Source organism: Vicia villosa, linkage group LG3 (assembly GCF_029867415.1).
Source record: "Vicia villosa cultivar HV-30 ecotype Madison, WI linkage group LG3, Vvil1.0, whole genome shotgun sequence".
Classification (NCBI taxonomy): Eukaryota; Viridiplantae; Streptophyta; class Magnoliopsida; order Fabales; family Fabaceae; genus Vicia; species Vicia villosa.
Genome location: NC_081182.1, coordinates 83,951,439 through 84,095,617, shown reverse-complemented (window position 1 = coordinate 84,095,617; position 144,179 = coordinate 83,951,439). Strand labels below are relative to the sequence as shown.

Sequence of the window (144,179 nt, the reverse complement as noted above, 5' to 3'; positions counted from 1 at the left end):
CTTTAATCAAGTATTAGTTTTATGCAATTTGATTGTTTAATGTTTTTATGCCTTCTTTGTCGGAAAAACAAAGATTGATCTACGGTTAACAATTTGTAGGACTACGGTTGTTAAGGTTTTTAAACAATTTGATCTAGTAGTTATCACCTAGGACTAGGGATACCGAAAGGTTATTTGAACATTCTTGATTATTTACATCTTTGGTTTGCAAACCTTTGTTTCTAAGGACTTAGGCAATAGGATTGCAAACCAAAAGGCTTTCCACTAAGGACTTAGGGAAACACCCTTAAGAACAAATAGTTGCAGTCTATGAACTTGTTGAAGAGATCTTTTTACAGAGTCATTATAAGGAAGATCAAACACCTACCCTGGCATTACCTCAAATTACATCTAAAAAGTCAAACTTTAATTTCAGCTTATTTTTATTATTTCTTTTATTTAAATTTACTTATTGCATTATAACAAAACACCTACTTGCTCTTTTGTTTAATTGACTTAAATAACTTGTGTTTCCTACGCAATCCTCGTGATCGATACTTGGGGTAAAACCCATTATTACTACATCGGTGAAAATAGTACACTTGCTATTTTTCCGATCAAGTTTTTGGCGCCGTTGCCGGGGATTGCCAAAATATAAGTTTTATTTTAGTCAATTAAAATTTTATTGCTCTGCAATTAAAATTCTTTTTGCTGAAATTTTTATTTGCTTATTTTAATTTTATTTTTTTTAACTTATCTACTAATCGATTTCTAATCTTGTATGCGAGGTAAGGCCTCAGCTGAACTTCTTTTTAACGCAGAACCAGAAAGACTATTGAGAGCACGACTCCGAGAAGTCAAGCGAAAAAGACTGGCATCGAAAAAAGACTCCCCTGTAGTTTCAGAATCAGAAGACGAAGAATTAATATCTATTCAGTCCGAGCAGTCAGATTCTGAGCCTGAAACTATGGCAGCTGATCCACCTCCTCCAGAGAGACTTTTGGGTGATTATGGAAGGGCCAATGCACCGCTTGGAAGAATGACCATTGTAAACCAACCGGTCAAAGTTGCACACTTCCAACTTCATCCTTCAACTATCCGACAGTTGGAGAGCAAGCCGTTTGCGGGACGAATCAATGAAGATGCAAATAAGCATCTACAAAGATTCCTCACCACGACAACGTCATTAAAGATTGAAGGTCATTCTGAAGAAGCTAAGAGACTTGTAATGTTTCCTTTTACCTTATCTGAAGATGCGGAAGAGTGGTTTTACTCACTTCCAGCTGGAAGCATCACAACATGGCAACAGATGGAAACCGCTTTCCTAAACGAATACTTCCCCGCATCAGTTTTCATCCGAAAAAGATATGATATTGTAAACTTCAAGCAGAAAGAAGGGGAATCGTTGGGGGATGCGTACAAAAGGTTCAAGAGATGTTTGGTTGCATGTCCTACTCATAATATGGGTCCATACTTAGGGTTTAGTATAGATGTTTGATTGTATAGATGTTTACAATGCAAAGTATTTCTATGTTTACCACTTGCTCTTTTGCATTTTGTTTAAGTATTTCTATCATGTATTCCGAACCCTTTGAGACAAAGCTTCTGAGCGCTGAATTATGCGTACTCTTTATATATTTCCTGAAAAGGAAATTGCATTGGATTAGAGTACCATATTATCTTAAGCAAAATTCATATTATTGTTATCATCAAAACTAAGATAATTGATCAGAACAAATCTTGTTCTAACATACATCTCAATCACATCCAACAATCCCCGACTTTCTACGGTTGAAGAATATCAAGGTTGTTATCCTCCTCCCCTGTATATAAGGAATGACGTCATTTCAAGTAACAAGTTTCAAACAAAATTTGAATACTCTCTACTCTTTCACATACTGACTTGAGCACCTGAGTCCTAAACTTTCAGGTACATCTCTGCTCCACCGCATCGGAAGCCCTACTCTGTCGCAGCTCCCACATCTATCACTTTTCTGGTTTCAGAACAGAACAACTTAGATTAGTAAGAGTCTTTTTCTTATTTTTTCTATGTTCTATGCTTTGGTTTTATTGTGGTACAAACTTTATGTTATGTTTAATTGTCTACAGAAATAAAACATTATGAGGTACTATTGTTATAACAATATCAAGCTTTTTTTTTATTTTGTGCAAATATTGAAATTTTAAATTGCACCTGAGGAACTTTAGGTTGATCTCACTAAAGACATCAGTAGGACCAGTTGAAAATATGTATGATTTAGAGATCACATTGCATTAAATTTTCAAGTCACTCATCTATATCTATATATGTCATCAAGTACATTGACTTGGCGGTCGTCGGGTTTCTGTCACGTTATACGTTAGTGACAACAACCAAGGTGCTCCCGTTATTGATGTATGGAGTGGAGCAGATTGTAAAGTTGAAATCTAAGGAAAATAGCATTCGGATGCGCGCCTAAAGAATTGTGATATAATAATGAGTGGATACCCATTTCGGAATAAAGCTTTAAATGAAAATTTGGTGTGAATAGTTGTTCTTAAAATGTTACTTTAGATATTTCATCATCTTATTGGAACTTTTTTTTTTTTGATATCAAAATTTCATGATCTTATGGTTTGATAGACAATAATGTATGTTTATATTATAAAATGTCAAAATTAATCTTTCAATTTTAAAAAACAAACTTGAAAAAACTTTTAATAGTTTAAAAAACATTTTCATAAAAATCATTTTTGAAAATACAAAAAAAAATCTATTTTTTTAAAGTTAAAACAAACAGACCCTAACAGTACCGGTTGAAGAAGAACTACACACGCCATCAGTGTTCGTTATTCGTCTATTAACCTGTGTGTTTCAGGATTACCACCAAAAGGGATTTTTCTACATGGATCCAGGTATTTCTAAAATTAATTTATAGATCCTTTAATTCTATACATGCGTATATGACTATCTAATTTCAACAATAAATTTATATTATATTTTATTAAACATGTATATTTAATTGATCATTATTGATTTAGTTTTATTATACATTATCATGAAATCTAAAAGACAAATTGTATGACAAATTTTAATTTTGCTACTCATGGTTGACTGAGATGTACTGTTGACCTAGCATCTTCTTCCCCCATGGAAGACCCCTTTATTCTCTTCCCTGAGACAAATCCTCACCTTCCCCCACCACGTAACCTAAGTACGACTAAATCTCTCCTCAACCTATCCAACAAACCTACAAAATCTTATGTTAAACTTATGTCTAATGTATGTAATATTCCACTCAGTCAACTCCCCACTCCATGCATTAAGGGAGATAGAGTATCTATTACTATACCAGAAGACGAATGCCTCTTGGGTTTAGAGTCCTGCAAGCAGAATCTGCACGGTCGAATCATTTGGCCTAAACGATCTACCCCTCTCACACTGGTTTCCCTAAAATCTAAGTTGTCCTCTCTGTGGAACTCGATTGGAAAATGGGACGTTACTTCATCGGGCAAGGTTTTCTTTGAATTCACCTTCTTAAGTATTGAAGATTTTCGAAGGGTCCTCTTAGTAAACTCGTGGAATCTTTCGCATGGTATCCTGAAGTTGTTTCCATGGAGCAAAAATTCCAACCCTGCAATGCTAGGACAGACTTCCACCCAGGTTTGGATTTGTGTTTATGGGTTTTCATGGGAATATTGGGGACCCAAAATTATTTTTACTATTGCTAGTAGTGTTGGTATTCCCAATTTCATAGATTCTTGCTCCAACACACCCCAATTTGATAGATCTTTTGGGCAATTTGTCAGGTTTTTAGTAGACATCAATCTTGCTAAAGAGCTTTGTTTAAACTTTCTATTTGAAATAGTTGGATTTGCCTTTTTGTGGATATCGAGTACAAAAGACTACCACACTTTTGTGAATCCCGTCAATGTATTGGACATTCTCAAAGTAGCTGCAAAAAAAGAATCGGTATGCAGGAGAAGAAGGTTAAATTTCAGGCTGTTAAACCAACCTCCAACAAAATCTTTACCCCCATAAAAGGACCCCCAAATTCACTCTAGACCCTCAGAAGCTAACATGAACTTGGAACCTACAAGGAAAGAAACTCACAACCTAAATAATGAAGGCATACGTGGTGGTTAATCTCTTCTGGTCTTTCTAAACAGACAACAGGAGTTCAAAATCCTCCGAAGCCATTAAAGGCTACTCATCCTATAGCTAACTCAAATGTTGAGTTGCCACAACCTCACAACCATGGCAAGGAGTTGAGTGTCTACGACCAAAGCAATCGTGAGAATAAAAATGATCACTCTAGCTCAGAATCTAAATTCGTTGATGCCACTTAAGTCATCAACGGAATTAAGGATAATAACACTGAAGCTCAAAGGAACAATTCGATATTTTGGCACAATTTATGGGCAAACCTTGCTGATCCGAATAATATGGATGATTATGAAGAAAACTCAGTTGAAGATGAGTACATCGAACCTGACCTTACCAAGTTCCTACTAGCCTTAACTAAATCCAAAAAGAAAAAGTTAAGACAGAAATCAAAAGCCAAAACCATATACCTAACCAGATCTCAATCTGGTAACCTTAAGCCTTCCTCATGAAGTGCATATTTTGGAATGCACAGGGATTGGCCAATGCTCCTACTCAATTAGTCCTAAAAAATATTCTTAAAACCCACAAACCAGACTTACATTTCCTTATAGAAGCTTGGATGAACCTGGAATCCCCCCCCCCCCAAGTTTTTGAACTCCTTGGGCCTTAAGTTATTTTCTAATAACACCAGACTTCACAAGCTTCCAAATCTTTGGTGTATTTACTCTTCAAATCTTAATCCTCAAATTCTTGTCACTACTGACCAGTTTGTCTTTTTTAATGGTGAAGGACTTAATTACTTTTGGTATTGTTGTTATTTATGCATCTACTTTCCATAACCTTATAAAGTCTCTCTGGACACACTTGTCTAACCTTCAGTCTAATCATCCTCTTCCTTGGTGCTTACTTGGTATTTTAATGCAATCACAGATGCCCATGAGCACATTGGATCCCACTCTCCTTCCAGATTCTCTATTTCTAGCTTCAAATAATTAGAATCTTCCGATCATGGATCATATATTCACTTTAACTTTCTCTGCTGATGAAATCAAAGGTGCGGTCTTCAGTCTGAACAGGGAAGGAACTCCTGGCCCTTATGATTTTGATGGAGTGTTCTATCAAATATATTGGAACATTAATGATATTTGGCAATTATTCAACTCTGGTTGGATCCTCCCCAATTATAATGCAAACATCATAACTCTCATTCCCAAAGCCAAAACTGCTGATTCCATGGACAGGTTTAGGCCTATAGCTCATTCTAACTTCAAATTTAAGACTATCTCCAAAATAATTGCTGACAGGCTTGCTAAGATTATGCCTCTTCTGGTTTCCTCAGACCAAAAAGACTTCATTCAAAGCATAAACATTAAGGATTATGTATGTATGGCACCTAAAGCAGTTAACCTCTTGCGCAAAAGGTCTATAAAAGGAAATATAGCCATTAAGGTTGATATTCAAAAGGCTTTTAATACAATTAGTTGAGATTTCATCAACAAAGTCTTATCAAGGATTGTGTGTATGGCATCTAAAGTAGTTAACCTCTTGCGCAAAAATTCTAGGAAAGGAAATATAGCCAATAAGGTTGATATTCGTAAGGCTTTAAATACGATTAGTTAAGAGTTTATCAACAAATTTTTATTGCAATTTAGCTTCTGTCCCAAATTTTGTCAATGGATATTTACCATTTTGGAATCTGGTAGAATTTATATTGCTCTAAATGGCTATTTTTATGGGTTTTTTGCTTGTCAAAGAGGGGTTAGGCAGGGGGACTCTCTGTCTCTTCTTCTTTTTTTCCTGGCAAAGAAGGTCTTAAGCAGAAACATTACCAAGCTTGTTAGTGAAGGTAAGCTTTGTCTCATCAAGGCTACTAAGCATGTCCATATCCCATCCCATATTTTTTATATCGATGATTTACACATCTTTTGCCAAGGAAGGACCTCTAACATCGCTTCCCTCAACCAACTCTTCTCTTCTTACTCCCTAGCCTCTAGTCAAATATTTAGTAGGTCCAAATCAACTATTTTCAGGGGATCCATGACTTGTAAGAGAATTTATTATCTTAGACAACTTATTGGCTTCAATGTCGGAACTCTCGCTTTCACCTATTTTGGCGTGCCGCTTTACAAGGGGAGGGTAAAATCCTCCTACCTCCAACTTATTGCTTATGGAATCATATCCAAGATAGCCATATGGAAAGGCACCCTTCTTTCCTTTGCTAGTATAATAGTGTTGATTAAATCTGTCATCCAGAATATGACCACTCACTCAATAATTGTTTATCCTTGGTCGGTTTCCTTACTTAAAGAAATTAAGAGAGTTGTAAGGAACTTCCTCTGGAGTGGTGATGTATCTAGTAAAAAGCTCCTCACTGTTACCTGGAAATAATTTTCCAGTCAAAGTCTCATGGGGGACTTGGAATTCGATCCCTATTATGTCTTAATAGTGCTACCAATTTAAAACTAGGCTAGGACCTGCTAAACTCTGATGAGCCATGGACCTCAATTCTTAAGGCTAGGGTTTTAAGGATATATGGTCCAATTAAACACCCTGTCTTTTCTTCTATCTAGTCTGGTATAATGCTTGAGTTTCCTGAGTTGCGGAAGAATACTTCGTGGCTGCTTGGGAATAGCCACAATATTAGGTTTTAGAAGGATGCTTGGATCGGTCATCCTCGGATTTTTGACTTTGCCTCATTATTATATGCTTACGCAATCAACCCATACACGCTGGTTTCACAATTCTTGCAGCAGGGGTCATGGGTCTTCCCTAATAACTGGTTATTCTTTTTCCTTCGATTATTCAAAGATTGATTTATGTTTAGTCATCCATCATTCTGACACTTTTGTTTTGGTCTACTGACTCCAACCATATTTTGACTTTAAATGAAGATTATATTTTCAAATATCATGCATCTGTCAAGCACAATTGGACTCCATTCATTTGGTATAAGGACATGCAACCTTCTAATTCCACTGTGGCTTGGAGGCTCATTCATGCTAAAATTCCTACTGAGGATTTACTGCAACAACGTTGATGTAGACTTGCTTCTAGATGTTGCCTCTGTAAATCTAATTATGAATCTAATGCTCATGTCTTTTTTCATTTCTTCATTGCAGCAAAACTTTGGAAGTGGATTTGGAGCATATTCAAGTCTTCTCTTCAGATTATGTCCATTGATGACCTTTGGAATTTTTGCTCCAAAAGTGATTCTTTGCATGGAACTTTAATCATAAAGGCAGTTGTTGTTTACACTTTATCAAACATTTGACATGCTAGGAATATGGCTAAACATCTTAATATAGCTCATAATTTTCAATTATCAGTTCAATCTCTAGTCAGGTCCGCATAACTGGTAGAAATAGTCTGTTAGCATCTTTAAACTCCATTTCTGTATTACTTCTTACTAAGGCTTTCAAGATTAGAATTAATTATCCTTGGGCCCCCTAAATCAAGGAAGTTCTTTGGCAGTCCCCTTTTGGAGATTGGTTAAAGTGCAACTGCGATGGGGCTTTTTCATCTAACTCTTGTGGAGAATGGGGTAGTTTTAGAAACTACAAGGGTAATGTAATATTCCATATTTTTAAGCATGTATGTTTATACACTAAGAATTATTTAATGCATGCTGGAAATGGGTAAGAAATGGCTACGAATTTGATGATCATGGGGGTAGAGTTCTGATCAAAGGAGAACCTTGAGAGCACCATTATCATCCTCTTAACCTATTCAACTCAAGATCTTCAAAGCTTGAGGTGAGTTCCATAGATAGGAACTTGGGTAGGAAAATTGGGAATGTATGCATGTTTGAGGTTTTGGGTGAGATAACATGTTTGCATGTTGATTAATTGATGGAAATGTGTTATTATGATGTTTCCTTATGCCTTGGATGATTAGTATATACCTTGGACCGTTACTGTATGTTAGGGTTTGAATTGGGATGAATTGGGAAGCAAATAATGGAGTTAGAAACCCAAAATTCGTGTTCTGCACTGTCAGGTTCGCTTAGCAAATGCCTGCAGACTGCACCAGAATTTTGTTTCACTAAAATGGCCATAACTTGAGTTCTACAACTCGAAAAGGAGCACCGTCAGAAGGGTTGGAAAGGTCTTTCAGTGATCCTTGTGATGTAGGTATAAATTATGGCACATGAATAGGTGTTTCATGATATTGGAATAAGCACAATTAGCCTTGAGTTTATGCTTATAAGATGCTACCCTTGTGTTGAACTTAGGCCAGGATGTTTATCTTGGTTATTAGGCTGTATAATGTCGTCCAAACCTGAGTATTGGACCCTTTATTATATTTAAGGAGTGTAGAGGTACTATGGAATGTTATGGTTTTCCCTGAGTTGAAAACTTTCGCTTAGCGAACTTTGTTCACGTAGCGAATCGGGGGCTCACTACAGGTTCGCGTAGTGTACTTGTCTGAAGCAGAAACTTTTATTTTTTCCCCATGAGTGCAGTCCGTTCTGAGTCGGGAACCGGAAGCCTCTTGTCTTGGATTGATGGATATCATGGAATTGTTCAATATTGTATGATGTTTCTATGATGATTGAATGCATGATTTCTTGATGATTATGACATTGGTAAGCATGTTTGATGATTTATGAATCACATGTAATGTAATGTATAATAATGCATTGTTTCTGTTTGTTCCAGTTGAACACTCAGATGTGTTGCATGTGTGATCGCGATGATATATGCTTGAATCGTAGTAGGCCTGGCTAATAGATGGTAAATCACTTAAAACCATGACTATTGCTTTGGGATCTTTAGTGCGTGCCTTGCTTTGTGATCTAGGATACCTTGCTTTGTAATCTGGGTATGTCTTACGCACTTGAGCTACCATTGCTGTAACGCCCATTTTATTTTAATTAATTATTTTATAGTGTGTTTTATGAATTATTTGATAATTATGAGGTTATTTGGTATTATGTTATTTCATTAGGTAATTAGTTGTAATAATATGATGAGATTATTAGTATTGGGCCTAACTTGGAGATAGTAGTAGCATTTAGGAGGTGTTAATTTAAGCCCATTAGCAATATTAAGAAGTTAGTAAGAATATCAAAACAAGAGAAATTAGGAAAAAGAAAGTTAGAAGTGACATTTTGGTGAAAGAAAGAAGAAGAGAAGATGATAGGAAGCTAGGTCAAACCCCATTAAAGATTTAGAGTTGTCTTCAATCCAAACCAGGGTAAGGGTGGGATTCTTTCATTATAAGGGTTTATATGATGATAGATTATGGCGGGGATTTGATTCTATGCTTTAATATCCATGTTCATAGAATAATTGCAATTTTGATGTTGTTGTTAAATGTTGAAATTGATGGATGATTTGATGTGCAATTGATGTAAATAATACGTGTTTATGAATAGCTATTTGATGTCAATGTTGAACCTGGAAAACCATGACTTAAAATGAGGTTTTCATGTTAGAGAATGGGGTTTTTGGGGTTTTGGAGGTAGAATCTCGTAGTAGAAAAATTTGAGAATTTTTTGGTTCTGCAATAGCGGGAACCGGTTCCCAATTTGGAGGAACCGAGTTCCCAGACAGTCTGAGCGCAAGAATTGCAATTTTATGGATGGGAACCAGTTTCCAGGTTGGGGGAACCAAGTTCCCAAACCCCTCGGTGCGTGAAAACCTTGTTTATTTGGATGGGTGATGTTGAGTAAAATCAAATGTAAGTATTATGTATTATCGTATCCACAGGGATTGGGGCGATATCAAAACCGTTCAACGAATTCTATATTTCTAATCATAAGGTTTCAAGTTTGTTTGGTTTAAAGTTACGGAAAGTAAAAGCGCATAAATAACGAAAGATAAGTTTCAGTGGAATAGACTTGTTGGGAATTGGTTTTCATCCACCGATTCAATATGTAAATCTCGGATCAGTTACACACAATTTATGCTTGTTTCATTATCATCACGTATTGCTCACAACAAAGTTTATGTCTAAACGTTAGTTGAGATTTCTTACCTTATGGTTTAATCGACGAGTTCTCAGTCTATTAAACAATATGGTAGCATTAAGATTCAATACTTAAAGTGAATATTAAACTTAAATTTATATCTAGCATTTAGAGTTTAATAGTCGTTATCTTGGATCGAGATTAGAATCGTATTTGTCAATATCAATTCAATCCATGAAATAAACGGTAAAACGAAGATAACAACAATAATGATTCAAACATAAATTATATATAACGCCATGATCAAAGAAAATACATACTGTTTCGGTGAACTATGACCAATCCCAACAAGAGAGGAGTTTAGCTACTCATGGTAGCTTGATGAACAATGGAAGAATTGAGTTGGAACGACATCAATGACGATTTCCCGACTCTCGATGTATATCCAGCTCCCTCTCTCTAAAAACCTCTTATATTTAGATTCTACTGCTATTACAAGAGTATTACAATGAGGGAAAACTGAATGATCTTTTCTGGACTGTGCTTTGCTCCTTTTATAGCAGTTATGGCTGCCTGAGTTTGCTACAGTGAATGTTTGCTTCAGGGTTAAGTCTTTGAGTTTGAACCGCCTTCAGCAGACCGCCAAAGTTCGCTACAGCGAAATATGGTTCGCTGCAGCGAACTACCTTCGTTGCTGCTCGCTGCTAGCGAAAATGGATGATTTGCTTCTGACTTCGTTCGCTACAGCGAAAAATGGTTCGCTGCAGCGAATCGGGCTTTCGCTACACATTCGCTGCAGCGAAGTATCTGTTTTCTGGAATTTGCCTTTGACTTCCTGGAGTTCACTACAGCGAAATATAGTTCGCTGCAGCGAATGCTCTATTTTCTGGTTTTTGCTTTAAGGCCAAATCCTGCATAAAAACAAACCAAGCTAAGTAATCTTGCACAATAATAGTTTATTCAATAATTGAAGGTTTTTATGTGAGAAATGTGTCAAATAAGTGAGATAAGTGCTATATGATAATATGATATATTAATATGAATTAAAAACTTATCAAACTCTCCCCAACTTGAATCTTTGTTTGTCCTCAATCAAAGTAAAACAAAAGCAAGAGTTTCTATATCACCTTTCACATGATCAAACAAATATTTCAATGAAGTAATCAAGGCACATGGTATTTTGAAATTGAACATCCAAGGGTTGATGCTTTATGACTTCCTTTAGCATTTAGACATATTCATGAAACAAGTTTTCCATATAAAAGCCATGTCAATCAATCCAAAGCACTAAACATGTCAATCATGAATCACGCTTACCACACTTTTTGTATAAGTGAAAATGATGAGGTATGTTGATCTCTCACATGACAAATTTGCTAAGATCTAGATCAATTCATACTTTCATCCAAGCAAGATATGTTGATAAGCAAGAACATAGATCACTAAGGTCTTTCATGGTTGTCATGTGGCTAAGGTACAAAGGAAAAGTCATTTCTAGGGATAATGGAAACAAAAAGGTTGTTGATTTTTCTTTTTAGAAGAGCATTCATAAATTATGATTCTTCTACAAATATCACTCATCCTACCTTTCTTGTTGCTTTCTTTTTGAATACATTATTTCTTGTTGTTCATTTTCTTTTTCTTTTCTTACTTTCTATTACTTCTTTTGATTCTCACATCTTTTTCTTTTCTTTTGAAGAAAGTCCTTTTCTCTTTTCTCCCCAACTTGAACAACACCTTACTTGCTTTGAATGCTCATTGGGATTTGGCAAAAGATATCATGGTTTCAAGGTATTATTCAAGGAAAAATAGAATCTATCATATATGAACTTTTTATGATTTTCAAAGATATAGAACAATATCCACTAAGTGGTTTATTTAATGTATTGTTCAGTTCATCAATAATAGATTGATTGTCATATGGCTCAAAAGGGGTTGCAAAAGATCACTCACTCACAAGGGACAATGAGGCTATATTTGGTTTAGTAGTTATGCTCAATTTCAAAGAATTGCCTTGATCCCTTCTATGTCTTTGCAATTACCAACATAAATGCAAGATTAAGCATGAATCAAACGAGTTAAAACAAGAATTTGTCAGTCTCCTTAGAATATAGAGAATAATGGAAGGTTACCTCACTTTCTTGTTTTAGAACTAAGTGATTCATATGAAAATATGTCATGGCATAGGGTTGAATAAACTGGTTTTATGCATCCTACTCATGTCATGTATATGCTAAATTCTAAGAAAGCAGTAAACACATACCTTGGATAGTGCAATCCTTTCAAGTCATGTCCTTACCATTGTGCCTTTGGTTTATGTGAAGTTGATCTTCCAGTCCATGCTTATTCTTTCATCTCATTTGTTTAGAGGACAAATGTTCAAGCATAAATATCATGTATTGGTCATAAGACACCTACCTAATCACTAGATTAAAACACACAAAATTCAAAGATGAAGAAGATGGCATGATTGGCAATTTTTTGCTGATTCTGTTGTGTTCGCTGCAGCGAATCAGGGCTTCGCATAGTGAACTCTGCAGAATTCAGTTTTATGCAGAAACTCATTTGTGTCGTGCCATGTCATGCTATCTTCTTCTTACCAATTCAACTACTGATGCAGAAAGATAATAAAGAAGTAAAAGGTTGGGTTACCTCCCAACAAGTGCTTGTTTAACGTCATTAGCTCGACGCCTGTTTCGAATAAACTTACGGTGGTTTGTATGAATTCGTCAAAACGTCCTTGCCACCATCATTTGGCCTTTATTTCTCATCCATTCCTTTTAATGCTTCCAGGCATACTTCATCAGGAGCTTTAACTTTGGAATAGTTATCCTCTTTGTGTTGAAACAATGTGAAATTGATTTCTTCATCTTTGTGCCTTATTTTTATCTTCCCTTCATCCACGTCAATCATTATTCTTGCTAATTGTATGAATGGGCGACCTAAAATCGGAGGACTGTCTTCATCATTATTCATGCTTATTACCACAAAGTCAGTTGAAAATCGAAAACTCTCCAGTTTGACCATTACATCTTTCATTACGCCAATTGGTTATGTGGTTGATTTGTCAGCAAGTTGCAACTTCATTGTTGTAGGGTTCAAATGAAGATCTTCAATCTTTCTTATGGTGGATAATGGAAGAATATTGATGCTTGATCCAAGATCAACTAAAGCGTTATCAAAATACATATTTCCAATGGTAACCGGTAAGGTAACTTTTCCAGGATCCGCATTGTTTTCTTCCTCCTCCCTACATTTTCTTTTTTCTTGATTTTTATCTACCACTATACCTTTTGAATTCTCCCCAACTTTATCTTGAACGATGTCACCACCTTTCATCGTGATTGCATTACAAGTTTCCTTGGGATTAACTTGAGTGGTGGCAAAAAACGTACCTCTTTGTTGCTCACTTAGTTGCTTCGCAATTTGCCCAACTTGCGTTTCAAGATTTCTAATCGACGCATCGGTGTTTTTCTGGTCTGCCATGGAAAATTGCATGAATTGATAGAAGGTATCCTCTATCTTTGAAAGCTTATCTGGCTGCGTGTAACTTTGGTACTGATTCGGTCGGTTTTGGCCATAGCTTGCGTTGTTGTTGTGCTGGTAACCTTGATGGTACGAAATCTGCCTCTGCTGCTGATTTCCCATATAATTCACTTCTTCATTGATCGGAGGACAAAAACCGGTTGGATGGTCACCTGTACACAGTTCACATAAGGCTACTTGTTGTGATATGCTCGACGAACCGTGCATTTATTTGCGTTGTTGAGGCAGCTTGGATAATTGTTTTGTCAATTCTTCCACGGTTTAAGTGAGCAGTTTATTTTGGGCTAGGATTGCGTCATTTGTGCCTAATTCCAAAGTTAGAGTACCAAACAATATGTGATTTAGGGTTAGGGGCAAAGTTAATGAATAAACCTAAAATTGATATTTATTATTAAAATTATGACCTAAAAATAAATATTATCCTAATTAATCTAATTATTCTAAACCTAAATTAAATTAAGATTAAACTTAAAATTAAATTAATTATTCTAAAGTAAAACCCCTAAATTAAAATTAAATTAAATTAATAATCTAAAAATTAGAATTGTTATGAAAAGGTTTTTTTAGAGTTTTATAAGTAAAAGCTAAAAAGAACTATGTAAAAAAAACTAGATTAGTTTAATTAAAAGAGTAAAGAAAAAATTATAATTGTCATGTAGATGTTACATAGTTGCATTGATTTTGACGATGACGTGGCCTAAATTGGCAAAGTGACGTGAGCTTGGCTCGATTATGCCCTGAATTTGCAAAGTGATGTGGGCTGAAGCCCTGGGTACCACGTGCATATTAGGGAGTCGGTTGTATTGCATTACCATGGTCATGTGATGATTGATGGATTAATTGTTAGTAATGATTGGTGATGTGTTGTTGAACAATGAATGATGCTAATGTTGTATGAAGTGGTGAATTGCGTATGATCTTATTTTTCGCTATAAGTATTATCATACGTTTCTATATAATGTTTGATATCTCACCCATTCTGTTTGAATGTTACCCTCTGTTGGTAACGTGCAGGTAACGATGAGGAGTAGCTGTTACCGTTATTAGTTCGAGTTGGTGTCATTTGCTCTAATACGTAGCACTCGGGGAGATTGACGCTTGTTTGTTTTGTTATGTTTAAGTTGAACTATGAGTTGTTTTTGGAGAAGTTTGTTTTAGTTGTTTTCATGTTAGACAAAGATGCTATCCTTTGAAGTTTATGAGATGTGAATTCCGCTGCATTGTTTTATTAAAGTTGGTTTGGTTTTAGAAGACTAATTGTTGTATGAGTTCTCCCTATTTCCATGTGTTATGTATCTGTTATAATGACCTTTTATGTGGTTGATTTAAAGTTGATAAAGTAATACCTCATGTTGTTTGGAACTTTTGCACTCTGATTTTTATTGTAACTGTTGGGTAGAATTGGGGTGTTACAATTGCGGTGTGCTTGTGTGGGTCTTAGAAAGGCGTTCCACCAGCGGTTAATAGCATCGGCGTGCTTGGTATGGTGAGGTAGTAGTACCATATAGGATGCACTTCTCAGTTAACTCACCTCTAGTGATGTCACGTAGATAATATCACTAGGTTTTCGCCCGATGGGCTCGTGTTGTCAAGACGGCATTTTGTACTGAGTTGGATGTGTTCCCACACGTGCGTTTTGATTATTGACGGGGCCGTGACGCCATGTAAATAATGTCACCACTGCAACTCGTCACGAATGAGATGACACATAGGACTCATCTGTTTCATCGTGCAGTGTGCCGGTACAAGTCTGTTGATGCGATGCACGGGTGTAACTCACTGAGGGTGTGGATGCGTAGTCTATGTAGCAGGCAAGTAACTTACTCTTGGATTCCTCGTACAAGGGTGTGGGTCTGCATATTTGTTTGTATTTGTCTATAAGCCTGTTTATTTTGCTATCTCATTGGGTAGTCAAGGGACTTCCAATGGTGATAATGTCCTTGTTGTGTATTTGTACCAGACCGTGAGGAAAATCCCAGATTCTCGGTGAATCTGTTTGATTGTATGCACCTTGTAGAACCGAGCGAAACCATAAGATAGGGGAACTCACTGAGATTTAGTAATCTCACCCCAATCCTCTTAACATTTTTCAGGAACATGTTAGAAGTACATGGATTGCTAGATGGTTCATGTTGAAGACGGTGGACAAGCAGATGGCAGGATGACCTCATCAGATTTATCTTTCCGCTGTGCATTGTTGAAGACAAACCGATTGTATACCTTTTAGTTGAAAGTTTGAATTGTATATGATTTTAATTTCTTTTATTTAACGCTTATGTATGTTTCTTGTACCATTTATAGCATCACTACATATTATTCTAGACATATATGTACGGGGTGTTACAGTGACTTTCTCTTAGCTTTTGTAGAGCCTTTAATTCAGGTTTTCTCTCTTCATGCTAAATTCACTATTGTTTTTAGAGCTATCGAGTTAGCTAATGATAATGGTTGGGCAAAGATTTGGATAGAAACATATTCTCTTTTGGTGGTTCAAGCCTTCTCTAATGATAAGCTTGTTCCTTGGCACCTTCGCTTTTGTTGGCATAGTTGTAAAGCTTTAACTCTTACGATGCTTTTCTTCATTACTCACATATATAGAGAAGGAAACTCGTGTGCAGATTTTTTTTCCAATTTGGGTTGCACTCTTCCTTCATTACCTATTTTTGATATCATACCTTTGGAGTTATGGAAAGATTTTGTAAAAAAATAGACTAAACTTGTCTTTATTTAGATTTGTTTCTTTTTTTAGGGTCTTGACTTAATCCCCTCTATTTGTATTCCATCTTTTCTTTTCTTTTTCAATGGTTTACTCTTATCTAAAAAAAATTGTTTTAAGCTAAAATAGAATTTTAGTTATGGTGTTTGAATCTAATGATAAATTTGAAAAAAAAAATATGCATCTAAGTAAAATGCTATTAAATGGTAACATATTGATGTGATATTATATCGTTGAATTTTTCTTTTCTTTTATTTTATTAATAGTTAAAAGTAATATTATTGTTAAAAAAATATTTTTAAATGTTACATAGTGTTAAGATAAGTTTTAAAATATAATAACAATGGTGTGAATGTGTAAAATTGTATACCTAATGCATGATATGAGTTGATATGTGGGTTGGATTGTATGTTGATGTCTAATTTATGACAAGTTTATTTAAATTGTCAAATTTTTTAGTGGTAGTTTTATAACTAAATTTTATTTTATGCCTTTTACACTATTTTACAAATAACTATGGCTCCCTTTCTTTTCTTTTTTTCCAGCTTTCTTTCTTTTTCTCTGGCCTTGTTTTCACTCTCATTTTCTTTTCCTTTTTTTTTTCCTCGCAAATTCCTCTTTTTTTAGTTATTTTATTATTATTATTTGAGTTTTTCCTTACAGTTGTTTTTAAGTTTTTTTCTTCTTATTATCTAAACAAAATCTCATTTTCTACGCCACAATCAATCATAATTCGGGTGGTTTTCACCATCTTTATTTATAATTATAAATGAGTTAAATATGTTTTTGGTCATTATAAATATCACTGTTAAAAAATAACATATTTTTGTCCCTACAAATTTTTTATGCATGCAATTTTAGTTCATGTTATTTTTTAAAATTTTAAAAGTTGTTTAATTATCCTTTAACTTTTAAATTTTTGAATAATTTTTTTCATACATATTTAGAATTCTATAAAATATGATTTATCAACTTTTAGAATTTTTTAAAAGGAGAAGAATTAAATATAAATTTTAAAAATTTTAAAAAATAATGATAAAAGTAATAAAAATTTCGACTTTTTAAAGAAACTTTTTATAAAGTTCTATATGGTGACGTGTCATCTTAATAGTTATTTTTGCCCAATTATAATTCTATTTTCTCTTTTTTTTAATGCATCTATTTTACAAAATTTTAGGTTTAAAAAATAACTTACTTATTTATATATATAAAATGACATAAAAGTGTCCTTAAAATATATTTAAAAAACATATAAATAATATTTATATAATTAATCATATAAAAACATTAAAAAAACTTAAAAAAAAACATATAAATAACTTTTATATTTATAATCATGTGTATATAAATTGTGATATTGAATAATCATTATTTAATTTTTTTTTAAATTTTATAGTAATAATAATGAATGAAATAACAATAAATTTAAATTAATAAATAACTAGCCATGAAAAATGAATAGTAAAGATAATGAAATCTTAGAATAAGAGAAGATAAAATATTACAAAAGTAATAATTTAAAAGTAGTATTGATCAAATAAATATATAAATATAAATATATCATATAAATATTTGAACCATGTTTTTTTTTCTATTTTATAACTCCTATTATTTAATTATGACCATTCACTATTATTTTTGTTATTGGTTATTATTCTATTCATTATTAGGTGTCTAACTGTCTATAAATATGTGAACAAATCTTTGATGGTGATTTTGATTTCTTTATTGTATTATAAATATTTAAATTCTTCTTTTTAATTGATATAACTTTTGTGAATCTAATTGTTTCAATGCGATTGACGCAGTGTTTTGGAGGATTTGAAATACAGAAATTTTCTAATCTCTTTTTGCTCTTAAGAGAGATCTTGAGAATTTTGGTCACTTTTGTCTCTGATTCACTTTTTTGATTATTTCATTTGAATTTTTTTTACAAATTTTCTATGTAAAAGGGTTTTTTGGCCTCAACCTTTGAAGGTGACAAGGAAATTTAAAATGGTTTATGATAATCCTTATGCAACCGAATCATCGTCTGAAGATGAGTTGTAGCCGAAGCAAATAAGGCGGAATGTCTCGAGATCCCTCTTACTATGCCTATTGTGTCTCTCACTCAATTCCTCAAAATTACCAATAATATTCATGAATATCAACAATGCACCAGTACCGCTGCTTCTAGCGATACCAATAGTTGATCCATGAACATCAAGAATGCACCATTACCCGCTGCTACTAACTCATCCATCCGCTGATATGCACCATTTCAACCCAACATATCGTCAGTCTAAGTCATGTAGTCTCTTAGGAGTGAGACTAGATTCTCTTAGGAGTGAGACTAGATTGTCGCACTAGTACTATGTTCTAGATTTTGTCAAAGACAATGTAGTTATGTTTTGTGAGACAAGTTCGAAGTTTTTTATATTGTTATTAATATAATGTAATAATGAAATTTAAAAGTTCTTCCATTGCAATTGATGAATAAACTTCAAATATATTTTAATTCATTGTGTTATTTTATTAAAAAAAATTGATATAATTTTGGTTAGTTTCTTCTAACTTTCTTTAGGCCAATAGAGAAATTCAAGTTGGGGTCCGCAAGTCCTCTTTGCTTGGGTCCAGCGAAAGATGTGGTCTATATAGTATCTTCCTACCCATCGATAATTATTGTAGAGGCAAGATGAAAAAGTTTCATCTTGTTTGGTTTGGTTGTTATCGTGCATTAGATTTATTAGAAATGAGACCCTTTTTAAAGGGTTATAAAGGCGTATATAAAATTGTTTCCTTAAGTAAAAACATTGGGATGTAATTGGCTTGATGTGAGGCTTATGTTTGCTTGGAGGATTGGAATTGAAATTCTATTATTTGTTTTTTTTGTAATTTGTCTGTTATTTGTTGTTTGTTGACTTTTTCTCTTTTGTTGTATGGGTTGAGTGTCCTTAATACTCAAAATTAAATACTTTGCGTATAAAAAGTAGTAGAAATCATTTACAAAATAGTAGAAATCTTTTAAGAAATAAATTATTTCAAAATGAGGTATTTATAATTTGGATCTCCATTAGAGGAATATTCATTTGAATCTATAGAAGCTTAAAACGTTGATGAAAGAACTTCTTTTTACTATTTAAAACAATAAACTCGGATGAATGTTTTCTTTCAAAGATACATGCATTAAAAAATTTGATATCTCGTGTCTATTGTTTTTTTTTCAAACTTTATACAGAGTTATTGGGTTTTCATTGTAACACCCCGATTCTTCGACACCGGTAATTATCATTTAATTAGTTAATTGATAATTGGAATGCACAATAGACTTATTCTATATTAATCTAAGGAGAATTATTATAAGAGTAAGTGGATTAGTAGAAAAATCCAAAGGTTAGTTGGAATAGAAGGATATTGGTTAGAAACCAACAAGATGGCAAATTTGTGATTATGGCATAGTTGGAGGGCATAGTGGACAATAGACATGATGCATGGGCCATAAGGACTTGTTTGGCATGAAGGGATGTATGTTATTGTTAGAGAATCATTTCTTTTGGAGAGCAAAGAGAATATAGCAAAGAAGAAAAGAAGAACTCATAACTCAAGTTCCATTTTCGTATTCAAGGTGCAGCCTCCACTAAAAGTGCCATAACTTTCTGCTCACAACTCCAAATCAGGTAATTCTTGAAGTTTTGAATTCTACACGAAATTCCCTTCGATTTGATATACTAACTCTTTTCTGGAAGTGTTTTATTGAAGGAGATATATGAGTTTGAAGTTGGATGATGCATGCTGAAATGGGTTATAAAGGGTTTACGGGTTTGGTGAGCTTGGAGATGAAGTTTTGGCTATGGTGGGAGTCCAATGACAGCAAGAAAATTATCTCAACCTCCATTTAAGCAATGTGAGTCCTTAGATAGAGACTTGAGGAATTTGCATGCAAGGGTTATAATTGGGGTTAGGGATTTGTGAGATATAATCCATGAAACCATGATGATAAAACATGTTCATATGATAATTGTTGGTTGTATGTGATGCATATTGTTAATACATGTTGTAATTGTGCATGCAGGTGGATTCTAGGGGTTAGGATACCCCCATAACAGAACTGATGCGTTCTTCATTTTTCTGATAAATCGCTACTCCGCTAAGTGGACTGAAGGTCGCTTAGCGGATGCTGTTTGAGAATAAAAATTATCGCGAGCCCGCTAAGCGGACTCAGGCCGCTTAGCGGATAATGTGAGTAACAGAATTTTCTATTTTTCCCATGAGTGCGGTTCTGGTTCCTTGACTTGAATCGGACTCCTCCCTATTTATTAGTACCTACCTGTAGGTAGTGTGTGTAGTATTATATGACTTGCAATCTCGTGATTTCATTCGTTTACTTATGTGTGCGTGTTATGCATAATGCGGAAAAGTGGTAATTCCATTATTCTTGAAGTACTTGTTTATATCTATGAATGCAATACAACTATATGTGATGAATCATGGCTGTTTGCTAATACTCGTTGTTTCGGTTAAACATTTGGGGCTGATTGTATTGTGTGATCTCGACATTATGTCATGCTTGCGTATGCTTGAATCGAAGCGGGCTTGGGGCTAGATTGGGATGTGACTCCGGATATGTAGTCATTGAGACGTTCTGGGCTTTGTGGTCCATGGAATAGCCGATCATGAGATCAAATGGCTCACGCCTGAGCTACCGCTGCGTGTGCTTGTGAGGGTCGCGGGGCATTTTACTCACTTGGCGTTAACACACTTGCGTGCTCGGTATGGTGGGGTTATGTGGCCACGTAGGCTAATACATAATCGGTAATTCACCTCTAGTGAAGTCAAGTAGACTAACACTAGGCTTTCTCCTGATGGGCTCATGTGTCAAGGTGGCGTTTTGTACTCGGCGTAACTCACTTGCGTGAAGAAGGTTAATGGGACAATGACGCCATTTAGGATAAGGTCATCTCGCGGCCACTTAGGCTTGTGTGAACTCGTTTAACCGTCTTGTAGTGTGCTTGTACAAGTCTCTTGATAATAGGCATGGGTGTAACTCATTTAGGGTGTGTATGTTCTATAATCTATGTCGAGGCGTTAACGTGATTCTGGATTCCTCGTATATGGATGCGGGTTTGCATAGTTGTTTGGTTATGACTGTGTGTTTGCATAAGATGAGTCCAATGGTGGATGAATCATTTGTTTACTCCGTACTTGTACCGGATGTAAGGACAAACCCCGAATCAATGGTGGGTTCGGTTTTGTGATGCATGTACCCTGTAGATCCGAGTGGACCCATAGGATAGATAGACTCACTGAGATTTAGTAATCTCACCCCAATCAACTTATCTTTTTCAGGTGCAATTTAGTAGCGTTTGATAGGTAGCAGGTTTGGATTGAAGTCTTGGAAGTGGTGATGGATCGAAGACCTTGTTAGCTCTTTTAACTTGTGCAGATCCATTGAAGACGCAAGTTTTATAATTCTTAGTAGAATTTCATGCTGTATTTTATTTGGAGCATCTTGTAACTTTGGCTTTTGTATGTACTCAATATCAATTTTTACGTCACATGCATAATATACTAGTCAGTTATATATGGGGTGTTACAGTTGGTATCAGAGCAGGTCGATTCTCGACCGAGCCATGAGACATCACTAGCCATTCCCTTCTTCCTCACATATGTGCGTGGCTAGCCTGATTTTACTGGTATCTCATTGAGTCGTTGAACTTGATCAACTCATCGGCTAAGTGTGTGACAGTAGAATCACAGCAGAGCCGCCACGAGGACTCGTTAACCTGTGAGTGTTGTAAACCCAAGTAGTAAGAGTTTGTTGGGTGATGGATTGATTGTAGATGGAAGCTGGACTTATTGGATAACATAAGTATAAGGAATATGGGAGTTGTCAGACTTAAGGGGAGCGTTTAACGCGAAGAAGTAATAGTCGAGCTGTCAAGGTGTGGATAGAGACAACTAGAACTCCCAGGGTTTGATTGGACGAAGTGAAACTTTCTCTTAGTCTTGGTAACAGCAAGGGAAATCCAAACAGTATTTGAGTAGGAGCCTTGTAAGTGAAGTTCTCCGAAGGCGTTGAGCTGGGAATTAGTAGGATTTAGTACCGATGATGCTACCGGTGTTAGATGTGACTGATGAGCTGATAGGACAAAATAACTTTTGGAAATGCGGACAGAAGAGTCAGACCCTTTTGATTACGCTGGTACAAATAGTAATTGGATGGGCGAAGTATTAGATTCTGAATCAACTTGGTGTACCCTAAGCAGGAGTGGTCACCTAGTTAAGGGTTGGTAGATGTGCGGATGTGACGACATGAGATTAGGTGACTCTTGGATAACCGACCGGAGGAAGGGGACAACTATACTTCCATTCTCATCATTTTATGCTTAAGTTCTAGAACTACGCTAGATGGGAGACGAAATGATGTAGAAGCGTGAATTGCAGTCGCCTAAGTTCCTTGCTAGTCATGATTCATCTGACTCCGAGTGAAGCTGGAGAACTACGCTTGGCGTTGGACGTTCAGGTGAGTAAGAACTAGCATCTATATAGAGTATCAGTGGGATGATCACAAGTGTGTTAGGTGTTTAGTAACATAGTATTCCTATCTGAACTGGATTATCCCTAGAATCTCTTATGCATGCGTTGGACGAATGAGTATGCGCATGGCATAGCAATCCGAGCCGGAATCTTAATTCTTCATTCCTGGCTTATTGCCTTGCGAGTAAGTAAACCTTGATGGGTAGAACTCTTAGGTTTAGCATCCTGAGAAGTGTGATGGGAAGGAATTCTGGAGCCAACCCATTGGAGACCTGTTCAAAAACCTGTCGGTTGTGACTATAGGATACCTGTGGGGATCATTATACGCCACTAAGGTAGATTACCTGGATACATGGCCTCGGAGTTGGACCACCATGTTGGTACTACCAGCTGGGTATAACGCTGCAGTATCGCTATCGTGCACAAGATGCGTAAGTCATCCTTCTGACACGTGTAGGACAGAAGTGACATGAAGCTCAAGGTAGGAAATCTAATTCGGTACTCGTGAGACGCAGATCCAGACTCTCATAACCAGTGGGTTGACAAAACAGGTGATCGTCAATCAGTGGATTGACACGAAAAAGATAAACTTCAACCAGTGGGTTGACAAAACAGGTGATCGTCAATCAGTGGATTGACACGAAAAAGATAAACTTCAACCAGTGGGTTGACAAAACAGGTGATCGTCAATCAGTGGATTGACACAAAAAAGATAAACTTCAACCAGTGGGTTGACAAAACAAGATAATAACTTTCAACCGGTGGGCTGACAAGAAGCGGGCAAACATTCCTCAACCAGTGGGTTGATAGGGAGTGAAAGATTAATCCTCTACCAATAAGTTGATTCAAATGATTAGAAAACGTTTGGTCCTAACTAGAGGGTTGACCAAACAAATGACTTTCAATCAGCATACTGACAACAATTGAAAAACGTGATCCATGATTAAATTCAACCAGTGGGCTGACAAAAATGAACAGAATGGTTCTCAACCAGTAGGCTGATTCAAAAGAACAGAAGGTAAATGATCAATTTCAACCAGTGGGTTGGAAAAGGTTAACAAGCATGTTCTCAACCAGTGGGTTAGCAAGAAAATAATGATTGCGGTGACATCATTAGGGATTATGAATCCATGCATGCTTTTTGCTTATGTATGAGACATCTTTGTTTTTTTTTCTTTTGTGCAAATTGATGCACGTGTAATGATGTATGAAGGTTGATCAATGCAAGTAATGAATTTACTCGATGTGTGCCAATGGACAATGAATTTTTTTTTGGGTATCAAATGGTGGACTGGGCTTAATTTTCAATGGAAAAGACCGAGCATGATTGAATTTTTGATTTGTAAATGTTGTGGGATGATGTCCCATGAATGATATGCATGATTGATGAATGCATGCAATGAATGAAATTTATGGGTGGAATGTTTTGACATGTGCCCTAGTGGAGGGTCATGATTCTTTGTGAAGTTGAAAAGGTCCCTTGGTAGAAGGTTTGTGCAAGCATAATTCCTAACACCAATTATGAGTTTGAGGACTACTTGATATGGCATAGTCTGCTTGTACTGCTTGAAGGAAAGGTTTTGGCCTTAATTTGCCCCAGAATGCTGAGCCTACAGATAAATTTGCTTCAACAAAGTTTGGATTCAAACCGATGATCCTGAGATGACATGCCCCAGTATTTGGGAACTTTGAATTGAAATGCCCCTGAATGATGGACTTCTGAAGTGATGTGACCTTGATGGTTCCACATTAGTCTCTTCGAATGAGTTCCATTGTTGGAACTTCCTTGATGGAAAGTGCTTACTTACAAATGAAACTATTCAATTCAAAATGGTAATTTTAATGCAACGTGCATTCAATTTTTGGAAACAAATCATTTATTGAAATGAAAATGTGGTATAGAATGAGTAAATCCCAATGAGGATGCAATGGAAGTTTGAATTTCAAGGTGTGAAAGATGATGTGATAGCGTGGTATCAAAACAAATGATTAGCAAATATTCAGGAGTCAGGTTAACGCAACCTTGCTTTAGTATGCTTTCAAAAGAAACCTTATTTCAATTAGGACTTTTGAAGGTTGTAACGTGGCCAGGTTCATGGTGTAAGAAACAAAGGATATTGGCTCAAATTTTAATTTTTACCCACCCATTCTTCGTGATGTACTCCAGTCCTAAGTTCACTTGACTCTCATAAGTATTCGACTTCCAAGAGAATTTGCATATGATAATTGAGAACCAATGGATTCTAAGGTGGCAGTCATTTATTCTTCTTTGGAAGTCACACAAGTTTGGTCGTGTTTTTTTTACTATGATCTTTTGATCTCTTTTTTATTTTGACTTTTGTATCCATATCCCTATTTTTTTTTTGCCTAAGTCTCCTTTTTAGGTTTTGACTTAGCGGGCTTTTCTTTGATTTTTTTTATTTATTTTTTTGAACAACTTGCGTGACACTAGTTCAATAATATGAGAGGAATATGACTGCCCCACTGATGGTTCGAGAAAGACAACAGTTATAAGTTTTGAATATTCATTACTTCTTCGACATTGTGTACGAAGAGAGGATACAGTTGAATCTCGAGTCGGGAATGGTTCCCATAGAATGATTTTCTTGGAAATCTTATGAATTAATCACTTTAACTGAACAGGTACCCTGCCCCAGGTTTTGTTTAAGGGTTTTAATTTCGTGCGAAAAGAAAACACCTACTTCTAAGGCTCAAAAGGGGTTAACGAGGGATTATCATCCTTATATCTCCAGTGTTTGGGGATTTGAAAGAATGCCTGTACATCATCAACAAAGTTTTATTTGAAAGCACACTGATGCAAATTGGGTATTTCGTTTATCGTCATCCTCCCTCCAATACTTGCTTAAACAAAAGTATAATAAAGAAAAGGAAATGGGAGAAACATAAGCATATTTTTTTCATATTTTTTAGAAAAAAAAATAAAATAAAAGAAAGAAAGAGTGAATACGAATGGACTGATTCAAAACCTGCATGCTCATTTCATTAATATTACCATTAAAATTAACAATGTTCAAAAGCAAATAAACACTTAGCAAACAAGCAAAGCAAAAAAACGTAAACACAAATGATAAAAGTGGCTCAATGATCTACTTTGATCCATTGGCTTTAGGAATGTTCTTGGTGTCTCAGCACTGATCATGGCATAGGACCAATATCCTTGAAAGAGAGTATCTTTTTGTCAACCAGATCTTGAACTTTTTCCTTCAGGACATTGCAATCTTCAATGGAGTGACCTGATATCCCACTATGAAAATCACACTTGGCGTTTGGATTGTATTCCTTAGGAAATGGAAACTTTGCAGGTTGAGTTGGTCTGGGAGCTATTGCTTTCTTCTTAATTAAATATGGCCATAGCTGAGCGTAGGTCATTGGCATTGGGTCAATGCGACGATCCTCCTTCTGATGGTTCCTTTGAGGTATATTCTGATTCCGTTGACGATTCTGATTCTGAGCTGCATTCTGAGGAGCATTCTGTGAAGAATTATGAGGAGGAGTTGCCCACGGTTGTTGGTATGGTTGCTTGAATTGTGCGGCATCAATTGTAAAAACAATAGTTTCATCTTCCCACTTCTTCTGAAAGTTGTTCCCATATTTCTTGGTTTCAGTCGACGATCCAGATTCCATAGTCAAACGTCCCTCTCGTACACCTTCTTCTAATCGCATTCCCATATTCACCATTTCAGTGAAGTCGGTCGGAGCGCTTGCAACCATCCTCTCATAGTAAAATGAGCTTAGAGTCTTTAAGAACATTTTAGTCATCTCTTTTTCTTCCATGGGAGGAGAGATTTGGGCGGCAACCTCACGCCATCTTTGTGCATACTCTTTGAAAGACTCTTTCTCTTTCTGTGCCATGGCTCGGAGTTGGTCTCTATCAGGAGCCATGTCCACATTATACTTGTATTGTCGAATGAACGCTTCCACAAGGTCATCAAAAGAACTGATATGAGTACTATCCAATCCCATGTACCATTTCAAAGCAGCACCAATTAGACTATCTTGAAAATAGTGAATCAATAACTTATCATCATCAGTATGAGTAGCCATCTTTCTGCAGTACATGGTTAAGTGGCTCTGAGGACACGAATTCCCTTTATACTTTTCAAAATCAGGCACTTTAAACTTGGCAGGTATTTTCACATTTGGCACAAGACACATGTCATAAGCATTCTTTCCAAATGAGTTCTTCCCTTTGAGGGCCTTAATCTCCTTTCGCATCTCTTGAAATTGGTCTTGGAAATCATCATAAGCTTCATTTCTTTCATTGGGCTCAACTTGGAAAATGGGTTCCTCAGCTTGTGGTACGGTATGTACCAGAGGCGGAGTCATAGTCATTATAGGAGTAACTTGGGAAGCTCCAGTGACAGGATGGTATCCCTCTGGCACAAAGTTGTAAGACATGCCCCCAGGGTAGCCATTAGGCATCTGATAGTGCGAGAGACCAATGGTAGGAGCCACAAAAACAGTAGCAGTAGAAACTTCACAAATCATAGTAGTCTGGACCTCAATTTGTGTTTGAGTGGCGTGAGGAGATGGAGGAGGTGATGGTTGATTCCGAGCAGCCACTAAGCTTTCCACCAAAGCAGTCAATCTTTCCACACCGACACGGAGAGTAGTTACTTCATCACGGAATTCATGATTCTCTTGTTCAAGGTCTTCCATCTTTTCTGTCGAGTAACACTTCGCGTCTGATAAGGATGTTTGGAAATTAGCTTGCTTTATTACTGTTGGGTGAAGAAAGGTATGAGTAATGGATTTTGGAGATGGAAATGCATGTTATGAATGCAAATGCATAAAAAAAAAATTTATTATATTTTTTTATGCAAAAATGAATGCCATGTCATGTATGATTCACAAGTAGTAGATTTCAAAATCATATGGATACAGAAAGATTCGAATTACTCGGCATACAGTCTAAGGTTTTTATGTTGGAAAGGTTCTAGACACGGTTCTCAGAGTTACAAACTCCTTTTGAAAACTCAGTCATCTAGTAAATAACTTACCATCCAACTGTGTTTTCAAATGAAGCCTATTCTGAGTGTGGTTTTCGCACTTACCCACAGTAATAGTTACGTTACGCAAGTTGGGCGCGAAACCACCATTTCCTATAAGTCATGGTTTAGGGTTTTTCTAAAGGTCCCTAGAGTCGGCGGTCCGAATTGGAAACATCATAGCCCAAGTAAATAACTTACTTAGTCACAGACATCTCCTCAAAGCACCTACTCCAGGCGGGGTTTTAGTACCTCCCACTTGACACTACGTCAAGCGAGTTTAATACTAGACCACCATCTTATCTTACGTATCACTCGAGCTCGGGTGTAGAGCTTTCTCTCACATGCGCCAATAATCAAGAGATTCCAATCACAATAATGAGAAAATCAAACAAAGATATAATAAAGACAATAAAGAAGCAAGTAAATAGAGCTATCAAATATCACAATAAAACTAAATTAGGGTTGACTCTCTTTAGGGATATGTCCCCAGCAGAGTCGCCAGCTGTCGCGGGTCAAAAAATCATCGCCACGAAATTGTATCGAACAGAGTCGCCACCAAATTTTATTTATTCTAATGGGAAAGGGAAAATATTGATAAAACCCTTGGGAAATGAAAACAATGAAAAGGATGGTCTTCGCAACCAAATTTGGGTTCGGGAGTCGGTTAAGTAAGGGGAAGGTTTTAGCACCCCTTACCTCCATCGTACTCGATGGGACCCATTTAGTTATTCTTGTGATTAGTTGTTAGCTTATTATCTACTTGCGTTCTAATTTTTATATGGACAAGAAAGAAACAGGATTTAGGTTTTTTATTATTGAGCTCGCCAAGATATTTGAATCTTGTGCCTACGTATTCCCTCGTGCAATGGGAAAGTCAGAGCGTTCGTAGTTCGAGGCTACGAAATTATGTTTTTTTATTTAGTGTGCTCGCCAAGACATTTGAGTCTTGTGCCTACATATCTTCAATGGATGAATCAGAGCGATTGTAGCTCTAAGGAACTACGAGTTTGTTGATTGATTGATGGGTCTAATCGCACTTGGGCGGGAAGACGAGTTTTTTGAATATGGTTCGCACTTGGGCGAGATTTGCGCTTGGGCAAAGAAAAGATGAGTTTGAAATAGGTATTTTCTGAAAAAGGAATTCAAGCATTCAAACAATGGCTTAACGGCCATCGCCTAAAATACTTGAAAGAGCAATTGCTAAATTGAGCTTGATGAAGTTTTTAATGGGATACAAGCATTCAAACAAAGGCTTAACGGCCATCGCCTAAATGCTTGAAAGAGCAACTTGTACAAGTACGTACAAACCCCTCTTGGGCGATGAAAGAGATTGAAACGACTTGAGTTTTGAGGAGTCCTCAATGGGATACAAGCATTCAAACAAAGGCTTAACGACCATCGCCTAAATGCATTAGAACAACTTGTACAAGTACGTACAAACCCTTCTAATTTCATCCATTGTAGACTCAACTCAATTCGATTGTAAAAAGCGTTTTGATTAGAAAAAGGAACTTGGTATTGACCAAGGTTTGTTATGAAAATATTCGCATTTGGGCAACGAGAGGGATTCGCACTTGGGCGAGGAAAAGAACGATTTGATGAGTTGAAATTATTTTTAGTGTTTTTGTGAAAGGAAGAGGCAAATTGAGTTTGAATAAGTCCTTAATGGAATCTAAGCATTCAAACAAAGGCTTAACGGCCATCGCCCAAATGCTTTAGAACAACTTGTACAAGTACGTATAAACCCTTATTGATTCCCATTATCGACTAAACTCAAATTAATTATAAAACACATTTTTGTAAAGAAGGTGAATTAAATCGATTTTTAAGAAGTCTTTAATGGAGTCTAAACATCCAAACAATGGCTTAACGGCCATCGCCTAAACGCTTAAAGAACAACTTGCACAAGTACGTACAAACCCTTCTTCTCCAATTAAGACTCAAAACTCGATTCAATTAAAAAGCTATTTTTATATCATTTTTTGAAATATTTTTGATAAATTCTAAACATACATCTAAAGGAGGTATTTTTGGTGTTTTAATAAATCTAATAAATAAAATAAACAATAAACATTTTTTTCTGATTTTATATGAAAAGAGATCTAATTTTAACTAAAAGAAAACTACTTATTATTTTCTTATAAAAGAAAATGGAATATTAAAATTATGGAGTAAAAAAGATAAGAGGATAACATGTTGGGCCAGAGGGTGTATCCCACGAAATAGGGTGAGGCCCAACAGACATGCTAAAGGAGACTACCAGCAAAAAAAATAAAAAATAAAGGCTAGCTGGGCCGGAACTGGGTCGACCCATGACCCATATCACTCACTTCATACCAAGAAAACGGGTTAGAAAACCCTCAGAAATTCTCAGCGCCTCTCACAATCAAACACTCCCCTTCTTCATCTCTCGCATTATCGTTATCGTACAAACAACAAAAAAACTCAAGATTTCTCTTTCGATCTTGCTCGGTTTCGATCTCTCTGCTCTCTCTTTCTCTCTCGATTTGATTCGATTCTCACCAATCCGCCATGAACGAACAAAATCAACCATAATCATTTAAACTACCCTTCATCCCAACAGAACCCTAAACCCCAAATCTCATTATTAACAATGATTACAGTTACATAGTACAATTTAGAGCAGAAATTAAAAGAAAATGCAAACCAAAAGTGAATCGAGTACGTTGTTCTTCGACTTCTTCTGTTGTTTGAGCTTGTTCTGCGATTTCTTCTTCTTCCGTAAATTTGCGATGTTGTTGTTGTTGTGCTTCTGTGCTTTGGCTTGTGTATGGTGCGGTTTTGAGTGATGTGAGGGTGGAATGTTGATGGTGAATGCTACGGTTTAGAGGTAGTATGGGTTTATGTTGTTTTGACAGAGTTTGTGAAGGGAGTTATTTGGTGTGGTTGAGAGGTTCTGGTAGAGTTTCAAGGGTGTTGAAGGTTCTGAAATGCAGATAGATTGAAGGGTTGCTCGGATGAGATTTGGAGAGAAATTGTTTAGCAGAAGTTTTCTTGCTATCCTTTTTTGGCTCCCCTAGGGTTTTTTCGGCCTCCTCTTTCTTTATGGCTTCCTCCCTGTTTTATAGATGAGTGAATGAGTTTTTTGGGGGGAAAATTGATTTCAATTTGAACAATTTTGGTTAACTGATTTTGTTGCTTTTTGTTGCAGGTTAATGTATGGACATATTAGTGAAGATTTTGGCTTCTATCTGCAGCAAGGAGCAGCAGGTTTGGACTATAATGGCAGCGCAGCAGCAAGTGGAGCAGAGGTGTGGCATGAAGAAAGTGAAGACCTTTTTTGTTTCCTTTCTGTGTTGTCACATTACTTGCATTGTAACACTAAAAATAATAGACTACTAAGTGCATTATTATGTACATTTTTTGAACTCTCATAAAAATCAAATTAATCAAAACTTTATTATAAAAAAGCAAAAATTGACTAAAATAAAATACAAATATTCTTCACAATGACAATTTAATTAATAATTAATTTGATTATTAAAGGTAATATTAATTCCAATAACAACAAATTTAACTATTAATTCAATTAGCATAAGATGCAAAATAAAATAAAATAAAATAGTGACAAATTAAATGTGAATTTCATACTGATTTGAATTGCGACGTGGGAAATGGAAACTTATTGTGGATGCAGACGAATTGATCGATGCTAATGCAAAATGCAAATGAATCAGATGAAAAATCTTAGGTCAAAATTTAGGGTGCGACAGATGCCCCTATTTAATTATCTTTAGCCAGATAGCTCGAACGACTTTGATCTTCGGGATATCAAAGGCTAAAGGTAATTAAATACTAAGTGACCTGAATTTTGACCGTTGATGCGATAAAATGTCATGAATGCATGGATGCATGAATTCTTGTTGGGGAAATGAAGATGAAAACTAAATTATGTAGGGATTGATAAAATGATTGTGTGAAGGAGCAGTGGTGCCAAGAAGTCGTTTTCAACCAGAGGATTGAGTTTGGTTAACGAAGGGTTAATTCTCAACCAGTGGAATAGGAAAAGCCATTAGCAACCAGTGGATTGATGAAGGTAAGTCAACTAATGAATTCATTTCAAAAGACAAGATAAAACTAACTCAACTAGTGGATTGATGGAAGGGGACACGATGTCCTCAACCAGTGGATTGAGTTCGAACAATTAAGAAAGAAGAAACGCATCAACCAGTGGATCGATGGAAGAAAACAAAATGTCATCAACTATTGAGTTGACTTTAAAACAATGCATGACTAACATTAACCAGTGGATTAATGAAGGTGAAACAAATTTGTTGTCAACTAGTGAGTTGACTCTATCAACCAGCGGATTGACAAAGAAAAAATGCTTTCAACCAGTGGGTTGCTTTGATCTAAGCGGAAAGTAAATGATTGACTATAACCAGCGGGTTAACAAGATGAACGATAAATTTCAACCAGCGGGTTGGCAAGGCAAATAATGTTTAATCAGTGGATTGACACGAAAAATGATTAATTTCAACCTGTGGGTCGACAAAACAAGTGATGTTCAATCAGTGGATTGACACAAAAAATACAAACTTCAACCAGTGGGTTGACAAAACAGTGATATTCAATCAGTGGATTGACACAAAAAAGACAAACTTCAACCAGTGGGTTGACAAAGCAAGTGATCTTCAATCAGTGGATTGACACAAAAAAGACAAACTTCAACCAGTGGGTTGACAAAGCAAGTGATCTTCAATCAGTGGATGGACACGAAAAAGATAAACTTCAACCAGTGGGTTGACAAAACAGGTGATCGTCAATCAGTGGATTGACACGAAAAAGATAAACTTCAACCAGTGGGTTGACATAATGAGTGATTGTCAATCAGTGGGTTGACACGAAAAAAGACAAACTTCAACCAGTGGGTTGACAAAATGAGCGATAGTCAATCAGTGGATTGACACAAAAAAAGGCAAACTTCAACCAGTGGGTTGACAAAATGAGTGATAGTCAATCAGTGGATTGACACAAAAAAAGGAAAACTTCAACCAGTGGGTTGACAAAATGAGCGATAGTCAATCAGTGGATTGACACGAAAAAAAGGCAAACTTCAACCAGTGGGTTGACAAAATGAGCAATAGTCAATCAGTGGATTGACACGAAAAAAGATAAACTTCAACCAGTGGGTTGACAAAATGAGCGATAGTCAATCAGTGGATTGACACAAAAAAAGGCAAACTTCAACCAGTGGGTTGACAAAATGAGCGATAGTCAATCAGTGGATTGACACAAAAAAAGAGGCAAACTTCAACCAGTGGGTTGACAAAATGAGCGATAGTCAATCAGTGGATTGACACGAAAAAAGAGGCAAACTTCAACCAGTGGGTTGACAAAATGAGCAATAGTCAATCAGTGGATTGACACGAAAAAAGATAAACTTCAACCAGTGGGTTAACAAAATGAGCGATAGTCAATCAGTGGATTGACACGAAAAAAGATAAACTTCAACCAGTGGGTTGACAAAACAGGTGATCGTCAATCAGTGGATTGAGATGAAAAAGATAAACTTCAACCAGTGGGTTGACAAAACAGGTGATCGTCAATCAGTGGATTGACACGAAAAAGATAAACTTCAACCAGTGGGTTGACAAAACAGGTGATCGTCAATCAGTGGATTGACACGAAAAAGATAAAATTCAACCAGTGGGTTGACAAAACAGGTGATCGTCAATCAGTGGATTGACACGAAAAAGATAAACTTCAACCAGTGGGTTGACAAAACAAGATAATAACTTTCAACCGGTGGGCTGACAAGAAGCGGGCAAACATTCCTCAACCAGTGGGTTGATAGGGAGTGAAAGATTAATCCTCTACCAATAAGTTGATTCAAATGATTAGAAAACGTTTGGTCCTAACTATAGGGTTGACCAAACAAATGACTTTCAATCAGCATACTGACAACAATTGAAAAACGTGATCCATGATTAAATTCAACCAGTGGGCTGACAAAAATGAACAGAATGGTTCTCAACCAGTAGGCTGATTCAAAAGAACAGAAGGTAAATGATCAATTTCAACCAGTGGGTTGGAAAAGGTTAACAAGCATGTTCTCAACCAGTGGGTTAGCAAGAAAATAATGATTGCGGTGACATCATTAGGGATTATGAATCCATGCATGCTTTTTGCTTATGTATGAGACATCTTTGTTTTTTTTTCTTTTGTGCAAATTGATGCACGTGTAATGATGTATGAAGGTTGATCAATGCAAGTAATGAATTTACTCGATGTGTGCCAATGGACAATGAATTTTTTTTTGGGTATCAAATGGTGGACTGGGCTTAATTTTCAATGGAAAAGACCGAGCATGATTGAATTTTTGATTTGTAAATGTTGTGGGATGATGTCCCATGAATGATATGCATGATTGATGAATGCATGCAATGAATGAAATTTATGGGTGGAATGTTTTGACATGTGCCCTAGTGGAGGGTCATGATTCTTTGTGAAGTTGAAAAGGTCCCTTGGTAGAAGGTTTGTGCAAGCATAATTCCTAACACCAATTATGAGTTTGAGGACTACTTGATATGGCATAGTCTGCTTGTACTGCTTGAAGGAAAGGTTTTGGCCTTAATTTGCCCCAGAATGCTGAGCCTACAGATAAATTTGCTTCAACAAAGTTTGGATTCAAACCGATGATCCTGAGATGACATGCCCCAGTATTTGGGAACTTTGAATTGAAATGCCCCTGAATGATGGACTTCTGAAGTGATGTGACCTTGATGGTTCCACATTAGTCTCTTCGAATGAGTTCCATTATTGGAACTTCCTTGATGGAAAGTGCTTACTTACAAATGAAAATATTCAATTCAAAATGGTAATTTTAATGCAACGTGCATGCAATTTTTGGAAACAAATCATTTATTGAAATGAAAATGTGGTATAGAATGAGTAAATCCCAATGAGGATGCAATGGAAGTTTGAATTTCAAGGTGTGAAAGATGATGTGATAGCGTGGTATCAAAACAAATGATTAGCAAATATTCAGGAGTCAGGTTAACGCAACCTTGCTTTAGTATGCTTTCAAAAGAAACCTTATTTCAATTAGGACTTTTGAAGGTTGTAACGTGGCCAGGTTCATGGTGTAAGAAACAAAGGATATTGGCTCAAATTTTAATTTTTACCCACCCATTCTTCGTGATGTACTCCAGTCCTAAGTTCACTTGACTCTCATAAGTATTCGACTTCCAAGAGAATTTGCATATGATAATTGAGAACCAATGGATTCTAAGGTGGCAGTCATTTATTCTTCTTTGGAAGTCACACAAGTTTGGTCGTGTTTTTTTTACTATGATCTTTTGATCTCTTTTTTATTTTGACTTTTGTATCCATATCCCTATTTTTTTTTTGCCTAAGTCTCCTTTTTAGGTTTTGACTTAGCGGGCTTTTCTTTGATTTTTTTTATTTATTTTTTTGAACAACTTGCGTGACACTAGTTCAATAATATGAGAGGAATATGACTGCCCCACTGATGGTTCGAGAAAGACAACAGTTATAAGTTTTGAATATTCATTACTTCTTCGACATTGTGTAGGAAGAGAGGATACAGTTGAATCTCGAGTCGGGAATGGTTCCCATAGAATGATTTTCTTGGAAATCTTATGAATTAATCACTTTAACTGAACAAGTACCCTGCCCCAGGTTTTGTTTAAGGGTTTTAATTTCGTGCGAAAAGAAAACACCTACTTCTAAGGCTCAAAAGGGGTTAACGAGGGATTATCATCCTTATATCTCCAGTGTTTGGGGATTTGAAAGAATGCCTGTACATCATCAACAAAGTTTTATTTGAAAGCACACTGATGCAAATTGGGTATTTCGTTTATCGTCATCCTCCCTCCAATACTTGCTTAAACAAAAGTATAATAAAGAAAAGGAAATGGGAGAAACATAAGCATATTTTTTTCATATTTTTTAGAAAAAAAAATAAAATAAAAGAAAGAAAGAGTGAATACGAATGGACTGATTCAAAACCTGCATGCTCATTTCATTAATATTACCATTAAAATTAACAATGTTCAAAAGCAAATAAACACTTAGCAAACAAGCAAAGCAAAAAAACGTAAACACAAATGATAAAAGTGGCTCAATGATCTACTTTGATCCATTGGCTTTAGGAATGTTCTTGGTGTCTCAGCACTGATCATGGCATAGGACCAATATCCTTGATAGAGAGTATCTTTTTGTCAACCAGATCTTGAACTTTTTCCTTCAGGACATTGCAATCTTCAATGGAGTGACCTGATATCCCACTATGAAAATCACACTTGGCGTTTGGATTGTATTCCTTAGGAAATGGAAACTTTGCAGGTTGAGTTGGTCTGGGAGCTATTGCTTTCTTCTTAATTAAATATGGCCATAGCTGAGCGTAGGTCATTGGCATTGGGTCAATGCGACGATCCTCCTTCTGATGGTTCCTTTGAGGTATATTCTGATTCCGTTGACGATTCTGATTCTGAGCTGCATTCTGAGGAGCATTCTGTGAAGAATTATGAGGAGGAGTTGCCCACGGTTGTTGGTATGGTTGCTTGAATTGTGCGGCATCAATTGTAAAAACAATAGTTTCATCTTCCCACTTCTTCTGAAAGTTGTTCCCATATTTCTTGGTTTCAGTCGACGATCCAGATTCCATAGTCAAACGTCCCTCTCGTACACCTTCTTCTAATCGCATTCCCATATTCACCATTTCAGTGAAGTCGGTCGGAGCGCTTGCAACCATCCTCTCATAGTAAAATGAGCTTAGAGTCTTTAAGAACATTTTAGTCATCTCTTTTTCTTCCATGGGAGGAGAGATTTGGGCGGCAACCTCACGCCATCTTTGTGCATACTCTTTGAAAGACTCTTTCTCTTTCTGTGCCATGGCTCGGAGTTGGTCTCTATCAGGAGCCATGTCCACATTATACTTGTATTGTCGAATGAACGCTTCCACAAGGTCATCAAAAGAACTGATATGAGTACTATCCAATCCCATGTACCATTTCAAAGCAGCACCAATTAGACTATCTTGAAAATAGTGAATCAATAACTTATCATCATCAGTATGAGTAGCCATCTTTCTGCAGTACATGGTTAAGTGGCTCTGAGGACACGAATTCCCTTTATACTTTTCAAAATCAGGCACTTTAAACTTGGCAGGTATTTTCACATTTGGCACAAGACACATGTCATAAGCATTCTTTCCAAATGAGTTCTTCCCTTTGAGGGCCTTAATCTCCTTTCGCATCTCTTGAAATTGGTCTTGGAAATCATCATAAGCTTCATTTCTTTCATTGGGCTCAACTTGGAAAATGGGTTCCTCAGCTTGTGGTACGGTATGTACCAGAGGCGGAGTCATAGTCATTATAGGAGTAACTTGGGAAGCTCCAGTGACAGGATGGTATCCCTCTGGCACAAAGTTGTAAGACATGCCCCCAGGGTAGCCATTAGGCATCTGATAGTGCGAGAGACCAATGGTAGGAGCCACAAAAACAGTAGCAGTAGAAACTTCACAAATCATAGTAGTCTGGACCTCAATTTGTGTTTGAGTGGCGTGAGGAGATGGAGGAGGTGATGGTTGATTCCGAGCAGCCACTAAGCTTTCCACCAAAGCAGTCAATCTTTCCACACCGACACGGAGAGTAGTTACTTCATCACGGAATTCATGATTCTCTTGTTCAAGGTCTTCCATCTTTTCTGTCGAGTAACACTTCGCGTCTGATAAGGATGTTTGGAAATTAGCTTGCTTTATTACTGTTGGGTGAAGAAAGGTATGAGTAATGGATTTTGGAGATGGAAATGCATGTTATGAATGCAAATGCATAAAAAAAAATTTATTATATTTTTTTTATGCAAAAATGAATGCCATGTCATGTATGATTCACAAGTAGTAGATTTCAAAATCATATGGATACAGAAAGATTCGAATTACTCGGCATACAGTCTAAGGTTTTTATGTTGGAAAGGTTCTAGACACGGTTCTCAGAGTTACAAACTCCTTTTGAAAACTCAGTCATCTAGTAAATAACTTACCATCCAACTGTGTTTTCAAATGAAGCCTATTCTGAGTGTGGTTTTCGCACTTACCCACAGTAATAGTTACGTTACGCAAGTTGGGCGCGAAACCACCATTTCCTATAAGTCATGGTTTAGGGTTTTTCTAAAGGTCCCTAGAGTCGGCGGTCCGAATTGGAAACATCATAGCCCAAGTAAATAACTTACTTAGTCACAGACATCTCCTCAAAGGACCTACTCCAGGCGGGGTTTTAGTACCTCCCACTTGACACTACGTCAAGCGAGTTTAATACTAGACCACCATCTTATCTTACGTATCACTCGAGCTCGGGTGTAGAGCTTTCCCTCACATGCGCCAATAATCAAGAGATTCCAATCACAATAATGAGAAAATCAAACAAAGATATAATAAAGACAATAAAGAAGCAAGTAAATAGAGCTAGCAAATATCACAATAAAACTAAATTAGGGTTGACTCTCTTTAGGGATATGTCCCCAGCAGAGTCGCCAGCTGTCGCGGGTCAAAAAATCATCGCCACGAAATTGTATCGAACAGAGTCGCCGCCAAATTTTATTTATTCTAATGGGAAAGGGAAAATATTGATAAAACCCTTGGGAAATGAAAACAATGAAAAGGATGGTCTTCGCAACCAAATTTGGGTTCGGGAGTCGGTTAAGTAAGGGGAAGGTTTTAGCACCCCTTACCTCCATCGTACTCGATGGGACCCATTTAGTTATTCTTGTGATTAGTTGTTAGCTTATTATCTACTTGCGTTCTAATTTTTATATGGACAAGAAAGACACAGGATTTAGGTTTTTTATTATTGAGCTCGCCAAGATATTTGAATCTTGTGCCTACGTATTCCCTCGTGCAATGGGAAAGTCAGAGCGTTCGTAGTTCGAGGCTACGAAATTATGTTTTTTTATTTAGTGTGCTCGCCAAGACATTTGAGTCTTGTGCCTACATATCTTCAATGGAAGAATCAGAGCGATTGTAGCTTTAAGGAACTACGAGTTTGTTGATTGATTGATGGGTCTAATCGCACTTGGGCGGGAAGACGAGTTTTTTGAATATGGTTCGCACTTGGGCGAGATTTGCGCTTGGGCAAAGAAAAGATGAGTTTGAAATAGGTATTTTCTGAAAAAGGAATTCAAGCATTCAAACAATGGCTTAACGGCCATCGCCTAAAATACTTGAAAGAGCAATTGCTAAATTGAGCTTGATGAAGTTTTTAATGGGATACAAGCATTCAAACAAAGGCTTAACGGCCATCGCCTAAATGCTTGAAAGAGCAACTTGTACAAGTACGTACAAACCCCTCTTGGGCGATGAAAGAGATTGAAACGACTTGAGTTTTGAGGAGTCCTCAATGGGATACAAGCATTCAAACAAAGGCTTAACGACCATTGCCTAAATGCATTAGAACAACTTGTACAAGTACGTACAAACCCTTCTAATTTCATCCATTGTAGACTCAACTCAATTCGATTGTAAAAAGCGTTTTGATTAGAAAAAGGAACTTGGTATTGACCAAGGTTTGTTATGAAAATATTCGCATTTGGGCAACGAGAGGGATTCGCACTTGGGCGAGGAAAAGAACGATTTGATGAGTTGAAATTATTTTTAGTGTTTTTGTGAAAGGAAGAGGCAAATTGAGTTTGAATAAGTCCTTAATGGAATCTAAGCATTCAAACAAAGGCTTAACGGCCATCGCCCAAATGCTTTAGAACAACTTGTACAAGTACGTATAAACCCTTATTGATTCCCATTATCGACTAAACTCAAATTAATTATAAAACACATTTTTGTAAAGAAGGTGAATTAAATCGATTTTTAAGAAGTCTTTAATGGAGTCTAAACATCCAAACAATGGCTTAACGGCCATCGCCTAAACGCTTAAAGAACAACTTGCACAAGTACGTACAAACCCTTCTTCTCCAATTAAGACTCAAAACTCGATTCAATTAAAAAGCTATTTTTATATCATTTTTTGAAATATTTTTGATAAATTCTAAACATACATCTAAAGGAGGTATTTTTGGTGTTTTAATAAATCTAATAAATAAAATAAATAATAAACATTTTTTTCTGATTTTATATGAAAAGAGATCTAATTTTAACTAAAAGAAAACTACTTATTATTTTCTTATAAAAGAAAATGGAATATTAAAATTATGGAGTAAAAAAGATAAGAGGATAACATGTTGGGCCAGAGGGTGTATCCCACGAAATAGGGTGAGGCCCAACAGACATGCTAAAGGAGACTACCAGCAAAAAAAATAAAAAATAAAGGCTAGCTGGGCCGGAACTGGGTCGACCCATGACCCATATCACTCACTTCATACCAAGAAAACGGGTTAGAAAACCCTCAGAAATTCTCAGCGCCTCTCACGATCAAACACTCCCCTTCTTCATCTCTCGCATTATCGTTATCGTACAAACAACAAAAAAACTCAAGATTTCTCTTTCGATCTTGCTCGGTTTCGATCTCTCTGCTCTCTCTTTCTCTCTCGATTTGATTCGATTCTCACCAATCCGCCATGAACGAACAAAATCAACCATAATCATTTAAACTACCCTTCATCCCAACAGAACCCTAAACCCCAAATCTCATTATTAACAATGATTACAGTTACATAGTACAATTTAGAGCAGAAATTAAAAGAAAATGCAAACCAAAAGTGAATCGGGTACGTTGTTCTTCGACTTCTTCTGTTGTTTGAGCTTGTTCTGCGATTTCTTCTTCTTCCGTAAATTTGCGATGTTGTTGTTGTTGTGCTTCTGTGCTTTGGCTTGTGTATGGTGCGGTTTTGAGTGATGTGAGGGTGGAATGTTGATGGTGAATGCTACGGTTTAGAGGTAGTATGGGTTTATGTTGTTTTGACAGAGTTTGTGAAGGGAGTTATTTGGTGTGGTTGAGAGGTTCTGGTAGAGTTTCAAGGGTGTTGAAGGTTCTGAAATGCAGATAGATTGAAGGGTTGCTCGGATGAGATTTGGAGAGAAATTGTTTAGCAGAAGTTTTCTTGCTATCCTTTTTTGGCTCCCCTAGGGTTTTTTCGGCCTCCTCTTTCTTTATGGCTTCCTCCCTGTTTTATAGATGAGTGAATGAGTTTTTTGGGGGGAAAATTGATTTCAATTTGAACAATTTTGGTTAACTGATTTTGTTGCTTTTTGTTGCAGGTTAATGTATGGACATATTAGTGAAGATTTTGGCTTCTATCTGCAGCAAGGAGCAGCAGGTTTGGACTATAATGGCAGCGCAGCAGCAAGTGGAGCAGAGGCGTGGCATGAAGAAAGTGAAGACCTTTTTTGTTTCCTTTCTGTGTTGTCACATTACTTGCATTGTAACACTAAAAATAATAGACTACTAAGTGCATTATTATGTACATTTTTTGAACTCTCATAAAAATCAAATTAATCAAAACTTTATTATAAAAAAGCAAAAATTGACTAAAATAAAATACAAATATTCTTCACAATGACAATTTAATTAATAATTAATTTGATTATTAAAGGTAATATTAATTCCAATAACAACAAATTTAACTATTAATTCAATTAGCATAAGATGCAAAATAAAATAAAATAAAATAAAATAGTGACAAATTAAATGTGAATTTCATACTGATTTGAATTGCGACGTGGGAAATGGAAACTTATTGTGGATGCAGACGAATTGATCGATGCTAATGCAAAATGCAAATGAATCAGATGAAAAATCTTAGGTCAAAATTTAGGGTGCGACAGATGCCCCTATTTAATTATCTTTAGCCAGATAGCTCGAACGACTTTGATCTTCGGGATATCAAAGGCTAAAGGTAATTAAATACTAAGTGACCTGAATTTTGACCGTTGATGCGATAAAATGTCATGAATGCATGGATGCATGAATTCTTGTTGGGGAAATGAAGATGAAAACTAAATTATGTAGGGATTGATAAAATGATTGTGTGAAGGAGCAGTGGTGCCAAGAAGTCGTTTTCAACCAGAGGATTGAGTTTGGTTAACGAAGGGTTAATTCTCAACCAGTGGAATAGGAAAAGCCATTAGCAACCAGTGGATTGATGAAGGTAAGTCAACTAATGAATTCATTTCAAAAGACAAGATAAAACTAACATCAACTAGTGGATTGATGGAAGGGGACACGATGTCCTCAACCAGTGGATTGAGTTCGAACAATTAAGAAAGAAGAAACGCATCAACCAGTGGATCGATGGAAGAAAACAAAATGTCATCAACTATTGAGTTGACTTTAAAACAATGCATGACTAACATTAACCAGTGGATTAATGAAGGTGAAACAAATTTGTTGTCAACTAGTGAGTTGACTCTATCAACCAGCGGATTGACAAAGAAAAAATGCTTTCAACCAGTGGGTTGCTTTGATCTAAGCGGAAAGTAAATGATTGACTATAACCAGCGGGTTAACAAGATGAACAATAAATTTCAACCAGCGGGTTGGCAAGGCAAATAATGTTTAATCAGTGGATTGACACGAAAAATGATTAATTTCAACCTGTGGGTCGACAAAACAAGTGATGTTCAATCAGTGGATTGACACAAAAAATACAAACTTCAACCAGTGGGTTGACAAAACAGTGATATTCAATGAGTGGATTGACACAAAAAAGACAAACTTCAACCAGTGGGTTGACAAAGCAAGTGATCTTCAATCAGTGGATTGACACAAAAAAGACAAACTTCAACCAGTGGGTTGACAAAGCAAGTGATCTTCAATCAGTGGATTGACACGAAAAAGATAAACTTCAACCAGTGGGTTGACAAAACAGGTGATCGTCAATCAGTGGATTGACACGAAAAAGATAAACTTCAACCAGTGGGTTGACATAATGAGTGATTGTCAATCAGTGGGTTGACACGAAAAAAGACAAACTTCAACCAGTGGGTTGACAAAATGAGCGATAGTCAATCAGTGGATTGACACAAAAAAAGGCAAACTTCAACCAGTGGGTTGACAAAATGAGTGATAGTCAATCAGTGGATTGACACAAAAAAAGGCAAACTTCAACCAGTGGGTTGACAAAATGAGCGATAGTCAATCAGTGGATTGACACAAAAAAAAGGCAAACTTCAACCAGTGGGTTGACAAAATGAGCAATAGTCAATCAGTGGATTGACACGAAAAAAGATAAACTTCAACCAGTGGGTTGACAAAATGAGCGATAGTCAATCAGTGGATTGACACAAAAAAAGGCAAACTTCAACCAGTGGGTTGACAAAATGAGTGATAGTCAATCAGTGGATTGACACAAAAAAAGGCAAACTTCAACCAGTGGGTTGACAAAATGAGCGATAGTCAATCAGTGAATTGACACACAAAAAAAGGCAAACTTCAACCAGTGGGTTGACAAAATGAGCAATATTCAATCAGTGGATTGACACGAAAAAAGATAAACTTCAACCGGTGGGTTGACAAAATGAGCGATAGTCAATCAGTGGATTGACACGAAAAAAAGATAAACTTCAACCAGTGGGTTGACAAAACAGGTGATCGTCAATCAGTGGATTGACACGAAAAAGATAAACTTCAACCAGTGGGTTGACAAAACAGGTGATCGTCAATCAGTGGATTGACACGAAAAAGATAAACTTCAACCAGTGGGTTGACAAAACAGGTGATCGTCAATCAGTGGATTGACACGAAAAAGATAAACTTCAACCAGTGGGTTGACAAAACAAGATAATAACTTTCAACCGGTGGGCTGACAAGAAGCGGGCAAACATTCCTCAACCAGTGGGTTGATAGGGAGTGAAAGATTAATCCTCTACCAATAAGTTGATTCAAATGATTAGAAAATGTTTGGTCCTAACTAGAGGGTTGACCAAACAAATGACTTTCAATCAGCATACTGACAACAATTGAAAAACGTGATCCATGATTAAATTCAACCAGTGGGCTGACAAAAATGAACAGAATGGTTCTCAACCAGTAGGCTGATTCAAAAGAACAGAAGGTAAATGATCAATTTCAACCAGTGGGTTGGAAAAGGTTAACAAGCATGTTCTCAACCAGTGGGTTAGCAAGAAAATAATGATTGCGGTGACATCATTAGGGATTATGAATCCATGCATGCTTTTTGCTTATGTATGAGACATCTTTGTTTTTTTTTTCTTTTGTGCAAATTGATGCACGTGTATTGATGTATGAAGGTTGATCAATGCAAGTAATGAATTTACTCGATGTGTGTCAATGGACAATGAATTTTTTTTTGGGTATCAAATGGTGGACTGGGCTTAATTTTCAATGGAAAAGACCGAGCATGATTGAATTTTTGATTTGTAAATGTTGTGGGATGATGTCCCATGAATGATATGCATGATTGATGAATGCATGCAATGAATGAAATTTATGGGTGGAATGTTTTGACATGTGCCCTAGTGGAGGGTCATGATTCTTTGTGAAGTTGAAAAGGTCCCTTGGTAGAAGGTTTGTGCAAGCATAATTCCTAACACCAATTATGAGTTTGAGGACTACTTGATATGGCATAGTCTGCTTGTACTGCTTGAAGGAAAGGTTTTGGCCTTAATTTGCCCCAGAATGCTGAGCCTACAGATAAATTTGCTTCAACAAAGTTTGGATTCAAACCGATGATCCTGAGATGACATGCCCCAGTATTTGGGAACTTTGAATTGAAATGCCCCTGAATGATGGACTTCTGAAGTGATGTGACCTTGATGGTTCCACATTAGTCTCTTCGAATGAGTTCCATTGTTGGAACTTCCTTGATGGAAAGTGCTTACTTACAAATGAAACTATTCAATTCAAAATGGTAATTTTAATGCAACGTGCATGCAATTTTTGGAAACAAATCATTTATTGAAATGAAAATGTGGTATAGAATGAGTAAATCCCAATGAGGATGCAATGGAAGTTTGAATTTCAAGGTGTGAAAGATGATGTGATAGCGTGGTATCAAAACAAATGATTAGCAAATATTCAGGAGTCAGGTTAACGCAACCTTGCTTTAGTATGCTTTCAAAAGAAACCTTATTTCAATTAGGACTTTTGAAGGTTGTAACGTGGCCAGGTTCATGGTTTAAGAAACAAAGGATATTGGCTCAAATTTTAATTTTTACCCACCCATTCTTCGTGATGTACTCCAGTCCTAAGTTCACTTGACTCTCATAAGTATTCGACTTCCAAGAGAATTTGCATATGATAATTGAGAACCAATGGATTCTAAGGTGGCAGTCATTTATTCTTCTTTGGAAGTCACACAAGTTTGGTCGTGTTTTTTTTACTATGATCTTTTGATCTCTTTTTTATTTTGACTTTTGTATCCATATCCCTATTTTTTTTTTGCCTAAGTCTCCTTTTTAGGTTTTGACTTAGCGGGCTTTTCTTTGATTTTTTTTATTTATTTTTTTGAACAACTTGCGTGACACTAGTTCAATAATATGAGAGGAATATGACTGCCCCACTGATGGTTCGAGAAAGACAACAGTTATAAGTTTTGAATATTCATTACTTTTTCGACATTGTGTACGAAGAGAGGATACAGTTGAATCTCGAGTCGGGAATGGTTCCCATAGAATGATTTTCTTGGAAATCTTATGAATTAATCACTTTAACTGAACAAGTACCCTGCCCCAGGTTTTGTTTAAGGGTTTTAATTTCGTGCGAAAAGAAAACACCTACTTCTAAGGCTCAAAAGGGGTTAACGAGGGATTATCATCCTTATATCTCCAGTGTTTGGGGATTTGAAAGAATGCCTGTACATCATCAACAAAGGTTTATTTGAAAGCACACTGATGCAAATTGGGTATTTCGTTTATTGTCATCCTCCCTCCAATACTTGCTTAAACAAAAGTATAATAAAGAAAAGGAAATGGGAGAAACATAAGCATATTTTTTTCATATTTTTTAGAAAAAAAAAATAAAATAAAAGAAAGAAAGAGTGAATACGAATGGACTGATTCAAAACCTGCATGCTCATTTCATTAATATTACCATTAAAATTAACAATGTTCAAAAGCAAATAAACACTTAGCAAACAAGCAAAGCAAAAAAACGTAAACGCAAATGATAAAAGTGGCTCAATGATCTACTTTGATCCATTGGCTTTAGGATTGTTCTTGGTGTCTCAGCACTGATCATGGCATAGGACCAATATCCTTGAAAGAGAGTATCTTTTTGTCAACCAGATCTTGAACTTTTTCCTTCAGGACTTTGCAATCTTCAATGGAGTGACCTGATATCCCACTATGAAAATCACACTTGGCGTTTGGATTGTATTCCTTAGGAAATGGAAACTTTGCAGGTTGAGTTGGTCTGGGAGCTATTGCTTTCTTCTCAATTAAATATGGCCATAGCTGAGCGTAGGTCATTGGCATTGGGTCAATGCGACGATCCTCCTTCTGATGGTTCCTTTGAGGTATATTCTGATTCCGTTGACGATTCTGATTCTGAGCTGCATTCTGAGGAGCATTCTGTGAAGAATTATGAGGAGGAGTTGCCCACGGCTGTTGGTATGGTTGCTTGAATTGTGCGGCATCAATTGTAAAAGCAATAGTTTCATCTTCCCACTTCTTCTGAAAGTTGTTCCCATATTTCTTGGTTTCTGTCGACGATCCAGATTCCATAGTTAAACGTCCCTCTCGTACACCTTCTTCTAATCGCATTCCCATATTCACCATTTCAGTGAAGTCGGTCGGAGCGCTTGCAACCATCCTCTCATAGTAAAATGAGCTTAGAGTCTTTAAGAACATTTTGGTCATCTCTTTTTCTTCCATGGGAGGAGAGATTTGGGCGGCAACCTCACGCCATCTTTGTGCATACTCTTTGAAAGACTCTTTCTCTTTCTGTGCCATGGCTCGGAGTTGGTCTCTATCAGGAGCCATGTCCACATTATACTTGTATTGTCGAATGAACGCTTCCACAAGGTCATCAAAAGAACTGATATGAGTACTATCCAATCCCATGTACCATTTCAAAGCAGTACCAATTAGACTATCTTGAAAATAGTGAATCAATAACTTATCATCATCAGTATGAGTAGCCATCTTTCTGCAGTACATGGTTAAGTGGCTCTGAGGACACGAATTCCCTTTATACTTTTCAAAATCAGGCACTTTAAACTTGGCAGGTATTTTCACATTTGGCACAAGACACATGTCATAAGCATTCTTTCCAAATGAGTTCTTCCCTTTGAGGGCCTTAATCTCCTTTCGCATCTCTTGAAATTGGTCTTGGAAATCATCATAAGCTTCATTTCTTTCATTGGGCTCAACTTGGAAAATGGGTTCCTCAGCTTGTGGTACGGTATGTACCAGAGGCGGAGTCATAGTCATTATAGGAGTAACTTGGGAAGCTCCAGTGACAGGATGGTATCCCTCTGGCACAAAGTTGTAAGACATGCCCCCAGGGTAGCCATTAGGCATCTGATAGTGCGAGAGACCAATGGTAGGAGCCACAAAAACAGTAGCAGTAGAAACTTCACAAATCATAGTAGTCTGGACCTCAATTTGTGTTTGAGTGGCGTGAGGAGATGGAGGAGGTGATGGTTGATTCCGAGCAGCCACTAAGCTTTCCACCAAAGCAGTCAATCTTTCCACACCGACACGGAGAGTAGTTACTTCATCACGGAATTCATGATTCTCTTGTTCAAGGTCTTCCATCTTTTCTGTCGAGTAACACTTCGCGTCTGATAAGGATGTTTGGAAATTAGCTTGCTTTATTACTGTTGGGTGAAGAAAGGTATGAGTAATGGATTTTGGAGATGGAAATGCATGTTATGAATGCAAATGCATAAAAAAAAATTTATTATATTTTTTTTATGCAAAAATGAATGCCATGTCATGTATGATTCACAAGTAGTAGATTTCAAAATCATATGGATACAGAAAGATTCGAATTACTCGGCATACAGTCTAAGGTTTTTATGTTGGAAAGGTTCTAGACACGGTTCTCAGAGTTACAAACTCCTTTTGAAAACTCAGTCATCTAGTAAATAACTTACCATCCAACTGTGTTTTCAAATGAAGCCTATTCTGAGTGTGGTTTTCGCACTTACCCACAGTAATAGTTACGTTACGCAAGTTGGGCGCGAAACCACCATTTCCTATAAGTCATGGTTTAGGGTTTTTCTAAAGGTCCCTAGAGTCGGCGGTCCGAATTGGAAACATCATAGCCCAAGTAAATAACTTACTTAGTCACAGACATCTCCTCAAAGGACCTACTCCAGGCGGGGTTTTAGTACCTCCCACTTGACACTACGTCAAGCGAGTTTAATACTAGACCACCATCTTATCTTACGTATCACTCGAGCTCGGGTGTAGAGCTTTCTCTCACATGCGCCAATAATCAAGAGATTCCAATCACAATAATGAGAAAATCAAACAAAGATATAATAAAGACAATAAAGAAGCAAGTAAATAGAGCTAGCAAATATCACAATAAAACTAAATTAGGGTTGACTCTCTTTAGGGATATGTCCCCAGCAGAGTCGCCAGCTGTCGCGGGTCAAAAAATCATCGCCACGAAATTGTATCGAACAGAGTCGCCACCAAATTTTATTTATTCTAATGGGAAAGGGAAAATATTGATAAAACCCTTGGGAAATGAAAACAATGAAAAGGATGGTCTTCGCAACCAAATTTGGGTTCGGGAGTCGGTTAAGTAAGGGGAAGGTTTTAGCACCCCTTACCTCCATCGTACTCGATGGGACCCATTTAGTTATTCTTGTGATTAGTTGTTAGCTTATTATCTACTTGCGTTCTAATTTTTATATGGACAAGAAAGACACAGGATTTAGGTTTTTTATTATTGAGCTCGCCAAGATATTTGAATCTTGTGCCTACGTATTCCCTCGTGCAATGGGAAAGTCAGAGCGTTCGTAGTTCGAGGCTACGAAATTATGTTTTTTTATTTAGTGTGCTCGCCAAGACATTTGAGTCTTGTGCCTACATATCTTCAATGGAAGAATCAGAGCGATTGTAGCTCTAAGGAACTACGAGTTTGTTGATTGATTGATGGGTCTAATCGCACTTGGGCGGGAAGACGAGTTTTTTGAATATGGTTCGCACTTGGGCGAGATTTGCGCTTGGGCAAAGAAAAGATGAGTTTGAAATAGGTATTTTCTGAAAAAGGAATTCAAGCATTCAAACAATGGCTTAACGGCCATCGCCTAAAATACTTGAAAGAGCAATTGCTAAATTGAGCTTGATGAAGTTTTTAATGGGATACAAGCATTCAAACAAAGGCTTAACGGCCATCGCCTAAATGCTTGAAAGAGCAACTTGTACAAGTACGTACAAACCCCTCTTGGGCGATGAAAGAGATTGAAACGACTTGAGTTTTGAGGAGTCCTCAATGGGATACAAGCATTCAAACAAAGGCTTAACGACCATTGCCTAAATGCATTAGAACAACTTGTACAAGTACGTACAAACCCTTCTAATTTCATCCATTGTAGACTCAACTCAATTCGATTGTAAAAAGCGTTTTGATTAGAAAAAGGAACTTGGTATTGATCAAGGTTTGTTATGAAAATATTCGCATTTGGGCAACGAGAGGGATTCGCACTTGGGCGAGGAAAAGAACGATTTGATGAGTTGAAATTATTTTTAGTGTTTTTGTGAAAGGAAGAGGCAAATTGAGTTTGAATAAGTCCTTAATGGAATCTAAGCATTCAAACAAAGGCTTAACGGCCATCGCCCAAATGCTTTAGAACAACTTGTACAAGTACGTATAAACCCTTATTGATTCCCATTATCGACTAAACTCAAATTAATTATAAAACACATTTTTGTAAAGAAGGTGAATTAAATCGATTTTTAAGAAGTCTTTAATGGAGTCTAAACATCCAAACAATGGCTTAACGGCCATCGCCTAAACGCTTAAAGAACAACTTGCACAAGTACGTACAAACCCTTCTTCTCCAATTAAGACTCAAAACTCGATTCAATTAAAAAGCTATTTTTATATCATTTTTTGAAATATTTTTGATAAATTCTAAACATACATCTAAAGGAGGTATTTTTGGTGTTTTAATAAATCTAATAAATAAAATAAACAATAAACATTTTTTTCTGATTTTATATGAAAAGAGATCTAATTTTAACTAAAAGAAAACTACTTATTATTTTCTTATAAAAGAAAATGGAATATTAAAATTATGGAGTAAAAAAGATAAGAGGATAACATGTTGGGCCAGAGGGTGTATCCCACGAAATAGGGTAAGGCCCAACAGACATGCTAAAGGAGACTACCAGCAAAAAAATTAAAAAATAAAGGCTAGCTGGGCCGGAACTGGGTCGACCCATGACCCATATCACTCACTTCATACCAAGAAAACGGGTTAGAAAACCCTCAGAAATTCTCAGCGCCTCTCACGATCAAACACTCCCCTTCTTCATCTCTCGCATTATCGTTATCGTACAAACAACAAAAAAACTCAAGATTTCTCTTTCGATCATGCTCGGTTTCGATCTCTCTGCTCTCTCTTTCTCTCTCGATTTGATTCGATTCTCACCAATCCGCCATGAACGAACAAAATCAACCATAATCATTTAAACTACCCTTCATCCCAACAGAACCCTAAACCCCAAATCTCATTATTAACAATGATTACAGTTACATAGTACAATTTAGAGCAGAAATTAAAAGAAAATGCAAACCAAAAGTGAATCGGGTACGTTGTTCTTCGACTTCTTCTGTTGTTTGAGCTTGTTCTGCGATTTCTTCTTCTTCCGTAAATTTGCGATGTTGTTGTTGTTGTGCTTCTGTGCTTTGGCTTGTGTATGGTGCGGTTTTGAGTGATGTGAGGGTGGAATGTTGATGGTGAATGCTACGGTTTAGAGGTAGTATGGGTTTATGTTGTTTTGACAGAGTTTGTGAAGGGAGTTATTTGGTGTGGTTGAGAGGTTCTGGTAGAGTTTCAAGGGTGTTGAAGGTTCTGAAATGCAGATAGATTGAAGGGTTGCTCGGATGAGATTTGGAGAGAAATTGTTTAGCAGAAGTTTTCTTGCTATACTTTTTTGGCTACCCTAGGGTTTTTTCGGCCTCCTCTTTCTTTATGGCTTCCTCCCTGTTTTATAGATGAGTGAATGAGTTTTTTGGGGGGGAAATTGATTTCAATTTGAACAATTTTGGTTAACTGATTTTGTTGCTTTTTGTTGCAGGTTAATGTATGGACATATTAGTGAAGATTTTGGCTTCTATCTGCAGCAAGGAGCAGCAGGTTTGGACTATAATGGCAGCGCAGCAGCAAGTGGAGCAGAGGCGTGGCATGAAGAAAGTGAAGACCTTTTTTGTTTCCTTTCTGTGTTGTCACATTACTTGCATTGTAACACTAAAAATAATAGACTACTAAGTGCATTATTATGTACATTTTTTGAACTCTCATAAAAATCAAATTAATCAAAACTTTATTATAAAAAAGCAAAAATTGACTAAAATAAAATACAAATATTCTTCACAATGACAATTTAATTAATAATTAATTTGATTATTAAAGGTAATATTAATTCCAATGGCAACAAATTTAACTATTAATTCAATTAGCATAAGATGCAAAATAAAATAAAATAAAATAGTGACAAATTAAATGTGAATTTCATACTGATTTGAATTGCGACGTGGGAAATGGAAACTTATTGTGGATGCAGACGAATTGATCGATGCTAATGCAAAATGCAAATGAATCAGATGAAAAATCTTAGGTCAAAATTTAGGGTGCGACACCAGTTTTTCGGTGAGTTGTGTCTTTGGATGGAATAACTTTCTAACGAAATTGTAAGATCTACCCAAGAGACAAGATACGAAGATTTTGCGGTCATGGTGATCGAAAAGAATTCGAGGACGAATTCTATTTAAGGGGGAAGAATGTAACACCCCGATTCTTCGACACCGGTAATTATCATTTAATTAGTTAATTGGTAATTGGAATGCATAATAGACTTATTCTATATTAATCTAAGGAGGATTATTATAAGAGTAAGTGGATTAGTAGAAAAATCCAAAGGTTAGTTGGAATAGAAGGATATTGGTTAGAAACCAACAAGATGGCAAATTTGTGATTATGGCATAGTTGGAGGGCATAGTGGATAATAGACATGATGCATGGGCCATAAGGACTTGTTTGGCATGAAGGGATGTATGTCATTGTTAGAGAATCATTTCTTTAGGAGAGCAAAGAGAATATAGCAAATAAGAAAAAAAGAGCTCATAACTCAAGTTCCATTTTCGTATTGAAGGTGCAGCCTCCACTAAAAGTGCCATAACTTTCTGCTCACAACTCCAAATCAGGTAATTCTTGAAGTTTTGGATTCTACACAAAATTCTCTTCGATTTGTTATACTAACTCTCTTCTGGAAGTGTTTTATTGAAGGAGATATGTGAGTTTGAAGTTGGATGATGCATGCTGAAATGAGTTATAAAGGGGTTACGGGTTTAGTGAGCTTGGAGATGAAGCTTTGGCTATGGTGGGATTCCAATGGCAGCAAGAACATTATCTCAACCTCCATTTAAGCAAGGTGAGTCCTTAGATAGAGACTTGGGAAATTTGCATGCAAGGGTTATAATTGGGGTTAGGGATTTGTGAGAAATAATCCATGAAACCATGATGATAAAACATGTTTATATGATAATTGCTGGTTGTATGTGATGCCTATTGTCAATACATGTTGTAATTGTTGCATGCAGGTGTATTCTAGGGGTTAGGATACCCCCTTAGTAGAACTGATGCGTTCTTCATTTTTCTGATAAATCGCTACTCCGCTAAGCGGACTGAAGGTCGCTTAGCGGATGCTGTTTGAGAATAAAAACTATCGCGAGCCCGCTAAGCGGACTCAGGCCGCTTAGCGGATGCTTTTAGTAACATAATTTTCTATTTTTCCAATGACTGCAGTTCTGGTTCCTTGACTTGAACCGGACTCCTCCATATTTATTAGTACCTACCTGTAGGTAGTGTGTGTAATATTATATGACTTGCAATCTCGTGATTTCATTCGTTTACTTATGTGTGCGTGTTATGCATAATGCGGAAAAGTGGTAATTCCATTATTCTTGAAGTACTTGTTTATACCTATGAATGCAATACAACTATATGTGATGAATCATTGCTATTTGCTAATACCCGTTGTTTCGGTTAAATATTCGGGGCTGATTGTATTGTGTGATCTCGATATTATGTCGTGCTTGCGTATGCTTGAATCGAAGCGGGCCAGAGGCTAGACTGGGATGTGACTCCGGCTATGTAGTCATTGAGACGTCCCGGGCTTTGTGGTCCATGGAACAGCCGATCATGAGATCAAATGGCTCACACCTGAGCTACCGTTGCAGTGTGCTTGTGAGGGTCGCGGGGCATTTTACTCACTTGGTGTTAACATACTTGCGTGCTCAGTATGGTGGGGTCATGTGGCTACGTAGGCTAATACATAATCGGTAACTCACCTCTAGTGAAGTCAAGTAGACTAACACTAGGCTTTCGCCCAATGGACTCATGTGTCAAGATGGCGTTTTGTACTCGGCGTAACTCACTTGCGTGAAGAAGGTTAATGGGACAATGACGCCAATTAGGCTAAGGTCATCTCGCTGCCACTTAGGCTTGTGTGAACCCGTTTAACCGTCTTGCAGTGTTCTTGTACAAGTATCTTGACAATAGGCATGGGTGTAACTCATCGAGGGTGCGTATGTTTTATAATCTATGCCGAGGCGTTAACGTGCCTCTGGATTCCTCGTATATGGATGCGGGTTTGCCTACTTGTTTAGTTATGACTGCGTGTTTGCATAAGATGAGTCCAATGGTGGATGAATCATTTGTTTACTCCGTACTTGTACCGGATGTGAGGACAATCCCCAAATCAATGGTGGATTCGGTTTTGTGATGCATGTACCCTGTAGATCCAAGTGGACCCATAGGATAGGCGGACTCACTGAGATTTAGTAATCTCACCCCAATCATCTTATCTTTTTCAGGTGGGATTTTGTAGCGTTTGATAGGTAGCAGGTTTGGATTGAAGTCTTGGAAGTGATGATGGCTCGAAGAACTTGTTAGCTCTTTTCCGCTATGCAGATCCATTTAAGACGCAAGTTTTATAATTCAGTAGAATTTCATGCTGTATTTTATTTGGAGCATCTTGTAACTTTGGCTTTTGTATGTACTCAATATCAATTTTTACGTCACATGCATAATATACTAGTGAGTTATGTATGGGGTGTTACATTCATAGTTTTTTTTAAATATCAAATGTTTCTTATAATTTTTGTTCTCTTAAATTTATTTTGTTAAGAAATGCTAGTGATTTGAGAGTTTTCATGTTGTGAGTCCTAATTCTATTTAAATCATTAGTAAAATTGTAGTAAATTCATCAAAATTAGGAAGTTGTTTGATCGCGACTGTACGTGTCTATTAATCTGATGACTGCAAGTGCACAGTCGTGTCGTGTAGTTTTAAAAGATATCAAATCCACAGGGACTATGAATCGATCTACCGTTATCTAAGGTTACTATGCAAAGCTAAGGCTACTAATAATTTGATTGTTCCTAAGGGAAAGTGACTGTGAATATTGTTGAATAGTATATTCAAGGCAAATATTTTTAAATCGTATCCACAGAGATTGGGTGATATTACCGCCGTTCTATAGTTACTATCGCTTTAAGTTTAAGTTGTAACAAAATTGGTTTAAGTTGAGTTTCTATTTTTCTATTCAAAAGGTAAAACAAGTAATAAAATAAGATTTGTTCAAAGATAAAAGATTGACAAGATTGGTTTTGGTTTCACTATCCCTATCTCCTATGTGACTTTAACAACCAAAGTATACTTCAATAGCAATGCAATGTTCTAGTATCCTCTCAATCATGTTTATGTCTAAACAAAGTTGTGAAAGTTAATATATTAATCTTTAGATGATCTCTCACTCTAACTATCAATACATTAAGCTTGATTGATTGATACAAATAGAAAAGTGGCAAATAAATCTATCTCTAGCATTTATTCACTACTTGATAAGATGTTGTAGAACAAGACTTGAAATATATTTCTCAATCATAAATCAAATCTAAATATGAAATATAAAACAACAACATTCATCCATTTCAATACTAAGGAAGTTCATACAAAAGTGTTAGAGGAAATACATAGTTAACAAGGATAGCTACTACCTCCAATCTTGTCAAAGTGGGATTTAGCTACTCATCACCATGGTTGACAGCAAGAAGAATAAAGAAGAAGCTAAGAACATCAATCTCCCACAAAGTTGCTCTTTTCTCTCCCAAAACCCTAGCATCAATGTTTGGTTTACAATAGAATAGAATCCTCCAATTCCCCTTTTTTATCTCCCTAAATAACCCTTAATTCGTACTAACTTTTCCTATTCAAAAGATAAGCCCAATTCTCATGACAAGTGGCAACAAAGTAAAAGATAAAATTCTGCAGCGCAGTGTTTGCGGGGCAAACAATGTTTGCGGGGCAAACAGTGAAATTCCAAACTGGACTTGTTCAGCATCTAGCAGTTGGCGGCGCAAAGGATGTTTGCGGGGAAAACTGGCCTCATCAACACTTCTTTTGCTATTCCAAGTCTTCAAGTAATTCCTCTTTGCTTCCATGATCTTCAAACCTTTAAAAATGCTACAAAACTAACAAACATGTGAAATAACAATTCAAATGAACTAATATGAACAAAATTGCAAAATTATTAAATTGTATGAATAAAAGTGTGATTATTGAGTAAAAAGTGGTTAAAGGGACCAAAAACAATATATGAAAATTAGTACTATTTGGTCCCTAACAACTCTCCCCAACTTACCATTTTGTTTGTCCCTAAACAAAAATTCACAAGAGTAGCAAGAGCAATGCACAAGAGAACGATGACATGGTAATCGAACAATCACATGGCTCAAAAGTATAAGTCCTTTCAAAGTACACTCACCAAAATACTAAAACAAAGCATGAGAAAGAATGATGGCAAGGTGCAAATTATTATCAAGAATTCCAAAAGATACATGTCAAGATTGAATCAAACCTACACACACATCATAGTAATGATGAATGCAAGAGGGTTCACTTTCACTCATCCGGGCATTTAAATCAACAACAACTCAAATCATGCGTTCACCATAACAATTTCAAAAATTATGTGCAAAGTGAGAATCAAGAGGGCTTTTATAGGTTGTAATGTGGCTTGGGTTACAAAGAAAGGATTTTATTAAAGGGAAATTAAACAAAAATGCCTATCCTAAGGGAGCATTCCTATCAATTCACTTAACAACAACACTCGTTTGAATCCCCTTTTCTTTCTTTTCTTTTTCTTTTTCTTTTTTTTTTCATTATTCTTCAACAACACATAATGGGAACGATTTTTTTTCTTTTTCTTGCCCCATAATTTCAAAATGTGTTGTTCTTTTCTTATTACCACAAAACTCCTAAGTACCACTTTTCATTTGTTTTTCAATCAACTCTCCCCAACTTTAGGATTCAAACCATATTAGATACAACAATGCTCCCTACATAGACATAGGCACAAGACAAAATTGCAACCATTGCGGTTGAAGGTTTCAATGAAAAAAGAGATTAGGATTCACATACAAAACATATTTAGTAATCACATGAATCCTAATATAAGCTCAAAGGGGTTGACTAAGAATCACTCCTCACAAGGTTAATTGATTTAACTTTTTGGTCAAGTGGTTTTTCTCAAATTCAAACAATGCCTCTATCACTTTCACACTTTTCAAAAACAAGAAATATGCATGGTTTAGCATCATAAAAATGAGTTGAAATAAATTCCGGTATCCCGCATTTAGTGTACAATGGAAAGTTTCCTCACTTAGCTAAGTTCTAAATTTTGATTCAAAAATGACATGTGACTCAAGGAATTTATGCTAAGCAGTTTGCACACACCATCAACTAACCATGTTAAGTCTAGTGAGCGATAAAGTGTACCTTAATTTTTCTTGATACCGCTTCTCATCATTGCCACTCGAAGTGTTCACAACATCAACTCTTGTCCGTGCCAATTGATTCCTCAAGCTTCCTTTGTACAAGAACAATTAACAAAACAGAAATTGGAAAAGTTGGGCTAATCACTTTCCACCAAAACACACAATTAAACTACAATACTAACAAATGCAATTTTAAAGATGTTCAAATGGTGAAATGAGAGCCACCATAAAGTACATAATTAAAAACCAAAAAGTGAAACCATAAATAAATAAAACAAAACATAATTAAGACTAAAATAAAAATAAAAATAAACTAAAAAAAAATCCTACAACACCACTTCAATCCTCTTCTTCATCACCACCACCAACTGTCCCGATCACATCCTCCATTGTATCGTCCTCATTTTCGGTATCGTTGCCTCCTGCACCCCCCCATGAAAAGTGGCCTGCCCACAGGCCAATTTGCGTATGCATCATACTCTGCTTCCAAGGAATGTGGGTGAAGATAGGGTATTAGAATGGGAGATGAGTTTAGTGAGGACGAGAGCGGTAGAGTGAGAGGGAGAAGTAAAAAAAAAGATTAAAAAAAAAAGTTAAATTAAAAGCTAATATTTTTTTTTTTGAAAGTGGAATTTTTTTTTTTGTACTGAAGTGTTTGCGGGGCAAACACCTGTTCGCGGGGCAAACAGATGAAATTTTCTTTGCAAAATTGGCTTACTTTCTGTTTTTGGTCCGTTCGCGGGGCAAACAATGATTGCGGGGCAATCACTGATGAAAATTTCTTTTTCAAAATTGGCTTACCTGTTTGCGGGGCAAACACCTGTTTGCGGGGCAAACAGGTGAAATTTTCTTTGCAAAATTGGCTTGTTCTCTGTTTGTGCTCTGTTTGCGGGGCAAACAGACTTGAATTTTTGAAAAATGCCAATTTTTACACTTAACTTCCACTTCCTTTCAAAAATAGTTACTAAATAACTCTGAAAACAAAAATCAAAAAGCATAATAGAATTTACTTACGACGTTGGGTTGCCTCCCAACAAGCGCTTTGTTTAACGTCGTTCGAGCTCGACGGTTCGATGGTGCACCAAGGCTTGACGAGCGAAATGACACACCATCGTGGCTTGCTTATCCATCGTGGTAGCCTTTGAGTCTTTGTTCCTTTACAGTCCAGCTTTCTTGTGTTTTAGGGTCCTCTACCACAATGGCTCCATAATTTCGCACCTCTTTCACAACAAATGGCCCCGACCACTTTGACTTTAATTTACTAGGAAACACCTTGAGTCTTGAATTGCACACTAGCACCATTTGTCCAACTTCAAAGTTTTTGTGATGATTCTTTCCCTCATGATTTGCCTTCTCCTTGTCCTTGTGAAATTGATTCGCCACCTCAATGATTTCTCCTTTTTCATTATCGATTCGAAAGTTGTCATGTTCATCCTTAGGAGGCTTCATAGACTCAAAAAGAGTAAAAATTACCTCTTTATCTTGCACCCTCACTTTCATAATCCCATCATCAATATCAATCATCATTCGGGTGGTCTTCATGAATGGTCTTCCAAGTATTAATGGCACATCACGATCCTCCTCCATGTCGACTACCACAAAATCAACCGGGAACAAAAATTTGTCAACCTTTACTAGCATGTCTTGTACAACTCCATATGGTGAAATGATAGACTTATCGGCTAGTTGCAAAGTTATCCTGGTGTGTTTCATCTCAATGTTCCCCAATCTCTTGACAACGGATAAAGGTATTAAATTGATGCTAGACCCCAAATCAACCAAACCATTACTAATGTAGTTACCTCCAATGGTGATCGGTAAAATGACTCGTCCCGGATCGGCTTCCTTTCTTGGGGGAGTTTTTTGAATAATTGCACTACAATGAGCATCAAGCACAACTGTCTCTTCATCCGTGTACTTCTTTTTCTTTGTGAGAATTTGCTTCATGAATTTTGCATACTTGGGCATTTTCTCCAATGCTTCGGAAAATGGAATGTTTATGTGAAGTTGTTTAAATATATCCATAAATCGAGCGTAGCGCCTTGCGTCTTCCTTGATTGCACATGCGGGTAAGGTAGATGTTGGAGAGGAATTTTGCTCACATTCTCATTTCTCTTTTTATTCCTCTTCACTTTTTTGTCATTTTTCTCTCTTCCTTCTTTTTCTTTCCGCTCTTTTTCAACTAATTCTTCCTCCACTTTCTCCTCACTCTTTTCTCCCTCATCTTCAACTGTCACTTCCTCCTCTTCATCTTCAACTATTATTTCCTCCTTATCTTCCACTATAACCTCTTCATTTACGCCACTATTCACCTCCTTCCCACTTCTTGTAAAAATGGCTTTGCAATGCTCCTTTGGATTGGTTTGGGTGTTGGCGGAAAAGGATGCTCCCGGTTGTTGCTCGGACAATTGCTTTGCAAGTTGACCCACTTGATTTTCTAAATTCTTAATGGCCGCTTCATTACTCCTTTGATTAGCCATGGATGCTTGCATGAATTGTGTAAGAGTGTCTTCCAACTTTGAGCTTCCACCTTGAGATTGTTGATGTTGTGGATTTGGACTTTGATAAGGACTTTGTTGAGGGTAATTGTAATTTTTGAATCTTGATGGTTGATACCCTTGATTGTGTCTTTGATAATGGTTGTTGTGAGGTGGAGGTGTACTTTGATAGCCTTGGTTTGCATTATTCACATAATTCACTTCTTCACCTTCGGGGGGAGGAAAAAAACCAGTCCGATGATCTCCATTACAAAGTTCACAAGCTGCCACATGGTGCCTAGTTTGAGATCCTTGAAACTCTTTCATTTGTTGTGGGAGTTTCATCATTTGTTGTGTGAGTAACTCCACTTGCTGTGATAGAAGCTTGTTTTGAGCAAGGATGGCATCATTGGTGTTCAATTCAAGAACTCCTGGTTTCCTTTGGGAAGGACTTCGATCATGTTGACTTTGTCGATCATTGAGTGCCATTCGATCGATGATAGTGATTGCTTCCTCCGCGCTTTTTGACATTAAAGAGCCACCCGCGGTTGCATCCAAAAGTGTCTTGTGCACCGGTTGAAGTCCATTGCGGAAGATGTGAATTTGTGTGAGATCATCAAAACCATGACCCTTGCATTTTCTAAGCATGGATTTGAATCTTTCCCAAGCATCATTTAAGGACTCGTTGCTTCCTTGATTGAAAACCGCAATTGCTGTTTTGGCCTCCATGAATCGGGATTGAGGAAAATATCGTTCTAAAATTTTTTCTTCCAATAGATTCCAATCCGTCATCACATTTGGTAATTGATCAAGATACCATTCTTTGGCTTTCCCAAGTAATGAGTGTGGAAATAGTCTCTTGAACAATGATTCTTCATTGGCTGCATCGACTCCCGTTGAACCCGCAATCTCATAAAATTTGGTGAGATGTGCGAAAGGATCCTCATGATCCATTTCGGTGAATGGATTTGCATAAACAAGTTGTAGGATTCCGGTCTTCATCTCCGTATTTGCTCCACCTTGAGCATTGCGTGCAAATTGGGCGGTACGTCTTGGACTATTGGCGGACATTTCGGTTGGAACAACACCCGCCATGTCTCCTTCAAAATTCTCTACAACTACTTCTTCAATGTGATTGTTAGAAGAAGTAGATGCCTCTTCTCTTTGTCGCTTCTCTTGGGCTAACTTCCTTCTTCTTCGTGTCTTGCTATTGAGCTTTCGGAGTGTTCTTTCAATTTCGGGATCAAAATGAAATTGCTCTTCGGAAGCTTTGTCTCGCATACACAAAAATCTACAAAACTAGCAAACCAAGTGAAACGAAAAAGCAATATTAATAAAATAACAAAACTTAAAACAATGAACTATTGCAATGCTTGCAATATCAAACACCAATCCCCGGCAACGGCGCCAATTTGTTGAATAGTATATTCAAGGCAAATATTTTTAAATCGTATCCACAGAGATTGGGTGATATTACCGCCGTTCTATAGTTACTATCGCTTTAAGTTTAAGTTGTAACAAAATTGGTTTAAGTTGAGTTTCTATTTTTCTATTCAAAAGGTAAAACAAGTAATAAAATAAGATTTGTTCAAAGATAAAAGATTGACAAGATTGGTTTTGGTTTCACTATCCCTATCTCCTATGTGACTTTAACAACCAAAGTATACTTCAATAGCAATGCAATGTTCTAGTATCCTCTCAACAATGTTTATGTCTAAACAAAGTTGTGAAAGTTAATATATTAATCTTTAGATGATCTCTCACTCTAACTATTAATACATTAAGCTTGATTGATTGATACAAATAGAAAAGTGGCAAATAAATCTATCTCTAGCATTTATTCACTACTTGATAAGATGTTGTAGAACAAGACTTGAAATATATTTCTCAATCATAAATCAAATCTAAATATGAAATATAAAACAACAACATTCATCCATTTCAATACTAAGGAAGTTCATACAAAAGTGTTAGAGGAAATACATAGTTAACAAGGATAGCTACTACCTCCAATCTTGTCAAAGTGGGATTTAGCTACTCATCACCATGGTTGACAGCAAGAAGAATAAAGAAGAAGCTAAGAACATCAATCTCCCACAAAGTTGCTCTTTTCTCTCCCAAAACCCTAGCATCAATGTTTGGTTTACAATAGAATAGAATCCTCCAATTCCCCTTTTTTATCTCCCTAAATAACCCTTAATTCGTACTAACTTTTCCTATTCAAAAGATAAGCCCAATTCTCATGACAAGTGGCAACAAAGTAAAAGATAAAATTCTGCAGCGCAGTGTTTGCGGGGCAAACAATGTTTGCGGGGCAAACAGTGAAATTCCAAACTGGACTTGTTCAGCATCTAGCAGTTGGCGGCGCAAAGGATGTTTGCGGGGAAAACTGGCCTCATCAACACTTCTTTTGCTATTCCAAGTCTTCAAGTAATTCCTCTTTGCTTCCATGATCTTCAAACCTTTAAAAACGCTACAAAACTAACAAACATGTGAAATAACAATTCAAATGAACTAATATGAACAAAATTGCAAAATTATTAAATTGTATGAATAAAAGTGTGATTATTGAGTAAAAAGTGGTTAAAGGGACCAAAAACAATATATGAAAATTAGTACTATTTGGTCCCTAACAACTCTCCCCAACTTACCATTTTGTTTGTCCCTAAACAAAAATTCACAAGAGTAGCAAGAGCAATGCACAAGAGAATGATGAGGTCATGTGGCTACGTAGGCTAATACATAATCGGTAACTCACCTCTAGTGAAGTCAAGTAGACTAACACTAGGCTTCCGCCCAATGGACTCATGTGTCAAGATGGCGTTTTGTACTCGGCGTAACTCACTTGCGTGAAGAAGGTTAATGGGACAATGACGCCAATTAGGCTAAGGTCATCTCGCTGCCACTTAGGCTTGTGTGAACCCGTTTAACCGTCTTGCAGTGTTCTTGTACAAGTATCTTGACAATAGGCATGGGTGTAACTCATCGAGGGTGCGTATGTTTTATAATCTATGCCGAGGCGTTAACGTGCCTCTGGATTCCTCGTATATGGATGCGGGTTTGCCTACTTGTTTAGTTATGACTGCGTGTTTGCATAAGATGAGTCCAATGGTGGATGAATCATTTGTTTACTCCGTACTTGTACCGGATGTGAGGACAATCCCCAAATCAATGGTGGATTCGGTTTTGTGATGCATGTACCCTGTAGATCCAAGTGGACCCATAGGATAGGCGGACTCACTGAGATTTAGTAATCTCACCCCAATCATCTTATCTTTTTCAGGTGCGATTTTGTAGCGTTTGATAGGTAGCAGGTTTGGATTGAAGTCTTGGAAGTGATGATGGCTCGAAGAACTTGTTAGCTCTTTTCCGCTATGCAGATCCATTTAAGACGCAAGTTTTATAATTCAGTAGAATTTCATGCTGTATTTTATTTGGAGCATCTTGTAACTTTGGCTTTTGTATGTACTCAATATCAATTTTTACGTCACATGCATAATATACTAGTGAGTTATGTATGGGGTGTTACATTCATAGTTTTTTTTAAATATCAAATGTTTCTTATAATTTTTGTTCTCTTAAATTTATTTTGTTAAGAAATGCTAGTGATTTGAGAGTTTTCATGTTGTGAGTCCTAATTCTATTTAAATCATTAGTAAAATTGTAGTAAATTCATCAAAATTAGGAAGTTGTTTGATCGCGACTGTACGTGTCTATTAATCTGATGACTGCAAGTGCACAGTCGTGTCGTGTAGTTTTAAAAGATATCAAATCCACAGGGACTATGAATCGATCTACCGTTATCTAAGGTTACTATGCAAAGCTAAGGCTACTAATAATTTGATTGTTCCTAAGGGAAAGTGACTGTGAATATTAAGAAATATAATAATAGACGGATATCAGTATGTATTTCATTTAACTTAAGGTGATCCGAAGGTCCATTGGCTAATGCATAATTCGATTAAAAATCTTTATTAATTCAATTGATTAAAAGTCCTCCTCTCAAACTTTCGCTCTGTTGATTTAGACTACTATCCTAACTCGTAATGTACGCTTTCGCCATCCCATTAGATTTTAGAAAAGCTTTTTGGAAACAACGTAATTAATAAAATGCTTGTTTTATGAAGTCGTTACCTATTTAAATCTCCTAATCTCAAACTTTCGCTCTGTTGACTCGGAACATGCTAATATCCCTAACGTACGCTTTCGCCATCCCGCTCGGGTGTAAAAACAATTTTTGAAAATAAATAAGTTCTAATTAGTTTTAATACGCTTTCGCCATCCTTAAAACTAATGTCCTATGTCTACTATCCAGTTAAATATCTCAAACTTTCGCTCTATTGATTTTAACCTTTGATTGTCTTAACCCCTCAAACTTTCGCTCTATTGGTTTTAAGACTTACTAATTAAATTAGACATACAAACCAAAAACAAGTGATATTTAATAAAATATAATTAAGCCAATTTATTTCGGATCCCACAGTTAACTTACTTTACATACCGATATCTTAGTTAATTAGCCAGACATATTAATACGGTTAAGCATGCATAAATTAATTTGGTTTATAATAAAAGGCATGTTAAATGTCATATAATATATCATGCAATAATAGTATAAATAAAGGCGGTAAATAATAAACCTGAATAAAATAAACTGCAATTGAATCTTGAAGTATCGAACTTCCACCACAGGTTGGCTGGATCGTTCTTCGGAATTAAACGGACAGAAATTTAAAACAAGGAATTAAAACGATAAATCTAACGTAAGGCTAGATTTATAAAAGATTCACAACAATTTCCGGTGTAGAAATTGTTATGAGAAAATAAGACTGTTTAAATGAAAGCAGGAAGAAAATAATAAGCGCGGAACAATTTCGGCAGCACTTCGTTAGCAGGAAATCGAACGTTTTGAACTGAAGTAGCAGCCTCTATTTATAGGCGAGGGACTGCAGTTGGAATGCGTGGAAGTAGGAACTTCTCAGACTGGGCTTGGAGACGTGCGTCTCCACTTCTTCAGGGAGGGCCTTTGAATGACTTGAGGCGTGCGTCTCAAGTGGAGAAAATGTAGGAAGAGCTAGAGACGGGCTTCTCCACTTTGGTGACGTGGCATAGAGACGTTGGAGACGTGCGTTTCCACGTGCTGGAATGGTTTGGGCCACGCGCAATTGGCTTCTTCGTGGGCTGGTCTGTCTCTTTGGGCATTTGGGCCTTATTTGCACTTCCTTAACACTTCAGCACCCCTTTTTTATCTTTTAGGCATAAATATTGGTCATTTTGGCTCCATTTCTTTTCCTTTTCACAAATAGTCTCAATAAAAGAGTAAAACCTGAAACAAAGCAAATACTCGCATAATATCATAATAAATCAATATAATAAACGGAAAATGCTATAAATATCTACGGATTTCAAGCTAAATATACGATATAAAATCGTGTTATCAAATTCCCCCAGACTTGAACCTTTGCTTGTCCTCAAGCAAAATAATAAGATAAAGATAGGAGGACAGCGAAATCAAATACGCTTCCACCACGTCGTTCGGTCATACTCAGCTACAGAGTGTTCTTGTTTGAAAATAATGTTGCAGATCCTAGCAATAAACTTATAGTAGTGACACTAGACAACTCCCAGCGTGCATACCAATCCGAATCATGCCATTATAGCTTGACCTTGACTCGTCATCATGTTTTACCCTTTTCATTTGCGCGCAATCACATTAAGCCCATTATCTTGACACGCACATAGCAGAGTAGTCGGTTAGTGACTATGATCCTTCTTATGGAGTTCTGGCACATTTATGTGGTCTACTCTTTAGCGCTCACTTGTAGATTGTGGGGAATCGGACAACAGTCCTTCCTACCAAGTTCAGTACCAGATATCTTCTGAACTAATCAACAATGAGTTTTTAAATCCTTTGTATTTGAGATTTGTGACCGTTAGGTTAAATGTTCTTGTGAGGATCACCTTACTTAGTAGGCACATTTCTATTGGCGGTTAAGCATATAATTATTATTGTAAGGATCATACACTTATATTCATCGACTCTCTGCGTAGTTGGTATCTAAGACGATGCCGACTGCTAGAATAAACTACTAAGGGTTACTTCAAAAATTAAAGTCGGTGGTTTCGGTATAAAAGGTATTCAAATCGGTTACGCAAACTTGGGGGTTTTAGAGTGTTGGGACAATAAGGGTATTGACTTGAATCTTTATTGTAATTTTTATGCGTTGAGTATTTGAGTAGCTTCGTATTTCTTGAACGTGTGGGGTTATGCGTTTATCGTTTTGGAGTAAAAATTTTGTTATGGCTCAAGAAAATGGAAGAAATTGTAGTACTCACGGAATTATACATATAAGACTTGAAATTCCATACATATTCTTTATTGAATTAGAAAAAACGTTACAAGGAAGGGAAATAAACTGAAAGGAAATAAAAATAAAGCAAGTAATACGACTCCCCCAGACTTAAATGATGCAGTGTCCTCAATGCATGTGAACTACTCCTCAGTGTTGCGGTTGCGGGAATTGCTTGCGTCTCTTGTACGAACACAGCAACGTCTATCAGTAGGAGAGCCACTTACACGAATGTTAAGATCATGCAATTGTGTAGCAATTTCGGTGTATTGACCTTCGTTCCTAATAGCGTAGTCACGGTGCTCTTGTTGCATCTCTCGAATAAGCCTTAGTGTTTCGTTTTGATTTGTCTGTATAGCTTGAAAAAGTTGATCTTGGCGTTGAATAGCAGCATACATGGCATCAAGAGTAATAGGCGGAGGGTTGTTTTGAGGAGGTTGGTTGACATTAGCTTGTTCTTGGTTGAGTTCTTCTTCCACTGCATCCACAGGTTCATTAGGATGTTTAGGTTGGTTTTCTTGAGGATTATCATTAATAAGCCTCCAACGCTGAACATAACGAATGTTGATTTGCTCTGGGCATGGCAGGATGACATAAGGAATTAGAACTTTGTTGACGACCAAAGTGTAGCGGCCATCATGGCGGGGTGAAACCAAGTGGGAGTCACGGCAGTAAGTGAGATCGAGTGATTGAGGAGGCATCATGAGATGAGAGAGGGAGATGAGGTAATCACCAAGACCTAAGGCACGGGCCAAGGAAGTAATAATTCCGCCAAACAGGAAGGGGTTTGTAGCTGGGGCGTTTATGCAGCCTTGGATGTGTTGGATCATAAAAGGTGCGGCATTGAAACAGATATTGTTAAGCGCACAGTATAAGAAAAATAATTCATTTTGGTTTACCTTGTGGTTGTTGGATCTTGCAAAAATAGTGTGCCCCAAAACACGTTGAAAATAACGTATAACGGGGTTTTGAATATGAGAAGCATGTAGAGATCTCCAACCGGTAGGAATTTCTCCAGTGAGATTGAACCAAAATTCGAAAGCGAGTTCCTCCCAAGATTGACCATTGAGTTCTTGAAAGATTGTGCGGTGAACATTTGGAGCATTATTAAAATGCAAATATGTAGCTACCGTTTCTTGGTCCAGAGTAAATTCACGGTTAAACATCCGAAATTGGATGCTACCGGTTAAAAATGGTTGATCAGAAGGAGTGTTGTAATTGAAAGAGCTCAAGAACTCTAAGACGAGCGGCTCATAAGTTGGTACGGGTTCGGTACAGAGATGATGTAGGCTAGATTTTGTGAGCAAACGGGTGACACCATCGATGAGACCCAGAGTTTCTAGACATTCGATGTTCACAAATTTTGTGGGAACAACCGAACATTCATAGAATGCGAGGTATTTGGTTCTTTGAGCATCGTTGTCTTCCTCTCGAAAGATAATAGTTGAAAGGTCGGGAGGTGGCCTCTCAGGACGCACACTACGGATGATTGAACGTGGAGGCATGATGTGTTTGGAAGGAAAAATAGTATGGAGAGTAGAAGAGTAGAAAATGGTTTGGAGGTTGTGAAGAAGAAGTGTGGTGGTGGTGTGGTTTTATAGTGAGGTTTGAAAATGGTGTGGTTAATGTAGAATTAAAATGGAGTTATGGTGGTGTTTGAAGTTTGAATGGAATGGAGAAATGGGAAATGATGTAGAGTTAAAGAGGTGAATGATGGAGGATGAATGAGGTTTATGGTGTTTAAATGGAAGAAATAATGGGGAGAATGAAGAATATTGAATGATGAATTTTGAAATTCAAATTCAAAATTCAAAGAGGGAGTAAAGATGCTTCTGCGTGGTCAAATGCAGAATTGCAGCCTGCTGCCCTTGGGAGACGCGCGTCTCAGGCAGTCAGTCTGTTGGGGGACAGGGTATGGAGACGGGCGTCTCCTGTCCTTTGCATGCAGAGTTATGGTCCCATAGAGTTGGAGACGTGCGTCTCCTAGCTTAGGCAGGTGGTTCCACGCATGCATTGGTTTGGACAAGTTCTGACAGATACCATTAAGTAGTGAATAATAGTTCAGAACAGTGTCATTGTTTCATACTATAAACAGCAAAAATAATGGTAACCAGGAATATATAGCAGTTAATAGTAATGCAGTATAACACAGTAGCAGTAATGAATATAATAATGCATTTGAAATTAAAACTGGTACTGAGTGTTGACAGAAGCGGAATGTAAAATTGTAGAAAATGAAATTCTAAACTAGAAATTGAAATTGCTAGAACAAGAAATAAAATCTAATAATCTAAGCGGTAACATCTAGCCACGTCTATTGTTGTGCACATTAGAATAAATGTGTTTGAAAACTTCGTCGAACTGAGCATTGACGGTGTCTATGAAATCGAAGAAGTGCATTTGCAGAGTGTGTAACTCGTTGCGCACATGTTGTACATCTTGTTGCAGTGCATTGATGGCTTGCTCATGTGTGTTTTGATTAGGAGTTATTTGGTTCACTGATTCGGTGGACGCAGCAGGTTGTTGTGGTTCAAGCTCGACATCAGTCATATCTTCAGTATAATCTTCAGTAGGAGTCTCAGGCTCATACTCAAGAATGGGTTCATCTTCAGGAAGAGGCTCATATTCAGGCACATGATCATCCTCAGGCGTAGGTTCATATTCAGGTTCAAGGTAATCTAAGGGTATATTTCCTTGTTCATAGTATCCAGGAGGAGTGTCAGGTTCAGATTCCGATTCGTGCATTTCTTCATCAAAATGTTCATAAGCTTGTGGGGTTTCAGGTGAGGCTTCTCTCTCATGAATCTGACCATAGTAAAGCCAGTTAGTAGGGTTGTGCACACTCGTCCTTGGACTCGGTAAGGTGAACAGATCCAATACTTTATTATCAATGAGTAAATCAAACTGATCAGGTCCAAGGTTACCAATGATACCTCGATTAAAGCAGAAGTGGATGTCCATAGAATTGTGGGAACCAAAAGGTGTCAATATAAGTAGAGGTATTCTCAGTCCTATAGCATTAGCAATCATAGTGACAAATCTGGCGATCAAAATAGGTGAAACTTCGTCTTGCGTGATGCGCTCGAAGTTTGTTAGCATGAATGCGATGAATAACTCTTCTCTAGTAACTTCAGTAATATTATCGGGTTTACCGAAAATGTAGTGAGCGATGATCTTATGCAAGTATCTGAAAGCAGGGTTATGGATGTTCTCGGATTGAAACTCGTTCTCTTCAGGGTTATCGTTTCCAGTGATCTTGCCCCAAAATCTTTCCAACTCCCAGTATGCAAGATTGTCTTCAGCTATTGTGGTGTATGCATCTGATCCATTAGGTAGTTCTAACATTTCAGCAAAATCTCGGATGCAAAACTGATATTCTAAACCAAAGAGTCGAAAAAGGATAACTCCTTTCCTCAGTCCTTGTCCACAGTTAGGAAGATAAGTCAAGGAGCTCAAGAATTCCAGAGTGAGCTTTCGGTAAGTACTAAACTTGCGGAACAGGTGAGAACCGGTCCAACCGATTTGGTTCAGCAAGTGCATGACGCTTTCTTCGATACCAAGTCTTTCCATAGTCGGGTGGTGAGGATAGCGAGTCAAATCCATTTGCCTTTCGGCTAGCTTAGCATATCTCGCTTCTTGTCCTCTACCACGGAACACAACTTCCATGTTGTCGACTTCTTGCATCTTGATGAGTTAGTAATTAAGAAAACCTATAAGTTGAAAATATTAAGACTAAGTTAGAACTAGGCTAGTGTTGTCTTAAAAAGGAAAAAATAAAGAGAAAAATAATATAAAAAATGTAACAAGTTATAATAATAAATATAATTATAAAATGGAAAGATTTTCACGATTTAAAGATAGCGGTTATAATTATAGTAATTATTATAAAATGTAGAAAAAAAATATAAAAATAATTAAAATTAAAATAATTCAAAAATAGAATAGAATATTAAAATGAAAATAAAATTAAAAAAAATAAAAATAAAAATAATTAAAAATAAATGTGGGTTGTCTCCCACCAATCGCTTTGTTTTATGTCGTAAGCTCGGCGATTTTAAAATAGAAAACTATTTTTTCGAATGAGCGGGCAGCTCGTCAAGTTTAAAAATCTGGATGTTTTCATCGTGTTCGAGATGATGGTAATACTTAAGACGTTGCCCATTTACGACAAAAGGTTTGATGGTTTCTCCTTTGATTTCTATCGCTCCACTCAGAAATATGTTAGTGATTTCGAAAGGACCAGACCATCTAGATCGTAACTTTCCAGGAAATAATTTTAATCTAGAATTAAATAGAAGTACTTTATCGCCTATGCTAAATTTTTTCCTAGATATACGCTTGTCATGCCATTTTTTCGTTCTCTCTTTATAGATTTTGGCGTTTTCATAAGCGTCTTGTCTAAGTTCGTCTAATTCGTTTATGTCTAGAAGTCGTTTCTCACCAGCGGCAGTGTAGTTTAAATTTAAATTTTTAATGGCCCAATAGGCTTTATGTTCTAATTCTACCGGAAGGTGGCATGATTTTCCATAAACGAGTTTGAATGGGGTGGTTCCAATTGGAGTTTTGAAAGCTATTCTATAAGCCCATAAAGCTTCATTTAACTTGGTTGACCAATCTTTTCTAGATATAGCAACAGTTTTCTCCAATATTTGTTTTATTTCGCGGTTAGATACTTCTACTTGTCCGCTTGTTTGTGGATGGTATGGTGTAGCTATTCGATGATTTACTCCATATTTTCGAAGGAGTTTCTCAAGTATCCTTGAAATGAAATGAGACCCACCATCGCTAATTACCAGTCTTGGCACACCGAACCTAGGAAAGATGACGTTTTTGAAGAGTTTGATAACTACTCGTGTATCGTTTGTAGGAGAAGCGATAGCTTCTATCCATTTCGAAACGTAATCGACAGCTACGAGTATATATTGATTTCCGAATGATGATGGAAACGGACCCATAAAGTCTATTCCCCATACGTCAAATATTTCTACTTCTAGAATGCCCTTTTGAGGCATTTCGTCACGTCTCGAAATATTTCCGGTTCGTTGGCATCTATCACAGTTTAATACAGCAAAATAAACGTCTTTCCACAGGTTAGGCCAGAAGAGTCCAGATTGAAGGATTTTGGCGCAGGTTCTAGATGTGCTATGGTGTCCTCCACACGGTGCAGAATGACAATGTGTTATTATGCTTCCTATTTCTTCCTCGGGTACACAACGTCTAAAGATTCCATCGGGGCCTCTTTTGAAAAGGAGCGGGTCGTCCCAATAGTAATGTTTTAGGTCATGGAAAAATTTCTTCTTCTGTTGGTAACTTAGATCAGGAGGAAGTACACCAGCAGCTAGGTAGTTTACGAAGTCTGCATACCAAGGTGTGTCAGAGCGGACTAAAGCTACTTCTGCGAAGTTATTAGTTTCAGTGATTGGATGGTATGGTTCTAATTTGTTAGCTTCTAACTGAGCGAAGAGTCTTTCGTAAGGGAAATCATCGTCGATTGGTACTTGTTCGGGTTTCAGATTTTCCAGTCGAGAGAGGTGATCTGCTACGACATTTTCAGTTCCCTTTTTATCTTTAATTTCCAAGTCGAACTCTTGTAATAACAGGATCCATCTTAACAGTCTTGGTTTGGCGTCCTTCTTGGTTAGGAGGTACCTAATAGCGGCGTGGTCAGTGTATATGATTATTTTGGCTCCTACCAGGTAAGAACGGAACTTATCTAACGCGAATACGACAGCTAATAATTCTTTTTCTGTCGTGGCGTAATTCATTTGAGCTTCGTCTAGGGTTCTACTCGCATAGTATATGACATGTAGTTTCTTTTCCTTTCTTTGCCCTAGAACGGCTCCTACAGCATAATCGCTTGCGTCGCACATTATTTCGAAAGGCTCGTTCCAGTTGGGAGGTTGCATAATAGGCGCAGAGATTAATGCTTGTTTAAGTGTACGGAATGCTTCAGTGCATTTATCGTTAAAAATGAATTCGGCGTCTTTCATCAGTAATTCAGTTAAGGGTTTGGTTATTTTAGAGAAATCCTTAATGAAACGTCGGTAAAAACCAGCGTGTCCTAGAAAACTCCTTATATCTCTAACTGTTTTGGGAGGTTGAAGGTTTTCGATAATTTCGATTTTAGCTTTATCCACTTCGATCCCTCTATCGGATACTATGTGTCCAAGTACGATTCCTTGTCGAACCATGAAATGGCATTTTTCCCAATTAAGGACTAGGTTAACGCTTACGCATCGTTTAAGTACTATTTCAAGGTTCTCTAAACATGTTTCAAAACTTCCTCCACAGACAGAGAAGTCGTCCATAAAGACCTCCATTATTCCATCCAGGAAGTCGGCAAATATTGCCATCATGCATCTCTGGAAGGTTGCGGGTGCATTGCAAAGTCCAAAAGGCATTCGTCTATAAGCGAATGTACCATAAGGACAGGTAAACGTGGTCTTTTCTTGGTCTTCAGGGTGGATAGGAATTTGGAAAAATCTGGAGTATCCATCCAGATAACAGAAATGTGAGTGTTTAGCTAGGCGTTCGAGCATTTGATCTATGAATGGTAAAGGGAAATGGTCTTTTCGGGTGACTTTATTTAGCTTCCTATAGTCAATGCACATTCTCCATCCAGTTTGGGTACGTTGTGCTACAAATTCTCCTTTTGCGTTAGTGATTACAGTAACTCCTCCTTTCTTTGGTACGACATGAACAGGACTAACCCATTTACTATCGGATATTGGATATATGATTCCGGCTTCTAGCAGTTTTTGGATTTCCTTTTTAACCACATCGCTCATAATTGGATTTATTCGTCTTTGATGTTCTCTAGAGGTTTTACAATCTTCTTTGAGCATAATGCGGTGCATACAGAGGGAAGGACTTATTCCTTTCAGATCTGATATGTTATATCCTAAAGCGGTTGGGTATTTTCTTAGGACAGTAAGTAATATTTCAGTCTCAGTCTGTCCTAAATTGGCGTTAACTATAACTGGTCAGTTTTGTTCTTCGTCTAGGAATTCGTACCTAAGGTCAGTAGGTAGTGTTTTAAGTTCTATAGCAGGTTTCTTAGGGCCAGGTATAGGATCAGGAGTTAATGCTAAACATTCACTCAGGTGGTTATCTTGATATTCCCCACGCCAGTTGTCATCTTAAAAAATTGGCGGTATAGGAATTCTTAGGGTCTCGGTTTCCTTATGTGGTTCGGATTTTATTTCATTAACACACTCATCGATTATGTCGGCAGAGCAGCATGTGTCAATTATAGAAGGTGCTTTTAGGAATTGGGAAAGAATAAATTCTATTTTCTCGTCTCCTACTTCGAAGGTAAGCTTTCCCCGCTTGACGTCTATAATTGCACCAGCGGTTGCTAGGAATGGTCTTCCTAAAATGATCGGGATGTTAGAGTCTTCTTGGATATCCATTATGATGAAGTCAGTTGGGATGTAGAATTGGCCTACACGAACAGGGATATTTTCTAACATTCCTACAGGGTATTTAACTGAACGGTCAGCTAGTTGAAGAGACATTCTCGTTGCCTTAAGCTCTCCCAGATTTAGCTTCTTACAGGTTGAAAGAGGCATCAAACTAACACTGGCTCCTAAGTCGCACAAGGCTTTCTCTATAATAGTCTTTCCTATTACGCAGGGTATAGAAAAGCTACCAGGATCTTTCAGTTTGGGAGGCATGTTATTTTGGATGATAGCGCTACATTCAGCGGTAAGTGTTACAGTTTCGTTATCCTCGAGTTTCTTTTTGTTCGATAGAATTTCTTTCAAGAATTTAGCGTACGAAGGCATTTCAGTTATGGCTTCTGTGAACGGTATGGTTATGTTTAATTGTTTCAGAAGTTCTACAAATTTTTTAAATTGCGCTTCGGTTTTTGATTTAGCTAATCTCTGAGGGTAAGGAATTGGTGGCTTATAAGGTGGTGGTGGAACGTAAGGTTTTTCTTTTTCAGGTTCCACTTCGTTGTTGTTCTCATCGGTCTTAGCAGTTTGATCATCAGTCGATGTCTTTTTGGTTTCCTTTGGCTCTTGTTGGGACATGGGTGCGTTTTGAGTTCTAGGATCGATAGGTCCATCGTAGTTCGTTCCACTTTGTAGTGTTATCGCGTTCGCATGTCCTTTAGGATTAGGTTGTGGTTGAGCAGGAAACGTGCCAGCAGGGGCAGCGGTAGGTGCTTGTTGTTGAGCTACTTGTGAAATTTGAGTTTCTAACATTTTGTTATGCGTAGCTAAAGCATCTACTTTGTTCGATAATTGTTTTAGTTGCTCGCTATTGTGGATGTTTTGATTTAGGAAGTCCTTATTGGTTTGTTGTTGGGAAGCTATAAAGTTTTCCATCATGATTTCTAAATTCGACTTCCTAAGGGCATTTTGAGCAGCTACAGGCGCTTTTTGATACCCAGGTGGGACAGCAGGTGCTTGTCCAGGCGCGTACAACGCGTTGTTGTTCTTATACGAAAAGTTCGGATGGTTTTTCCATCCAGGGTTGTACGTGTTAGAATAAGGTTTTCCTTGAGCATAATTTACTTGATCAGATGGGATTCCAGTCAAGAGTTGACATTCGGAAATAACGTGTCCAGTTAATCCACAAATCTCGCAGTTAGGTGCTACGGCAGCAGCGGTGGCTGAAGGAGTGATGGTTAAGTTTTCGATCTTTTGAGTTAAAGCGTCTACTTTAGCGTTAACGCGGTCCATACCACTTATTTCGTACGTTCCTCCTTTGGTTTGGGTTTTCTCTAGAGCGGCTCGTTCTCCACCCCATTGGTAATGGTTTTGTGCCATGTTCTCTATGAGGTTGTATGCTTCATCATGGGGTTTGTCCATTAGTGCTCCGCCAGCAGCGGCATCTATAGTCATTTTAGTGCTATAAAGGAGACCACCATAGAAAGTATGGATGATCAGCCATGGTTCGAGTCCATGATGAGGGCATAGTCTAAGCATGTCCTTATATCGTTCCCAAGCTTCGAAGAGTGATTCGTTATCTTTCTGGGTAAATCCGTTGATTTGACCTCTTAGCGTAGCAGTTTTGCTAGGCGGAAAGTATCTTGCTAAGAATACTCTCTTCAATTCGTCCCATGTAGTTATGGAATTAGAAGGCAGGGATTGAAGCCACGCTCCAGCTCTATCTCTCAAGGAGAAAGGAAAGAGACGTAATCGAATAGCTTCGGAACTAACGTTGTTAGCTTTGACAGTGTCGGCATATTGCACGAACACAGATAAATGGAGGTTAGGGTCGTCTGCAGGGCTTCCAGAGAATTGATTCTGTTGAACAGCTTGTACCAACGAAGGTTTCAGTTCGAAATTGTTTGCCTCAATCGCAGGTGGTGCGATACTTGAGTGTCGTTCAGCGCGTGAAGGAGCGGCATAGTCTCTAAGAGGACGAATAACATCCATCTCTAACTTCGGGGTAATTTGGTTTATTTGATCAGTAAAGATCAATTCCTGATTAATCGGAATTGGTGCTACCTCGGGAAGATTGCGAGCTCGACGTTTGACGTTAATGAAACGTTCGATCTCGTTAATTCGTTGTATTAAATCTCCTCCTTGTGAACGAGTATTTGGCATACAATCGTCCAGAAAGTAAGGAAAGAATTGCCCTAGTCTTTACGGTGTAACAGTGAGTTACGATATCGACTTAAATAGTCCCCGGCAACGGCGCCAAAAACTTGATCGCGACTTTACGTGTCTATTAATCCGATGACTGCAAGTGCACAGTCGTGTCGTGTAGTTTTAAAAGATATCGAATCCACAGGGACTATGAATCGATCTACCGTTATCTAAGGTTACTATGCAAAGCTAAGGCTACTAATAATTTGATTGTTCCTAAGGGAAAGTGACTGTGAATATTAAGAAATAGAATAATAGACGGATATCAGTATGTATTTCGTTTAACTTAAGGTGATCCGAAGGTCCATTGGCTAATGCATAATTCGATTAAAAATCTTTATTAATTCAATTGATTAAAAGTCCTCCTCTCAAACTTTCGCTCTGTTGATTTAGACTACTATCCTAACTCGTAATGTACGCTTTCGCCATCCCATTAGATTTTAGAAAAGCTTTTTGGAAACAACGTAATTAATAAAATGCTTGTTTTATGAAGTCGTTACCTATTTAAATCTCCTAATCTCAAACTTTCGCTCTGTTGACTCGGAACATGCTAATATCCCTAACGTACGCTTTCGCCATCCCGCTCGGGTGTAAAAACAATTTTTGAAAATAAATAAGTTCTAATTAGTTTTAATACGCTTTCGCCATCCTTAAAACTAATGTCCTATGTCTACTATCCAGTTAAATATCTCAAACTTTCGCTCTATTGATTTTAACCTTTGACTGTCTTAACCCCTCAAACTTTCGCTCTATTGGTTTTAAGACTTACTAATTAAATTAGACATACAAACCAAAAACAAGTGATATTTAATAAAATATAATTAAGCCAATTTATCTCGGATCCCACAGTTAACTTACTTTACATACCGATATCTTAGTTAATTAGCCAGACATATTAATACGGTTAAGCATGCATAAATTAATTTGGTTTATAATAAAAGGCATGTTAAATGGCATATAATATATCATGCAATAATAGTATAAATAAAGGCGGTAAATAATAAACCTGAATAAAATAAACTGCAATTGAATCTTGAAGTATCGAACTTCCACCACAGGTTGGCTGGATCGTTCTTCGGAATTAAACGGACAGAAATTTAAAACAAGGAATTAAAACGATAAATCTAACGTAAGGCTAGATTTATAAAAGATTCACAACAATTTCCGGTGTAGAAATTTTTATGAGAAAATAAGACTGTTTAAATGAAAGCAGGAAGAAAATAATAAGCGCGGAACAATTTCGGCAGCACTTCGTTAGCAGGAAATCAGATGTTTTGAACTGAAGTAGCAGCCTCTATTTATAGGCGAGTGACTGCAGTTGGAATGCGTGGAAGTAGGAACTTCTCAGACTGGGCTTGGAGACGTGCGTCTCCACTTCTTCAGGGAGGGCCTTTGAATGACTTGAGACGCGCGTCTCAAGTGGAGAAAATGTAGGAAGAGCTGGAGACGGGCGTCTCCACTTTGGTGACGTGGCATAGAGACGTTGGAAACGTGCGTCTCCACGTGCTGGAATGGTTTGGGCCTTATTTGCACTTCCTTAACACTTCAGCACCACTTTTTTATCTTTTAGGCATAAATATTGGTCATTTTGGCTTCATTTCTTTTCCTTTTCACAAATAGTCTCAATAAAAGAGTAAAACCTGATACAAAGCAAATACTCGCATAATATCATAATAAATCAATATAATAAACGGAAAATGCTATAAATATCTACGGATTTCAAGCTAAATATACGATATAAAATCGTGTTATCATTGTTGTTTGGAAAGTTTATGAAATGTTTGTTTAGACAATTACATGTATTTAGCTCTAATATTTGAATAGTTAAAAATCTTCTTTTTATTTATTATTATAATTTGTATAAGTTTGTTATTCTATATTTCTTTCTTATCTTTTTTTATTGGTTAATAAGAATATGATTATTTTTTATATTAACCATGAAAATAAGATATAAGAGACTTTTAATTATTGCAATTGTTGCATCATTGTTGCTATGGAGGTCTATGAAATAATCGTTAACATAAATACATGTCTTTAGTCCTAATATTTGAATCACATGAAACTCTTACTAATATTGATATAATTTTTATAAGTTTATTATTCTACCTTTCTTTCTTATTTTCTTTTATTGATTAACAGAAATATGTCTATTTTTTATATTAACCAGGAGAATAAGATATAAGAGACTACCATTATTTTTTGTAATTGTTGTATCATTGTTGTTCTGGGAGTCTATGAAATCGTCGTTCACATAAATACATAGTTTTTTAGCATTATACATTTATCACTTATAACCACCACCCATCTCATTTCTACTACATTAGTATGTTATTATTGTATTTATTTGTACTAAAGTGAGAAGAATATTTTCACTACAAATATGATACTTAATAAAAATATACTCTTATTTATATTCAAAATAACTTTTGATGATCTCTTACCCTAAGTTTTTTTTTAAAGCAATTATGATATGCTAATAAACAAAACAAAATTGCGCATATATTATAATGCTATATTTATACACATTTGCAATACAAAATTTATATTTGAATTTTATGATATTTTTTTATTTTGTGACTTTTTAATTCTCTTTGGATAATATCTACTATAGTTAAGGTTTTTTTTTATAACAAGATCAATGGATTAAATTTTTATTTTTTCTTACAAAAGAGAAATTTATTAGGATTCAAGTATGAGTAATTTTTCACTTACCTTATGTATTTTTTTTAATTAATTATAATATTTTATAATTTAATTTAAAATAGTTACAAATTTTCTCAAGTAATCATTAAACTCTCTGATCTTTGAATTTTTTATATTTAATATACATGCAATGCAGAAAAATCAAAATTAATGAATTTTTTAGCAGCTTTTTTACAAAAATAAAAAATCATTAAAGAAATATGTACTATTAAAAACTATATATATTTCCTTATTAGTAATTGAAAAATATTTTTCTATTTTCTTTAATTCTATAGTTATAATTTTTTTTTTACTATCTCACTTATGAATTTATGTGTTTTTGGTATTTAATGTAAGGTGAATTCTTATCTATCCAACACAAAAAGTTGGATAGAGTTATCCTTAGTGTTAAATGCATTGAAAACAACTAAAAAGTGTATCATTTAATAAATAATTAAGGATGATAAAATTAAATGGTGTGATATGATTGATTGAAGGTGTACTACCCAACTTTTTGTAATGGGTAGAGAAGTCGTCCCCTTAATGTAAATAGGTAAAGAGATGAATAATTAATATCTTAATGATCTTGACGTATTATTTTATTAGTAATATAATAATATTTAATTTTTTTAATTTAACAATTATAAATTTAATTTGACCGTTAAAAACATGTTCAAATAATTAATTTAACCTTTTATCTTTTGGTTTTTGAATTTACTATAAATTTATAATGTAAATTGATAAAAAAAATTCAAAATACATTTATTATATCGATATTCATTTAAAGAATAATCTTAGATTAATTTTTTAAGTCAATTTATTATTTAAAATTTAATATTAATATAATGGGTAAAAGGATGATCATAGTTAGAAAATAGATAAAATAGTTGTTAAAAAATTGTTGATATAAAAAATATATATGAAAAATGATATTTTTTTTAATAATCGAGGTATATTAATTCAAGAAAAAGTAATAATTTCAAACGTGGCGATCAATCGATCCAGCCTCAAAGCTACCCAAGAAAATCAAACTGGAATCAAAGCTAACAAATAAAAAATTATAGCATCAACTCAGCAATGTGAGCTTTGAGCTTATTAATGTACCAACCCATATATGTTATCGTATCTATGATATTAGTTCATATGGTGTTGCTATCTTTTCCTTTCCCTAAGCACTTTGTATTCCTATGTGTCCATAGTCCATATATTGTCCCTGATACAGCAAGACGAAGTAATGTTGCCTTTCACCCTTTGTTGTTGATACCGTGTTGAACAACCCAATTCAGTTCATGGTTCCAAGTTTTCAGTTCATACTGAATACCGATCCATCCTAGAACATCTTTCCACACATTCTTCATAGTAATACAACCAAAGAATAAATGGTCAATAGTTTCCTCAGTAATTGTTGTTCTCCATCATTCCATGTCTCATAAGCTGATCATTCGTTGCAAGTCTTTGGTGGCAAGCTAGCCATAAGGTCACGTCGGTTTCATCCTTATTTAACTCATGATATATACTGGTCATATGGAACTTTTCCTTCACTAACATGTCATCCCACTTCACTTGAATTTGAGGCACAATCTCTCTAATGTTCAAGACAACTTTCATTATCCAAGATCTATCCTATTTTACATTTATTTCCATAACATTCTTGTTTTTGAAATAGTATATATGTACCCAACGGACCCACAAACTATTTACTTTCCTGCAGATATTCCAAAGCAGATTTAGCATAGTAACTATATTCGAAGTTTCCAAGTCTATGTCATTCATGCCTCCATTTTTTACAGATTTGCAGACAGTACTCCATGCAACTGGACTTCTATTACTAGGCTCCACCCCACTTGTCCATAAAAACGTATGGCAAATAGTATTGATCTTCTTAATTACAAATTTTTGGCAGCAGAAGACATTGTAGCCAATAATTTGCAATTACAAAATAATACTTTTGAGGAGTTAGAGACGTCCAGCATAACTTAAAAGTTTGGTGCTTCAATGCTTTTCCCTATCCACAATTTTATCAACCAAAATCATATAATGGCTGATAGAGAGTCTTATTATCGTTAGAGGAACGCCTAGATATTTGAAGGGGAGAGATCCTTTTATAAATAATGTATTCTGCAAGTTTTATGTCCTTATACCATCTTCCATTCCACCAAAGTAGATACGACTTTAGATAGTATTGAGCATTAAACTTGTGGCCTTCGTAAAGCTCTTAAAGGCTTCCATCATGATCTCAACTGATCGAGTATCTCCCCTGGAAAATAATAAGATATCATCAGCAAAATTCATATGAGTGATACTCAATTTTTCACACTTCATATGATGATTGAAATCAGATTTTTTTGCATCTTGTACAACACCCTATCGAGATATTCCATTATAATCACAAACAGGTAAGGGGATATGGGATCCCCTGCCTCACGCCTCTGTTAGCCTTCATGATGTTACTATATTACCCATTGACATTGAATCTATAGGAGGTCGTGGAAACATCAAGCATAATTCATCTTACAAATTTCGTTTGCATCTCAATCTCATTCAGAATAGATTCCAAGGCTCTCCAATCCACCATATCGTAGGATTTTTGCAAATCCAATTGGATCATACATCTAGGCGCCCCTCCCTTCCTACTGTAACCTTTAATTAGTTCATATGCCAAAAGGATGTGGCTATGAATTTCCTGCCCTGGGACGAATGCAGCTTGGCTGCAACCGATTATATCTCGCATGACCTTGCTCAGTCTTATTGTGAGGATTTTTTAGGTGATTTTGTAAAGGGTAGTACAACCTGTAATAGGTCTGTATTCCCTTATTGCTTTTGCCTCTTCATGTTTTGGAATAAGTGTTACCAATGTGCAGTTCACGACCAGAAACATTCTTTCCTGTTCAAAAAATTCTTTCACAACTGCAATCACATCCGATCTAAAAATATCTAATATTAAAGTAATAGACAAAAATACTAAAAGTTAATAATTTTAATAATTAATAAATATAAATATAAATAGTGAAATATATTTAAGTTTTTTTCACTACCAGTATTCGGTCTGCTGGACCGCCTAATTTGGTTCGGATGTCATTCTCAAATTCAACGTCAATCACCAGTGAACCAACTAACAATTGATACATATTTAAGTTTCTTATACGTGCAAAATTATAGCCAAATATAATTTATAGTATAAAATTGTTAGACATTTTATACTGGACAAAAAAAGTATTAGTTATCTCAGGCTTTAATTTTTTTTTTACATTGCAATATTTTTGTAGAAATTAATATTCAATTTAATTACATTGAAATATTTTAAAATTTATTTATTTGATAAATTATATTTATTAAAAACAAATAGAAATGTGTATTATAATAAAACTCGTGCAACATAGATAATTTCCCTAATACATATCGAATCTAACCTTACTTTAAATCCTATAAAATACATTCAAGATTCTTTGCACAAATAAAGATTTTGAAAATTTTAAATAATTAATTTTTTAATATAAATTAAAATGATATTTCACTCATTTTATAATTTTATGGGTGGGAGGCATGGGTGTTGTAAAAGAGATCTATTTGAAAGGTACATTATAGATATGGTCCAAATGAGGATGGCTAGCAACACATTCTCTAACACATTTTATTTTATTGGTTAAAATTCAAATTGTTCTCATCAAATCATATGAATCTCATATAAGTTTGGTGAGACCTATGTGAATTTTAAAATTTATAGATTAAAGAGTATATTCTTAGCAAAGTTTTAAAATTCAAACATTTTCCTCTTTGAACCTTTTACTCCTTTTTTTTTCTAAGCCTATTAGCATAAATACCTATTATTTCTTACTATGTTAGGTTCAATCAAATCGACATTCACTTACTTTATTTTACTTATAAATTATTAAAATAATATTTATCAAAATAATAATTTTAATATGATATTTTATATAATCATTGTTAGAAGAAGTTGACTTTGACCTCTTCAATAATTAAAGATTTAAAGGGTTGAATATCAAATACAAAAATGATAAAAAATAAATAAATTTTCATTACAACTTCAATTAAATATTTAAAGGGATGAGTGTCAGAGGAAAAAATGGTAAAAAAAAGGACAAATTCTCACATTCCATTGGTTTAATTTTGTTTTGAAAACGATGCCAAGAACATAATATAATAGGAAACACAATGGGAAACAAGAAGAACAACAAGGATTGGTTATAACTAATATTCTTTACTTTCTATTAGAAACAAGATTACAAGTGTTACAAGAATAACAAATAACCCTCTCACCCAAAATTAAGATTTGCAGTATGTAATGATGAAAGACTAGTATGTTATTTATAGTAAACCTAACATACTAAACTAATGGGTTTTTTTTTCACAAATACCCATTACAAGCTAACTTAGGGTACAAGATAACTTAAACAACTTGAGATAACAAACAGGCCCAATTCAAAATACTAACAACCCTAGCATTTCGACACCCACATACTAGAACATACTTCGCCTACAATATGTAGGTCTTCGACATCAGCATGTGAACATACTTCGATGGCATGCTTAAATCCTGTCGATCAAGAAGTTACTTTTCGACCCAACAGATTTTGATCCAATATCTCACAAATCTCCACCTTGGAACAAACTCTAATATCAAAAAACAAACTAGCTTTCGTCATGCAGCTTTATCAACTACATACAGTGGAGGAAATTGCAACTCGGCAATACCTTTCCATGACTCTCCATGTACTTTCTTACAAGACTTACTGCATATTGTAACACCCCAAATATACCCGGTAATTTATAAACAAAAATCAGAGTATTTTAAAACTTCCAACACATACGGGATGTCACATTTCAACTTAAAACAACAACCTGTATTTCATCCGACATAGATACATAGCATTCCGATGACAATTAACAACTTACTTCATTCATATAACCACAAAACAACTTCTTTTATTAATAACACAGCGGAATTCACAACTTTTAACTTAGAAATTATTTAACAATATTTATTCAACTAAAACAAATTTCAACTTATAATTATTCAACAATGAATAGTAACAACTTAGAAACAAATAACATTTCATCCCCCGAGTGCTACGTATCAGAGTGACACACCAACTTGGACTCGATGAAGCTACTTAATCTTCATCACTACGCATCACCTACATGTTACCAGTATAAAGGTAACGGCGAAACAAAAGAAAGGGTGAGATATCAACCAATATAAATAAGCGTATGATAAACAGTATATTAGATCATATCATACAACTATTATCACTTTACAACTTTCAAATAACGGTTATAATGACAACTAGCAACAACAGTTATAACAACAATTATAGCAACAATTAGTAACAACAATTATAACAACCATTAGTAACAACAATTATAGCAACCATTAGCAACAACAATTATAACAATAGTTATAGTAACTGTTTCACAACTTCTAGACGGTACCTGTCACAACAAGTTAATAGCATAATTTCACAACTTCAAAACAACACAACTTAATAACGACAGCAACTTTAATCAACCAACACATCATGTAACAACTTATAATTAAAACGTCAAATTATCACAACTTAACAACAACCACAACGTCAACATACGACCCAAGATGTGACTCGACTATGCACATGCATGTGGTACTATTGGAGCATAACTCCCAACTTAGAAATTGCCAGTTTATCGAGGCATCAAGGAATAAGCCTTCGTCGCTAATTTTGTCAATCCAGGCCAACGTGGTGAGCATAGCTCCAACTTAAAAATTGCTAATCCAGGCCAACTTAAAGATGCAAATGTATGAATGCAACAATCACATACAACAACAACAATCATCGCAAGGCATAGGCCTACATCAACACTGTACCAATAAACAGAGCTACTCAACGTTGTTTCAATACTGGCCATAGGCCTACAACTTAATCAACTTATCTATAACAATTTATAACAACAGCTCTACTCAAATAACATTGGTCATAGGACCTGCAACTTAATAAGGTCCATAAACCGGAACAAAACAACTTATTCATCTGTACTTGCAATTCAACTTAATCGACATAATTTCAACAAAATAAACCAACCCCATTTACCTACTAATATATATACGAACTACCCTGACAAATTTTGGTTAATTCAGGACAACTAATTATACTGCTTAATTTGGCTAATTTCTACTTTTCGGTACTGTTTTTATTTTCTGCACTGCTACGGATTAATCACACTGTTCCTGTCAATTTCTACAACTAAGTTTACCTGCTACCAAAAACCAAATTGTCATTCAATTCTACGTTTTCGTTATTTATGTACAGTTCCTACTACAATTCTACTTCTGCTACAATATACTAGTTCTACTAAACTATTACAATTATTATACACTAATCCGTTAAATCATACATTAATCAAATCAATTATATTATACAATGATCCATTAAATTATTATTATTATTATTATTATTATTATTATTATTATTATTATTATTATTATTATTATTATTATTATTATTATTTACTACTTGATAAGGTATAATGTATGTCCACAAAATTACAAAACAAAGCCAAAGTTCTAAATAACGTGACAAGTGCAGGATGCACGTCACAAAGGAGTGGGGCGTCCACCCTGGGCTTAAGGGGCGCCCGCCCTGCACTCCTGGTGGTCCCCACCACCTCTTCACGTGTGGGTGCCCGCCCCTAATGCTTGTGGCCCCGCCACAGTTCTAGCTTAAACTCTTCTGAGTGTTTTATTTTTCCAGAATTGGTCTATACATTATTCTAAATTATTTCCTCAATCGATCCGACAATTTTCAACCCAGTAACCCACAATATTACAGTTCCTAATTATCAATTCGATTCACCTCAACAACATTGAATTTCTGTGTCAAATTCACCGATTACAGCAACATCAAGCAATAATTATCACCACAGTAAATCAACACGTTAAACAAAATTTTCAACACAGATCAGTCAAACACAGAGGCAAAGTTCATGTGACCCAACCCACATACGGTTCATCATATACCCGGTTATAGAGATTGAACCCCGCCCTTACCTTAGAATGACAGTCTCTCTAATTTTCCGGTTGCATCCAAGATTTTCCATAGCTCCATACCTTTGCTCCTCGTACAACCTTTTTCTTTTCTGCAATTTTCCTCCAATGGTACTTTTCCTTCTTTTTCCACAAACCCTTATTTCTTTTTGTCCTCTCTCTTCGTACTGTATCCTTCTTTTATTTTTCCCACTTAATCCAATAATAATAATAATAATAATAATAATAATAATAATAATAATAATAATAATACTTTTGGGCTTACTATACATACCTCCAAATTGCTATTTGTCATACAACAACTAAATCCAATTTAATTAAATAAATAGTTCAATAACTAATATTATTTCGAATATTAATTCTCCGACTAACCGACTAACTAATCTGACTTTAAACTTAACCGCTCACATCAACATATTAATCCAATTATGCCGATAATTTCCAACTTCAATAAATTCCAACAATTAAATCCTTAATTAATTTAATTAAATAATTAATTAAATTTGGGGCGTTACACATATGCTATGTCGGGTCTAGTACATACCATAGCATACATCAAAGAATCTACTATATTAGCATATGTGATGCTATTCAGATAAACTCTTCTGACATCAGTACTGGGACACTAATTTATACTCAACTTGAATTGAGGATTTGTCGGAGTTACAACAAACTTCGAATTTGACATACCAAACTTTTCAAGAATCTTTCGTAGGTATGCCTCTTGAGATAAGCATAATTTCGACTGATTTCTATCTCTTCAAATGTCAATCCCAAGAATCCTGGATGCAGCTCCCAGATCCTTCATATCGAACTCCTTATTGAGTCCCCCAGCCTTTACCCTCATTGCATCTTCGACATTGTTGCTTGCTATGAGAATATCATCCAAATAAAGAAACAAAATAACTAATGAATTACCAAGTCAAAATCGTAAGTAAACACAGTGGTCGAACTGGCTTCTAACGAAACTTATGGGTGCTATGAACTTGTCGAATCTCCTATTTCACTGTCGAGGAGATTGTTTCAGTCCATATAAAGATATTTTTTGCTTGCACACATAATCTTCCTTCCCTTTTTCGACATACCCTTTAGGTTACCTCATCAGGATTGTTTCGTCTAGATCACCATATAAGAACGTCGTCTTTACATCCATCTGTTCCAGTTCAAGATCGAATTGTGCCACCATGGCAAGCAACATTCGAATGGACCTATGCTTCACAATAGGAGAAAACACATAATTGAAGTTGACACCTTTTTTCCAAGTGAAACCCCTTGCGACCAACCTTGCCTTGTATCTTTTCGATGCCACTCCTTTGGTTCCTTCCTTAACTTTGAAAATCCATTTACAGCTGACTAACCCTGCCCCAACAGGTTTCTTGATCAGTTCCCAGGTGTGATTATCATGAAGAGATTTCATCTCATTATTTATGGCCTTCAACCATTCAGTCTTATTTCGACTCTTCATAACTTCCTTACAGTCTCTAGGTTCTTCGTCTAGAATCTCACTTGAAGAGATTAAGGCATAAGGTATAAGATCGGCATACCCAAGTCTCAGAGGTGGCTTGATGACTCTTTTCGACCTATCTCTTGACAATAGATAGTCATCGATAGTTTCCTTAAATTCCTCAGCATCTTCTGCTTTTTTTGCGAATTTATCTAGGATATGCAATTAAGCATCAATATGCTCCACCTCAATAGGAATTTCTACATATTCCATCTCTTCGTTAGATGTGTTTGCACTTTGACCGATATCACCAGTTTTCTTAAAAGCCATTTCAGCTTCATTGAAAACTACATCTCGACTGATGATACTCCTCTTGTAATCTGGATCTAGGCACCATAACCTATAAGCTTTAACTCCTTTAGAGTATCCCATAAGCATGCATTTCAGAGCTCTAGGCTCGATCTTGTCTTGCCTAATGTGAGCATAGGCTACGCAACCAACTACTCTCAAATTATTGAGATCTGATGGATTTCCCAACCAAACTTCTTCAGGTGTCTTTATATCTAACGCAATCGAAGGACATCTGTTTATTAGATATGTTATTGTCGAAACAGCCTCAGCCCAAAACACCTTCTTTAACCCAGCACTCGTCAACATGCATCTAACTCTCTCCAAAATAGTTCGATTAAACCTTTCAGTCAAACTATTTTGCTGTGGAGTACCTGTAGTAGCTCTATGTCTTGCAATACCTTAGGCACCAAAAAAGCTTTCGAATGCCTCATTGCAAAATTCAAGGCCATTATCGGTTCGCAACCTCTTGACCTTTCTGCCAGTCTAATTTTCGACCAGAGTCTTCCAACTTTTGAAATTCTCAAAATTTTCATCCTTAGTCTTTTGGATGAATACCCATAATTTTCTGGAATAATCATCTACTATGGATAGAAAATACATTGCTCCTGAATGTGATGGACACCTTGCAGGACCCCAAAGATCAACATGGATGTAATCAAGGGATCCATATGCTCTTTGTTTTACTTTGTTGAACTTCACTCTGCAAGATTTTCCAAGTACACATGGTTCACAAAACTTCAGCTTTTCGACTTTGTCTCCACCAAGAAAATTTTGTTTCTCTAATTCAACCAGACCCCTTTCACTGACATGGCCTAATCTCATGTGCCAAATCTCTATCTTCGACAAAGGTTTCGTGGATGCAACATTTTTCGAACCACTTACAACTTCAACCTCAAGGGTATACAAGCCTTGTTTCTTCACGCCTCTCAAGACTTCCTTCGACCCCTTCATGACTTTTAGGATACTTTTATCTCCTTGGAAAACATATCCTTTCTTGTCGAATTCACCCAGAGAAATCAAATTTCTCTTCAAATCAGGTATTATACCTAACTTCAGTCAACAATCTTATTGACTCATCATGGAGCTTGAATCACACAGATCCAACACCTATAATCTTGCAAGCTTTGTTGTTTCCCGACAATACAGACCCACCATCTTTATCACATGATTCCTAGAACAAGTCTTTGTTTAGAGTCATGTGCCAAGTGCAACCTGAATCCATAATCCACTCCTTACTAGAGTCACTGCTCGAAACCACAAGAACATCATATGAGTCGAAATCATCTTGAACAATGGTTGTGTTGCCATTATCCTTACCTCCATGATCTTTATGAGTTCAGGACACACCTTTCTTATGTGACCCTCCTTCTTACAATGATAGCATCGAATACCAGATGCTTCGCCACTGTAAGACTTCTACTGACTTTTACCTTTCTTCTTGTCGAACTTATCATCCTTTCGCGAGAATTTTCCCTTAACGGACAAACCTTCACCAACCGTCGAAGGTTTATGCTCCTTTTGTTTGTTCATGTCCTTAGAATACAAGGCTGATTGAACTTCTTCAAGGTCAGGGACTCCCTTCCATACAATAAAGTTTCTTTGAAGTGAGCATGTATTCTAGGCAAAGCACACAACAACAACAACGTTTGATCTTCATCATCGATTTTTACCTTAATATTTTCATGATCAAGAATCAGCTTGTTAAACATATCCAATTGCTCAGCCAACACAAACTTAATGTCGTCCTCGCACGACAGTTTACTCTAGTTAGATACATAGAGAGGTACATCGTCTATTTATATTGGTTAGACTCCTTATTTTCCTAGCACGGGAGTTTCCTTCAATCCTTTATAATTAATCATCAAATGTGTGTTGATTACGATGTATAAAATTACGTTGTAATTACAAGAAAAAACTACAAAAGTGAAACAAATTTGCTACCAATAAACAAAAGTGAAACTACTTTACTCTACCAGTAAACTCTTCAACCTTACAAAAAATTCAAATCTTAAACCCAGTACTCAATTCCTTCAAATTTCTATTAATACAACAATATTTGTCATCAGAATTATACTTGATTAGCTCCCTTGAAACCTTGAAATAATTCTTGAAAGAAACTCCCCCACTTAGGAGGAAATAAATCTAAACTTCTTTTGCTTTAGAGCATTAGCACCTTGATCTCCTTTATATTTAGAATAAATAATATGTTCATTAATCTAGTGAGACAATCACAACTTGAAATCCCTAAATATGAAATCCCTACTATGAAATACTAGAAAGTGTTTTTGATGTTTTGCACGGGTGAGTTTGAGATAATGTGTTTTCTAAATTCTTGAATGAAATAATGACTATTAAATATTTATATAGATTACCTCAATAGGCACATAAAACATGTGAAAACAGTATTAAAATATTAAATTATTCGATAGATTAAATGAAAATAAAAAATTGGTTTTTAATAAAGGAATTTAATTCACTTGAATGAATGATTCGATTCATTGAAGAATTGAATCGATTCAAAAGATTAAATAATTCGACTCATTTGTCTGATCTTTTGAAAAACCTGAATGTATGTATATATGAATCGATTCATGCGAGTCAATTCACCAAAATCATGATTCGACTCACCAAATTAGTTGTGAAACTAAATGGTACAAATCGATTCAAATTAATGTGTGATTTGATTTGCACGAGCCAAACCATGACTTGATTCACCGAATTTGGGACGAATCCAACTTATTGGGAATTAATTCACGCCAAGGGTGTGAATCAATCCACCTAAATATAAAGTCCCAAATCCCAAATGAATCATTTCACACATGATTTACTTGGTCAAAATGAAGTGTTATGCACAAAAACATTTTTTAAACATAACGATATGCCAACAGCAAAAACTAAGACTAAATATCCCAATTGAAGCTAGAGCCTAAGCTAGGAGCAACCTAGAGGCATACCATATCATAGTTTCCCAGCCAAGCCATCATGGGTAGGGCTGTTCACGGTACAGTTCGGCCAAAAAACCAAACCAAATTGAATCATAAAAAAAGCATCTGAACCGAACTGAACCAAATATATGGTTTTGTATACCAGTTCGAAATTCCGAACCGTACCAAACCGTTAGGAGATAGTTTTTTTTCCGAATCGAACTATATGTTAAAGAATCCAACTGTTTTTTAATACTATTTTTCAATAAAATTCATTTTAAACTTGTTTTTAGTTTTTTTATATAAAAATTGATTTTATTTTTTTAGGGGAAGGAATTGATTCCCTCCTGATATGTTATTAACTTAACAAAATATTACATGCATACAAAATAGGCTCGATTCAATTTCAACAAGTTTCTCCAATTTTTGTTTTCTGCGGAATATAATGGCTAATTGATCTATTTGCTACTTTGTATAAATAAATAAGATTATTTGGTGTTTATATATATATATATATATATATATATATATATATATATATATATATATATATATATATATATATATATATATATATGTGTGTGTGTGTAATGAGTTATATGTGTGTATAATAAGTTACTCATACTGATTCTTACCATTTTCATCCAATATTTGGTGGGAAATAAGAAACTATAATTCAAGTAACTTATAAACATACATTATTGTTATATATCAAAAGTATAACAATGCATCAATCCCATTTCTATACAGTGGATACATTGAGGTTATACACTAGTCAAGTTTTAGAAATTTAAACTTTAAAAAACAAGGCTTAATTGCAACTTTAGTCCCCCTATTTTGTCTTTTTCTTGATTTTGATCCCTCTATTTTAAAAATCACTATTTTAGTCCTTTTTTTAAGTTTTCTGTGCAATTTTCGTCCCCCTATTTTGCCTTTTTCTGCAAAATTAGTCTCTATTCCTGTATCTTTTTCAATAGAAAATTCAAAAGGGGGACCAAAATCGTGGTTTTAAAAATGAGGGGACTAAAATCGAGAAAAAGACAAAATAGGGGGACCAACGTTGCAATTAAGCCTAAAAACAATGGTTCGGTTTTGTTAGCTTTGGTTATTTTCCATTTGCTTTGGTTCTAGAACTGTTAGTAAAATAATAGTTCGGTTCACTAACAAAACTTAATGGTTCGGTTATTTTAACTTCAGTTCGGTTCAGTTTGATGGTTTGGTTCAATTCATAGTTTTTTTTAACAGCGCTAATCATGGGTCATTAGATAACAAGACCATATAATTTATTGATAACTGCTCTTTAACACATATGTCCCTTGAATAAGGTTTTAGGGCCTTAACCCTTAATACTCTACTATAAAATCTAAAGGGACAATCAATCTCAGGCACACAACATTCTAACCTAAAACCCTAACATTTATGGATGTCACTAACTTGAGTATCATAGTGTTTGTAGGTACATCATCCACCACCAGACTAGAGCAAAAGATTGAACCATAGTTCTTCTTTAAATCCCTCATTTATTTTCAGCACGTGAGTCATAAAGGTACTTATAGATCATTTGGAATCATTTGTGGGAAGTGTCCTCTAATGTTTCCACTTTACTCCATTTCAATGGCAAATTCTGGTAGTGTACATGTCAGAGAATGATTATCTAAAGGAAACATTAATGATTTCTTAATGAACCTCCTAAGAAAATATACAAGGACAAACAAAGTGGATCCAAACCCATAATGACCATGCAATACGGTCGAGATGGAGAAAGGCAAAGAAACCAATTTTTTTTGCTTTCGAAACCCACACTCAATGGTGCGATGTTCAACTAGTAGAACGATTTTCACATAATTTCAGAGAATGATTATCTAAGGGAAACATTAATGGTTTCTTAATGAACCTCCTAAGAAAATATACAAGGACAAACAAAGTGGATCCAAACCCATAATGACCATGCAATATGGTTGAGATGGAGAAAGGCAAAGAAATCAAATTTTTCGCTTTCGAAACCCACACTCAATGGTGCGATGTTCAATCAGTAGAACGATTTTCACATAATGGCTTGTGTTACAAAATAAATTTGTACCTCTTGGTGGATTTTCCTATTAACACCCAGACAAAACACAAATCAGTGAATCATGGTCATTTAAGTGGCACATTTGTCATCTTTGCAGGGTCTTATTAACCCACAATAAGTAATGTGTTCTTCCTAGGAAGTAAAGAGAAGACTCCATATCGGAGACGAACCAAATCCAAAAATAAACAAAAAAGAAGCATGTCGCTTATATCTTTCTATGACGAGGAAGTAATCAATGGGGTGTCAAACCATCAATTCCCATTTGGGCACGATGGATAGGTTTGATGGTTGTCGTATACTATTCAATCAGGTATGTTCCAATGACATCATATATTCAAATATATTTAGTTTCATGAGGCTCAAGCATCACCTAAAACCATATTGTGGTGGATTTCTTTAAGGGTTTGACAGCTTTGACACCAAACCCTTAGGTTATATAGAGTTGTCAGTGTCATTTGGAGTAGGCGAGAGAGTGAGAGTTATGAATGTCAGATTCCTAATAATTGGTTGCAAATATATTTAAAACGGTTTCAATGGATGAAAACACCAAATAAACTATCTGATGTATCATTAATGAGTCATCTAAAGTTTAAATTTCACATCAACACAGAAGAATTTCTACCCTTGAGATGGACTTAGGAGCGTCTCAAACCTATTTTTTTAGTATTACTGGAAACTCTGGGGATCCTCTGCCACAGAAATTTTAGATATGGATCAAGTAAACTTAGATGCTCGTTTTGAGCCACAGCCCATTGTTGAGTCGCATGTTTGTGTGGTTTTCTTCATTGTGAATTCCATCGAGGCATAAGATAATGACACTCTTAACCTTATCAGTCATCTTGGTCTTCTCCATTTGTGTTAGACTTACCGACATCAATGTCTTACCTTTCAATACTTTTGCATACTTTTGTTGAATCAAGATTGCTTGCATTCTTATTTTTCACAACCTAAAATCATTTTCTCTAGAAACCTTTTCGATAATTCATTTAAAACTCATGATGCTTACTTGTAAACTTCAATCATTTTGCCCCACGATGGGTGTCACTTGTTGTGAAATGAAGGTTTCAAACGAACAAAGAACAATAATGTGTGGGACAAAGAATAAAAGAAACTACATTAAAAAAGTCTCATTCAACAACAATCTACCAATTTAAACAATGCAAAACCACAAGCTAACAAGAATAAAGATAAAAGTAGAAAATTAATACATAGAAAATTATTTACCTAGTTCAATCTGAAATAATATACTCTAAGAAAGATAGGAACTCTCTGGTCCACTATCAATCAAGAGTCTCAATAACATATTGCAAATTAGTTACAATAAATTAGTTCAACAAATACATAAAATACTTCTTATTTTTTTACTTATTTGTGATTCAATCCCCCGCCTTTAAATGTATGAACCACTCCATTTCAATGAACATGAAAGTATTTTTCAATCTTTAAAAAACCTATAAAAATCTTTCAATTCTTAAGATAACAAATTCATAAATATTCTCTTTGTCACTCTAATTTTTTCCTTAGAAGACTCCTATCCTTAAAAAAAAAAAAACTTTGAATATGTATGATTCACCTTTCGAAATTGCACCAAACCCTCGTCCCGCACCTAACACATAATAAAAGGAAGCGGCAAAAATGAAAATAATCAAACTTTTATAACTCAAAAAAGAAAAATCTTCAAATTTTACCACAAGAGATATTTTAAGGCTAAACAATAATATACATGAATTTTTTAAGAGAAATCTATGTGATCCTTTGGTAATCCATTTTCCCGAACATGTCATATGACAATTTGTTCAATAGATGAATGTGAATGTAATAATAGATGAATTTGAATTTTGTAGTGGTTGAACTAAGGTGAGTGCACATCACATGTATTATGATGAGTAGTGGATCACTCACATTCATCAGAGTATCAAATCACACAAAGTGACAAAACAATAAGATGTAACAACTTATGAATTAATAGAAAAAAATGAGATAAAAAAGTAAAAATGATATAAAGATGACAAAAATAATCCAAACATAAGTTCACGGGTCACTCACTGTTTCATCTTCTTTGTTAAATTCAAATTAAATAATACAAAAAAGTATACACTATACTCACCCCACTACCTACACCTAGCTACATGCCAACAATTCATTCATTCATTCATACACTTCTCATGATTTTTTCACATTTTTCAATCCATTTATTTGCAAAAAGCTGCACACAAATATAACTAATTGGTGCAGTTAAGCTGCAGATAATTGCTTAAAAAGCTAAATAGCTTTTTAATTATGTATCTTAAAAAAATAATAAGAATGAGCTAACATAGTATATATATAATTAGCTAAATTTATATCACTTTTTTTTCATAATTTATTCTGGTTAAGGGTATGGTTATGGATTCAGCTATTTGTTCTTGGTTTCAAGGCTTGTTTTTGTTAGCATTGGTTTGGTTTTTTAGCTATGGAAGTGTTGATGGAGCTTCATCCAGTACAGTGAAAGTTGGAAATATTTCAAAGGTGGAAGATGCTGTGAATTTTCATATTTACTATGGCCAAACTTTCAAAGTTATTAAGAATGCTGTTGATGGCCAGAGCTATCTTCTTCTTCAGGTACTTAACTTTCAATCTTTGTTGAACTTTGTTTCCACTAATTTTTTGCAAGTTTGCTAAGATGTGTTTCTATGAATTCCTCTCATTGGTAGAATAACTCAAGGATTGCATCAAGGACTAAGTATTGCACTTCGAGAATCAAATCATTTGTCATACCGTTGTCGAATTTTTCTGTTGATACAGATTCTTTTCCTGGTATACTATACTAAAACTAGTGATTTCGCATTTCAATTTTTGTGATTCTTTTTATTCGTAGTGTTACGAATGTCTTATTAGAGTCCTCTGGGACGCTGAGCGGGTTGGAGTGCCCCTTGTACTCTTCTTAATATATTTCTTTCACATTTGTTGTGGCTAACATTTTTTTTTTCCTTCTTTTGAATCTATGATTTGGAACTCAAGTTTCCTTTTTAGAGGTAAGAAACTCCTACTAGTGAAATTTTATATATTACTATAAATTGTTGTTATGTTTACATTTTTTTTGTTTTGGCTTCGATTCGACCCTTAGCTCAAACCTGAAGTTGTTGTGTTAGTTCTTATATTTGTTCTTGTTATTGGCTTGAGCAGCATTTAGGCTTACTAGAGAGCTTGAAAGGCGTAACGTCGGACACTGTGGCTTCACCGTGTGTGTTGAAATTGTATAAAGAAGGACAGATTGAAATGTTGAACAAAAGTGATTATCAAATGATTTCGCAGTTTTCTGCGCACTTCTTTAGTGACACTGATCAACATTCAGCTTGCAATTTCGCAACTACAGTTCCTTTTTCGGAGGATACCCCTTTGCAAGTAAGCAACTTAATTTTACTCTCTAGAAAATAAGTCGATCCAAACAGGTCTTAAGGAAATGCTTAGATAACTTATGTAAGATGCATTCACTTTGACAGAGAGCAGAATGGATTAAGTTCATAGGAGCTTTTGCAAATGTTGAAGCTAGAGCCAATCAAGTCTATACTACAGTAAGATCGAACACCGATCATTCAATGGCATAACTATTAACTATATTACCGCTACATCGAGATTTTCTAATTTATGTTACTGAGAAATGGCTTGTTACTGAATAGGTTAAGGAGAACTATTTGTGCTTGGCCGAAATCGCAAAATCTCGAACTTCATTCAAGCCAACTGTAGCTTGGATGAAATATAACAATGTATGTATCCTCTTCAGTTTTTTCGGCTTTTGCTTATCGAAACAAAATGAGTTGTAACTTAGTATCATGTAACTTTGCAGGGTGTTTGGTCTTTTACAAAGGAAGCATATTATTTGAAGGTATGAAATGAAACCATAGCTATCTGTTAGAGAAATATGTGATTCTGGTCTATATCTATATTTTGATTTGAAAAATTGCGAACAGTATGTCGAAGATTCGGGAGGCGAGATTTTGGATGCCAACAAGAACACTTACAATGTTTCTGATCCTGATGACTTAGAAGAATTGCATGCCATTCTATGTGTGAGTTCAAAATATAACACTCGTTTCGACTAAATCACGTGAATTAAGAAAGTTAATAGTAGTATCGAATTTGTTAACAGTTAGTTTTTCTGATGATGTAGACTGTGGAAGTAGTGATTGATGAAACATTAACTTCTGATCCACTCAACTACACGTTATCAACGTTTATCCAAAATCTAAACGTCGAAGACCGTTCTTGTTTTTCCTTTCTAACAAACACAAGCCTATGGAGATATGACAAACGGATTCAAACTACGGCTCTTGGTACGTCTCAGCATCGAAACACGCTAGCCTTTTATGATTTTCTAGTGAAATATGCTTAACTTTTGTGTAATTTTCTGCATGTTAAGACTGGTACAATGGAGCAGTCGCGCAACCTCAATTGGTATTAGCAGATCTTATTGAAGTTTTATTTCCAACCGGAAATTACAACATCACTTACTTTAGGAACATTGTTAAGGTATTTTTTCCATTGCAAAAATTTAAAGAAATCGATGTTTTTTATTCGTATTTTCTACCGACTAAGTTGTTCATGTCAATCTTGCAGGGCGAAACACCGATAAATATTGGTCCTGAAATGTGTGACAGGGAAATATCCTCAACATTGGATCCTACAATAGTACCATGTGGATGATTTATCTTTAAACAACGAGTATTTATAGTTTTATACGTTCGATTTTCCTCCGCCATTAGAAATTACTACAAAGCATTTTATTGATAACATAGAAACATTAGTCATTTTGTAACAGATACACAATTTATTTGTAATGATGAATTAACAGTGTGAGTAAGATTTTCCCGACTAGTTTTCGCACGTCCGAAAATAAGTTACATTAACTTGCATAGTTCGATCTTAACTCTGTGATCTGGACTTCGAACGCCTGCTGCAGCAAAACAAACGGCATAAACTTCTGATAGAGAAAATTTTCTAGTGAAACAAAATCGATGTTTTAGTAACTTTTGATTTTATTTTGTCGAAATTTTCTTTATTGCTTGTTTGACATACCTGCTTGTTCCTTGTTTTTTGAGACTTTGCTGCTTGGAGTTTGGCACTGGTTGTTGAGGTTCTTCTCTTAGAACAGGTATATTACTGACCAAATTCTTAAACATAAGGTTATAGAACATCCAAATGTATCTTTGTTTTGCTTTTTTCGAATCGTTATTCACTGTCCTCCAAAATGTATAAAGGCTTCCCATATTCAACAACTTGTTTGCATAGATCTTCCATGTATAGCTACAAAACAAACCAAGCAATCTTGATTCTTAACTCATTGTTGCAAATGTTAAATAATAGTTATAGTTAGTGTTTTTTTTACGTACCGTTCGTTAATGCGCTGCAATCCCGCCGCAGAAATCATGTTCCAATGAGTCGAATCCACTTTACATTTTTCAAAGAAATCGGCTATTTTGTTGCTTGATTCGTCTCCGTTGAGCGGATCAATATGGAAACCGGAAACGCTGTCCACGATAATTTCTGCTGGACCTCCATGGTTAGTAGCGAAAGTAGGCAAACCGCAGTTCATTGCTTCGATGACAGTTAGACCGAATGCTTCATACAAAGCAGGCTGCACAAAAGCTCCTTTTGTGTCAGCAATGAAGCGATAAAGCTCTCCATTGCGATGTCTATCGGTCTGCGCAACAATCCATCTAAATTGTCCCTTCAGCTGGTACTTCTCGATTAAATCGTGCATTTTTCTTATTTCTGCCATTTCTTCTCTATCTTTTGATTTCAGAGGATCAAAGAAGCCTCCAACTATGACAAGGTTCACTAGGCTTCTCAATCTCTTGTTCTTTCCATACCATTCGACTAAACCGGTTATGTTCTTTACAACATCGAGTCTCGCCATTGAGAAGATAATAGGTAGTCTTTTGTTTTCTAGATATCCACTGTTTCCATAACAATAATTTTATCGAAAATTAACCATTTTGTAAAATATTCGACAAAAGAATCGCAAACTTTGTGACTTACATATGATCTTTGTTATCCACTTTACTATATAGTAAGTCTTCAATGGCAGGATGAAACTGAGTGAGTCTTTTGTCTTTCTCTGTGTAAGGAAAATAGACTGATTGGTCAGCTCCAGGTGCAGCTATGTTGAACTTCGGATCGAATATATTTATCCCCGAAACAACTCGGCATAGCCCCGGGAGTGTAAATGTTGCATGACTTTCATATTGTCCAGGTTTATCCTTGCTGCAAGGAAAAATACTTTTAAGTTTCTTCCATTTTTCAAATTTTCATCAATGTCGATGTGTCTGTGTCGTGTCAGATGTTCGTCTTGTGTCGGTGCTTTATGCAGAAAGGTTGTGAAATAAAATATTTTTGTCCTTTTAACTAATGGGACTAACCTTCCAGCGATTTCCTGATATGTGCTAGTTATGATGAAATCGGATGCATTCATTGCAATCGTATCGGCCATGAACTGACACGAGAAGTGATACTTCGGGTCTAATTCTTTCCACTTGACATCTGAATCTTCATACTTAGTCTTCTCTAAAGCATGTGCTATAGTTCCCTGGTTTTCAAGCAACCTCATTTATTAATTTATGCAGAAAAAAGAACATCCTTTAAAGTCACAAAATTGTAGTTGAATAATAGGAAATTAAATTCCAATAGTATCATCTAAGTCATCTTAAGTTTCAATAAAGCAGAGTCGTCTTAAGTTTTCAGAGACTCTGTGTAGGTTTACCATGATTTGATTGTGTAAAAACAAATAAGGACCATATTTTGTCACGGTTTAACCATGTCAAATAATTTGTGAGGCCCTTTTTAACCACGGTTTAACCGCGACAAATTTTGGGCCCTGTGCGATAGCCCGTCTTTGCACGCCCTAAAAGACGGCCCTGAATAAAGGGATAGTGACCTGAGTTATCTTAAGTTTGCTAGCCATAAGAGAAGCTGCCAAATTCCCATCTGTGTAATTTCCTATAACAAGATCTGGTTTTCCTTCCATGATGTTGAGAATCTTAGTTGTCGCATCCTATAACATGAACCAAAGAACTAGTCAAACGGAAAATTCGTAAGAGAAAAAAGTCTTAGGACGCGTCTAGTTATAAACACATTTTCAAGCTATATCTTCTTCAATGTGAGACTCTGAAAAATCCGTATAGCAAATATGCATATACCTGAGTAAACCTCTCAAGATAAGGATAAATGTCGAAGCGAGAAACCCATTGACGCAGGACTCCTTTATCTGTCTGAAAAGGCACACGTAGAATTTTCGAGTGTTGAGTATCAATGATTGGTTCCAATTCCTGATTGCATTTGGTTCCTTGTGCATCAGGTATGAGCCTTGTGACCTATCATTGTCAATAACAAACACTTTTATATATAAGTTATCATAATATATAGAGAATCATGATTCTTTTGCATGAAACATACCACAAGAATTTGAGGCTTCACTTTTAAGCCTTGATGCTTAATTCTAAGTAGCATTTCTGCTTCCAAAGCTCTCACTTGATCCAATATGTAAACTACCTGTTCAAGATTGTAGAAAAAGTTTTGAAATCAGTTTGTGTCGTCTAAAAGTAACGCGACTACTCAAGTTTAGAAATGCTACCTGCCCGCCGGTATCTGGCAAGCCGAGAACATCGGCTTGACCAAAATAACCATGAATAGAGAAGATCACAACATTGAATATCGTAGGAACTCGACTGAAAAACTTTTCCATGTTTATCGGGTCTGGAGCTTGGAGTATTTCGGACAAAGCTCTCATTGTATCCTTCACTCTTCCTGCAGTATCTCCCCATCCTCTTTCAAAACCCCACTGCTTAAACCTATGAATGAAAATCGTATTGAATTAGCGAATCACAAAGATATATAGTGCTCAATTTAACAGTATAAAGAGCTTTGTTTACCTTGGTTCAAAATCATGATAGGGAGTATCTAATGGAAGTGCTGAGAGGAATGCATCAGCCACTGTTAGTGCCATCTGCAGCTTTGCAACTGAGCTCAACGTATCGTTTATCATTAGACTCTGTCAGTTTATACGACAAAAAGAGCGATGAATAACCAAAATTACATTACAAATTTACAATGTGTGTACCACGAATGGACTAGTTAAATCTGATCGAACCGGAGTTGAACGGATTTGAACCATAGTTGGTTCAACCAAGGTCTCTCTGGTTCGATCACGTGTTTCTAAAACTGGTGTACGGTGTGTGTGAATTATTAAAATGAAGTTATTCAATGTATTTACTTCTCCTTGATGAGTTAGCGATAATAAGTAGTTGTATATAGGTTTTGTTTTCGCCAATTTGCCACTAAACCGCGAAGTTAAGAACTTTGAAACAAAATGGAGTCCATTTCCAATTGAAGTAGGCAAGGTTAAGTTAGGAATAGGAAAATCAAATGCTCCAAAATCTGCTTCCAACGCGTTTTCATCGTTCGCCCTGCAACATAGAACCAAGTTAACCATAAAATTTTGTTACAGGTTGAAAACTGTAGACTATAAAATTATAAGTGAAATGAGATGTAGATACCATTTTTCGTCGTATATTCTTTCCTTGAATTTGAGGTAATCGGTGGACGTTATAGGTTCAACTGAAAGATTCTCAGAGCTCACTTTTACATATTCCCAAACACCAGGATCTTGCCTTACAGCAAAAGCAACATATGGTGGATCAACAATAGCTTCCTGCAATGAGTCACATTAAAACATTATTATTACTCTTCTGTCATATTATAAATATTACGTCAAGATTATATAAAAATAGCAGATAAATGGGCAACAAGCTGCGCCGCTAAAGATTAATTAGAAGAAACTTAACCTGTGTACAACTTAATAAGAAGCCAAGATTGCCTTCCAATATTTGATTCTTATCTCTCTGGTCATTTATAACTTGCTCCATTTCTTCCATCAAGTCATGAACTTTTATGATCCTTCTACCTTTCTCAAGGTACTTGGCAAAGCACCTCTTCATATGGTACCTACTATGCTTCGATTCGTCGGATGACATGTTGTCTTTTATCGATTCCGTGCGCTTCAAGCCTGATGCAGAAGCCATGGAACTAAAGATGTTGTGTATATGGCTGTTTCTATAAGTTGATGTCTAATGCATAGCTATTTATATGTTGTAGATTATGAATTGGGTCCCATGCATAGGTGCAAGAGTGGGAGAAAGAACATTTTGAAGGACCAATGAGCATGTCTAAGGGAGAACTATTGGTATCATTCTTTTCTTCTTTAATGTTCATGAGGCCATTATGTGACAGAATATGTGAAGTTGCCATCTTCAAGGCATTTGCTTCTATGTCTTATGTTATGTACAAATAATTAAAGACGCATTGTTGAAAAGGTGATAAATAGCTTTAAAAAGAATGTTAGAACAAATAATAGCATAAAACCGTTCACTTAAACAACTAAATCTATTTAATTTGTTGGTATGTGTTGTGAAATCAAAATATCAAGGTCAAAGACACTAAGAGCATCCACATCCATACCACCCAATTTGGTGGTATAAATGGACCCCACTTAATATAAAATATTATTTCACACTTCTCAATTATTTAAACCACTAATTAAAATTTGTAAATATCCATACTACCCATCTAAAAACTTAAAATGGGTCCCACTAATCACACAATATACACTAAAAAATTGAAAAGCACCGTAGCATTATTTGGATATGGTGGTTATGTAATACTACACCATTTGCATTCAATTATCCATACTATTATGACACAAGTGGTACATGTGGCAAATACCACCCCCTATATTTATGCTCTAAGAATAAATGACACGTGAGACAAAGACAATGAGAGTTAATTAAAAGACTTCAAACAAAATTAATTTGTAAGCAAGCAAGTGTAAGTAAATCTACAAGAATAAGAAGAAAAATAAAAATACACACAAAATAAGTTTATCGAGTTTGATCAAATCGATCTATTATGAGAGAGATCAACTTTCTGATCTACTACAATGTAAGAGTTGTTACACAAAATTATAAGATAAGTTTCAAAAAATAATTCTTTCAAATGTATTAAAACGCTAAAAATCCTTTCATTTGTCTCTCTAAGTTTCTCTTTCTAGGAAATACTCATTTTCACTCTCTATCCAAAAAAAGGTTGAACACAAAAGAAGGAGGCATTGTGTCTTCACCAAACACAATGTGTTTATCCAAATACGCTACGTTCTCGCAAATTTATTCATAAGGTTTCTTGAGTCAATCTCCACAATTTCACACCTTGACTTTGAAACTGATGGTGATGTCAATGTACTCATCAATCACCTTATTGCTCTCTTCAAATATTGATTTAGATAATGATTTGGTAAACACATATATCAGATTCTCTTCCGAAACCATCATCTGAACCTCAATCTCCTTCGACTCGATCATGTTCGTTATGAAGTGCAAACAAATGTCAATGTGATTTGTTCTCTCATTATACACTTAATGATTTTCCTAATGAATGGAATTTTGACTATCATAATGTATCTTCACACATTCTTGAGTGATCCATAACTTCTCAATCATATTTTTCAACTGTGAGATATTAGATCGAACTCTAGTATGATCGAAGGGTAGCTTCTTGGTTCGACAGTCCGACAGGGTTAAGCATGAAGTCGAAGGTTGTTCACATGCTGGTGTCGAAATGTGCATGTTGTAGTCGAAGATGGATCTAGCATGCAGGTGTCTAAGATGCTAGGGTTGTTAGCATGTTAAATTAGGTTTTAGTGTTTAAACCCTAATTTGTTAAGTTAGCTTGTGTATTAAGTTAGCTTATGTAATGAGCCTTGTGGAAAAAGTCCATTAATTAGTATGTTAGATTTTATCATAAATAGCATACTAGTCTCTCATCATTGCACACTATAAATCCTAATTTAGGGTGAGAGAGGTTATTTGTTATTCTTGTAAATCTTGTTTTCTAAGAGAAAGTAAAAGAATAGCAGTTATAACCAATTCTTGTGTTCTTCCTCTTCCTTGTTCTTTATTCTTTCCTTGTTTTATACTTCGTTATTGGCATTGAATTCACAACATCAACCATTTAACCAAGACAATATTTTATGTTTAAGTGGTAGATAATGCGACTGTTGATTGTTGATTTTTCTTCCAGCTTATAGTTATTCAAAACAACTTAAACACAATCCGATAAGGATTTTTTAGTGTTTATATTTCCCGCATAGTTTGCATCCACAAAACCATCCAAAGTGTCTTCCTTTTAAGCTTTCTGTGTATTTCAATTCATCCTTTGATGAACCATACAAGTACTTTAGAATCCACGTCAAAACCTTCCAATAAACTTAACCAAAAATTTCCATAAATTGACTTAATATACTAACTTCATATGCTAAGTTTTATCTACTACAAACCATAATTTGTTTTATTGTTAAAAGCGTTGGTGGCTGGAGATGGAGACGAGAAATGGGTTTCCGATAAAGTTTTCCAATCTAAAAGATGTTTGGTTCCCTAAAGAGAACATGAGGATAAGAGAGATAAAAATGTTTCCTTTTTCCGTTTCGAGCTGTGACGAACGGAGAAGGAGAAACATTGGTCGACGACGAGGTTGATCGAAACAAAAATTCAATCGGTTTATTCGGAAGACCGTGAGATGAGGAGTGCGAATATGAATTTGATTTTTCCATTGGAGATGGTATTGGCCATAGATAGGGTGGAGGGGTGGCGGCGGTGCTAGGGTTTGAATGGAAAAGAGAAAGGGGAGAGAGAGAGAGAGAGAGAGAGAGAGAGAGAGAGAGAGAGAGAGGAGAAGAGAAATGTTTGGGGTTATGTGTATACAAGAGAGAGGGATGGAAAATGAGATGAAGTGAGAAAGTATTGTATGTAAGGTGGAAAATGAGTGCCACGTGTCATTGTTGGAAAGACTTGGTTTATAAATTAATTGATTTATTGTTAAATACCCATTAGCCCTTTATGTAGTATAAATTTTTTGAATAGATGAGGGTAAATTAGAGAAAGTGGTATTAGTTTATTTTCTTAGTTATATTGTTGATAATAGTATATGTAACAAGAGAAAGACAAAAAAAAAATCAAAAATGTTTGAAGTAGAGTTATCACACGAAAGTATTTGAAGTAGAGCTATCACACGAAATTCTTATAAGATTTCTTAACAATCACAATCTAAAAAATAGTCACCCTAGAGATGAATAGAATTGTTTATAGTGTTTGAAGTAAAGCTATCACACATGATTTCTATTGCAGTAATACATTAACAGCTATTCATAACAATACTCTGTATGTGTTATTTATAACAGGAAAAATACAATGGTTACATCAATCATATTTGTCGAAATAAGATAAAATGTATGTTTACCTTCTATTTTTGTAAAGAAAATATTCTAAAATATGTTTACCTTCTATTTTCAATAGGAGCGAAAGTTTAAAAAGCATTTTAAAAGAGGTCATGCGATCGAATTTAGGTACAAATGAATTCATTAATAATAATATGATAATGAATAAACTAATCAACAATATGGAAAATAACCAAATTGGATTCAAACAAATATGTTTGAGTATAATTTGATTAATTGATATAACACAAACTTAAGCTTAAACATTAAATCACCAAAAAGAAATGCTTACCTAATATAACACAGACCAAAGTTTAAACACTAAATCTTTATGAAAAATAAACCATAAGCACATTTAAACTATAAATTAATTAGGACCTAACATGTGAATTCTATACATAAATTAAAAGAGATAAGTGATATAGAAATTGTACATCGGGATTTATTCTGGTCCGGTGCGTCGTCCTCGCTTGCACCTAGTCCAGTCTTCAATGGCAAACCATTGAAAATTGTTAAGTCTTCCAATAATCGAAAATTTAAAAGTTTATTTTGTTATAAAAAATAATCATAGACAAACTAAAAACTAAATAGTACATAACACATATCTAAATATTGATTCTCCTCTTTATGTACACAACTCACTAGGATGCAAATCCTTCAAGATCTTAAATTTTTAAGCAAACCACCTTCTCAAAATCAAAACACTCCAAAATTTCATTCACAATGATCTTCACTCGATCCTAATGAAATTCCCTTGTCAGAGTCTTTGAACTTGTTAAAGGTTCTAAAAACTCATAGACCTCTCAAAGAAGAAACTCTTTATTGGATGTCAATATCAAAAAATCACAATCACAATATGATTCCTCAATCTTATAACAAGTAATTTTCATAAGAATATTAGAACACCTAATAAATTGTTAGACGCTGGCCTGAGGATCTAGAGGGGGGGTGAATAGATCTCACAGAGTTTTTCGGAATTATTTCGAACTAAAGCGAAAGCGGTTCTGAATCGACTTGCGTCTATTCCGGACCGTTATTGCAAGGGTCGTATATGTGACAAAACCACAAGATAATTGAGATTAATGATGAAGTGATATGTTATCGAATCAATACGTTTCACTGCTGAAAATCAATTATCTTCTAAATTGACAAACTTTGGTTTGCAATGCAGTAATAATGGAATAAGCAAAACGACAAACACTTGGTGATAATGTTCAAATTGATGATGATTCAAGATGTGGTGAATTGTGATGTTTATGCAGAATTTTAATTCACAATTTTAACACTTGAATCGTTAATCAATTTTGCAATTATGACCAAATATGAACAGAACGTAAATGAAAAGATAAAAGCGACAAGAACACGATATTTGTTCAGGCAGTTCGTCGATCGTCCTCGCTACGACTACGTCTGCCCCCAATTCCAAATTGAAATTGGGAAATCTTCCATTAATGTTGAAAGCAGTTTATACAAAGAAGAAAACAAAGCGATAAACAATAAACCAAATTTGTCGATCCTTTGAATCTTCTTCCCCCTTAATCTTGAACCAGATCAAGGTGATCCAAGAGCTTCACTTGATCCCTTTTCTGCAGTGTCTTGAATTGCCTTGAACCCTTGTTCTTCAATCTTCACACTCAGATGGATCCTCGATGAAACCTCTTGATAAAAACCCCCAAGAAACACCTATCTTGGAGGACAAAACCCTCGGATTTTATTCACCAAAAACCACACAAATCTTCACCCACTAGGAATCTTCAATTCCGTTCCATGGACGTTATCGAACTCGATCACTAACCCTCAACGCAAGAATGATTATGTGTAATTGTGTTGGAGATGACGAAGAACGAAGATGAGAAGCCTTTGTGTATCTTTCAGTCGTTGGTGTTCTATTCAATAATTGAACCTTGGACAATATATATGAGAGCTTATCAGTTGGAGCAGAGAAAACCAGAAATTCTGGCATTTTTGATCAGATAGGTCGACCTCTTGTGATGCTTAGGTCGACCTAACAGAGCTGCATATTCTTTTTGATCAGATAGGTCGACCTCTTGTGGTGCTTAGGTCGACCTAACAGAGCTGCATATCCTTTAGATGTTATTTGTTCCCAATTAGGTCGACCTGTTAAAGGAGTAGGTCGACCAGAATCCACTTCAGATGCGTTTTGGGGACATTTCCTCAGATTAGGTCGACCTAGTTGATGTGTGGGTCGACCTAGCAGAAGTGTATGAGATTTTCTCCATTTTAGGTCGACCTGGGTTGACAGTAGGTCGACCTAGCTGCTGCTTTTCTGCATTTTTCTTGTTTTGCTTGTGTTGAGTCGACCTATATGCATAGTAGGTCGACCTGCTCTGTCATAAGTGACCAATGCTTGCTTTTCTTTTGAGTTCTTCTGCTTGTGCCTTGTTGCTTGTATGCTTGTTGAGTTTGCCATGAATCAAAAACATCTTTGTGAGTGTGATCTTGTATTCACATACTCCCCCTTTTTGATGATGGAAAACCGGTAGTGGAAGCTTTGGCAATGAGTAGTAAAAGCTCCCCCGTACACTCAGCATCTATTCACTCAGCTGAGCTCCCCCGTACACTCAGCATCTATCTCCCCCTTTGACAACATCAAAAAAGATACAAGAAAAACAGAAGAATAACGAGAGAAACATAGATAACAATACCAGCATTCATAGTAATAGATAAAATGTAGATAGCGAAACCATGAGAATCAAACATGTTTAAGGGTACACTTTAACATACATGATAATCCAAGAGATTAAAAAAAACAGTACGACAATATGTAAGAACATAACATAAGGATAATGAAATGAAATGTAATAATATGATGATATGATGGAGAATGCATCCTAACGCCTGCCCCCTTCTTCCCCTTCCTCTTTGAAATGTATGAGGACGATCCTCTTCAACTTGTTCCAACAGATCAAGCACGGAGTGGTTTAGAGTATTGAAGCTTTGACTTATATTTGCATGATGATTCAGTGCAGTCTCCTCAAGCTGATTCTGTCTTAGAGTAGAGTTTGATGCAAATGTCTCAGTCATTTTTGTGGTCTTGAACCAGGCTGTATAGAGATTGATATTGACGTTGTTGTTCGTCATATCGATCTTGTTGAAGTTGTTGCATGTTCTGGAACTGAAGCTGCTGTGTGTCAAAGTGTTGTTGCTGTAGGAGTTGCATATTTTCAAGCATGGAGATGATGTTGGACTGATCCGGCGGAGGTGGAGCCGTGTATCCCCAAGGAATTTCTTCCTCTTGAGGAGGTACATATTGCCAATTTGAGTCCGTGTCATGAGCTACATCTTCCATGGTGTGATCCTCATCATTTGCTATTTCTTGATCATTTCCTTCTTCTTCATTCCCTGCAATGTGACCAAATTCCGTAGGATCATCATAGTTGTAGATGATCTTTTCGGTTCCCTTTTGAATGAGATAGTAGGTTTTCTTATTTGGATCCCAATGGTATCCCATGAGGGTTAAGGTTGTTTGGGAGAAGTCTTGATTCTGTTTCATGTGAATGTAGGACAATCCATCGAGTTTCATGCCGAAATGGTTCACGATTGTTTGAATGATTGAGCCATAGCATAGAGCAGTAGTCTTCTGCTTTACCTCTTCAAACTTGGCAGTTAGAAAGTGTGGCCAGTGCACACGTGTCCTGTTTTGAATCAGGTACATTAACACAACCTCATTTCGTTCAATCCTTGAGAATCCGCCTGCTCGTGGTTGAATGACTCTTGAGATAATCCAGTTGAGGAGCCTAGAATCTCTTTTTAGGTGACCGGCTGTGATGGATTCATTTTGCTTGTCAAAGACGGCAGGGTCTTTGAGAATAGATTTCATGTAGGCGACATGATCATAGTTGGCCGGAAAGTCACCGTCTTCTATACGAACTTCATCTCCTAAGAGTGTAAGACCAAAGATACTTATCCAGGCTCGTTTGTCAACAATATGGGATCTCGACCCCATCTTAAACCTAAAATTACAACCTTCCTCTCTTGTGAACCCTGCATAGAAAGCCCTAACAGTGTTTTCACAATACGGTGTGGCACACTCCAAAAGGGGGTGAACATTTTGATGCTGAACAAGACTGACAACATCAGGAATGTGCATGTGCTTAGCAACATGTTGATTATAGATATATTGCTTGACTACCTTCCTTTTCATTTGCCATTTTTCAAAATTTTCTTTGCAATCAGGATGAACAAGGGCTACAGCACTTACTGGTTGAGAGGATGATCCAGATGCGATTTCCTTTCCCTTTCTTGATTTTGGAGGCATTCTTGCTGATGATTTGTGTGAGAGGGATGATTTTTGACAACCTTTGGGTTTGAGGAATTAGGGTTGGCCGTACACAATGATGTGAGAATGAGTGGGAAAGAAAAGAGGAATGATTATGAATGAATAGGGATGGGTCGGGTCGACCAACAGACCCAAATTTGGAAATTTTTGACGCAGTAGGTCGACCTAAATGAAGGCTGGGTCGACCTAACAGAGAAGCCTTTAAAAAATTGCAGATTAGGTCGACCTAAAAAGAGGGTAGGTCGACGTAACTGGGCATTTTTGGTTTCTGCTGAAAGTTTTCTTCTGTAGGTCGACTCAGATGCAGGTTAGGTCGACCTAAGTTGCTTCAAATGTTTGAAATGCCTTAGGGATGTTACTAAATGATGCATTTATGCTTAGTTACTTGCTTGTATGCCCAAAACATGATATGTTATGAATGGAGATGATAGACATATATATGTAATTGAGATATATAGATAAACATATATGAAGTCACTATAAGCATGTTAATTGATAGCATATTATAGTATCAATAAAATTTTTGGAAGTGAACAATAAACATGTTACCGCTTTCTCAATATGTAGGTGTTTTGTCATCATTGTGTGGAATCCTCTTGTCAGTGTGCCATACTCCTAGATTTGATGATGAATTGTCTTGATAGAATGTTTCATAACTTGATTGCTTGATTTTGCGAAAAACTCATCTAGTATCGATTACTTGATGTTCTCCCGGATGCGGGACAGGGTCCCAAACATTATTCTGCTTAGAATAAGTTTAAATTTTCTTGCAATGCAACTTGCCAATTGCACATCAAGTAATGCGACCTTTGTGTTTTTCGGGTTAACTTGTATTTGTGATGTATCTTATACATTAGTGGTGGCCAGGTCACCTACATTTTCTTTGCCAAGTATAGTTCTTCGATTGCTGTCTTCATAGATGACATACCAAGAGTGATATGTCTTCCTTTATGTGTCTTGAGCATCAGCTATCAAGGGATCATCACCTTTCGGCGATGTCAAGACACTTTTCCTGCAAAAATTAATTTAGAATGGAAGGTCCCCAATCTTCATTGGGTCCTAGGTGGTGAGTACAGAGGTTGTTGCACTTAGGCACCCATTGAAATACTCCTTTAGGAACTAAAATTCTCCTAAATTTGCATTTTTCAATGGTATGTCCCTTTTTGCAACAATAATGACAGGTAATATGATGAGAATATGCTGTTTTGCCAGTTGATACTTTTGGTACAAAAGTGTATTTACTATATAAAGGAGTATACGATCTTTTGAACTTATTTGGATCAACCGCAAAAGTCACTTTTGGTTGTAGAGCCTTGTCTAACTTGGCTTTTAGATCTCTTACTTCTTTTTGCCAAATGTGACATGTCTCACAACCAAACCATGATGTAGGATCTATTTCAACTTTATCCTTTTGAATGTCTAGCATAGATTGTTTTAAAGCTTCCATATCCTTTTCGGTTTTCTCAACTTTTGATTCAAGATATGAAAAGATTTTCTTATTTGAGGCCAAAAGTTTGAAAGCTTTAATTGCATCTCTATGTAATTCTTCAAAAGCAAGTTTTAGTTGAGAATGAGATACCTTATCTACGAGTTCAGGTTTAAGATGACTTACAGCTTTCTTTTTCTTGTGTTGATGAGCCATAAAACATAGGTTTGCTGATTTTTCTTCATCGCTTGATGAGCTTTCACTAGATGAATCACTTTCCCATGCTATGTAGGCTCTCTTAGATTTGTTATGACCTTTGCTTTGGTTCTTCTCTTTTTCCTTCTTAAGGTATGGACAATCCGGTTTGTAGTGACCGGCTTTCCCACAATTAAAGCAAGGGCCTTTGATTTTTCCTTTGTTGTCGTCATCTTGTTTGAACTTGTTTGATTGCTTTCTATAGTTGATCAAGCCTTTGTCAGAATGTTTTGCTCCATTTTTCTTTAGATATTTGTTGTATCTTCGCACAAACAGTCCCATTTCCTCATCATCGGAGTCTTCGTCATCACTTGTATCACTATCCTCTAGCTCTTGTCTTGAGGTATTGGAGCTTGAAGCTTTTAGAGCTATTGACTTCTTCTCTACCTCTTTCTCCATGTTCTTTTCTTTCTTTGCCCTTTTCTCATGCATGTCAAGGCATTTAAGGTGTTGTTCATGTTCCTCTAGTTTACCAAAGAGAGTGGTAATGTCTAAGGTGTTTAGATCATTTGCTTCCTTTATTGCTGTAACCTTGGGTTGCCATTCCCTGTTCAAGCATCTTAAGATTTTGTTAGTAGCAACTGCATTGGAAACAGGTCTATCAAGAGAATTTAACCGATTTTTCAGGTGAACGAATCTCTTCTGCATGTTTTCGATGGATTCACCATCTTCCATGTGGAAGAGTTCGAACTCTTGAGTTAACGTATTAATCCTAGCTAGTTTGACATCATCCGTTCCCTCTTGGGCAACTTGCAATGTGTCCCACATAGCTTTAGCGGATCTACAATGGGAAACGCGATAGTATTCATCAACTCCTAGAGCTGAGATTAGAATGTTTCTCGCTTTCCAATCGTATGCATATCTCTTTTCATCTTCAGCATCCCAAGTATTTTCTAGTTTTGGAACAACTGCACCAGCTGCATTTGTCATGGTGATCTGAAAGGGACCATTGACAATAGCTGTCCAGATGTTCCTATCAATTGCATTGATGTGGACACACATACAATCCTTCCAATAGCCATAGTTTTCACCGTTGAAAACTGGAGCTCTATTGTGAGCCCCTTTAGGTCCGGAAGCCATCTTTCCAATAAGTGTTTCACGTAGCACGGAATAAACCAGAGCTCTTGATGCCACTTGTTAGACGCTGGCCTGAGGATCTAGAGGGGGGGTGAATAGATCTCACAGAGTTTTTCGGAATTATTTCGAACTAAAGCGAAAGCGGTTCTGAATCGACTTGCGTTTATTCCGGACCGTTATTGCAAGGGTCGTATATGTGACAAAACCACAAGATAATTGAGATTAATGATGAAGTGATATGTTATCGAATCAATACGTTTCACTGCTGAAAATCAATTATCTTCTAAATTGACAAACTTTGGTTTGCAATGCAGTAATAATGGAATAAGCAAAACGACAAACACTTGGTGATAATGTTCAAATTGATGATGATTCAAGATGTGGTGAATTGTGATGTTTATGCAGAACTTTAATTCACAATTTTAACACTTGAATCGTTAATCAATTTTGCAATTATGACCAAATATGAACAGAACGTAAATGAAAAGATAAAAGCGACAAGAACACGATATTTGTTCAGGCAGTTCGTCGATCGTCCTCGCTACGACTACGTCTGCCCCCAATTCCAAATTGAAATTAGGAAATCTTCCATTAATGTTGAAAGCAGTTTATACAAAGAAGAAAACAAAGCGATAAACAATAAACCGAATTTGTCGATCCTTTGAATCTTCTTCCCCCTTAATCCTGAACCAGATCAAGGTGATCCAAGAGCTTCACTTGATCCCTTTTCTGCAGTGTCTTGAATTGCCTTGAACCCTTGTTCTTCAATCTTCACACTCAGATGGATCCTAGATGAAACCTCTTGATAAAAACCCCCAAGAAACACCTATCTTGGAGGACAAAACCCTCGGATTTTATTCACCAAAAACCCCACAAATCTTCACCCACTAGGAATCTTCAATTTCGTTCCATGGACGTTATCGAACTCGATCACTAACCCTCAACGCAAGAATGATTATGTGTAATTGTGTTGGAGATGACGAAGAACGAAGATGAGAAGCCTTTGTGTATCTTTCAGTCGTTGGTGTTCTATTCAATAATTGAACCTTGGACAATATATATGAGAGCTTATCAGTTGGAGCAGAGAAAACCAGAAATTCTGGCATTTTTGATCAGATAGGTCGACCTCTTGTGATGCTTAGGTCGACCTAACAGAGCTGCATATTCTTTTTGATCAGATAGGTCGACCTCTTGTGGTGCTTAGGTCGACCTAACAGAGCTGCATATCCTTTGGATGTTATTTGTTCCCAGTTAGGTCGACCTGTTAAAGGAGTAGGTCGACCAGAATCCACTTCAGATGCGTTTTGGGGACATTTCCTCAGATTAGGTCGACCTAGTTGATGTGTGGGTCGACCTAGCAGAAGTGTATGAGATTTTCTCCATTTTAGGTCGACCTGGGTTGACAGTAGGTCGACCTAGCTGCTGCTTTTCTGCATTTTTCTTGTTTTGCTTGTGTTGAGTCGACCTATATGCATAGTAGGTCAACCTGCTCTGTCATAAGTGACCAATGCTTGCTTTTCTTTTGAGTTCTTCTGCTTGTGCCTTGTTGCTTGTATGCTTGTTGAGTTTGCCATGAATCAAAAACATCTTTGTGAGTGTGATCTTGTATTCACATAAATCACTTCTTAACTACAACTCATAATCTCTGTTACAGTTGAGCAATACTCAACAATGGTATTTTAGCTAGAGGTTGAAGATGAAGTTTTTAGAAAAATCTCACATAACACTTGCTAACACTTACGAAATCAACATTAAATTTATTTATTTTTCTTTGAGTTTAATTTGATAGAGAAAATTTGTGTGATTGGCAAAACACTCAGAGGTAAGATTATGAATGCTTTATGTAAAAGTTACGAGCTAGAGAAAGAAAATATTTTTTTGGTTAGAAATAAGGAAATAAAATAGAGTAAAAATGACACTTTGATTTGAGTTAAGATGAAAAATAATAATTTGAATCTAGCGATATAACAATTTGAGTCAAGATGAGAAAAAAACCCAGATTTTATCATGTTTGATTTTAGTCAAAGAAAGTTGTGACTTAAATTGTGTGACCCAAATATGCATAACTCATACTTTATAATAAATCATTTTCAACAACTAGGTTAATCCAAATTTGAGCTCTTTAGTCTAGTATTTCACAACGTGAATCACCAGTATTTGTGACAAGAAGTTGACTGGATGGATCAAAAGTATGGACGAAAAACATTATTGAGGACCACTATTCAATTAAAAAGTTTTGAAGAGACTAAAATGGAATTATGGATTATTTATAGGGACCAAAAACATATTTAACCCTAAAAATTAAATGGCAAAAATAGAATAAGCTATTTCAATCGAGCATTTAGGTTAAAACCCAAATAACAATGTCACTAGGTTAAATCATCTTCTTAGTCACTCCACCCTTACATGCATGGTGCTTGGGGGACTTTGAGTCATCCTATTTTATCTTTAATTATTTCACCCTTACGTCGTGCTTGGAGACTATTTGAATGTCATAAATATTACAACCTATAGCCACATATTATCAAAGTTATTGATCCACATACTACATACTACAGTCACATATAACACACAAGGAATCTTAAATGTGGCACAACGAGTTTGGTCACATGCTCGACACTTGAGCGAGCCTGCCATGTCACGAGACTTCTTGAAAAAATGGCCACTCCCAAATATGATGAGAAAGCCCAAAGACCATATATATTTCACTAAATCCAAATGAGTTAAATATATCCACCAATATGGTTAAGTCAATCTATCACATATATTTTACAAATCAATAAAAGAAGACATCTTGTTTGACATATCGTTAACAAGACCATATCTTGGTGGGGCATTCAGCTCTAATGTGTCCATAGCCTTCACATCCATGGCACTGAATCCCTTTGCCTTGGTTAGGCTTCTCTTTAGATTTAGATTTTCTACTAGAATCATAAGTCTTGCTGTTGTCAGATGGAGTGTTCTTGACATTTGGTCTGGACTTCTGATATATTCTTTTACTAAACTTGTTGAGTTGTCTTCCAAGCATGGCTATGGCTTCTGATAGATTTTCATCACTTCCACCATTGCTTTCTTTTGAGTCATCTTCAGTGTTAGATACAAACGCTATGCTCTTGTTCTTCTTTTCAACATTGTCACATATACCCATCTCAAATGTTTGGAAGGAACCAATGAGTTCATCTACCTTTATTTTGCTGATATCCTGAGCTTCTTCTATAGCAGTAACCTTCATAGCAAATCTCTTAGGCAGTGATATGAGGATCTTTCTCACTAGCTTTTCTTCAAACATTTTTTTCCTAAGGCTCCTGAGGTATTGATAATTTCAAGAATATTCATGTAAAAATCATGAATGGTCCCATCCTCTTTCATATCCTGAGATTTTCAAACTTAGTAGTTAACATATGAAGTCTAAACATCTTCACCTCGAATGTGCCTTCATGAGTTGTTTTGAAAGTATCCCAAACATCTTTGGCCAGTTCACAGTGCTGCACAAGTCTGAATATATTCTTGTCTATTCCATTGAACAATGCATTTAGAGCATTGGAGTTGCCCAAAGCCAGCTCTTCCTCATCTTTGCTCCATTCTTCTTTGGGTATTAACACAGTTGTTCCATCTTTCTCTTTCTTCGCAGGATGTTCCCATCCTTTGTTCACAGCTCTCCTAGCCTTGTTGTCCACGGAATTCAGAACGGCTACCATACGAAGTTTCCAGTAGTCATAGTTAGACCCATCCAGAATGGGTGGTCTATTCCCAAATACTACTACATCCTTGTCCATAGTACCAGAATTTATTGTCCCTATATCTCACCCAGAAATAAACAGGCAGGGTGCCTGCTCTGGTGCCAATTGAAAATACTAGTAACACACAATGAATGTAGTAACGAATGTTATGAAATCCACTTCAGAACTGATAATAAAATTTTGCAAAGAGTAAACAAACACAGTTAGGAACGCGAGAGATTGTTTACCCAGTTCGGTGTGAAATAACACCTACTCTGGGGGCTACCAAGCTAGGGAGGAAATCCACTATAAGCAGTATTAATTTAGAGTCAAAACTACCAGTTTATACCCCTTACTTAAGACCTACCCCATACAATTTCAATCTAGTGCTGGACCTGAGTCTACTCACTCCTCCTCAATCACAGCAGTGATAACAAACAGAAAACTACGAAAAGCAAATTGAAGACACACTCCAAATAAATCTTGATCTTGCTTAAAAGCTTCAATCAAGAGACACATCACTCGTGCTTAAAAGCTTAGAGTGACACAACCAATTACAACTCAAAACACCCTATTCCAATACAATCATCAAAGTGACAATTGCTTGGATTACAAGAAAACACTAACACACACACGTGACAATAAACCAAAATGCGCAAAATTCTTCACGCCAAAAACTCTCCCTCTGGAAGTAGGATTAGAAATCTTCTTATAGGCAGCGCTTGGGCCTTCCAAACATAAATTAGGGTTAACCAAGTTAACCTAATTTCCACATCATCAGGGTGTTAATTCATATGTTGTAGACGAGATCTTTTAGCGTGAACCATACAATACTAAATATATAGTTTCCTAATTTGTAGCCCGAGATAAATAAGGAAACATAACAGCTAAATATAATAACTAAACATAACAACCATTGTTGTCAAATACTGATGTCATGACATCGAGCATGACATCCAACCAAAACCTGTATTAGCTCAAGCAGTCAAATCCTACATAACACTACACATAGCATGTCATGACATTAGTCAAGACATCACACATACATAAATGTTTTACCATAAAATGCAGCCAATATAAAAGCATCTACAATATTTCAATCAAACATTTAGGGTAAAACCCAAATAAAAATGTCACTAGGTTAAATCATCTTCTTAATCACTCCACCCTTACATGCATCCTACTTGCGGGACTTTGGGTCATCCTATTTTATCTTTAATTATTTCACTCTTACATATGTCATGCTTGGAGGAGGCTAATTGAATGTCATAAATATTACAACCTATACCTACATATTATCAAAGTTCTCGATCCAACATACTACAATCACATATAACACACAAGGAATCTTAAATGCGGTACAACGAGTTTGGTCACATACTCGACACCCGAGCAAGCTTGCCATGTCACGAGACTTCTTGAAAAAATGGCCACTTCCCACGATGCTGGATGGAGTGGGGGCAAAATTGACCAAATACGAGGAGAAAGCCCAAAGACCATATACATTTTACTAGGTCAAAATGAGTTAAATATACCCACCAATAAGGTTAAGTCAATCTATCACATTTTTTTACAAATCAATAAAAGAAGACATCATGTTTGGTATATCGCTAACAATGTCACTATTATTGTACTCACCACATACAGCATAATTTTACATTTATATATTAGTTCAACTGTTAATTTTACCAACTATTATAAAGTAAATTAATAAATTTATTCACTATTAACAATCGATTAGATTATAAACTATCAATTAACTTATAAACTATAATTTCTTTTGCTATAAACAAATTTATAAACTATCAATTATTTGTATCAAATATATCTTAAGTATACTGAGATGAATCTTATAAATAATATGCTAACTTCAATACAAATATGTTATTTCAAATAAATATTTTTCAACTCCACCCAGACACATATTTTAAAAATAAATTAATAGTTAATTATTTTATTATTTACATAAGAAATTGAATAGGTCGATCATTTTTTTATAATAGTAATTATTTTAACATAGTCTATTTTTAATACTAGTTGACATGCTTTTAACCTAATTGACAGTCCTAACATTATTTTACATTTCAAAAAACCTAGTTATTTGTTTCAACTTGTATGCTGGGCCATTTGGATCTATGGGCTATTCCAACGGGTTATTTTTGCACAAACTAAACTAGGGTTTCGTAGCCGCAAAGACTCTTTCTTCCGTTTTCCCCTTTATAAACACCTCCGCCTCTCCATCCTCACATTATCAGTTACACTCTTTCATATCTTCTTCTCGTACTTGTTTCGGTTTAGGGTTTACCGATTTCGTTTAGGGTTCACTTAATTTTTATAAATTGTGCGTCAAAATACTGATTACCACTGCTCTTAATCCTATGAGCTTTGAGTATGAGCTGACGCCAAAGCAAATTCTCTCTGCAATTTATTTCGATCTGTTTTTCAGTTGGTTTAATCAGTTCTATTGCAGATAGGAAAATTCTCAGCCATATCAACAATCCTCTAATATTTCTTAATTTCTGTTTATTGCTAGGAATTATGTTATTCTGATATGTGATTTTCGATTAATGCTTTTCGGTTTTGAATTGATTGATAAATTGGATGTGATGATTATTTCCCCAGATGATCGAAACTGAACATACTGTGCGAATTTTGTTTCTCTTTTGAGAAATCAAGCCAAATAATCTGATCCATTTTCTGTACACTCAGATTTGATTCAAAATTCGAAATCCGTGGCTTTATGTATTGTATTATGTGTTCTAATGTTTATTTTTTTGCATTATGTTATTAATTTGGTAATTGGATTTGATGATTATTTCCCCAGATGATCGAAACTGAACATACTGTGCGAATTTTGTTTCTCTTAGGAGAAATCAAGCCAAATAATCTGATCCATAATTACAATTCGATAATCTATTTTTACAAATTTTGCCAAAATGCATTATAGATTAACATGTTTAGGTTGCATTGTAATTTTCTTTTTGGGTGTGATGATTATTTCCCCAGATGATCGAAGCTGAAATAACTGTGCGAATTTGTTTCTCTTTAGAGAAATCAAGCCAAATAATCTGACCCAAAAATACATCTTTAATTATTTATATGTTTTCTGTATGTATGATTTAGTGATTAGTTGTGTCTGTATAGCAATTTGGATTTGATGATTATTTCCCCAGATGATCGAAGCTGAACATACTGTGCGAATTTGTTTCTCTTTTGAGAAATCAAGCCAAATAATCTGATCCATCATATGAATTTATCTTAATTTGATATTTGTTTGCATTTATTTTTCCTAAATTTGTGTTGATAAATTAATTTGGAGAATTAAGCAATTGTATATGAAACTAATGATTATACAAATTTGCCTTTGAGAATCTCCTGATATCAAATAACAGATGTTTAATGCTTGCACTACTTTCTGTGTGGATAGCAAGTTTGGCTTGTCTTTTACATTTTAATCATCGAGGAATGTATGCTTCCTTTGATGCTTACATCAATTTGAATACTACACATATCTCTTATGACCATTTTTGTAATAGTTTATAATAGTAGGACACCATATGAGCTTCTCACCCACAGATTTTTCTGAATCAGAATTTTCATAGAGTTATGTTAGACATCTCTTATGACCATTTTTGTAATAGTTTGTAATAGTAGGACACTATATGAGCTTCTCACCCACAGATTTTTCTTTTCTGAATTTTCGTAGATGAGCAATACATGGAACAGAGTTATGTAAAACTTCCATTATTCAAAATTGTGAATGAAATTTTAAGAAAATCATCATTTGATTAAAATTTATCTAGGGGCTGAAATTGAATTATAAATTATTTAGAGGAACCGCAAACTTTATAAAATTCTTATTATAATGGTTGTATAAAAGTTACAAGCCCATTTCCAAGGAAAACTGTTTTTTCCTCAATAAAATTTGAAGATGTACAACAGAATTTCAAGATTTAAGTCATGAATGGAAACATGACGACAAAATAAAAAGCATATCCATTTCATTAAATAAAAATATTAATACTATATAGGGATGAAATAAAATATCGTATTATATAACCATTTGGTCAATAAGTTGCAACATAACGTTACCTTGGTGATCATTTAACTGATGAAGGTATTCTTTCTGGTTGAGGTATACCTTATTTATACAAGGGTAACATCGGAACACAAAAATTACAAAAATTTCACTTTGGATTTTCTTAGTGTCTGGTTTTTTGAAATTTGGTTTGGAATTTTTCTTATTGCAATTATAATTTTATGAATTTAGAAATTGATATTTGTTATTATGCATTTAGATTTAGAAATGGTTGTTTGTTACTATGCAGGTTTTGATGACTTGATAATGACAATGTTTTTACATTTTTGATTTTAACTTGATAACTCTATCGGCTTAACCTCTTTATTATTCACTGCCTTCTACTATGTATTTTTGAAGGCAGTGAATAATAAAGAGGTTAAGCCGATAGAGTTATTAAGTTCAACAAGAAAATCAAAAATGTAAAAACATTGTCATTATCAACCGATTTCTTCATATCCAATGTGGATTTATGCAACAACAAAATAGCATAGTGACAATCTATGTACTAGTTGTACACCAACAAGTCATCAAAACCTGCATAGTAACAAACAACCGTTTCTAAATCTAAATGCATAATAACAAATATCAATTTCTAAATTCTTAATGCAGAATTTCAATGGTCGAGAGGTATACCTGATGAAGGTAAAAATTTGGAATTAAAATTGTATCATCTTTGTAAACATTCACATGTATTGTAAATCAAAGCATAAAATTAATATGTATTAAAGTGTAGAATTTTTTTTTTAAATAACCATGTATTAGAAAAAAATTATGCAAATAACCATACTTCGAAAAAAATTATGTAAATAACCATGTATTAGAAAAAAATTACGCAAATAATCATACTTCGGAAAAAATTACGCAAATAACCAAGTTTCAGAAAACATTGACACCAAGGCGTCATGTGAGATGGTGCCACCATTGTATCAGATGTAGGGAGGCGTCATTTGGGATGGCTCCTATGTACAACTTTTCTGCATTAAGCCATCTCAGATGGCGCCTTGATGCATTTTCAAATGGAAAATTGAACAAAAATATATAAGGAGGCGCCATATGAAATGGCTCCTCCTCCTAAAAGTTGAAGGGAGGCGCCATTTGACATGGCTTATTGGGACTGAGTGTGCCATGTCAGATGGCGCCTAGGACTAAAAAAAAGGGAATAAACCATATGAGATGGCGCCTTGGTGTTAAGGGTTTCAGAAATCTGGTTATTTGCGTAATTTTTTTTGAAACATGGTTATTTGCGTAATTATTTTCAATACATGGTTATTTTAAAAAAAATCTAAAGTGTATACAAATTAATACATACAAAAAGTGTATCAATTACAATTTAAAATGTATAAAAAAATCCATAAAAAAAATCCAGTACCGCATAAATTTACCGTTGATTTTGCCTTTGATGCTTACTTATTTGATGCTTACTTATTTCTGTCTTTGATGCTTACTTATTTGATTCTCTTTCAAACATTATCAACTTGGGGAATTCTATCATCGTCTATGTAAATTAATTCGACCAAATTTTTGCATCAATAGTTGAATATGCTGACCACTCGATCGATGTAGTAGAAATTTGACACTTAAGTTTCAAATAATCATGAACAAAATATAGACCTTTTGAAAGAAACCTTATGCACATAATGCATCAGACACCGTTTTTAGGTGGACCACTATGTAATAGAAAAAATGTCTTCGATAAACCATGTCTTGTCAGATCGACACTTGCTATCGGATGACCCAATTTAGGGAAGCACATCCATTTTAAAAACAGTGTCTTACCACTACGATAAGGAACAAGTGCACATTGAATTGAATCAATATTTTTTTTGGAAACGTATAACCTCGTGTAAAATTCCTTATGCGTCGTCAACTCTTTCAAAAGTGCGATGCGGATAACTGGGTGATTCTCCTCTGATTTACAAAGCAATTCAGATACAACCCGATAACAAATATTATCATCATCCCTAACATTCACAATCTGTTCAATATGTTTGTGCATAAAAAGCGACATTTCATCAATGAATTCAATCCTGGACATTGGTGGTGGTGGAGGTGGTTTGCTAATGCGAGCATCCTTTTGAATACTTTTTTTTGGTTGAGATTTTGGAGTTAGAGAGTATGGGAAACATGAATCAACATGTTCAAAGCACGATAGAGACCACTTTGTTGAATTGTCATCTTGAGTCGGATTTACCTTTTTTGTGGCACCTTTTGTAACACCCCTAAATCTAGAATTCTTTATTTTAATGATTATTTGTGATTTATTGTGAATTATGTGATGTGTGACAACATGTTGTGGGGTGTAGATGATAATTAGAAATTATTTAGATTTAACAATTTTTGTTTAAGTTATTAGAATAATAATAACAAAATTAGAATATTAGAATACTAAATTGAAAAGGAGAATAAGGGTATAATAGTAAGTGTGGGTGATTAAGTGAGGGTACGATGGTAAAAGACCAATTAGGGAGAATAAATTAATAGAAAAAGAAAAATATGAGAATTAAGGATTCATTTTGACTGACGATGAAAAATTGGGAGAACGTGAAAGAAGAGGCTAGGGTAGAGAAATCAAGAGGAGACAACCATTCCTTAGGTCTTGAAGAGAGATCATGCATGGTCATACATTCCACATCTCATGCATTCACAACATCCAAAACAATTATCATATGATTCAGACACTAATCACCCAACATGTTTATCAATGTCAACAACAGTGCAATGCATTGAGACCGACTAACAGACTCAATGCATGTGGTACCAATATCCCTCCCGAATCCACGCCATCTAGGATTAGAGCCAACCAACATCGTGAATAATGTAATTCACCTCGCTCCCGATCCACGCCATCTGGATCAAAGCCAACAGTTGGGCAAGAGTCCACAACACGAAATGCACGCGACACAACCATGCAACAAACACAACACATTGATATCTACATCCATTAATGCGACACACCAATACAGGCCACATGCTGTACATACACGCAACATACAATTTATACAGCTCAACAATATCACACATCATCATCATACACAGTAACATACACACAACTCAGCCCAACAGACAAAATCTCATATGATAAAGCGTAAGTTCCTGATAAATAATTACCTACAATGTCCGAAATTATTTTTATTGATAGAAAATATTTTTAACCTTTTGTAGGTTCAAACGGGGCGTCAACCAGACACCCCAGTAAAAAGTTATAAATTTTCAAAGTTTTGGAAAAATCCAGTTCAACACAGTGGTAACTGGTTACACCCCTATAACCCAAAAATACAACGCCACTAATTTTATTGTAACCGGTTACCTCCAAACTGATAATCGGTTACACTATCACAGAATTTCCTCCTACACCATTTTTACATAAGGTAATCGCTTACCCTTATACTGGTAACCGGTTACACTAAAATCAGAACAAAAAAAATCTGCATTTTTCTGAATACAAAAATCCTTTTCCTTCAACCCCAAAGTCCCAAATTGCAACCAAAAATTATATTTCAAAATTCCAACAATTGCATACACATGCCATACGATATTTCTATTCACTTTACACATCAAATGCATCAATTCAACCACAAATGTGTCAACAATTCATCTTTTAGGTTCATACATTCACAAAGCAATTTCATGAACAAAATCATACAACCATGACAATCAAACCCCCACATACCTAACATTATACAATCCCTTAGAAAGTTGGAACCCCACCTTAGATTGACGGTTCCTAAGCTTCCCACAACAGATTCTTCCAAGCCCTAGCCTTCTTCCTTACTTTTCTGCTTTTACTTCTCTCTGAGCAATCGTTCCAAATGATACTCCTCTCTCTCTCTCTCTCTCTCTCTCTCTCTCTCTCTCTCTCTCTCTCTCTCTCTTCCTTTTTACTCAAATAACCTTTAGACCCCTATTATGGTCTTCCTTCCTTACCCTTACTATTTCTCATGTAAAGACCACATTGCCCTTATTCTTTCTACTCAATTCATCCAGTTTAAATTATTAATAAACTTCTAAATAATTATTTTCACATCTAAATAATCTTAACTCAATTATTTAAATAAAATAGTTATTTCTAATCATCATATAATTTCATAGCTACCCCACAACATATTCCCACGACACACATTATTCCATAAAATCACAAATGTTCACCAATAATGCACAATCAATCAATTAAATAATTAAATATAATATTTGGGGTGTTTCACTCACCACCACCTTCAAGTGGTGGTAACTCCTATTGCATTGCCTTTGTTGATGCTTGTTCTAGGTATACATGGATATACTTCCTCAAACATAAGAGTGAGGCCATGGTTGCACTCAAGTTGTTCCAAACCTATGTGGAAACACAATTTCAAGTCAAAATCAAGGCAATCCAATTTGACTTTGGAGGTGAATTTTGACCTCTCACTAGGTTACTTCAAGAGCAAGGCATTGTCCACAGACTCACTTGCCTCCACACATCCCATCAAAATGGATTTGTCGAACGAAAACATCGACAAATAGTGGAAATAGGACTTACTTTAGTGGCTCAAGCTTCCATGCCCAATACATTTTGGGATCACAACTTGACCACTGCAGTCTATCTGAAAAACAGACTTCCTAAAAATGCACATTCACAATAGATTTCACCTTTCTCTATCCGTCTATCGTGCATAATAAAAAACCAGACTATGATGCACTGCGGATCCTTGGTTGTGCCTGATTACCTTATACGAGACCCTTTAATAGCCACAAGTTGGAGTTCAAAAGCACTAGATGCGTGTAATTGGGTGTATCTCTAACACACAAAGGTCACAAATGTCCCTCCATGGAGGGTAAAATCATTATCTCCAAAGATGTTGTCTTCAATGAGCATGAGTTTCCCTTTCAATCAGACTTTAAACTTAATGAGCCAACACACATGGACACACAAACACCTCTAGCCTCACTACCTATCAGTCTCATTCAATGCCACACAAATGCTCCACCTACTATACTCACCCCTAAAACAAGACAATTACCCCATACACTCACTAGTAAGTGTGCATACTACACCAAGTAGTATATCATATATGATTGAACTTCCCACTCCTCATGATATTCATGATTCCTCCCTGCATCAACCTATGATATAAGGGTTCCAGATTAAGTGTCACATGTTACCACCAATACCATGGTTTCCAAGCCAACCACAGTTGAGCATATACTACATGAGGCATCTACAACAAGCAACCCCTATTCCAACTCTTCCCGGTCTCCTTATTTTCATAACCAACCATCTCTTATTCCTCTCGTGCAAAAATCCCACCCTATGATCACAAGAGTCAAACTTGGTATCTCAAAACCCAAAGTGCTCATAGCTCATGCATAACCTAGTTCAGTAAAGCAAGCCTTGGCTCAACCTCACTAGTTTGAAGCCATGAAGACAAAATATGAGTCCTTGATGAAGAATGACACATGGGTTCTCACTACCTTACCACCTCACAAGCAAACAATTGGGTGTAAATGGATTTTCAAGGTAAAGGAGAAACCTGATAGGAGTGTTAACAAGTACAAAGCCAAGCTCGTTGCCAAGGGCTTTCATCTGTAACATGGATTCGAATTTCATGAGACTTTCTCACCAGGTATCAAGCCCACAACAATTCATGTTATCTTGACATTGGCTCTCACTCTCAAGTGGGAGATTCAACAAATTGATATTAACAATGCATTTCTCAATGGGAACATGTAGGAAAAAGTCTTCATGGATCAACCACTAGGATTCCATAACTCTAGTGTTGCCTTGGTGTGCAAACTCAAAAAGGCGATATATGGCCTGAAGTAGGCTCCACGTGCATGGTATGAGAAACCGCATCATGCCTTAATTCAGTTTGGCTTTGTCTCTAGTCGACATGATCATTCACTTTTTGTCTACAATCATAATAATGTCACAATGTATGCTTTAGTATATGTGGATGATATACTTGTCATTGGTTCATCCACTAAACTCATCCATGTCCTCATTGATAAATTACATGACAAGTTTGCACTCAAGAAACTTGGCGTTCCAAGATACTTTATGGTCATTGAGGTTCATCAACAGGCCATAGGAACACTTCTACTCACTCAAACCAAATTCGGGACTCACTTGCCAAGTTCAATATGACTGAGGCAAAGGGTGTTGCCACCCCCATGATTAGTCAATGCAAGTTAAGCAAACATGGCATTGATTCCTTTAAGATCCGCTTCTATATCGGTCCACAGTTGGTTCCTTAAAATATGTCACGCTCACACGATCAAACATAGAGTTTTCAGCCAACAAAGCATGCCAATTCATGGCATCACCCTTGGAGTCCCACTGGTCTGCAGTTAAGCGCATATTGCATTACGTGAGTGGCACGACTATGCATGGTCTTCTACTTTTACCAGCCAAACAACTATCAAAATTCCCTCATTGTGCGTATAATGACTCTGACTGGGCCAGTGACCTAGATGACAGGTGTTCAACATCAGGATCGTGTGTGTTTTTCAGTCCAAATCTCGTGGCATGGAGCTCCAAGAAGCAAGGGTTAGTGGCACGCTCAAGCACAAAAGCATATTATCACGCGTTAGCTCACACCATATCTGAGTTACTATGGCTGCAATCACTCCTATCTGAGCTTAAAATCGGGCATCCTGCCTTACACTCCTGTGCGATGACATAAGCGCAATCATGCTAGCTCACAATCCCATCTTGCATGCGAGAACTAAGCACATAGAGTTTGACATACACTTCGTACGTGAAAAGGTTGTAGTCAATCAACTACAGATCCAACATGTTCCTACACATGCTCAACTTGTTGATGCTCTCACAAAACCATCGCCGACAACTTTGTTTTCTGCATTTCGTGACAGGCTCAGAGTGTCTACTTTTGATCTCCCATAAGCTTGCGGGGACGTATTAGATAAAGGTCATGCAACTGTACATGATAAGCATGCATGACCATTGTATCTGTAGACTAACATAGGTTAGAGAGAATAACTAACTCTCAAGTTAGTTACAACAAACTCAAAATGTGTAATATGCATATAATCAATGAAATCCTGGAAGCAAAACTTGCATAAAATAATTCCATATCCTCATCACTCTCTCTAATACGTTTAAACTCAAAACTATAAATTCTAGATTCAAATAGAATCAATTTTGAAGACAAAATCAATTTTACTTTAAATGAATCAAACACTCTAAAATCAGTTTTTCATTTTTAAAATTACTTTTATCTCTTCCAAAAATTAAATCAAACCTCTCGGCACAATGCTTGACCAGTGCCCATACCTCTCGACACAAACTCTAGAATATTAGAACCCCTTTTCCCTGAGAATCAGAATGCGAAAGTAAAAAAAAAAAAAAATTAAACCAAACCTACACGTAAAAATCAAAACAAACCTACACTAATGGTTTGGGTTAATTAAAGTGTCAATTAAATTAACAATGAAAAAAATGTGTGGCTTAGAAGTGAATTGGGAATGTCGGTATATAGTGGCTTGGGCTGTTTCTTGCAGCAACAAAAAATATCTTTTTAAACGTTGTATCTTTTTATCAAATGAGATAATTTTCTCTACAAATAATAACAATTTAGAAAAACCAAAAGCAACAAAAATCATATTTTTACAAGATAAAGGGCCAGTTTGTTTCAGCTTTAAAAAATGGATTTTTTCTTTGTATTTTTGAAAACAGATTTTTTAAAACCGTTTTTCAAAATATTACAAGTTTTTTTATATTCGTTTTTTTAAAAATGAAACACTTAATTTGACATCCAAAAACATAAACATACATAATTGAAGACCAAAACTTAGTCAAAATCATAATTTTTTCAAAAAGTTGTATTTCAAAAATGATTTTTATGAAAATCTATTTGAAATAGCTTCAAAATTAAGTGATTTTTTGAAATTTTGATATCCAAATTTTTTTCCCATAAATAGATGAAATACCTAAAATCACATTTTAAGAATAACTATTCAAACAAAGTTTTCATTTGAAGCTTTTATAAAAAGTTTCTTTGTAAAAAAAATTTTCACAAAATTTGGTAACACCATAAAAATCATTTTTAAAAAAAGCCAAAACAATTGGCCCAAAATCAAATTATTTTGAAGTTGTTTTCTTCTTCTCTTTTTAGTGTAGGAGAGTATGATGAAACTTTATTATGCAACCTATAAAGTATTTCCAATATTCTCTAAAACAAGATCTCAACTTCATAGTTAAAAACTTTTATTCTTCAATAATCATTAAGTGCTAAAACATACACATTTATAGATAATTCATATTCTTTTAGCCAATGAAAAGAAAAATTTAAACTTTACTTTATTTTTTCCTTCCTTTATATTATCATATGAATAAGACTCCTTAGTTAACCAACCAAATTCTTCAACTTCTTCCAAGCTGGCCTACTTGAAATCTTCTCCCACCAAGCATTCACATTCTTCCTCTCACTAACCAAATGTCCCATTTTTGCTCCCTCTATAAGATGTCCAATTCCAGGAAGATGACTAAGATCAGCCAAACTAAAGTAATCACCAGCAAGATAACTGCTTTTAGAGAGCCTACTTTCATACACATCAAACACCTTCTCTAGCTTCTCTTCACAACTATGAACCAAACCCATGTCTCCATCTTTACCCATCCTTGGCAAAATTACAAGATTAAACATGATGTTGAAACACAAATCATTGAAATTGTGTGCTTCTACTTCAAGCCATTGGTCCACCATAGCTTTCTCTTCCAATGTTGTGCCAAGTAGGTCAGGTCCACGGTCGGCGTATTTTTCCGCGTAGTACCTTATAATTGCCCTTGATTCTGCACAAATATAATTGAGAGAAACATAAAAAAAAATGACACTAATTAAGAAAGCTATAATAAATTATTTTTGCAGTTTCCTCACCAAAGAGTCTCAAATCACCATCCTCTATTACTGGAACTTGACCAAAGGGCTGCAAAAAAAAATATAAACCCTAATTAATACTCACTCTGGTCTTATTTATAAGAAAAAGTTTATTTTTTAAATATATTGAATAATCAATGTATGTGGTTTATGGTTTATATACTGTCTAGATACATAGATTATTCAAGAAGGTTTCTTGTACAAGAAGTTATCACATGTGCATTTATGAAATATATATTACCTGGAGGAGAAGAAATTCAGGATGCTTTTGTTCTCCTTTATCAAGATCAACATGGACAATTTCAAATTCTATCCCTTTTTCTATGAGGCAAGCCAACACTCTCTGAGGGCATGCTGCTCTTATTGAACCATAAACTTTAACCACCATGTTTCCTTTGCTTTTGTTAGTTGAAAAATGCTCTGAATTTTTTTTTATGATTATAGGTATTACTCTTAGGGTGTTATATATTGATGAAACTAGCAACATGTGCCTATGTTTTCTCACTTGATGTTTATGGGTATTACTTAACTGTCCAACCAAGAACACTGGAAGTAGCAAATTCGGGGGTTGACACGTGAGTTTGTGACTTCTTTGACTTAATTATATTCAATGCCTTTTGAAAAGTAATAGATATTTGTTTGTGCCTATAGTTTTTACCAATTAGGGAGTAATATTTTTGATGCGGATATTTACTAGTATGTTACAATATATTTATTTATTTATGGGTCTTGCTAACGAGTGCCCTTAGAGCACTCTTTAAACATATTAAATAAAAAAAATTATTTTTTATAAAAAGTCATAATTTCAATTTTCAATATATTGAATCCAGGCATTTTTAATTTTTTTTTACCACTTTAATCACTTAAAAAATGCCCTAAAAGTACTAGTTAACATTTTTTTTATTTATAAATATTATAATGTCTTAAAATAAATATTAAATTAAAAGACTATTTAGGTTGTTCAATTTTAAAAATGATCATTTAAGTCATAACTTTCTAAAATCCATTACATTTATCTTTTTGTTTATTCTATTAGTTAAAATCAATAAATTAGTCTATGTAATATTGATGTGTAATTTGTACCTTCAACGCTTCAATTAAATGACTTTCAATAAAAATAATTTTTATGTAATAAAAAAACAATTAACTTGATAGAAGATTATAAAATAAAGACAAAAAAACACAAAAACACAATAACCTGTTTACCCAATTCTATGAAACAATATACTATGGGAAGAGAACAACTATCTAATTCACTATAATTTGTTGCAAATGATTAGAAATTAATTACAAGAAAAAGAAATAGTTACAAAACTTTTCAAGAACAAACTCTAGTTTCTACTTAAATGTTTCTCAATCTCTCCAATTAACCATTGTCTCTCCAAATATTTTCTTACTAGGATTCTCACATCTTTAGCCTTAAAATATAACAATAATGACAGAGATACATATTTATATCCATTGAAACCCAAAGAATGCATAATAAGCCCAACACTCAACCCATTAACAAACACAGGTCGAAACAAATGAACCAACTGCCACCCAATGCCTATCCACTGTTCTGATTTGCAATTTTAGGTGACCACCTCCTGCCGCCGCCAACCACTTTATTCGGACGGCCTCCCTATAATGCTAACGTCTTCTATCAACTTCTTGATTGATTTTAGGACTTTTCGGCTTTTGCCATCTCAAAATATTTTTTTTCTCTTCATCACTTACCATTGTAAGACATACTTCAAAATAATCAAGTTCATATATTTTTCTAATATTTCACACTACTAATAGTATTTTTTTTTTTTAAAAAGTTGTACTGTTATATTTTTAAATCATTGTATATTATATTAGTTATCGTAGTTTATGTACTATATTTTAACAGTATAAAAATGATAGCATTTGAGTTTTATTTTTAATATAAGCTCCTTAAATTATAAAAATATTAATTTAATTAAATCAAACAACTCCGTTCTTCATTAATTTATATTTCATAAGAACATATCATAAAATCTCAATTAAATTAAACCAATTGTTTTCCATTGATTCGAATTCATTATCCTTAAAACTGAAATACCGAGCCTTAATTTGACAACTATTTATTTATGGACTATGGTAAATAAAAAAGCATGCACCACAAAATTTCAAAAATAATAACATTTGTTTCAAATGTAGTGGTGGTTGAAAAATAGGAACGTCGCGCAAATGTTGTGGTGGTTGTAACACCCTCATGCCAGCTGCATCAAACAATGTATTATACTATGTCGTTTTAACTTTTAAGAATCATGAATATTTTCTTCACTATGAAAGATATATGAACTAACTAGCCGTCTACCCGTGCCATGCACGGTAAATTTGATTAAAATACTATTACTAAAAAATATTTTTAAGTATTTAATATTAATGGTGTTTTCTATAAAAATATTAATAATTTGTATAAATTATAAAATAAAATATATTTTTTATAAAATTACAAAAAATACAAAGTATAAAAATATTTTGAAAAAATTATTCACTAATTTATTTTTAAAAATCAACGTATTAAATAAATAATAAAATTAAAAATCATTGATAAATAAGAATTACATAAACCATTAAAAAAAAAGTAAATAAACCAAAAATTAAACATAAGTAAGAAATAGAAATAAAGAATGCTAAAAAAATAAATGATACAATAAATTAAAAGTATTAAATATCAATAATATTAAATAATTTCAAAATCAATAGCTACAAAAAAATATAAAGAATTAACAAATAAGAATAGAATAAAATCACATATAATAACGTTGAATTATAAAAATAAATTAAAAATAATACTATAATATTTATCTCTTAATCCTTCATTTTTCACAAATCCAACTTCTTCATCAAAAAAATTTATGAAAAATAAGTCTCGTAATACTAAATTTGTACCTAAAAAAATATAATTAGAAATTAATAAACATAAACAAAGAACATTTGTACCTACAAAAAGTAAAAATTAATAAACATCAATAAAATTAGAAGAACTCCATCATTTACTACCTAAAAAAAATCATGGATTAACAAATATTAATAAAATTAGAACAACATATCATATTATAATAATGAATAAAAATTAAATTAAAAAAATAATATTATAACATTTATCTTCTAATCCACCATATTTCACATTCCAACTTCATTTTTTAATCTCTACCTTTCACAATCCAACTTCATCAAGACATTTTTTCTAAAATATATATTTCATAATGCTTCAAAATTTGTATCTAAAAAAAATAAAAAATAAATAAACACTAATAAAATTAGAAAAACTTCCAAATATTTACCTACAATCAAATAATTAAATATTAATAAAGATCAACAAAATAAAATTAAAAAATCTTTACCTCCATTGTTATAATATTAATTAACAAAAATCAATTAACAAAATAATATTATAACATTATTTTCTAATAACCTCCATCTCTTACAATTCAACTTCTTCACTAATTCTTTAATAAAAATTATGTTCCGTATTCCTATTAAAATTGCACCTACAAAAATAAAATCAAAGATTAACAAATTAATAAAGAGAATAAACATGATGAAGTGGAAAGAGAAATAATAACAATAACATCACTAACTTGAACCTTAAACATGTATATTCAAATGTTAGTAAAATTTAAAAAATTATAATGTTCCCCCAAAATAAAGAATTAGACATTCAAGGACACATTTCAATCAAACTTATTGAACTGTTAAATGATGTTGTCTTTTGCAAAGAAGTTGAATAGAATATTGAATATGTAGATGCATGTTTTACCTTATTTCAAAAATATGATTTCATATGACCATATGATCACAAAAGGAAAGAAAGAAAGGGTGTGTTGTGCATGCAAAACATTTGCTAAATTTGAAAAGATTCAGTATTTGACATCTACAAAGGCTATTAAACCAAAAACAAAATAACAAAATTGTTCTTACTATTTATAAAGATGGATGTAGTTAGTGGTTAGTTATTATTTTGTAAGATGTTAGTGGATAACTATTATTAAATTAAATTTAGCAAAAAACTTTTTTTGGAGCACCACGATGAAGTTATGGAATTAGTGGTTAAATGACTTGAATATTAACTCTATTATATATATATATATATATATATATATATATATATATATATATATATATATATATATATATAAGATGAAGTTAAATTTATCCAAAAAGAGTATCCGATGAAGTTTATGGGGTTAGTGGCTAAGTGAAAAATAAATTAAATTTATTAGTCAAAAAAATATATTTAATGAATTGGAATTTACCTTAAATAAATCAATGTTGTGGTGAAAGGTTTATGTTTTATTTTTTCTTAAATTAACTAATTGATTATTTATGATGAAATGGTGAGTGGGTGAGTGGTTTATGTTTTATTTTTGTTATTTATTTATTAAGTTAATTAATTTTTTTAGTGTTGAAACGTGGTTAGTGGTTATGTTTTATTATTAAATTAATTAATTGATTATTTATGATAAAGTGGTGAGTGGGTGATTGGTTTATGTTTTATTTTTGTTATTTATTTATTAAATAGTATGATTTATTAAATGAATTAATGGAGTGTTATTTATTTATTAAATTGTATTATATTTATTATTAAATTGTATCATATTTATTATTAAAATTATTATTATTATTATTAATTTTATTTTAATTATTAATTATTTAATTAGTGGATTAATTTTGGAGGGAGTTTTGGAGGGAAATTTTGGTGGGAAAAAGTTACAGGATTATAATTTAGTATGATGATTTTGCATGTTAAACATTAATTGTGTTTTTTAATGTTTAATGTTGCAATGTATGTTATCACCTACCATTTGCTATTTCATTTCATCACGTAATTATCAACAGTTGTAACTACTTTATTATACTAGTATGTTTTTAATAATTTCGTATAGAGTTGCGAAAAGTATATCTTGTCGTTTCTCTTTTTATTTTTAAATTTGATGTTATATATAGGCCCAAATTTATTTATTTTTCTTCCGGATTTGAGTGAGTACAATTCGGTTTAAAATGAACGGTTTAATACGGTTTTGACTTATTATTGGACCGGTTTAAAATTTATTGCATAATTAGAATTAGTGTGGTTTTTATTTTTTAAAATTATTTCTTACATTCAAAATTTGGTTATTTTAATTTCTGTACTGGTTTACAACATATGATACAATTAAATCATTGTGTTTTTCTTTTCATTTTTAATCAATTCTTTATTAAAAAAATTAAAATGGATTTAATTTTCAATTCAGAAAACGGAGGTAGTTAGCCCTTAATTCGTTCAATACTGGACTATAAATGATGAGAATATCTTATCCTGCTTCTTGGATCTCTCACTCATTATGCAAGTTGTCTAAAATACCATCCTGCTTTCGTAGATGTGCTTTCGGAAGCACCCGTTTTTTTGTTTAACGTTGTTTTGTTACGTAGATGTACATACGAAAGTTTCTGTAGATGCATCTACGGAAGCATTTGATGTTACATTCGTGTCAAAATTCTCACTCTCCCTTATTCTTCAATTTTCACATTTCCAAACACCCAAACTCTCCAAACCTCAAATATCAAACTTCCATAAAACTTATTTTCTTTCTCTCGAGTTTGGATGATAAAGTCAATATCAACTATCATCACATTTCAACAACTTCAAAACTTAATTTAATCGGTAAGTATTCAACTTTTTGAGTTATTTTAGAGTTTTTGTGATAGAGTTTGAATTCAATTTTTAGGTGTAGAAATGATTGGATAGTTTTATAAATATAGTTTAAAGACAATGTAGGTAGTGTTTGATGTGTAAAACGGACGATCAAGCCACCAAAATGGGGTTTTTAACCCTCTACAACAATGACCAGACACCATTGTTGTGTTTTGGAGGTTTCAGAAGCTTCTGTAGATTCATCTACGGAAGAAAGGAACATTGGGTCATTCCGTAGACGCACCTACGAAAGAAACCTAGTTTTTTTAAACGTAAGGTACTTCCGTAGATGCATCTACGGAAGAAAAAATATTTTTCTCGCTTTTCTTGTTATAACTACATATTATCTAACTCGATTTATTTGTATCATAATGCAGACATTATGGCTGACCATCCAGCCCAATTATACATGGGAGGACTACAAAACATGCATCCGTGCGGCATGAACGGATGCATGTAGTATCACAGGTGACTCATGGAGTTGCCGTTTCAGCCAATGTACCTGCTACACCCGTTTCAGTCCGACCTTTTCCATCTGTTCTAGTTCTAGTCGAGGGGCTTTCTCCATCCGTTCCAGATGAGAGACCTCCTCCATCTACTACTACATCACGGAGGCCTTGGGATGATATTGAGGGTTCCTCATAGATACTCTCTGCCCACAGACGTCGATGAGACAATTCTTCTACTTTTGTGCCTATGCCAGTGACGGCCGATGCAGGATCTTCGGTGCCACCTCCTGAGCTGCACGTGGATGATCCGGTGACGGAGCCTGTCTTGTATCCGGGGGGTCCTGTAGATGCATCCATGTTGACAAAGTATGCAGATCATTCAGCCAGACATATCTTGAAGAGGGAGGTAAATTATCTTTGGTTATTACTTATTACTTTTTTTTCTTCAAGTTATGACTTTTCTTATTAATAATAGTGTTTTTTTGGAAAATTTTAGGATATGGATCCCCAGAGGTTCTAAAACCACAGTCGAAAGATTTTCGCTCTCGCACAACCTGACGAGCTGTGGTTCCAAGATGCACTTGTAGCTTTTGGGCCGAGGGACCTCTGTCAGGTCGGCTTCTAGAAGATCCATAATGGGATGCTGATGGTATTTGCAGAGAGGTGACATCCATAGACTCCGTCCTTTCATCTTCCTCATGGTGAGATTACCATCACTCTTGACGATATTGCATGTCTTCTGCATCTACCTATCAGGGGCATCCTCCTTGGTCACGATAGGCTGACGAAGGAGGAAGTGATGGAGATGCTGATTGAGGAACTAAGGGCGGATCCTACTGACGCGCTTGAGGAGTTGGGGAGGACCCGTGGGGCGCACGTTAGGTTTCATTCCTTGCAGCGGATATATGATGTCGAGCTTCTTGCGGCACATGAGGCTGCTGGTGACGAGGCAGAGGCGGATATACACAGAGAACAGGTGTTGGGATGTTACTTCTTATATTTGATAGACACTAATCTCTTTGTGGATACGAGCTCAACGTACAAAGACGTCATTTACCTGACGTACTTATTGGATATCACATGTGTCCATGAGTACAACTGGGTAGCGGCTTGTCATACCCCAAAATTTGCCTTCCATATTCCATCTACAATGATTCAAAATTCAAGATCCAGTCCCAAAGATTACCCATTCAAAGTCCAGATGATCCAGAGGTCAACTACAATCAAAGCATGATTCAAACCTACGATCATTGGTCAAACATCAAGTATAGAGGTGCATAACCATCATTTGATCAAAGATTGATCATGAATCCATTAATAGAAACTCAGAGATGAACAAATACAAAAAGGTTCAAATTAGGGTTTCTTAGGAGAAAGTCAACCCAACTTTGACTGGGTATAACTTTCACATGGAACATCAAAAATGCCCCACTCAAAGCCTATTTTGAAGGAAATTGGATTCCCTACAACTTTGTCTCTCACAAGCCAGGGCTAGAAATGATTCATTTGAGAGATACAGTGCAAAAGATTACAGGTCATTTTCAGGCATCCTTCAAAAGCAGTTTTTTGTCAGAGAGGATATGGTCAAGATAAAAGCTCCAAATGAAAAATATATTCCAAAGTGGCTTATAGAGTACCTCTTGAGGTTTCCAAAAAGTATTAGAACTCCCTCATAGCTTAAAAATTGAGTGAGATATGCTTGATCAAAGTTGGGTGATTTTGGAGGACCAAATGTGAAAAAAGAAGGTTCAAATTGAGAAATTTTGCAAATGGGCCTATGGTTTTATGATACAAACTTGGTCCACAAGCCATTAGCATGCCCAAAATCATTTGCCACGAAAATTAGCATTATATTTGATTTAATATGATTTTTTATTTCATTTTAATGATTTAATTAAGATTAAAAATCAAATATTTTGTTAGGAAATATATTTTGCTGATTTCCAATCAATATTTATGACAAAATAAAATATATTTTCGTGACTAATTGATTGGGAAAAGATTGATACAAGAATTGGCCAAAATAGAAAGTTTTCATTCAAGATTTAAGTCAATTTTACAAACTTTGCAAGATTGGATTTCAAGAGGCCTTGGGCTATAATTCTTAACCTAATTCACTCTTCTATAAGTAGTGAATAGAGGGCATAGGACTAGGGGTCGGAATTCTGATCAGAGGCATAAGCATAAGAACAAAAAAATTGTCAAGAAACTCAAGATCAGTTTTGGAGAATTGGAGGGTTTCAACGAGATTCAAGGTGTGCAAAAGTTCCCTCGAGGCATTCTGAAGCTACCTGGATAATTACTCTGCTTCAACAACCCCAGAATTTCTCCAAACAAGCCCAGGTATGTCGCACTGAACTTTGCGCCGATTAGGTTAATCCTTGTATTATCATGTGAAATTGTTTGTATGTTATGCTTTGTTACCATGTGGTGATCGTTTCTGGATATTTTGATTGGAGTTTGCGTGACTTAAACGTGTTTCACCATTGATAGCCGAGTTAGGTTTTCAGGGTTTGAATTGGGGCTTTTCGCTAGAGGTAAAATTAGGTTACAATAATGGTGTGAATGAGTTCGCATGGTTCAGACGAAGGGTTTGGATAGGTCGCGAACAATTTATGTGCATGTATATGGTAATCGTTATTTTCCAGGTGCGTGTAGCTACGGAAAGAATCGTAGCAAATTCATGGCTGATTTTGCAGGTTTTCGCAGGTGGGTTGGGGACGATGATGCGTTGTCATCAAGTGATTCGTGAATTTGAATTGCGCGCGCTTTGTTTTCATGCGTGGTTACGTTCTTTTCATATTGTTATGGGTGCGTGTTACAAACAAATAAGTCAGTTAGTAGGAGTGGTTAGAGAGCGCGTATGGGAGTGGAGGGTCATAGGTTCGAACCCTCCCTCCAACATTTTTTTTCTGAAAACATTGTTTCTTGATTCAGTGCATGCGCATTTAGTTAGCTTACCATGCACCCTCTCAATCTGAACCACAGGATCATTACCCAACTAGATCTAACGCACCCAGGACCTAATGCCTATACCTTGCACCCTCAAAGCTGCCACACTAAATCCTAATCCTAATAAGCTAAATAATTTTAATTATTTATTTGTTTAAATTAAAATACTTTTTAATATATTATTTATATACTAATAATTGTTTTTTTTAAATATAAGTTAGTATATAATATTTATATTAAAAATTTCAATTTGTTGTTCGTGCCGATTAAATCGATTAATCGCTATGGTCAACAATAATTTTAATTAAAATGCTATTTAATTAAAATGCAATTAAATCATATTCGGTTAAATGGTTGCAACTATTTTATTAGTTGTGATGATTAACCTTTCTTTTTCTAACTTTAATTCGTTATTCTTTTTAATCGAATCAATCGATTACGAGGGGTAACTGTCATACCCCAAAATTTTCCCACAGTATTTCTCTTATTCAAGCTTCAAGTCCATATGCAAAAGCTCATAGACACACCCTCCCATACAAGGCCCTGAACTAGGATTTAGGTCAGGCAAAAGAAAATCATTGAATCAATGGCTCAAGGTGGTTCCATAGGGTCACCAACATCCTAAAGAATCTCCATGTAAAGTTCCAAGCCAATCAGAGAAAGTTGAGTCCCTCAAATCTTGATTAGGGCAACAATCGACTCTCAAGGGCAAAATAGTCATTTCAAGTCAATACACAGTCAAAATTCAAGATATTTGGTCAGCAAAATCCTCTTAACCCTAAAATCATCATTTGATCAAGGGTTGATCATGATGATACAAGGAAAGATCAGAAAAGTCAAAAGTCAAAAGTTACTATTTTGGGCATGAACTGAAGAAAGTCAATCAAACTTTGAAAATTCACCAAATATTCATGCTTCATCAGAAAAATTCCCACCAAAGCTCATTTTGAAGGGAATTCATTCTTCTATCCAATGGTCCAAGAATCAAAGCTCATAGGTCAATAATATAAGAGATATGGCTTCATACATTATAGGTCCTTTTCAAAAGTCAACAAGAAGACACTTTTTTCAAAAGGGCATAAAATGAGAATGGAAAATAATTTTGATATGAGACCAAAGACACTGATTAGAGGACTCTCTAAGGTTTCTAAAAAGTCTTAGAACACTTCCATACCTCAACAATTGAGGGAGATAGGCCTTGCTAAAGTTGGACTATTTTGGAGGGAAAAATATGAAAGAATTTGAACATTTTTGCAAATGGGTCCAAGTTCTTTTTATCCAATCTTGATTCTCAAGTCTTCTAGAGCCCATAAACAAGTTTCCACGAAATTATGATGATTATTTGATTATTTTAATAATTAAAATAAGATTTAAATCAAGTAAATCAAAGAAATTTGAAAAGATTTGATTTAGTCATATTTTTAACCAAATTCAATTATCAATTAACATAAATAATTGATTCAAATTTGTGGAAAAGAGATTGGCAAGAGATTGGATCATATTGGCAAAATTTGACAAATTAAGAAAGATTTTCAAATCAAATTTTCCAAAACTTGTATCTCAAGATTTAACAAGATTTCTTTTGGTTTGTTGACCTAAAAATCACCTCTATAAGTAGACAAACCCTTCAGAAGCAAGTTTTTTTACGAAATCTGCAGCCAAAGAGAGCCCTAATCCGAATCTTAAAAAGTGAAGAATTCTCAAAATCGAATTTCAAATTCCAGGGCAATTCAAGGCCTCTAAAGGATTCAGTCACGATCATTGACTCACTTTGAAGCTATTCGGATCATTGTTGAAGCCTGACACGCTCGGAATCGCCCCCTAATAACCACGGTTTGTGCTTTTGGATTTTTCTTTGATTCCTCTAATTCATGCTGCATAAACATTATTTGATTACATGTTCTTGTTTGTGATGATATCTGGAACGTTTCTGTGTGCTTAATTTATGATTTGCGTTGGTATACCGCTGGATGCCATTGTTAGGTTTTCTAAACCTTTTTTAGGGTTTCACGATTAAGGAGAAATTAGGGGAAAACGAGGCTATTTTTGGACTCAGTGAGTCTAGACGATCGAGTCCATGAGGTCGCGAAGTGTCTTTGTGTTTGTTTTGTGGTTTTCCCGTTTTTGCAGGTGTAAAAGATATGAGATTTTATGGCGTTGTTGCGATAAGCGCTGTAATAACTCAAGTGCAGAAAATCTGGGGAAGACGACGAGACGTGGCATCGTGTGGTTGGTCAATTCAAAAACGGAACGCGCGCGTCTTTGGGGGGAAAGCTTTGGAATCCGGTGCGATAAGACTTATGCTATACCATGTGCGTGCATCATCACAACCATCAGATCTCCAGGCCAGATGATCCAACGCATCCAGATCTGCCAGTCTATCATATGGACCTCAGCGCGTGCCACACACGATCCAGCTGAGTATTTTCCAATTTTTATTTTATTATTAATTACATAATCCTATTATAATTATTCATATATATATATATATATATATATATATATATATAAATCATTAAAAAATTTTATTTTCTTTCTATAATAAACTATTTATTTTCTCTAAAACCTTTTTTTAATTTTATATGTTTATATATTAGTTTGATTTATAATTAAAATTATTTTATCTATTTATATTTATATGTTCTTTTTAATTACATTTATTTAATATTTATTTAATTATATTGTTTATTCATTTTAATTCTTATTTAGTTTATATTTAATAATATATCATATTTATTGTATTCTAACTCCAAAAAATTCAAAAAAAATTATTTTCACACTCGATTTAATGTTCTTGTCCCGATTTAATTTATTAGGTCGTAAGACCAATAATTAATTAAATCAATTTACTATTACACTCGATTTAAATCCCAATTAGGGTTTGCCCTACACTGAATACATTTTCTTTTTCGTGCCTTTTCAGGGTTAGAAATAAGATCAATCCCGAATACGCGCCTGATTCAAAAAAACCAAAGTTAAGTATTTTACTTAATTTAATTTAACTTTCTTTTTGGTTTATTTTATATAAGGGTTTGTTTCGCCTTCATCTTTTTCTACCTTGTTTCTTTTCAGGGTTAACCTTAAAAGGCGCCCTATCAACCATATCAGATCAAACCAGAGCTAAGTACCTTTGCCTACGTTATTATTTTAAATTTATCTATTCGTTATTTTAGGGTTAATCTTGTTCGCCCTCGAATTAGCCATACACTCACCCTCTTTTGTTTGCCATCTTTTCCTTTTCAGGGTTTGTCAAATGCCAAAGCTACGTGTATTGGTAACCCTAACTCTAATATTTTCTGTTTTAATTTTTTAATTATATCCCGCTGGTTTCAATTCCCCTCTCCTCCGCTGGTTACAATTTCCCTTCCCCATTATTATTATTATATTATTGTGTGGTTAGTAATCTTAGGGAGTGCAAGCCTTAAATCGATGTAGATAATTAATTATAAGATAATTTTCTGAATATAATCACGTGATTGTTGCACACACGCACGCTTTTGGGGTAACCTCTCTGTTGCCTTGTTGCCTGTTGCCTTGTTGCCTGTTGCCTTGTGTTTTTTGCAGAATAAGCCAAGTCCCTCGAATACAAGGATACCTCAGCCATGTTGCCTCGATAAAAAGGTCACGACCCTAAATGATGCTGCCTTCGATACACAAATGACCCCGACCCTCGGAAGTTGCCTACGAAAAAGGCTGAGGTATCTTCTGGTTGCCTAACGAAATGGCTTATTCTGATCCTTGCCTTAGACTACCTGCCCTTCTATGGCATGGGACAGTCTTATGGCAAAGGATGCTTCGATGACCCTTCAACCTCCAAACGAAAGGCTTCCTGCCCTCTTATGGCAAGGATAGACTCTTTCATTCTGAAAGGCTAAAAAGAGACCTATCATCTGAGTTTAAGGTAATTGCCCCTAATTGCCTTGCAATGCTCAAACCTTTTTATTATATTCTTTCTCATAATTTTTCAAAAGGGCAACGCTTATTCACAAGCTAAAGTCCCTATCTCTTTCATCTACATTTTCTAAACAAACGAGCAAGCAAAGCAATTAAGAGCCCATGGAAAACCATGGATGCAAAGGGTGCCTTACACCTTCCCTTTGCATAAATTACCCCCCGAACTTAGATTTCTTAAAAGGTTTTTTTCTGTTTCTTTTTACCTTTCCGAATATTGTTTGGATAAAATAAAAGTCGGTGGCGACTCTTGTTTACCGCGACATTTCGATCGATAAAAAGTCAGTTCACCGTATTACAGAACTGGCGACTCTGCTGGGGATTAAAATTCGATAAAAGAGGGGTTACCTTAAAAGTTTAGGAATCACTTAAATGTTTTCTATTGCTTGCTTTGCTTGTTTTATTTTTCAGGGCTGTTTTGGGAAAATCGAAGGACGAATCCTATTCCCGGATTCAAGAACACTTAAGATTAGGAGTGGCATAGTCATGGAGACCCCCCTTGTGCATGCTTGGGGTTGGTCAAAATGAAGTTCACACTTGAGTTAGGCCTCCACTGGTTATTGTGTACCTCTTTTGCATGAGAGAGGTTTATGCATGTATCTTTGGGTGCGTCGGAGCTCAAGGACCTTTAGTTACCCTTAACCCATCCTGGCTTTTAGGAACGTAGTGGGAGGGCTATTCTTGGTGCATGCCAAGTTATGGTTGCTACCCGATACTACAGCTCAGATAGGTTTCTTCCTAAAGAATCATTGCGTGGTATGCATTTACCATGTTCGAGGGTGCTTTAGAGGGGGCTGACAATTCTGAGTCACTTGGTAGAACCCGTTGCTGAAATCTCCTTATCCATAGAAATGCCCTTGGGAAGGACACCTAATCAGACTCCATGCAAGCCATAAGCCAAAAATTGTGTGATTTGTGTGACTTATTGGTGTATGTGCGTCATGCATACATGCATCTGTTAGAACAGGATTTGTTCTTATCAATTATCTTAGTTTTGATGATAACAATAATATGAATTTTGCTTAAGATAATATGGTACTCTAATCCAATGCAATTTCCCTTTCAGGAAATATATAAAGAGTACGCATAATTCAGCGCTCAGAAGATGTGTCTCAAATGGTTCAGCATGCAACATCAGAACATGGTCTGGCAAGACATCAGAAGATGGTCGAAGCAGAATCAGAACATGGGTCTATGGAAGCATCAGAAGAACATGAGATCAGAAGCACTGAAGATCAGAAGATGGTATCACGCAACAGAAGCACTTCAAGATCAGAAGATCAGAAGATGCTATGCACCAAGCTGTTTGACTCTGATGATATTCAAACGTCGTATTCACAAACATCAGATCAGAAGGAAGTACACGTGGCAGACTACGCTGACTGACAAAAGGAACGTTAAAGCTACTAAAGGCAACGTCAGTAGACACAGCGTGAACAAGGCTCGAGGTAGTTGACAAAAGCGTATAACATTAAATGCAATGCTGTACGGAACACGCAAAGCATTAAATGCACTCAACGGTCATCTTCTCAACGCCTATAAATATGAAGTTCTGATGAGAAGCAAGGTTAACGATCCTGAACAAAGACAATTCAAATTAACTTGCTGAAACGCTGTTCAATCAAAAGCTCAGAATCTTCATCAACTCACTACATTGCTGTTGTAATATTTTAGTGAGATTAAGCTTAAACGTTAAGAGAAATATCACAGTTGTGATTATCGCTTTTAAGAAGCATTTGTAAACTCTTGAATTGATTACATTAAGTTGTAAGGAACTAGAGTGATCGGTTGATCAGTATACTCTAGGAAGTCTTAGCAGTTGGCTGAGCAGAAAGTCTTAGGAGTGAACTAAGCCTAGAGTGATCGTGTTGATCAGTAGACTCTAGAAAAGTCTTAGGAGTGAACTAAGCAGTTGTTCCTGGAGTGATCAAGTTGTGATCAGAAGACTCTGGAAGACTTAGTTGCGGACTAAGTGGAAAACCATTGTAATCCGTGCGATTAGTGGATTAAATCCTCAGTTGAGGTAAATCATCTCTGTGGGGGTGGACTGGAGTAGCTTCGTTAACAGCGAACCAGGATAAAAATAATTGTGCAATTTATTTTTATCGTCCAAGATTTAAAGTCACACTTATTCAATCCCCCCCTTTCTAAGTGTTTTTCTATCCTTCAATTGGCATCAGAGCGCCGGTTCTAAGGTGCAAGCACTTAACCGTGTTTAGAAAAGATTCAGGAAGAGAAAAACGCTTCATTTAAAAGATGGTTGATGAAAGTGAAAAGACTCCTACACCTGCATCTACATCTGGCTCTGCTGAGCAATACAACGGTAACAATGGTTATACTAGACCGCCGGTATTTGATGGTGAAAACTTTGAATACTGGAAAGATAAACTGGAAAGTTACTTTCTGGGTCTAGATGGTGATCTATCGGATCTTCTGATGGATGGTTACAAACATCCAGTAAATGCCAGTGGCGCAAAGCTGTCAAGGCAAGAAATGAATGATGATCAAAAGAAGCTTTTCAGGAATCATCATAAATGCAGAACTGTTTTGCTGAATGCTATTTCTCATGCTGAGTATGAGAAGATATCTAACAGGGAAACAGCCTATGACATATATGAGTCCTTGAAAATGACTCATGAGGGAAATGCTCAAGTCAAGGAGACTAAAGCTCTAGCCTTAATCCAGAAGTATGAAGCCTTCAAGATGGAGGATGATGAAGACATTGAAAAGATGTTTTCGAGATTTCAAACTCTGACTGCTGGATTGAGAGTTCTTGACAAAGGATACACCAAGGCTGATCATGTGAAGAAGATCATCAGAAGTTTACCCAGAAGATGGGGTCCTATGGTGACTGCATTCAAGATTGCAAAGAATCTGAATGAAGTTTCTCTGGAAGAGCTGATCAGTGCCTTGAGAAGCCATGAGATTGAGCTGGATGCAAATGAGCCTCAAAAGAAAGGTAAGTCTATTGCATTAAAATCTAATATCAAGAAATGCACTAACGCTTTTCAGGCTAGAGAAGAAGATCCTGGAGAATCAGAATCTGAAGAAGAAGATGAACTGTCCCTGATTTCCAGAAGGCTAAATCAACTCTGGAAGACCAAGCAAAGGAAGTTCAGAGGCTTCAGAAGTTCAAGGAAGTTTGAACGTGGAGAATCTTCTGATGAAAGAAGATTTGACAAGAAGAAGGTCATGTGCTATGAATGCAATGAGCCTGGACACTACAAGAATGAATGTCCAAATCTTCAGAAGGAAAGTCCCAAGAAAAAGTTTCATAAGAAGAAAGGTCTTATGGCAACCTGGGATGAGTCAGAAGATGATTCAGAAGATGAGCAGGCTAACTGTGCGCTGATGGCGACAGAAGATGACGGATCAGAATCTACATCAGAATCAGATTCTGAAGAGGTATTTTCTGAACTTACTAGAGATGAGTTAGTTTCCGGATTAACTGAACTTCTGGAATCCAAGTCTCAGATTTGTATTAAA

The 144,179-nt window shown here is 35.6% G+C and overlaps 8 protein-coding genes and 6 non-coding genes across 15 annotated transcripts; 8 read left to right on the top strand and 6 right to left on the bottom strand.

Moving 5' to 3' along the window:
• The first annotated feature begins 3,109 nt into the window (after window positions 1–3,109).
• LOC131658440 (uncharacterized) lies at window positions 3,110–4,575 on the top strand. Its single transcript, XM_058927734.1, has 3 exons — window positions 3,110–3,931; window positions 4,129–4,252; window positions 4,310–4,575. Exons 1-3 carry the CDS (start codon window positions 3,110–3,112, stop codon window positions 4,573–4,575), a joined length of 1,212 nt encoding a protein of 403 aa, XP_058783717.1.
• A 21,336-nt stretch (window positions 4,576–25,911) lies between these two features.
• LOC131658439 (uncharacterized) lies at window positions 25,912–27,435 on the bottom strand. The gene is made up of 2 exons (XM_058927733.1): window positions 26,597–27,435; window positions 25,912–26,488 (listed from the first exon to the last, which is right to left on the bottom strand). Exons 1-2 carry the CDS (start codon window positions 27,433–27,435, stop codon window positions 25,912–25,914), a joined length of 1,416 nt encoding a protein of 471 aa, XP_058783716.1.
• Window positions 27,436–35,931: 8,496 nt separating this feature from the next.
• On the bottom strand, window positions 35,932–37,455 carry LOC131658438 (uncharacterized). The gene is made up of 2 exons (XM_058927732.1): window positions 36,617–37,455; window positions 35,932–36,508 (listed from the first exon to the last, which is right to left on the bottom strand). Exons 1-2 carry the CDS (start codon window positions 37,453–37,455, stop codon window positions 35,932–35,934), a joined length of 1,416 nt encoding a protein of 471 aa, XP_058783715.1.
• Window positions 37,456–45,894: 8,439 nt separating this feature from the next.
• On the bottom strand, window positions 45,895–47,418 carry LOC131658437 (uncharacterized). The gene is made up of 2 exons (XM_058927730.1): window positions 46,580–47,418; window positions 45,895–46,471 (listed from the first exon to the last, which is right to left on the bottom strand). Exons 1-2 carry the CDS (start codon window positions 47,416–47,418, stop codon window positions 45,895–45,897), a joined length of 1,416 nt encoding a protein of 471 aa, XP_058783713.1.
• A 10,387-nt stretch (window positions 47,419–57,805) lies between these two features.
• Window positions 57,806–58,651, bottom strand: LOC131658436 (uncharacterized). The gene is made up of 2 exons (XM_058927729.1): window positions 58,258–58,651; window positions 57,806–58,176 (listed from the first exon to the last, which is right to left on the bottom strand). Exons 1-2 carry the CDS (start codon window positions 58,649–58,651, stop codon window positions 57,806–57,808), a joined length of 765 nt encoding a protein of 254 aa, XP_058783712.1.
• Window positions 58,652–74,417: 15,766 nt separating this feature from the next.
• LOC131593762 (small nucleolar RNA R71) lies at window positions 74,418–74,524 on the top strand. Its single transcript, XR_009281143.1, has one exon. It is a non-coding gene; the product is annotated as a small nucleolar RNA R71 (small nucleolar RNA).
• A 19,253-nt stretch (window positions 74,525–93,777) lies between these two features.
• LOC131662094 (uncharacterized) lies at window positions 93,778–96,486 on the top strand. The gene is made up of 10 exons (XM_058931787.1): window positions 93,778–94,224; window positions 94,317–94,419; window positions 94,789–95,007; window positions 95,106–95,177; window positions 95,283–95,369; window positions 95,450–95,488; window positions 95,574–95,672; window positions 95,774–95,936; window positions 96,023–96,132; window positions 96,220–96,486. Exons 1-10 carry the CDS (start codon window positions 94,163–94,165, stop codon window positions 96,304–96,306), a joined length of 1,041 nt encoding a protein of 346 aa, XP_058787770.1. The 5' UTR covers window positions 93,778–94,162; the 3' UTR covers window positions 96,307–96,486.
• Window positions 96,369–100,746, bottom strand: LOC131662093 (sucrose synthase 5-like). Of its 2 annotated transcripts, none has more exons than XM_058931785.1 (13): window positions 100,443–100,746; window positions 100,155–100,309; window positions 99,872–100,064; window positions 99,531–99,649; window positions 99,233–99,449; window positions 99,055–99,150; window positions 98,799–98,972; window positions 98,537–98,653; window positions 98,022–98,188; window positions 97,642–97,866; window positions 96,993–97,559; window positions 96,679–96,906; window positions 96,369–96,556 (listed from the first exon to the last, which is right to left on the bottom strand). In XM_058931785.1, the coding sequence occupies exons 1-13, from the start codon at window positions 100,677–100,679 to the stop codon at window positions 96,526–96,528; spliced, it is 2,526 nt and encodes an 841-aa protein (XP_058787768.1). In that variant the 5' UTR covers window positions 100,680–100,746; the 3' UTR covers window positions 96,369–96,525. The 2 variants fall into 2 exon arrangements, with proteins under 2 accessions (XP_058787768.1, XP_058787769.1); XM_058931786.1 differs by having other exon boundaries at window positions 96,369–96,553; window positions 100,443–100,745.
• Window positions 100,747–117,295: 16,549 nt separating this feature from the next.
• LOC131593831 (small nucleolar RNA Z103) lies at window positions 117,296–117,392 on the top strand. The gene has a single exon (XR_009281209.1). It is a non-coding gene; the product is annotated as a small nucleolar RNA Z103 (small nucleolar RNA).
• A 105-nt stretch (window positions 117,393–117,497) lies between these two features.
• LOC131593834 (small nucleolar RNA Z103) lies at window positions 117,498–117,594 on the top strand. Its single transcript, XR_009281212.1, has one exon. It is a non-coding gene; the product is annotated as a small nucleolar RNA Z103 (small nucleolar RNA).
• An 85-nt stretch (window positions 117,595–117,679) lies between these two features.
• Window positions 117,680–117,775, top strand: LOC131593832 (small nucleolar RNA Z103). Its single transcript, XR_009281210.1, has one exon. It is a non-coding gene; the product is annotated as a small nucleolar RNA Z103 (small nucleolar RNA).
• Window positions 117,776–117,846: 71 nt separating this feature from the next.
• LOC131593833 (small nucleolar RNA Z103) lies at window positions 117,847–117,942 on the top strand. Its single transcript, XR_009281211.1, has one exon. It is a non-coding gene; the product is annotated as a small nucleolar RNA Z103 (small nucleolar RNA).
• A 95-nt stretch (window positions 117,943–118,037) lies between these two features.
• On the top strand, window positions 118,038–118,150 carry LOC131593838 (small nucleolar RNA snoR98). Its single transcript, XR_009281216.1, has one exon. It is a non-coding gene; the product is annotated as a small nucleolar RNA snoR98 (small nucleolar RNA).
• An 8,815-nt stretch (window positions 118,151–126,965) lies between these two features.
• Window positions 126,966–128,097, bottom strand: LOC131656238 (glutathione S-transferase F11-like). The gene is made up of 3 exons (XM_058925993.1): window positions 127,894–128,097; window positions 127,653–127,701; window positions 126,966–127,567 (listed from the first exon to the last, which is right to left on the bottom strand). Exons 1-3 carry the CDS (start codon window positions 128,038–128,040, stop codon window positions 127,122–127,124), a joined length of 642 nt encoding a protein of 213 aa, XP_058781976.1. The 5' UTR covers window positions 128,041–128,097; the 3' UTR covers window positions 126,966–127,121.
• Between the last annotated feature and the right edge of the window lie 16,082 nt (window positions 128,098–144,179).

What these genes read in the sequence shown, in the direction of transcription:
- LOC131658439 (XM_058927733.1), bottom strand. Translation starts at nt 27,435, where the DNA reads ATGGAAGACCTTGAACAAGAGAATCATGAATTCCGTGATGAAGTAACT. An exon ending in GAGAAAGAGTCTTTCAAAGA is followed by an intron (nt 26,489 to 26,596) that starts GTATGCACAAAG and finishes TTACTATGAGAG; the next exon opens with GATGGTTGCAAGCGCTCCGA.
- LOC131658438 (XM_058927732.1), bottom strand. Translation starts at nt 37,455, where the DNA reads ATGGAAGACCTTGAACAAGAGAATCATGAATTCCGTGATGAAGTAACT. An exon ending in GAGAAAGAGTCTTTCAAAGA is followed by an intron (nt 36,509 to 36,616) that starts GTATGCACAAAG and finishes TTACTATGAGAG; the next exon opens with GATGGTTGCAAGCGCTCCGA.
- LOC131658440 (XM_058927734.1), top strand. Translation starts at nt 3,110, where the DNA reads ATGGAAGACCCCTTTATTCTCTTCCCTGAGACAAATCCTCACCTTCCC. An exon ending in TAGCTGCAAAAAAAGAATCG is followed by an intron (nt 3,932 to 4,128) that starts GTATGCAGGAGA and finishes CTTTCTAAACAG; the next exon opens with ACAACAGGAGTTCAAAATCC. An exon ending in TGTCTACGACCAAAGCAATC is followed by an intron (nt 4,253 to 4,309) that starts GTGAGAATAAAA and finishes ATGCCACTTAAG; the next exon opens with TCATCAACGGAATTAAGGAT.
- LOC131662094 (XM_058931787.1), top strand. Translation starts at nt 94,163, where the DNA reads ATGGCCAAACTTTCAAAGTTATTAAGAATGCTGTTGATGGCCAGAGCT. An exon ending in AGAGCTATCTTCTTCTTCAG is followed by an intron (nt 94,225 to 94,316) that starts GTACTTAACTTT and finishes TCTCATTGGTAG; the next exon opens with AATAACTCAAGGATTGCATC. An exon ending in AATTGCATGCCATTCTATGT is followed by an intron (nt 95,673 to 95,773) that starts GTGAGTTCAAAA and finishes CTGATGATGTAG; the next exon opens with ACTGTGGAAGTAGTGATTGA.
- LOC131662093 (XM_058931785.1), bottom strand. Translation starts at nt 100,679, where the DNA reads ATGGCTTCTGCATCAGGCTTGAAGCGCACGGAATCGATAAAAGACAAC. An exon ending in AGAATATACGACGAAAAATG is followed by an intron (nt 100,065 to 100,154) that starts GTATCTACATCT and finishes TCTATGTTGCAG; the next exon opens with GGCGAACGATGAAAACGCGT. An exon ending in CGCTAACTCATCAAGGAGAA is followed by an intron (nt 99,650 to 99,871) that starts GTAAATACATTG and finishes ATAAACTGACAG; the next exon opens with AGTCTAATGATAAACGATAC.
- LOC131656238 (XM_058925993.1), bottom strand. Translation starts at nt 128,040, where the DNA reads ATGGTGGTTAAAGTTTATGGTTCAATAAGAGCAGCATGCCCTCAGAGA. An exon ending in CTGAATTTCTTCTCCTCCAG is followed by an intron (nt 127,702 to 127,893) that starts GTAATATATATT and finishes TTTTTTTTGCAG; the next exon opens with CCCTTTGGTCAAGTTCCAGT. An exon ending in TGGTGATTTGAGACTCTTTG is followed by an intron (nt 127,568 to 127,652) that starts GTGAGGAAACTG and finishes ATATTTGTGCAG; the next exon opens with AATCAAGGGCAATTATAAGG.
- LOC131658436 (XM_058927729.1), bottom strand. Translation starts at nt 58,651, where the DNA reads ATGCCCAAGTATGCAAAATTCATGAAGCAAATTCTCACAAAGAAAAAG. An exon ending in AGTCGACATGGAGGAGGATC is followed by an intron (nt 58,177 to 58,257) that starts GTGATGTGCCAT and finishes GGATTATGAAAG; the next exon opens with TGAGGGTGCAAGATAAAGAG.
- LOC131658437 (XM_058927730.1), bottom strand. Translation starts at nt 47,418, where the DNA reads ATGGAAGACCTTGAACAAGAGAATCATGAATTCCGTGATGAAGTAACT. An exon ending in GAGAAAGAGTCTTTCAAAGA is followed by an intron (nt 46,472 to 46,579) that starts GTATGCACAAAG and finishes TTACTATGAGAG; the next exon opens with GATGGTTGCAAGCGCTCCGA.